Source organism: Anguilla rostrata, chromosome 2 (genome assembly GCF_018555375.3).
Source record: "Anguilla rostrata isolate EN2019 chromosome 2, ASM1855537v3, whole genome shotgun sequence".
Lineage (NCBI taxonomy): Eukaryota > Metazoa > Chordata > Actinopteri > Anguilliformes > Anguillidae > Anguilla > Anguilla rostrata.
In genome coordinates, this window is record NC_057934.1 from 67835034 (window position 1) to 67979212 (window position 144179).

At 49.3% G+C, this 144179-nt stretch overlaps 4 protein-coding genes across 11 annotated transcripts; all 4 read right to left on the bottom strand.

Moving 5' to 3' along the window:
• Positions 1–729: 729 nt before the first annotated feature.
• Positions 730–7826, bottom strand: LOC135249024 (sterile alpha motif domain-containing protein 9-like). The gene is made up of 2 exons (XM_064324245.1): positions 1227–7826; positions 730–1161 (listed from the first exon to the last, which is right to left on the bottom strand). The coding sequence occupies exon 1, from the start codon at positions 7790–7792 to the stop codon at positions 3173–3175; it is 4620 nt and encodes a 1539-aa protein (XP_064180315.1). The 5' UTR covers positions 7793–7826; the 3' UTR covers positions 730–1161; positions 1227–3172.
• Positions 7827–9052: 1226 nt separating this feature from the next.
• LOC135249026 (serine/threonine-protein kinase/endoribonuclease IRE1-like) lies at positions 9053–25588 on the bottom strand. Of its 4 annotated transcripts, none has more exons than XM_064324252.1 (16): positions 25001–25588; positions 24017–24278; positions 23433–23511; positions 22903–23068; positions 22015–22130; positions 21021–21209; positions 20441–20702; positions 19482–19575; positions 19095–19284; positions 18557–18656; positions 17354–17553; positions 15713–15860; positions 14835–14962; positions 13042–13165; positions 12753–12820; positions 9053–12575 (listed from the first exon to the last, which is right to left on the bottom strand). In XM_064324252.1, exons 1-16 carry the CDS (start codon positions 25095–25097, stop codon positions 11673–11675), a joined length of 3126 nt encoding a protein of 1041 aa, XP_064180322.1. In that variant the 5' UTR covers positions 25098–25588; the 3' UTR covers positions 9053–11672. The 4 variants fall into 4 exon arrangements, with proteins under 4 accessions (XP_064180322.1, XP_064180323.1, XP_064180325.1 ...); XM_064324253.1 differs by having other exon boundaries at positions 24017–24275; positions 25001–25587; XM_064324255.1 differs by having other exon boundaries at positions 21021–21206; positions 25001–25587.
• Positions 25589–43850: 18262 nt separating this feature from the next.
• LOC135249025 (testis-expressed protein 2-like) lies at positions 43851–99541 on the bottom strand. Of its 5 annotated transcripts, none has more exons than XM_064324249.1 (13): positions 99244–99539; positions 97827–97914; positions 69366–71052; positions 62860–63060; positions 61791–62157; positions 59136–59353; positions 57972–58115; positions 57240–57339; positions 50513–50639; positions 48514–48630; positions 46476–46685; positions 45462–45582; positions 43851–44057 (listed from the first exon to the last, which is right to left on the bottom strand). In XM_064324249.1, the coding sequence occupies exons 3-13, from the start codon at positions 71025–71027 to the stop codon at positions 43890–43892; spliced, it is 3435 nt and encodes a 1144-aa protein (XP_064180319.1). In that variant the 5' UTR covers positions 71028–71052; positions 97827–97914; positions 99244–99539; the 3' UTR covers positions 43851–43889. The 5 variants fall into 5 exon arrangements, with proteins under 5 accessions (XP_064180319.1, XP_064180316.1, XP_064180318.1 ...); XM_064324246.1 differs by having other exon boundaries at positions 48514–48636; positions 99244–99538; XM_064324248.1 differs by lacking the exons at positions 97827–97914; positions 99244–99539 and adding an exon at positions 83596–84209 and having other exon boundaries at positions 48514–48636.
• Positions 99542–101885: 2344 nt separating this feature from the next.
• LOC135249028 (myeloid-associated differentiation marker homolog) lies at positions 101886–104654 on the bottom strand. Its single transcript, XM_064324259.1, has one exon. It carries the CDS (start codon positions 104367–104369, stop codon positions 103512–103514), a length of 858 nt encoding a protein of 285 aa, XP_064180329.1. The 5' UTR covers positions 104370–104654; the 3' UTR covers positions 101886–103511.
• Positions 104655–144179: the final 39525 nt, after the last annotated feature.

A 144179-nucleotide genomic window follows, 5' to 3' on the forward strand; every position in this document is an offset into this window, starting at 1 on the left:
TGATTCTGGTAATGGCTCAGTATTGCCCTCTGCTGGCAATATTAGAACTGCAGCTGTTGCTGGTCCTTCCCCAGCATCCACGAGCTGCTCGTGTTGACCTCATACTCAGGGACTCCTGCTACAGTTAAAACGTCTGGCCAAAGACGTAGGGCAATCAGCCAGTGAAACTGACCATTAATTTCATAGTTGTTACAAGCCGGTCCATTTAAATACCTGTGTTTCTGGATTGATTAACCTACGCTATAAGAGACACTTTGAAAATTGGTCAAAATTAGGAAATGGTATTCTTGAATTATTGTCAGACCTTAAATCTTAACAGAGGTAATGTTTACACCAGGAAGAAGGCAACGGTTATGTTCCTGCAAACCAATAAATTAAAGGGCAATGTTTTTTCTCAACCCAAACATACATTATGTGACAAAAAGTACCTGGACCCCCCTTGGTCTGGGGCTGGTTTTCATGATTTTGGCTGATCTTGCCTACCTTCTTCAGACGGGAACCTTAAAAAGGAAGTCCTATAAGTTGCTTTACAACTTCCACAGCAAGTCTTTCTGTTGGGTAGTATGGTTTTCTGTGATTATATCTGTGTAGAGAGGAAGTAAGCTTAGCACTCAGTCTCTTTGCATGCCCTAAAACTGTCATTGGGGCAATTGTCAAAAGGCTAAACGTTTGCCTAAAATCAGAGGCAATTGATTTAATTGTAATGCAAAACAGATTTTAGACACAAAGTAGGATGCAAAGGAATCATTTATTGCAAAAAATACAAATACATTTTAGGTAAATGTAGCCATGTTTTTTTTTCCATTGGAGGTGGATGAAAGTATACAGAAAAATTATTGTTTTTTTGCTGAGACTTTTTCACCAGGTCAGCTGTGTGTGTGTGTGTGTGTGTGCATGTGTGTTTGTGTGTGTGTGAGAGAGAATATGTGATATTAAGGATTATTATGACACCACCATCGAACCAGTATAACCTGATGCTCAATAACATGGTTCACAGAGACTATTATGGGACTGCTTTAAGTGGTACAATACAATAAAATACAAACAAGCAACCACAGGGATAATAACACACAGAAACATTCTTGCAATGTTTTGCACACCAAATGTTCATGTCAAAACAGTAAATCTAACTTATTTTATCAGTTTTTCCAGAAAATATTTCTAGTTGAATTAATTTGAAACATTATTAGCTAACAGAATTTCATAAATTACTCTAAAAGGGACACCTGCTGATATGATTTTGTTCAGGAATGTCCACCTCTGCCACTCCTTGCATTGTTCGAAGTTGATTCATGATTATAAACGGAATCTTCATCAAGCAATTAAAAAGGTCTGTGATCAAATATAACTGAGTCACAAAACTATGGGAAAACAAGGTAACTGTCCAAACTGGCTTCAGTACAACTCAAAGAAGTATAATTAGAATTGTTATATACAATACAGAAAATCAGACACAAAATGCAATGCAACTCACTTAGTTTCATAAAAATGCTAAGTTTGTGAAACGTTTGAAAGTTTGCTCATTTCCGAAAATAACGTAAATGTGTAGTTATAATATTCGCAGACACACGGTTACAATTATATTAAAATAAAATAAAGTCAGTTAAAAGTGCAGTACGTAAGTTTGTTTTCGAACACTTCTGTTAATATTTTGTTAAATTTCCTACACATCCCAAAAGATATCAACGAACTAAAAGGTCTATGAAAAAAAAACAGGTCTCTCTGCCTGCTCTGAAATGAGCCACTCAAAATTTCACCGTGCCTGTATCCTAACAAACAATCGGGCAGTTCTCTGCCCTGCCTGCCGGTCAGACCTGTCGTGTGTTCACATTTGCTGCCACAGCAGACAGGGATGGCGGGGCTACACAAATAAGAGCAGAGCAGAGGTAACTTTACTGCAGAGAGAGCTAGTGCTGAAGCCAGAACTCCAAACGACGCAAAGCTCCGGTACTACCATGTCATCTTATGTTTTAAAAGCTTCAAAACTATATTTTACACTGAATTTGACACGGAGACATACAGTTCACGAAAGCCAAGATCATCGTCCCAAGATCATGGGACAAACGGCAGCAGCTATGGTCTCTGCAGTCTAATGGAACTACTGTGCTAGCTTGTCATCTTATGTTTAAAACCTTTAGAACTATATTTTACACTGAATTTGACACGAAGACACACTGATCCTGAAAGCCAAGACATTTTTCAAGAACAATTAGATGACTCCCATTAGCTTGTAACAGCGAAAGCAGTGGAGCAGATTCTGTGACTGGTGACAATAAGCCGGCTAAAGTAAGCTAGCTCCCAAATGATGCAAAACTCCGGTGATTTAAAAGCCAAAATATTGTCCTGCTAAAATAAGATGAAACCCAAAAACAGCCAAACATTTTTGACTTACACACAATTTATATTAAATTGACCATAGCGACTTCTGACTGATAATGGAAAGGCTCACATATTATGTCCTCTGTCTCTAGTACTCTGATGCCAGGCAGCAGGCGTGCATGTGTTAAGAGGGAGGGTTAGGGTTAGGGTTAGGAAGGCTTCGGAAGGAGAGCTGAGGGGAGGGGTGGAATGTTTTTTTTTTCCCAAAATCTAGCTCTCTCTTGCTCATTTCTCCAAACTTACATACTGCATCTTTAAGCATGTGCAAGTGATTTGGAAAACACAACAAAATCTATGGCTGTAACCATTTCATTTCTACAAGGTTAACAATTATCGCACAGTAAAATGAAAATAGTCAGAAAATCACAAATCAATAAAACAACTTTAAAAAATTTAACAAAGAAATTCACACAAAATCAAGAGTGAAGGAAGGAATTGACAAAACTTGAAGAGTGAGTCCTAAATATTACACTTTCCAAAGACCGTGACTTTGCTCTACAGCAGAAATATTAAAATATTCCTTTAGATCCTGTTTATAACCCCAGTTTTTTCATCCAAACTAGAATACACCTTAAAAGTTATAGGCCAGCGACACTGTTCCATTTGCAGACTAGCATGCGCTCTCGTGAAATGCAGGCGAGCAGTATGGTAATATTGGGCAGCGAGCATACTACTAGTGTTGGCAGGCTGCAGGTGTTAAGACTGACTAGGGTTCACTCTTGCATGGGCTTAATGAATTTTACCCAAAGAACTGGACATCTTAAGGCACATTCAGGGCCCAGTTCACTGGTCTTTATTGTTTCTCAGGCACCTTGTTGCTCCTGCTGATTGTAATGCCATTAGCAACTGGTCCTTGGAAAGTAAAACCCAGGTAAAACTCAACATCCTCATTCTCATAAGGGATTGAATCTGAATTCAGAGCATGTATCATGAACGGCTTCTTTTGAGAGCCCTCAATGTAGACTCTGCCATCTTTTGTCCAACCTTGAACACGTTTCAGCATTGATTCAAGCTCTGGCATTTTCCACACATCTCCACTGAGCCATTTCATTCTCCTCTCTGACATTGAGAGAAGTTTGTTGAGCATTTCCATATTGCTCTTGTGAACAATCTTACTCAGTCCTTTTCCTTTGCCCAGAAAGAAGTGAGTAAAAATTCTCTTTTCTTTTTGAGGTACAGCTTTCATTTTGTTGCAGTAGCTTTTTTTGAGACCATCAACAGCTGCCATGACGATTTCATATTTGGCATCTCTGTCTTGCTGGTTGTCATCATCTTCAGGCCAGAACAGCAGCGTTTGCAAAAAAAGAGCATTAGGCAAAAATGTACCTCTCTCTTTTCGGAACTGCTGGCTAAGATCCTGAAGATCTTGAAGTGTTGCAAGCTTGGAAGAAGTTGCAGAAAGACAACCTAAGGCAATCTGGGAGGCTATGTATGTGACGATTTCTGTTTGATCTAAGTTACGCTTATTCCCAGAATAAACAGCAATGATCTGTTCTAACTCAGTACGTTTCTTTTCAGACAAGAGGGAAAAGATTGTGGTCATGTTACCACCACCAAGGACACAAATGTTCAAGCGCATCAAGAGACCTTCGTTAAGTTTAAGCAATGGTACCTCTCCAAAAAGTTTACCATAACAGGATGATCTTTTTGCTAGCCACTTTATTGGATTGTTTATCTTCATTTCAGAACTGAGTGATTCATGGTCTGAAGTGATCTCAGTCTGGAAATGAGTCAGGTCTTCCGATATCCTTTCAATGGCTTCCCACATGCTTCTGTGAATGCTTCTCAGTTGTCTGTGGAAATTTATCCAGGGATATTTCACTGCCTCTGGAACGTGCTCTGTGAGCAGGTACTGCAGACACTCAGAACGGCCTTTCTCTCCTTTTGGAAACACGTGGAAAATTAGCTTCAAAAAATCAAATGCTAGGTCAACTTCTGAAAAATAGCCTGAATTGTTCATGGTTTCTTGTTCCGAGTTGGCTGCTGCCTGAGCTGCCCTGAAGCACTGCATTGCTTCCAGTCCCGTTGCAATTGCATCCACAGTGTTTTCAGCGGTAACATTCTCGCTTTCAAGCAATTTGCATTTGGAATTGAACCACCTCTTGTACACCTGGCCTTTTGTGTCTAAGATAAAAGAATTGTTGGGCTTCTTTTTTTCTGCTACCTCTGCCCAGTACTTGGCTTTTTCGAACTTTTCTTTTGTGTAATGCAGTCGTGCAAGTTGCTGAGCAAAAAAGGCATCATCACCAAAACGCGAGTAGGCTTCCTCCAGAACTTCAACCGCCTTCTCTGTGGTTTCAGTCTTCAGAATGTGTTCGATGAGAGGGGAAAAGGAACTGTCATACTGATCACCTCTACTAATCTTGCTGCGCCTCATGCAAAGATCCCGCAAAAATCTGTGATAATCTTCTTTTCCAAAACTGTTTTCAAAAAGCACATCTTCTTGGAGGAGGTCTATGGCTACACTGCTCTGCTGCTCATCACTCCCTAACAGCTGGTGGAGAACTTCTTCAGCGACTAATGGATTAATCATCCGTATAAAACTGATGCGTGTCTTCTCATTTCTCAAGCGTATGAAAAGAAGTTTGGCTTGTTCACTTAATGATGACTCAAACAAGTGTCTTCTGAATCTATCACTGCATTTTCTCTCAGCTTCAGGTGTTTTCTTTAGATACAAGAGAGCCTCACAATGAGACTGAGAGAGATAGGAGTTTTGAACGTGTGTGTTGAGTAAAGCCACAAAGAGAATAAGGCGAGTAACGACAGAAGAGTGGTCAATGCCTTTCAGCAAATCAGTGACAAATTTGGTAATGTACGTCCGCTCAAATTCTTTACTCATCAACACAAATATCAAGAGGTGGTCTGGTGGATGCTGTTCTTCAAGTTCAATCATTTTCCATGCAAATTGTATTTTCTCATCAGGGGATAATTTGTGAGTCACAGCAAAGTTCTGTAAAGGTGACTCCTTGCACATTTTTTCTGGGTCACATGACTGTCGGCAGCTCAGAAGTACAAAACACAGTGTTCCTTGACTGATTTTCTTGGCTTTCATGGCAACTTCCAATTCATTCCTCAGGCTGTCTTGATAGTCCTTCTCATAGTCTTCCACCAGGAGGAGTACAGGAAGACATTGCTGTGGGTCTTTTTCCTCATGTTCACGCAGTTTTACAGCATGCTCTGCAACAACGGTCACTGGGAATGATGACTTTACAACCGCGCATCTTAGATCTTTTCTGTTGTTCCACAGTACCTGTCGTGCAACTGTGCTCCCACCACTTCCTGGTTCGTGGTATATATTGATGTTGTTGACAGGTATTTGGTCCCTACTCCATCTGGAAGCATCACTCAGAACTTTTGAAACATCTTTATATGTGTCCCTTTGGATAAATTCCCCAACAATTTTCTTTTCAGCAAGCCCAAAATTAATCCAGCGCACTTTACCTCCACTGTAAAACTGCTTTTCAACATTTTCTCTCTCTTCAGCATCCTTGAAGACACTTGAGGAGTTCTCACACTGATCCACACCCAAGATCTTTAAGGAAGACATCCTTTCTTCTTCAGCAGTTTCAAGCCGACACAATGCATTACCGTGGGTAGGTAAATGCCTGGAATTCACAATGCGAGGCTGAATGCTTTGTATTGTGGCATTCACGTGGCTCATTTTCATCCCTACAACACTCTTATTGTTTATAGTCTCTTGACTGCAAGACACCTGCGCATAGCCTGTCCATCTGCTGTGATTCTCTTCAGATTCTGAAATGCAAATGATGTCTCCATGGCCTTGCATCTCCGCATAGAACTCATAGAAAGTGTGAACCATTGGGAGTTCCACTGGTGAAGTGAGAAGAAAAATCACCAAAAAGGTTCCCAGGGGAAGAATTTGTTTACAGATCACTGACACTGCCTCCTTCAGAAGAGCCTTTTTCATTTGGATCCAGGTCATTTCATCACAGGGAGTTTCATTTCCCCGGTAGTCATTTCGTCCGTTGCAAAAAATCCAGCTGGTCTGTTCAAACAAGTGCAAATGGTTTTCAAATGCACTGATGGTCATCTCACTAGGAATTTTGTAACTCTGCAGGAAATGCAGGTTTGCAGCATGATGATCAAGGTATTTATTGCAGAATCCAGACAGTTTAGAATCAGGGTCAAAGTCAAAGACACAGAATATCTTCATATTCACCAAGAAGTCAATGCAACTCAAATGCTCCCTTTCAAATTTGTTTGTAACAAGAATGTACCACTGGTCTTTGTCTATGACTTTTTTTCCACCAGTCACTAACATCTTCAATTTCCTTCCAAGGTCTTGCAAGACATCAGGTGTGCCGAATAGATAAGACTGTTCAGCCTTTTCTCTCATTGCATCTCTGTCTTTCACACGCTGGTAGAACATATTCTGCTCACTAACTGGTTCTGTATTAGCCCCTTTTCTCTGATAGATTGTTTCCTTTTCAAACTCAACCTTTTTAGATGTTTCCGTAAAATTTGGTAGACGGACAGGGTAAACTTTGTTTCTCACAACGCTTACTTCAGGCACGATGTCAACTTCTATGACATAATGTTCTGTGCAGTTTGCAACCTTTATGAACTCTGGTTCGCGGATGCACATTCGCACATGTTCACTAATCAGCTTTGAAAAACTTCTTTCTATGTGATCAAATGCATCAATGTACATGTCTTTCTCCTTCACAGGAACACCTATCACCTCACCATGCACATGGCCACTGTTACCTTTACTGTCCATCACCCCAAAATGTATGGTACCATTTGATCGCATATTCATGCACGCAGAGCCAAATTTAAAAACCTCTCTAGCAAACTTGGCCTGCAGCCTTTCACGGGATAATGTAGCTGCTGTGGCAAGTGATTTGTATTCACGACAAGGTGTGATAAGGTCAGAAACACCAGATTCAGGCTGCAGTACACTGTGTTGCAAGTATGTAAATTCGGAACCCTTCTCGCCTATGGGTCGTGGTTTACAGTCCCTCTTTGTGGATAGCACACTCACTGACTGTTCCTGACTTTGTGACTCTGCACCGGTAGGGACTTGGGTTGCTCCAGCATCAGTGTCCTGTTTGTCTACCGTTTGCTGCTCCTTCTGATCTCTACCTTGTTTCTTTTTCAGGGCTTTTTGGGGTTCCGGCACTCGTAAAGACTCTATTAGCTTATTTCTTTTTTGGATGATCATGTGAGCCTTCCCTGATTTCATTCCAATTTCTTCAGTCAGATAGCTTTGTGTTAGTTCCAGGAGAACCTGCCCATCAACTTCCTCCTCTTTCATTTTCTCAATGTAGTTCTCCTTCACTTTTATGGACTTTAACCAGGAGCTGACATCACATTCCTTCCTTTCTTCAATTGGTAGGCAGTTACGTTCTTCCGCTTTGTAATAAAAACACAAAAACGCTTTTTTAAACATTGTGAAAATTAGCTTGTTTGGGCAGCATTTATTATATACGTACAGAGCTCCATCAATCTGTATAGAAAATAAACATATTATTTGCATGATATTTTCGAGGCCATTTCATCAGTGGTATGTGTGTGTTGTGTGTTGTGTTTTTCGAATTTTGCAAAGTAAACATGGCATAAGATAAGTTTATAAACGCGCCAAGTAGCAGGTTTTAGCCGATGTTAAGGGTTAACCAGAACACCAGCACTCGTCACTGATGGGCAGAGCTTGACACGCCCTGCTGAAAATTTCAGCTTAACGCAGCTGGTTTAAGATGCGTTTTTGACACTTCTGGTCCACCAGTTTTACCACCAGCCTACTCTACTAGCTTAACCAGCTTTGTTCACCTGGAGACTAGCTTTGACCAGCCACTGACCAGCTAGAAGTGTTGAAAACACATCTTAAACCATCTTAGAATCCCAGCTGGAATTTTCAGCAGGGATCCATGCCCGACCCGACTGATCCCACATTCTTCTCAGCCGGAGCCCGACCAGAGCCCGCGTGTCGCAGCGTTTTGAAAGTCCGATATGTACCCAATGTCGGCCACGCTAATCTGCATTTGGTAAAAGATTTGGTAAACATCTACACTTAAAATCTGTACAACAGAAAAAGTCCTCCTGGCATGTCTCTTGTTGAAAAAATCGTCGCCAAACCTAATTAGACTACTAGCGTTTCCCCAGTAGGCTGTAGCATGCTGAAGGCTACACAAATAATTCTTAATTTAATTTGTATAACAGAACATCCGAATTATAACCTACTGTAAAATAGACTCTGGTTTATAAAGTGCAGGCTAATTTTCCACGGCTGGAATCAAATAAATTTAAAAGACAATCGGGAGCCAACATTAGCATCGTCTATAGCCTACATACCAGAACCGCCTAAACCGTTAACAGATTTTACTCACTTTGTTATGGGAAACGTCGACCTGGAGTAGCCTACATGCTGATTTTTCTAATGCCGCAGAAAAAACAGCATAAGTAACAGTTATTAGCCGATGCTAAGAGCTGACCACTTCTAATAAACAAAAGTTGCCAAGACATTAGGATATATGACAGACATGTAATTGTTTTTCATTTTTGTTTAAAACTCCTAGAGAATATCAGCATTCGACAATTTAATAGCAATCGCAGTGACATCCTTTATCTCAGTAGGTATAAGAACAGAAATAATCTTGAATCAAGCAAAAACAACAAAAAAAAAAAAACAAACAACAAAAAAAAAAACACGAACCAGAGATTTCTTCTAGCGTCGCGACTTCATGATAGAAATGTTTGTGGTCCAGTATGCTACTACAAAATCAGAAATATAGCCTAAAGAAAATACATCTAGCAACCTCGTTCCTCCAATTATGATTTGTCAAGACTGTCCAGCTTATGAATTATAGTGTTCCGTAAGTTTCGATTTCCTGAGACACAAAGTTCCGCCCTTTTCGACCCAAACCCGACCAGAGCCCGCGGGTGGTTGCAGCACGTCCCGATTTGAACCAGACTTTAGTAAGTGTCAGAACAGAAGACACACCCTGGTTTGCGATAGCTATCTTCGATGTCCTTTTTGAAAAAAATGCAATTGATGTCTGGGTCCGATCAGTGGATGGTGCACGGCTATGGAAATAAATCTGTTTCACCAGATGTTGCATTTTAAATGCCTTTAAATTTCTGCAGTATGCGTATGCAGTGCAGCTACTGTGGCCTACGTCATTACGTTGTTGTGGTCTGTTTCACAGCTAGGCTACCGCAGAAGCTGAGTATCACCAAAATCCTGCTTGTAACACGCGATCCTGAGGTTGATCCTGTGATCCTGAGAAAGAATATCCAATATCCAATCAGTATTGATAGCTACACCTCGGTACCTAGATTGTCGAACTACGTCACACAAAACATGTAAGGTTAGCAATTGTACAAGCACAACAAATATCATCATCCTATAAAATTTTAATTAAAAGAAGTTTGAAAACACATGGATTTAAACAAAGAGTTTGCTCATTTATTTTGGATCTCAGCAGTTTGCATGTTATATTTCGGGGAGCGTAAAAAAGTAAGCAAAGATGTGAGAGGGAAAAAAATAACACCGCTAAAAACATCTGAGAGCTTCTAATACCATTTGAAAAGCAAAATTGAAAAAATGAAATCCATTACAAAATAATTAGCAAAAAAGACATTTGAAAATCTCTTCCTCTTTAATACAAAATATACATTAGATGCTATACCGTGATTTGTTAATGCACCCCCAATCCCCCCCCCCCCCCCACCACCCCGTCCGCTATCCAACTCAATTTTTTTTCTTTGCGTTTCATTGAATAAAACCATTCAGTGGAAAACTGCTTCTAATAGCAGACACCAAAAAGGAGTAAAATTCTTCCTGAAGTATCATGTTCAAGTATTTCCTTTCTGGATGGCAGTGTGAATCCTGGGTGTGAAAACGACACATCAATACATTAATACACCTTCGTCGTTATGGTGACCTGCAGACTGGGAATGAAAAACAAACAGCACACCCTGGCCCCAGAGATAATTACAGTTTTGACATAAAACAAGGCCATTACTATACAGATTTAAGAAAAAAAACGTTGGAAAGGTCAAAAAACAGCCAAGAGATAATACACGTTTGGCATAATGTTTTAAAACACCATCAGACATGATATCTTTCTTGTATGGGGCAGAATCAAACAAACACACAAAGCAGTACACTTCACACTTAAATTTCATATTCATATTCTTTCATATTCACACACTTTCATATTCACGTTTTTTTCATACTCTATATTTCAGCAGAATACCCCTGCACATGTATTTCACAGTGAGGTCTATCCGTTTGCTACAAGCACAGCTTACAGCAAAGATGTTCATTGTATACTTAAATTTTATATACTGTAAATCCCTTTAAATATAATTTTAACCTACTATTTACCTACTGAGGCGAAGATGTGGCACTTCATTATGCACTTGCCTCATAGCAGCAGTAGATACGTGCCTTTAAACACTACAAGCCCGGAAGCCTGCCATCAGTTTGCACTAATAAACTGTGCTTTTATGATTATCAACCGTGATGTTGAATCTCCCGAAGCCATGTCACATGGTGCCACACACGAGCTGTATAGACAACTGATAAAACCTCACGGGAGGGAGGATCATTAAATCTGCCCAAAATCTAAAAAAACAGAAACAAAAGAAAAGAAAAAAAAAAAACTAACAAAACAACAGTTACCCAATAATAAATTAGCAACCTTTGGAATTTAAACCTTTCACAAACACTCCCTGTACCATAAAATGCCTCCGGTTGAAGGCCGGTTCAAAGTTATTGTCCATGCGGACGGGTAAGGACTGCCACTGGAGTTTCTGTAGGTGGATGCAAAAGCAGTGTAGCCGGGGGGTATAAGGAACTCCGGCCACAGCTGATGATCCTTTTAAATCAGAATCAAACGCTACGGCACGCCCAGAACACTCCACGGCTTCACCGAGAGAAACACTTAAAACTGCGCAGAACGGCTGCGGCTGTTTGCAGAAGCGAAGTGTAGGACACCCCGGGCGCCACCACAATTTCTTTTGGGGGGGGGGGCAGGTGAGTGGGTTTACAGTGAGTTAGCCAAAAAATACGAAACGTTTGAAATATGAGACGTACGCACAGTCCCATGTGAGAGGCACTGAAAGCACGGGGCCCCCCCCGCACAGACAGACCGCTTCAACCGCTCTGGGCCTGAGGGTCGTTTCTCCGGCTCCACGGAGAGCCGTTTAGCACGCAGCAAAGGCACTTGGGAAGGGTGAGGCGCCCTCCGGTGGTGAGGTCCGAGCACTGCAGGCTCTTCTCTCACCAGCACGGTGGAGGACGGCCAGCCCTGGAATGTGTTCACCTCTTAAGGCATAGAAGTTGCAAAGCCAAGCCCAACCAACACCCCCCCGCCCCCCCACACACAAACATGTCCGTCTCTCACACGGAGTCCATGTGCGGGGGCTCCTCTGGCAGTTTGAGCTGCGCGGGATCTGGTGGGGGGGAATGGGTTTGTGTGTGGGGAGGCTGGCTTTGCGTAGGAGGGGGCGGGATTTGTGTGGGTGGAGGCGGGATTTGTGTAGGAGGGGTGGGGTTTGTGTGGGTGGAGGCTGGATTTGTGTAGGAGGGGGTGTGGTTTGTGTGGGTGGAGGCTGGCTTTGTGTAGGAGGGGGTGTGGTTTGTGTGGGTGGAGGCTGGCTTTGTGTAGGAGGGGGCGGGGTTTGTGTGGGTGGAGGCTGGATTTGTGTAGGAGGGGGCGTGGTTTGTACAGAAGGGGGCGGGGGCTCTGCAGGAGGGGGCAGGGTTTGTGCAGGAGCAGGTAGGAGCACGGTTTGTGCAGGAGGGGCGAGTTTTGTGTGGAAGGGGGCAGGGTTTGTGTGGGAGGGGGTGGGATTTGTGCAGGAGGGGGCAGGGTTTGTGCAGAAGGAGGCGGGGGCTGTGCGGAAGGGGCTGGGGCATGTGTAGGAGGGGGCAGGGTTTGTGCGGGATGGGGCGGGGTTTGTACAGGAGGGGGCGGGGTCTGTGCAGGAGGGGGCGGGGTTTGTGCAGGAGGGGGCGGGGTTTGTACGGGCGGGGGCGGGGTTTGCACGGGGGTCCCTCTGTAGTGGTAGTAAGGCAGGAAGAGCCGCTCGTGAGCGCAGGCGTGCATGGCCCGGTAGGTGTGCTGCAGCAGGTGCGGGAAGCGGGAGGTGAAGTAGCACACGAAGCCGTCGGGGATGGAGCCCAGCGTCTCCTGCACGGCGGCCGGCAGCTCCCGGTAGTGGTGCTTCTGCAGGGAGGGAAACGGCATCAGAGCACCGCTCGACACGGCCCGCCCCACGGAGCACAGACACGCACACATCGACCCTCACATGGGGCGGAAAGAGGAAACTCGCCACCAATGAGAACGCCCACGCCACATCTCTAATCGTAAACACAAAGGCCGCTGCAGCACATAGAAGCTTGCCTTATTCCTCATGGCTCGGAGCAGGTCTCGGACCGATCCGCCTTTATACGAACGGAACTTGCGCAGATCTGCCGAGAAGAACAAAAAAAGAAACAAAACAAAAAAAAAAAAGAAAAAAAAAACAGATCACTGAAAGTCATTAACAAATACGGAAGAATATGCATGAAAAATGTAATTCAGAATATGATATAGCAATATCAGGACTGCACAGTGGAGCACAGGTAGCGCGCAGGGCGTGACCGCAGTGCCACAGAGCTGCTTAGCCAGCACTAATGACACCAACGCCTACCTGTCTGTAAGGGGACGGTGATGTTCTCCCTCCAGTCCCCCTGCACCACCGCCCGCCCCCCTCTCTCCAGCTGTCGGATGATTGGTCCGTCCAGCGGCTCCTTCTCTATCCGGTCGCTCACGTCCTGCGGGGAACGCACGGCACCCGAAATGAGGCGGATAAACAAAGCCCCAAAGGGCAGCATATCCAGAGGGAGAGAGAGAGGGAGAAAGAGAGAGGGGGAGGGAGAGAGAGAGAGAAAAGCCGCGTTTCCACCAAAATTACCCGGAACTTTCAGTCCCAGGAACTACTTTACCAGGAACTAAAAGGTTCCTTCAGCCAATGGTTGTCTGCGTTTCCACCGGGGTCTAAAGTACCGCGAAGATTAGGCAAATTAGCCCACTGACGTTGTCGTCGGTCCATCTGTTATATGATTTCTTCTGTAACCCCATACTACCACCGAATATTTTCTAATAACCGGGACAGCCCGGAGGGGTTTATTCCACTTATATACAACTGGTTACCAACAATGACTATATATGGTTACTTTTGTATTTATTGATTTTCATATATCCTCTCAAACACATTCATTAACAGCAGAAAACATGCACACGTTGTAAACAATTTGCTGTTTTATTACTTTCTCGTCGTCAATTCCATATAGGCTAATCGCAAAATGACAAGAATAGAACGAAAACTCGGACTTGCGTGAAAATGTAAATTAGTAGTGGTACAGCCACCGTTTGCTTTCCTTCGAAGTTACTGCTAGCCGAGCAGCGAAGTGTGCCCTCCAGATGCGAACCATGCACCATAAATTAGTCCATAGTCTTCCTGGTCTTTTCGTGGAATTGAAAATGGCAGTAAAATTGAGTAAAATTACGGCAGTCTGAAAAAGCTAAAGGGAAGATTACTAGAATTAACCTGTTATTTTACCCGGATAAAAAGTGCGGAAGGTGATTTCCAGTTTGCTTGTACTGTATCACCAATGTTAATTATGCAGAACTACCGCATACCTCACATAACTGTATCAAACGTTTTGAGTCAATTACAACGGGCTAACAAAGAAAATCCGAAGAAAATATTCAGCAACCGAATTAATCCGTTTGAATGTTTTGGTAGCCTACGTAATATGCTGTCCCAGAACGAATGCTTAGCATTTTATAAAACGAATACTAAAGCAAGAAAAGAACAGAAGAGCACACGTTATAATTCCAAGACGTTGACAGGCTATAACAAAAAGTAGGCTACTGCGCCGCATAACATACAAGTTTGATTTGAAGTTATTATGAAAATAAATTGGTTTGCCGCTGCATATTTTCAAACATGGCGGGTAATGGCGGAAAATAAATACAACACAAATGCTACGAGTACTCGACCAATCAGAAATGTTCAGCGCTGCAAGCTCCACCCAAAAGGTTCCTGTACTTTCGGAAAGTACTACCCCCGAGCAGGAACGTTTTGGGGGGTAAAACAAAGCCCCCAGAACTAAATTTAGACCCTAGTTCCTGCGGTGGAAACGCACTGAGTTCCTCAAAAGGTTCCTAGTTCCGGGGTATAGTTCCTGCGGTGGAAACGCGGCTAAAGAGGGAGAGGAAGAGAGAGGGAGAGAGAGAGAGGAGAGGGGGAAGGAAAGGGAGAGAGGGAGGGAGAGAGAGAGAGAAAAGGAGAGAGAGGGAGAGAGAGAGAGGGAGAGGGGGAAGGAGAGGGGAGGGGGAGAGAGAGGGAGAGAGAGGGGGAGAAAGAGAGAGAGGGAGAGGGGGAGAGAGAGAGAGAGCGAGAGATAGAGGGAGAGGAGGAGAGGGAGAGAGACAGACCTGGAAGAACTGCAGCTGCTTCTCCAGGCCCCAGAAAAAGGGGTGCTTGAGCACGCTCTCTGCAGACGGCCTCTTCTGGGGCTCCATGCTCAGCATCTGCAGAATCAGGTCTGTGGCCACGATGCCTTCTGCGCAGAACAGAGCCCAATGATCAGCATCACTAACCACGGAGGGGACGCCGCTCACTCGCCGTCATCCCCAACGAGTGAAAGGGTGAGAATTCAGAAATGCAGTTCAGCGGACTAAACGCGCTGCGATTCACCACATGCTCCCAGAGGGCTGCGTGGGAAACCTTGCTGGCGGACCGATGGTCATCGCTCTCTTAAGTGAATGAACACGGCCCTGTCGGCTATCATCCATCTTTCTTCCTTAATCGGTCCTGACGTGGTAGTAAACACCCAAACTTCAGAGGTCAGAGGTCACGTGACACGCTTCCCGGAGAGAACATAACCGGTCATATCCACTGGGTGTTAGACAGGCAATCAGCAGCAAGGCAATGCGGCCTCCATGTGACTGAAAAAAGCATCTCACACACATGATTGGACATAAGCTCTATGACCTTGCAGGTGATTGGCTGCCTTATAAACACCCAACAGATATCAGTGGATGTTTTTTTTTCCCCAGAAGCATTTTTTTTTTTTTACCAGGCCTGTGAAGTTAGGAATTTTGCTACCGCATCAGGTATCATTAAAATAAATTAAAAAGATGAAAGAAAGCCAATACAATGACTGTTATTACACTTTTAAAAAAATCTTTGGTTTATCACGCAGCACTACACACACTACTCAACTCATGCATGGTAGGGTACAGGAAGCAATATGATAATCCTGTGAAATTAAAAGAAAAGTAGACTGTGAGAAATGAAGAAGTGACCTCACCGTGTCTGTCTGTCTGAAGGTGCTCCAGGCTGTAGGCGCCCAGGAGGATGTTGGCCTGCCGCTGCAGGGACTTGCCGAAGGGGTGGCGGCCTTGCGACACCACGTAGTAAAACACGCAGCCCGCAGAGAAGATGTCCACAGCGCACGTCTGCACGAGCACAGGGGGTTCAGTTAATCTCAATGCTGTTACTGTTGATTTTCCATAACAAACCAGTGCCTGCCCGCGGCAGATGGGTTCCCCCTCTGAGTCCGGTTCTGCTCTACGTTTCTTCCTGTTATCAGTCAGGGAGTTTTTCCTTGCCACCGTTGCCCTAGGCTTACTCTTTGGGGGCTGGTTCTCACGTGTGACTGCACTGCACACTTGAGGTGTGTACAGTGATAGTGATGGAAGTGCAATCACTGCATTGGTTATCAGGGCAGAGGGCGAAAGATAAACTCGCCCGCCCCAAAGAATTTTCCACCTGGATCTGCATTCCAGAACGGATATATTAAGAGTTTCTTATGCCTTGAGTTAGCCAACGTTTGTGTGACTTTGTAATCTTTCAAATATAAATCATACAGATGACAAGGCAAGTAGGTACAAAAGCTATTTTCTTGTTATTGGTTTTTAGTTTCAAGTATTTACTTATTTTATGGTTCTTGTGTAATAATGTGTCACTAACATTGACTGGCAGTATTGATGGTCAATGTTCAATGTAAAATTGGCTGACATAACGTTAATAATGATAATATCAAATTAGTCTTTAATAAAAGATATTTGTATAAGAAAACCTTCTGAGGACCTTTACATAGTCATATCAGTACAAAATCAGTGCACAGTACACAGAGAAATGTCTATTTTCATTTCAGCTCAAAAATTCACTACATTGCCCACCATATCAGTAATGGGTGAATTTTTCCCTGTAAAATCTGGGTCGGGCTATAACGAGTGTGTATGTCAGTGTGTGTGTGTGTGTGTGTGTGTGTGTGTGTGTGTGTGGTGCATGTGTGTGTCTGTGTATATATGTGTGTACGTGTGTGTGTATGTGTGCGTGCATGTGAGTGTGTGTGTATGTGTGTGTGTGTGTGTGTGTGTGTATATGTGCATGTGTGCGTGTGTATATATGTGCATGTGTGTGCGTGTGTATATGTGCGTATGCGTGTGTGTGTGTGTATATATGTGCGTATGCGTGTGTGTGTGTGTATATATGTGCATATGCGTGCGTGCGTGCGTATATGTGCGTGTGTGTATGTGTGCGGTGCGTGTGTATGAGTGTGTGTATATGTGCGTGTGTGTGTGTGTTATAGTGCGTATGCGTGTGTGTGTGTGGTGATATATGTGTGGTGTGTGCGTGCGTAGCGTGGTGTGTAATGTCGTGTGGTGTGTTATGTGCGTGTGTGGTATAGTGCGATCAGCTCGTGCGGGCGTGGCTGCGTGTGTGTGTATATGTGCGTATGCGTGTGTGTGTGTGCGTGAGTGTGTGTGTAGGTGTGTGTGTGTGCGTGCGTGCGTGTGTGTGTATATGTGTGTGTGTGTGTGTGTGTGCATATGTGTGTGTGTGTGTGTGTATATGTGTGTGAGTGTGTGTGTGTATATGTGCGTGTGTGTATGTGTGCGGTGCGTGTGTGTGTGTGCGAGCGTAGCGCGCAGTGAACACTCACGGGGTTGTCCTTGCAGTCCTCGCTCAGGACCTCCGGGGCGATCCAGCCCTCGGTGCCGGGAACGCCGGACCTGCGGCTGAAGCTGTGCCGGCCCACCGCCAGCTTCTTACACAGGCCGAAGTCCGAGATCATGGCCCGCACGCGCCCGTGCGCGTTGGGCACCGACACCAGGATGTTGTGTGGCTTCAGGTCCCGGTGCACTGGGGGGGGCAAGAGACACCGCTTTCATACCAGAGCCATTGAGTCCAGACCAGAACAGCCAATACCTGCCTACCCATGCTTCTGCCACGGTTTAGCCTGACATTGCCCTACGTTACTTAAATACTAAAGTTACGTATGCGAGTGCTGTGTGTTTGTATGCGAGTGCTGTGTGTTTGTATGCGACTGCTGTGTGTTTGTATGGGAGTGCTGTGTGTTTGTATGGGAGTGCTGTGTGTTTGTATGCGAGTGCTGTGTGTTTGTATGCGAGTGCTGTGTGTTTGTATGCGAGTGCTGTGTGTTTGTATGCGAGTGCTGTGTGTTTGTATGCGAGTGCTGTGTGTTTGTATGCGAGTGCTGTGTGTTTGTATGCGAGTGCTGTGTGTTTGTGTGTTTGTATGCGAGTGCTGTGTGTTTGTGTGTGAGTGCTGTGTGTTTGTATGCGAGTGCGTGTTGTGTTGTGTTGCAGAGTGCGGGGGTGCTGTGTGTTTGTATGCGAGTGCTGTGTGTTTGTATGCGAGTGCTGTGTGTTTGTGTGTTTGTATGCGAGTGCTGTGTGTTTGTGTGTGAGTGCTGTGTGTTTGTATGCGAGTGCTGTGTGTTTGTATGCGAGTGCTGTGTGTTTGTATGCGAGTGCTGTGTGTTTGTATGCGAGTGCTGTGTGTTTGTATGCGAGTGCTGTGTGAAGTTGCTTGGCAGTTTGGAAAATGTCATGAAACTCGAGTAGCTGCTAAGGGAATTTGGAGTCTATTTCTGCAGCCATTGAGAATCAGGTTTAGGGTTGAGGACAGGTTTCCTGGAAGTGAGAGGCAGAGTGGACATCGGATTGGATGAAAAAAGAGGGTGCGAGCTCATTTACAGCTTTCACGCGACCAGCATATGCATTGCGCGTGCCACCCAACAACCTGTTTTTCATGAAAACATTTGTGGTTGCTATGCAACCACAAAGCATTCTGACGCGGCGACCGCCTCGATCGCGAACACTCCTGGCTCCCGGTCCCTTACCGATGCTCAGCGAATGCAGGTGAGCCAGCCCGGACATGGTCTGCTGCAGCAGGTCCACCGGCTGCAGGCCGTGACGCTGGAAGCCAGGCTGCTCCACGTACTGAGAGAGAGAGAGAAGCACAAAGCGCTCTGCGTCAGCTCACCTGTCAGTCACAGCTACAGGACGTCCGTAAAGCAAAGTCCAGAGGAAGCGAGTCCAAAGTCCCTTAAAGCTTTCCTGTAGACCAGGGGTAACTAACCCTGTTCCTGGAGAGCTGCCGTCCTGTAGGTTTTCACTTTAACCCAAGCAAAGCGCGCCTCATTCAACAGCTAGACGTTCTGTGAAGCTGCTAATCAGTAGAGTCAGGTGTGCCAAATTAGGGTTGAACTGAAAGCCTGCAGGATGGTAAGATCTCCAGGAGCAGGGTTGGTTACCACTGCTGTAGACACACTGTGTGCATGTATGTGGAGTAACCCACGCACCCAGGTCTGCGATTGGTCCAGGTTTGGGGCGTGTGGGAGGGGCTCACAGAGGTAGTATGGTGAGTATATGCTGTACCTCCTGCAGCGTGGCGGCGCACAGCTCGATGGCGATGTACTGGAACTGCCGGTCCTTCTCGGTGCAGAAGTAGCGGATGACGTTGGGGTGCTCGTCCGACTCGCGCAGCAGCTGCACCTCGCGGTCGGCGAAGCTGAAGCACTCTGGGAGGATTCGCTTCACCGCCACGGGACGGTTGTCAAACTGGCCCCTGCGCCACAGGAGGAAATCGGGTGATTGGCCGATTCCCGCGAACGCTCACGCTTAACTTTAGCCGCCCTCACGGCTCCTGTGAACGCTTCCGGCATCCAGCAACCTGATTCGGTCAAATCCGAAAGCGTTCATTGGCTCACAGAAAAATCCACAGCAGCTTTTTGATTGGCTTTGCTCCGCAGCGCAGTGACTTACTTGTACACGATGGTTCCCTCTGCTCCGTGACCCAGCACGTTTTTCGGACTGAAGGAAATGTTTCCAACCCTGACAACACTGGACTCCTCGTCTGCTGAACACAGAGAAAGAGGGATCAGACACAAGCGATGTGTTTATTAAATATGAGAAAGCTGGGAGTTCATGACTCATGACTCGCTAGTTTTAAATGTATTGGGGTGCATGATAGCAAGAAGGAAACACCCAGTTCAGGAAGTGGAGCGGTCATTTCTGATAAAGATTTAACAGTACTGCCAACGTGGCAGGCAGGGCATATTTGGAAATGCTATGTCTTGAGCATCCACCCATCCTCTATACCCGCTTATCCAAAGCAGGGTCACGGGGGGTGCTGGAGCCTATCCCAGCATGCATTGGGCAAGAGGCAGGAATACACCCTGGACAGGCCGCCAATCTATTGCAGGGCACACACACCATTCACTCACACTCTCATACCAATGGGCAATTTAGAGTCTCCAATTAGCCTACCTGCATGTCTTTGGACTGTGGGAGGAAACCCACAGGGACGCGGGGAGAACATGCAGACTCCACACAGAAAGGCCCCAAGCCAAGACTCGAACCTACCACCTTGTTGCTGTGAGGCGACAGTCCTACCCACTGCACCGGTTTTATTAAAATCTGTAAAACTCCTTCTAGTGGGGAGACTGAGGTTCAGTCCGCAGTGCGGCTGACTCTCACTGCCCTAATATGAACACCCCCCCCCCCCCCCAATCTGGCCCTGGGTCCGATTCCCCCACAGCACTTTCTGCACTGTGATTGAGTGTGTCTATCTATAATCTGTAACCCTCTTTGCCTTCCCCCATCTGATTACAGGGGCAGAAATACACAAGGAGGCCGGGGGGGCGGTGGGAGTGGGGGGATGGGAGTGGAGGATGAAGACCCCCATCTCTCCCGTGCAAAGCGGCGGCCGAGGGGCAGGGTACCTCCGTCGTCCTGCTCGGCGCCGGCGCCGCCCGGCTCGGGCGCGGACAGGTCGGAGTGGTTGGAGGCGCGCGGGGTGAGGCTGGGGCTGCTGTTGTTGGAGCTCTCGGCCCGCGCCCGCGCCACGTCCAGCAGGAAGTCGGCGTCCGGCGGCAGGTCGGCGGGCGGCTGGAAGACCAGCTGCTGCCTCTGCAGGAGCTCCAGCTTCTCCTCCATCTGCCGCTGGAACTCCTGGTGCTGCAGCTGCTGCTGCCGGTGCACGCTCTGGCAGGGGGCGCACACACACACACACACACACACACACACACTGAGCCACACCGCTGCAGTGCTCACAAGCAACTAAATACTGAACTTTTATCAAACAGAACTTTTTTTAAAACCAAAAACAATGACTAATTAACACAGAGTATGTATTTATTCTACTCACACATGGTGGAGAAAATTGCAGAACACTAGAGGGCCCTTTCCAAATAAGCCAATGTAAAACTATGCCACCTGGTGGACACACTTCGCACTGCAACAGTAAGTCCGATATTTTGCTCAGCGTGGACCACGGCAGTTGGCAACGGAGGAGGTCTTCACCTTGGGATATGCGATGACGAAGGCCACCCATCCAGCCAGGAGGAAGGTGCAGAAGATGATGGTGGCCATGTCCTTGAGCATGGAGTCCACCGGGGCCTCCACGCGCGCCGGCCTGCCCCCCTTCTCCTGCACAGACGTGACCGGGGGCCTCGCGGTGCTGTCCTCCATGTCACTGTCATTCACCTTCTGCTGCAGCGCAGAGGGTCCGCACACAGACACACACACACAGACACACACACACAGACACACACAGACAGACACACAGACAGACACACACACACACCCACACACCCACACACACACACCACACACACACCCCACACACACACACACACACACACACACACACACACACACACACACACACACACACACACAGACAGACAGACACACACAGACAGACAGACACACACAGACACACACAGACACACATACAGACAGACACACACAGACACATACACAGGCAGGCACAGACACACACAGACACACACAGACAGACAGACAGACACAGACAGACACGCACAGACACAGACAAACGCACACAGACACAGACAGACACACACAGACACAGACAGACGCACACAGACACAGACAGACAGACAGACAGACACAGACACACACAGACAGACAGACACACACAGACAGACACACAGACACACACAGACAGACAGACAGACAGACACACACAGACACACACAGACAGACAGACACGGACACACACACAGACACACAGGCTTTCACCAGTTTGCATAGATTTCCCACTCAGAAATACTACCAATAACAAATGCCTGAGATTTATTTTGCAGGAAATTTAACTGAGGGACAATAATTCACAGTTCATTCCGATGTCAGCATTATGATTTAAAATGTTTTCCTTCTTATTTTTGCCATGAGAAAATGTAGGAGTTAAGACTGAGAGGCAGAGCTGCACATTCGCATGGTCAGACAGACACACACACACACACACACACACACACACACACACGCCCCGCACCTCTTCCATGGGCTTGTCCGCGCTGGGGGGGATGACGTTGCCCTGCTGCCGGGGTATGCTGTCCGGGAACCGCTCCAGGAGTTTGTGGTGAGCGTTTGGGGGCGTCTCGTGGTGCCCTGGCCCGACAAGAGACAAACGAAGGGCGAGAGACCCTGTGAGTACGTTACCACGGCGACAGAAATCGCCACAGACGTCACCACGCCCGTTTAACTGTTCCCGCGTGCATCACCGGTCTGCCTGAACACTGCAGCAATCCAGCGCCTTTCCTCAAGGCCAACAAGACTAGGAAACCTAGCATATGGCTGGACCTAACACACGTGACCCGGCCGACCAATGGCGTAACTTCATAACTCGGCCGACCAATGGTGTAACTTCATAACTCGGCCGACCAATGGTGTAACTTCATAACTCAGCCGACCAATGGTGTAACTTCATAACTCGCCTGACCAATGGTGTAACTTCATAACTTGCCTGACCAATGGTGTAACTTCATAACTCGCCTGACCAATGGTGTAACTTCATAACTCGGCCGACCAATGGTGTAACTTCGTCAGTCAGCCAGTCAGTCAGTCAGTCAGTCACAGACATTCGCGTCTGTAGGGCTGGCCCCCGCTGTTGCGGTCCAGCCGAAAAGCAGGAGGTCTGGGAGAGACCGGAAGGCTGAGCAGCAGCCCCCTAGCCGAAAAACAGGGACCCCTCTGCCCTGCTAGGACAACTCAGCTTAAGCTCATTGTCCCTGAGGGAACGTTTGCAGTTGCATTTCAGCCAAAAAAAAAAAAAAAACGGCACCGAGGTGGAAACCGCCTGACGGTCCCGAGCAGAAGAAGAGCGCGCCGAACGCTGGTGAGACCGGCGGCGGGAGCCGGGGCGGAGAGGAGCGGGCCGTACCGATCAGCAGCAGGTAGTTCCTCATGAAGTTGACGCGGTTGCGCTCCTTCAGGGCGGTGGAGAACTTGACGTCGGTGCTGGGGGTGATGACGCACTCCTTGTCCTCCCCGCCGGCGGGCCCCTGGCTGCCGGGCCCCTCCAGCAGGGGGAAGGTGCTGCCGCGGGGCTGCGAGAGGGGCGCAACGAAAACGCGAGCGGACCCGTCAGACAGGGACGTTACACACACACACACCTGTAAACGCTTTAATAATCACAGGGCTCAGCGTCTGGGGTTTCAGCTCAGGTCAAACCTCAAGAGAACTTTCCTTCGAAGGCACCGAAACCTCCGGGAAATGCATTTATAGTGAAGTGTCGTGGTCAAGCAGGTACACACACACACACACACACACACGCACAAGTGCGCGCGCACACACACAGGCGGTATGAGACCACGAACCCGTGGCCTGAGCCAGAATTGGCTTGACAGCGCTTTGACTCATTCCAAACAGACGAATCTGAGGAGACGGACGACGCGCTGACGCATCTCTTACCACAACGGTGACGCCGTCGTGCACCAAGGACGGCGACGCGTACAGACTGGTGGAGTACTTCCCCACGTACAGGGTAGACCTGCGGAAGGACAACGGAACAACCGATTCAGCCAAACCCCATCATTTCATGACCGAACGCAGCTGCGAGCTACAGGATCATTCAAAGGCATGTCAAAGCACAAGACGCCCGAAGAGATACTGCATCCAACCACCTGCAAGCACGGACAAGGTCATACCCCTTAACGCAATGACCAAACTATAACGTCACATCTTCTTATGTCTCTCCCCCCCCCCCAAAGAGCGGATACAGTAGCTATTGCTACGACATGTTAATAAGTAATGCACAGAGGTTGTAAACATACATGAATGAAGCTTCCTACTCAATGCACCACTTTCAAACAGCTCCTGTATTAACGTTACTATTAGCACCTGCCTGCACAACAGTTTAAGAAACCCCCCCCCCTCCCGCAGAGAGAAGGCTCCACTAAATAAGCTCAGTCAGCGTTTCTGCAGGCGAAACGGACGAGGAGACCGTGCGTGCGTGCGTGCGTGCGTGCGTGCGTGCGTGCGTGCGTGTCACTCACATCAGCTTGTTCTTGGGCTTCTCCTTGGGGAAGGGGTACTTCCACTGCGTGATGCGGCCCACCTCCCCGGACATGAAGGTGAGGTAGCGCAGCGTCTCCACGGCGACGTTGGTGTGCGGCACCTTGCGCAGGCCGTCCCGCTGCCAGATGTACATGGCCACCACGGGCGAGTCGTAGTTCTGCACCCACCGCACGTCCCCCGACTCGGAGTCCACCGTCACCACCAGCCCGTCGCCGTTGGACACGAAGTGGGCCGCCTCTGCTGGACAGGCAGGGCAGTGAGACGGACGACTGTGTGTGCGTGTGTGTGTGTGTGTGTGTGTGTGTGCGTGTGTGTGTGAGTGTGTGTGCGTGCGTGCGTGTGTGTGTGTGTGTGTGTGTGAGTGTGTGTGCGTGTGTGTGTGTGTGTGTGTGTGAGTGTGTGTGCGTGTGGTACGTGAACACGGCTACACAGAGCCGAGCCAAACACGTGCACATAGAATAATAATAAATAGAAACAAGGTCACACAGCGTCATTGATACGAAGCACCATGAGTGCTAATGGCTCCCCCTAGTGGAGAATCTTCAGCCTGCTAAATGCGAGTGAGTCTGTGTGAGTGAGTCAGTTACAAGCCGGGTCCATGAGGTGCTTCGCATCTAAAAAATATCAGGCAGACAATTACGTGTGTCCTCAGAAACGGCAGAAGATTTAGGGGGGAAATACTCGCCCGGGGCGCGCCATGAAACACCGCACACGCGCTGTCAAACACCGCACACACGCGCCCTCAAACACCGCACACACGCGCCGTCAAAACACCGCACACATGCCGTCAGGGCCTGTTCCCAGCTCCCAGAATGCCGTGCACTTTACCATCCAGCACCACGGCTCCATGTCAACACTAACGCGCCATTTCCTTATGGGGGGAATACAGCCAGCCGGACCGAAGCGTTGGGCTGGGCGGGAAACGGGCGGAGCGGCGGGACCCCCCCTGTCCCGGGACTCACTGTATTTGCTGCCGCCGTCGTCCTCGTCGTGCAGGGTGGAGGCGTAGTCCGAGTAGGTGGCGTTCCAGCGCAGCTCCCTGTTCTTGATGTCGTACATGGTGATGGTGTATTCTGAACGGCGAACAGCGACCTCGTCATTCCCCCACAGGCCCTCCCCGGACCTTCACCTCCTCAGTCCAACCCCTCCACATTTCACCGTTTACCAGTGTCGATTCACTGCGCTCTTACTTCAACTGTCATGTGATTTATTATTGTTTTTTGTTTCACATAATCTAAAGATATTGTACAGCGCATAAACATGAGACGTGTTTCGGGTCATTTGCCTTCATGTGAAAAATCACGTTAGGTCTAACAGGAAGTTAATGTCCTGCAATGCAACCTGCTAATTACACCTGCGCTCCCCTGGGGACGCACACAGTATTGCATTTCCTATTCTTTCCAAAGGGGCATTCAAGTTGTGGGAAAAGAGTGCAACCTGATCTGATCCCCCCCAGCCCTGGGAAATGGGGACGCAACCACAGTGACGGCAGGCTTTCACACCACACCCACAGCCAGAGACCGTCCCGCTGTGGGAACCCTCTCTGCAAGCGCCTCTCGAGTTATGGAGGAGTGGGGTGGGGGGGGGGGGTGGGGAGGTAGAGGGAGGGGGGCGAAGCAGTGGCGTACCGTGTGCGCCCGGTACAGCAGGAGAGTGAGGGCCACAGCCTGTTCTCGGCGAAGGACGACGTTAAGGTCTGCGCTCTCGCCGTCACGCAGGTCACACACGCTACACAGGTCCGCTTCTGCCTGAGTGCAAACACCGCACACACGCCATAAACACCGCCATAACACGCCACGCTGTCAAACACCGCACACACGCGCCAAGCCCGTCACACGCACACGCGCCCTCAAACACCGCACATGCACCGTCAGGGCCTGTTCCCAGCTCCCAGCATGCCGTGCAGGCGCGTTACCATCCAGCACCACGGCTCCATGTCAACACTAATGCGCCATTTCCTTATTGAATTTCTCATTGCCCTTCATCTCATCATTTCAATTTTACTTCATCATTTTGAAGTTGCGATTATGGAATTTTCCTCCCTTAAAAAACGTGGGGATAAAAGCATCCACTGCAACACCGGAGACGCACAAGTGCTGCATTAGTACCAGCGTGACACTGTGTGTGAGTCACTCAGTGCATTTCAGGAACTGGCGTTATCGAGATTTGCAGGGTACCACACTTTTGAAAACGCAGCAGCAGCAGGTCGCTCCGCTTAGCTGATACAGATTCTGACAGGGCTGTTTCCCGCACAGTTTGCCCTTGTCGTGACTGATATTATGAAGCAAGCCAATTTAACACACACTGCTCTGGTAAAGAGCATCAATTAAATGAATAGATTAAAAAAAAAAAAAACTCATTATAATTAAACAGACAGCTAAATTTTTTCAGTGGGAGTGAGGATAGATCGATGGCCCCCCCAGTGGTGGTCAAACGTCCCAGGGTGGTCAGGACAGCAGTCTCTTCAGACTGCATCTTGCTTTCCCTCCCATTCCACCCCCTAACCCCAGCCCCACCCCTCCGTCCCCCCCGCCCTCTTTGGCTCACTAATGTGATGTGGCATCTATGCTCACTGGTCTCTAATGAGAACGTCTGCAAAATGAGTACGATACAAATCACACTGATTACAGGTTCCCTACTCATGAGGAGAATGACACGAATTAATATCAAGACCTGAAACCTGATCAATCACAAATGGACGACCAAAACTAACTAAATTCAAGATGAAGTGAATATAGCCTCAAGCCAAACTTGAACAGCTCAAACCATATTTTTGAAAGTTTGGTTCACCCTCAGCAGCCGGAGTAACAGAAGGGTGCAATGCACATTCCATTACATGACAGAGTATTGAAAAAAACCCAAAAACCCAACTGACAGTTACACCCAGGGGACAAACCCATTTGAAACTCACCGTGAGTTACGGACCAAAGTAAAACAACCGGATCTCCCAGCTTTCCTAAGTACACAAGCAGGGCAAACTGGGCCCAAATGCATTAACTGTAGCCTCTGCAACTCTCTGTTTGAAGCCCACTGCAGAAAAAGTTACACACACACACACACCCTAATCTCGATTTCAGGGCAAGTTTACAGGCAAGGTGAAAAAGCCACAGAGCTTAGAGGACGTACTTGGCAAGGGGCCCGCTGCCAAAAATTAGGCAGCATTATCAGTTCTTCTTCAATCAGCCAGCCGGGAGTCAGTAAGCACACTGCAGCAGGTCTCGATGACTAGTTTTTCCAGGTGACGGCTCTAAGAGCACGCTTTGCACGCTGAGCAACATCGGTGAGGGTCAGAGCCAATGAGAAAGGAGCCCGGCTTCAACTATGCAACCGTAACCAGAGCAACCAGAGCGGGCGTAACCGTTCACCGTTCGTTTGCCATTAAAGAAGCCGAGGGCCCGTTGGAAGGCCTGGTTTCCCGGGTTTCCGTTCTGATGGAAATCAATAGGAAAATGGACGCTCTCAAACGCTTGCGACGTCGTTGTCTGAGAGCCTGCAAACCGGGCGCGGGATGCTGACGGACAGCGCCGCCGACGCCGCCGCCGTTTCCGCTCGTCTGGTAAACGGCGTCAGGAGGGACGCGGGGGTCCCTGAGGGCCTTACCCATGTAGAGGACGCCGTCGGAGCTCCGGCAGGGAGACGCCTGGACCAGCTCCGGGATGGTGAAGGGCAATTTCTGCAACGAGACGGAGACCCCCCCCATGAGCAGCTCATCCCAGAAAACGTGCACTCTGGGCCTCTCTCACGGGGGTCGACCAAAGGCCCATTTCCATGAATGACCTGCCATGCCATGATAAGACTACTTCCACTATCACAGCTTCACATGCGGGCTCACACATGCAAAGTGATATGCATATGGGAGGTCACAGGTTCAATTCCCAGGTAGGACACTGCCGTTGTACCCTTGAGCAAAGGCACTTAACCAGCACTGCTTCAGCATATATCCAGCTGTATAAATGGATGTAGTGTAAATGCTATGTAAAAAAATCATGTAAATCGATCTGGATAAGAGCACCAGCTAAATGCCTGTAATGTAAATTAATCTCTGGGGTTCCATAAATAATAAGCACAAGTCTGACAAGTGTTTGATCTGCAAGCCAGGCCTTGAACACTCCAAAGGTCTCAGGCTTCTACTACCGGACCTGGAAAGCTGTTCCAACTGATACTGGGGAAAAAAAGCATCCTGTTTGACACGCTATTCAAAATCACTTTTAATTCATTTCCATCTATGCTCTTCTGACAAAGATCAACCTCTCATACGGTATCTCCTGTAGTCCGCTTCATGAATGCTTTTACAGTTTTAAAAACTTACATCAGGAGGGGTAATACAGAAGCACTGGGTCGAATGAACACAGGGCAGTGTGAGCACTATCTGCAGGCCAGTGAACAGTGCAGTGTGAGCACTATCTGCAGGCCAGTGAACAGTGTGGTTAGGGCAGTGTCATTCACTATGTCTCAGACAGTAACATGCATGACACTATCTGCAGGCCAGTGAACAGTGTCTTAGGCAGTTTAGACTATCTGCAGGCCAGTGAACAGTGCAGTGTGAGCACTATCTGCAGGCCAGTGAACAGTGTGGTTAGGGCAGTGTGAGCACTATCTGCAGACCAGTGAACAGTGCAGTGTGAGCACTATCTGCAGGCCAGTGAACAGTGTCGTTAAGGCAGTGTGAGCACTATCTGCAGGCCAGTGAACAGTGCAGTGTGAGCACTATCTGCAGGCCAGTGAACAGTACGGTTAGGGCAGTGTGAGCACTACCTGCAGGCCAGTGAACAGTGCATTTAGGGCAGTGTGAGTACTACCTGCAGGCCAGTGAACAGCACGGTTAGGGCAGTGTGAGCACTACCTGCAGGCCAGTGAACAGTGCAGTGTGAGCACTACCTGCAGGCCAGTGAACAGTGTGGTTAGGGCAGTGTGAGCACTACCTGCAGGCCAGTGAACAGTGTGGTTAGGGCAGTGTGAGCACTATCTGCAGGCCAGTGAACAGTGCAGTGTGAGCACTACCTGCAGGCCAGTGAACAGTGCGGTTAGGGCAGTGTGAGCACTACCTGCAGGCCAGTGAACAGTGCGTTAGGGCAGGTGACACTATCTGCAGGCCAGTGAACAGTGCGGTTAGGGCAGTGTGAGCACTATCTGCAGGCCAGTGAACAGTGCGGTTAGGGCAGTGTGACACTACCTGCAGGCCAGTGAACAGTGTGGTTAGGGCAGTGTGAGCACTACCTGCAGGCCAGTGAACAGTGTGGTTAGGGCAGTGTGAGCACTACCTGCAGGCCAGTGAACAGTGTGGTTAGGGCAGTGTGAGCACTACCTGCAGGCCAGTGAACAGTGTGGTTAGGGCAGTGTGAACACTACCTGCAGGCCAGTGAACAGTGCGGTTAGGGCAGTGTGAGCACTACCTGCAGGCCAGTGAACAGTGCGGTTAGGGCAGTGTGAGCACTACCTGCAGGCCAGTGAACAGTGCGGTTAGGGCAGTGTGAGCACTACCTGCAGGCCAGTGAACAGTGCGGTTAGGGCAGTGTGAGCACTACCTGCAGGCCAGTGAACAGTGCGGTTAGGGCAGTGTGAGCACTACCTGCAGGCCAGTGAACAGTGCGTTTAGGGCCGCGTTAGGGCCGCGTGAGAGGCGTGGCGGTGGAGCCGATACTCACCGTCAGTCCTTCGCTGTTCTTCCCTCCGAGGGAGTAGAGGCTGCCGTCGTTGGGGTCGGGCAGAAAGGCGGGCCTGTGACACACAGCGGGGAGAGAGCCCTGCTCATGAGCGCGCGTGTCCCACTGAACTCCTACCCAAACTACACATCTCAGAAACTCTAAGTCACCGTTCACCGGCATCAATCCTTACTTCACTCCTAGTGTTTCTTTGCGCCTACATCAGAAGCATGCACTGTGTACGCGCTTGGATAAAAGCACTATATAAATGCCATATTACATTACATGTAATACAGAACACATTACACTGGGCCTTCCTGCAGGGGGTGGGGGGGGCACAGGACAGTTAAAGCAGGGCCTGTGAAACAAGGGGAAACTCCCTCAGCACTGATCCCCTCTGCTGTACACACTCATCTATCTGAGAGAGAAGGGAGGCACGGTCACTCACTCTGCCATGTGTGTGGGCACCTGGAGCACAGGATCTGAATGAGGAGGAGGAGGAGAAGGAGAACAGCGTTAATTCATCAATCGATAAGCCATTTCTCTTTTCTTCGGAAAGTGCCATCTGCAACATGCACACCAAATGTGACCAACACAATTGCACACACACACACACACACACACACAATGTCACACACACACACACACACACACACACACAAATGTGCACACACACGCACACACACACACGAACAGCTTTCGGGAAGATCATTACACAATCTGCCAGTGGGCGGGGGGTGGAGGGGAGGAGGGTGGAGAGGGGGGGGTTGGGGTGGGAGGGGCTGTAATGTAAACAGGCTGCATCTCCACGCAGAGCGAGCTTGAAGAGAGACCTCACGCGGACCGCGTGCGCTCTGGCTCCTCACAGGATATCCTCCGGGCGGCGGGTTACGCTCGCACTGCAGGTTTTGTTTACTCCGGCGTGCCCGCACGGGCGGGCCGCGCTCTACAAAAAGGAGGGCCAAAACGAAAACGCTGAGCGCACAAAACAAGCACGCCGCCGCTGCGCGCACAGTTCCAGGAACGCGATTAGCATTAGCGTCGGCGACCGTGCGTGCGTGTGTGATAACGCACCTGTAGTACTGTGCAAACACCCCCCCCCCCGCTCCCCCCCCGGCGGGGCGCACGTGCTCGCTCGGCGGCAGACGGGAGCTCACGGACGCGCGTCACAGCGTCCCGAACGTGATTAATAGGACCGGGAACGAGTCAGACTCGCTGCCCGGAAAAAAAAAAACCAGCCGGGCCTGTGCGTCAGGTACCGGACGCAGGTGAGGGAGGGAGAGAGGGAGGGAGAGAGAGAGAGAGAGAAAGAGAGAGAGAGAGAGTGAGGGAGAGAGAGAGAGAGAGAGAGGAGAGGGAGAGAGGGGAGGGGAGAGGGAGAGGAGGAGGAGGGGAGGAGGAGAGAGAGAGAGAGACGCCAGCGCGTGGGGCGCTCGACAGGTGCGCGTGAAAGGAGATCGCCTGCCGGGCGTTAATATTGAAACGGCGTTTCGGGAACATCCGGGGACAGAGGGTTTCCTGTTTGTCCGCTCGGGGTCGGGGGGCCTCGCTCGTCTTCCCGGACGGGAGCGCGGGGCGGTGATGTCACCGACCGCTCCGGCTGGCCTTGATTAAAGGCCACCTCCGCTGCCTGCGTCGGGTTAATGATTACCGCCGAGCATATGTCGCGCGGCGCTCGTCTATGAAGCGGAACAAATGGCTCGCGGAAACACCGCGGCTACCGCTCGGGGGGGATCACGTCGTCGAAAGCACTCGAGGGCCCCGTACGCAGGCTGGAATCGACGTTCGGCGTGACGGCTAATGTGTCCGGCCCTCGCCGACACAGACGACCGCCTGCCAGCGGCGTGATTCCGGTGCCGGGTTTCTCAACGCGAGCTTTTCAAAACGAGGGCTAGCACGATGACAAATGGCCATTCAACAGAGACGTTTTTTTTCCCCAGAGGCCATTTATAGCGAGGCGTTCCTGGTAGCGCTGCGGCAGAGCGAGGCGGAGGAGGAGGAATGACGCGACGGAACAGACGGAAAGGACGGAAAGACGGCGAAAAACGCACGTGGTCGGACAGACGTGCGACAGCACTGTCCGCTTGACCTGGCAGCGCCATGTGGCTGGGGAACTACAGCGCTGAACGGTCATGGATGGAGATATACATTGTACACATACACAACAAACAAACAAACGCAACAAACACAGCAAACATAGCAAACACAGCACACACACACACACACATACGCAACAAATGCAGCAAACACAACACACACACACACAAATGCAACAAACCCAACACCCACAACACCCACAACACCCACACACACACCAAGACACTCTTCTTCCGAAGCTAATGTTTTAAGTTAGCCCCACAATAATGTGATAAACTTGAACGCATGTAAAGAACACTGCTGACAGGTACACCCACATTCCACTGTCACTGTTTTGGGCTCGAGTCATAGCCGCCTTACCCAATGGAGAATGGTCTTCTGTACAGAGGCTGCTTCCTCTTAGCCTTGTTAACTAACTGACACACAAGTTTAATAAACTGTTACTAACATTAGCTTCATGAAAAAGTTTCTCAGCAAACAGCAAACAAACCAATTTCTTGATATGGGTTTCGCAGTGCAGATTACACTATGTTCTGTACTGCCATATAACCTCAATACCCCATCCAGTATCACATGGCTGACCCAGCCCTGGCAGCCCAGTCTACACCACTACTCTCACACTTAAAACAGAAAAAGAAGCAACCTGAACCAGGGACACCGGAGGCCCAGCAGACATGGCTCTCACTCTCTCACTCTCTCACTCTCTCACTCTCTCACTCCCTCACTCTCTCACCTCACACTCTCACTCACTCACTCACTCTCCTCACACACACACCACCCTCACTCCTCAGGTTCTCCTTACTTACTTCAGGGCACTTGAGGAGCGGACCGTGCTGCCGCGTGCAGGTGCCCGAGGAGGGGACACGAAGCACAGCTCCGCACGACACGGCCGCCCGCAGTGCACACGCAGAACACACACACACACACACACACACACACACACAGAGAGCGCACACACACACACACACACAGAGCGCACACACTTAGCAACGGCCCCTTACGCCGGCCGCCTCCTCATCATCATCAGATGACCTCTGATTGACTTGATTGATTTTATTTGGTCTCAAAAACAAACACTAACAACACATCACACAACACAAAAACAAAATTTAAATCGTATCGAACATGAAGCAACCAGGGAGACCAGGACGACCCATAAAGTCGAAAATATATCGCCTTGTTTCCAATGGGGTCCCATAGCCATAGAGCCACGAACTTAAAACCTCCGTGACAGCAAAACAGGAAGCAGGATCCTTTAACTGCCGTAGCAACAAGCGTAACCCGCGCGCGCACGTGAAGAATCGGCACACAGAGATACCGTGGATACACAAACACGGGGATACGCAAACGCATGTACAGCGCCAAACAACAAAAGCTTAAACTAATCTCGGGTTTTTAAATAAACAAGTGGCTTTAGCCACTGAAAGACAGGAACCATCTGAATAGAAAAGTATGTTTTGTTAATTCATTCAGTCATAGATCCACCGGTTCATTCAACGGATCGGGGTTGAGTGAATGCTTGAGCGTACCCTGAATGAACACATTAATCCAGGCGATGTCCTCGTGTAAACTTCAGGGACGTCAGTTATTCAAATGAGCACGTGGCTGACGTCGAGCAGAAGGCCTAGCTTCAGCAGGAGCCTGTGCTAGAACACCGCGAGAGAACACGACAAGGGCATGAGGAGAAACAGGTCCAGAGATTTACTCAGCTGCCAGCTCACTGCCAGGCTGTTCTAACCGCCAACATGGTCCAAATGGGAGAGAAGTCAGAGAAGTGGCAGCAGGGCCTTTTCCCATTGGCCACGGCGGGGCAGCCTCACAGCCCTGGTGGTGTGTGGGCCGGGGAGGGCTGGGTCCACATGGAGCCGGTCTGTTTGAGAGCCGCCTCCGCGTCCGGTTTCCTCTCTCCCGCGCGCTCCGAACGCCGAGGGGCCCCGCGGTGCCAGGGGCCGGGGGCCAGAGCCGTGCCGAGGGGCCGGGGGCCAGAGCGGTGCCCAGGGGGCCGGACAGTGACGTCGCGGCGGCGCTACCGCTTTGGCTCAATCCTACGAGCGCGCTCGCCATCACCAGGCAGCAGTGCCCACACAGGGGACCCGACCCTGCCCGGGGCCCCCTTCCCAGCCCGGCCAGGGACGCGAGGCTGGGCACTGAGCACCACCGCGAGGAGCGCGCAAACGGAGACGAGCCGGCATCAGCGGCCGCGCGGAGCAGGGGCTGCGTCCGCTCACGCCGCGAAAAAAAAAATCCAGAGCCCAAGAGCGACGCTAATAGACGAGTCTACAGCTTAACACCTGTGTCACGACTGAGCCCACGTACACCACACTGGCCTGTCTTTACACCAGCGTCGATCCTCACGCAGTGACTGGTCAGAGGAAAAAAATACACAACAGCCTATTAAAACTCTCACCAGCACCTGCGGTCAGAATATATCTGCGCACTACAGGCTACTTATCATGGGCTTTCCCCACCACTCAAAGCACTTTAACACACATGACAAGGCAGCTAAAAAAAAGGCCCCAAGGGGAGAAACAGAGAACAGGGCACTCTGAGCACATCATAAATAATTAATTTTGGGTTTCACTGAACCAGTCGGCCTTTTTCAAACCGTTTCCGTGACGAGCCTGGGCTGCCCTTTCACTTCCCATTGGAACAGAGCTCTGCTGTCCTATGTCCAGAACTGTGTTTATAAAGGGTTAACAGACAATACAAGTAAACCTGACCAGCGAGATACCAGCAGTTTTATTTATTTATTTATTTATTCTGCGGGGGGTTACAGCAGTGATACAATTAAATTAGAACAACGCTATTTACAGCAGTTGCCACTATGTGCATTATGAGTGCAGTTTCCTGCAATAACTCATATTTGTCAAATACCGGTTTCTAGCAGCTTGTAGGGGCAGCAAGGCTAGTAGTTTCGTTTGTACGCCAGCTGTACACTGCACAATGGAATCTAGCCAAAGTTTTTTTTTTGTGTGTGTGTGTTTACAGTTTAAACTGACTGAAAACACAGGGCAGTTTATACATCGATGACGCGACTATGCATATTAAACGGTAGTGCTGTTTCTCTGGCTTGTTTGGCTACAGTGCGGTAATCTTTGAGGCTTCTTTGAAGCTCACGGTGATAGTACACACCTGCAATCTTTCCCACTCTAGCACAGCCTCACGTGTACCTATCGGAGAGAGGGAGATACAGATGCCTCCTGTACAAGAAGTGACTGGGCTGACGCCATTCACACAGACAGCCTTTAACAAATCCCTTTTGGTTGTTAAACAGGGCAGCCGAGGACCCCCTTTTCTCTTCTTCCCCCGAGGACACGTTTTCTCATGAATATCTGCTGCACCTTAAGCCCTGTGCTGATGTACAAGTACACGATGTCCGCATGTGGAAAGCATCTGCTGAAATATTCCTGACGTTCGGGCGACTTGCACCACAGTCCAGGTCAGGGAGTTCGGGAGAATTCCTACACTGTAATGTACTTAGCAGCGAGAGCCAAAGAAACATTGCACAACCACCCCCCCCCCCCATTACATAATGCAGCACCAGGAAAGGGAACGACACCCGTTCGATGGTTCTGAGTCCAAACTGTGGAACAGGAGGCCGCTAATTCACGATAAAAAATCCTCCTCTGTTGCTACTACACGCGCACACAAGCACGTCACGCTAAGCTCTCGGTGCGCGGGGGGCACTTAAGCACAAGCGATTAGCCCCTGGGCCCCAACAGATGCATTTGCTAATATGCTAGCCCAAGAGAAGTCAGAAACAGAGGACAACAAACTTAGGCAAAAAAACGCACATCAGCCCTGGTAGCGGATGAGCAAACGCGACCAGAGGTTAAATTAGAAGACAACTACACGCGGCCTTCCTCTCTTTTTTTAACAAAGGCCGTTCGCACTGATAAACGAACCGCCTCGATGGGGGGGATCCTATTATTCCAAGAACCACTTAAGCCACTTGCGTACACAACACGGTTCTCACAAGCCAGAGGAAACGGAGGCTTAGTGCGCATCCTGGGGCGCAAAAAGAAACCGTTAAAAAAATATTTAAAAATAAAGCCGTGGTCCAGTTTCTAGATTCGCAGGAACACACGCATTTACATGGCGCGATAAAAGAGAAGGCTGCCACACAAGCCACACAGGAACAGAAACCCAGCTGGGGAAACCAGCAGCTGTCCAGCGATTCCAGTGAAACAGGCCTCTGCCCAGCTCGCTCAGTTTCAGACCTCCATTTGGAAGAAAGACTCTTTATTAAACTACAGCATCCTCTAATCGCCCGGCTACTTTTTGTTTTTTTCCTGAAATGACACAGCATTTACGGTTTTTATAATTCAACTCCAGACCCACTCATGAATAATAAAATTGCACAGTAGCCTTGACGACGCTGCAAGTGGCTCATTCGAAAGACGTTTCATTTTACAACCGCTAAATCAACACATTAGGCTAGTACAGAACATAAGCAATAGATTTGGACTGAAACGGATCCCACTTTGCGAAAAACAGAAAGCAAGTTTCCGTCAGAAAACAGGACAGACACCTCACCACCACTACCATCCTTAAGATACCACAGTTGATATGAAGCAGGAAGCACATAAACAAGAGAGCGCATCGTCGTTTTTCTTTTTGCCATGAGACAAACTGCATGTTGACGACAAGAAGATTGGTCTGTATTTTCTTTCAGTCAATTAGAATGTTTTTTTGGATGGTCCTCTAAAAGAACACTAAGGTTTACAGGGCAAACATACTCTAGTCTAGGTTCTGCAAAATGCCTGCATGTTCATGAACAAAAGCCGTCTGTGACCATCTTGTTATGAGCAGCGCATCACCGTCTTTAATGACGTTCCCCTGACACAGGTTGATAAAAATTGCGATCTGTACCATAGAATGTCAGGGACAGTGACATAGCTCAGGAGGTAAGAGCGGTTGTCTGACAGTCGGAAGGTTGCTGGTTCGATCCCCCGCCCTGGGCGTGTCAAAGTGTCCCTGAGCAAGACACCTGACACCCTAACTGCTCTGGCGAATGAGAGGCATCAATTGTAAAGCGCTTTGGATAAAAGCGCTACATAAATGCAGTCCCATTTACCATTCAGTGCCGCATCACCCCCAACAACCCGGGTGGCACCTTCAGGCCATGGGAACCATTCTGTCCTTTCCTCCGTGACCCGGACCCTTTTCCCTGCAGCGGCCCTTCTCTCTGGCGCCCTCGCTTATGTCAACACGTAATGGCGGTCTCTCCCGCAGCTTCTGCGATGGGACCTCACGTGGCAGCGGCGTTTTCGCTGGGCGCACCACGTTCCCTGTGACTGCCCTCCTGATAAGATATAGAAGTCGGGTGCCCGGCTACATGATTCCACCACTTAATCTCCTCATAGAGGGTCTAAAAAAAAAAACCAACAGAACCTTGTTTTTTTTTTTTTTACTATGCCCACTGTTACCAGGAAAGACATGCCAAGTTACTGTGCATGTGTGCCTTCTCCCAATTTTCTCAAATTCTGTAGGCTTCTTTTCTCTCTCTCTGAGAAACCTATAAACTTTGATGAAGGCCTTGGCCTACATATAAGTAATGTCTGAGACACACGCATCAACACGCATGGGACTGCTCCTTGGTTTACAGAGAGGAAAAAAAAAAAAAGATTGAACCAAATTTCTTTAATACCCCATTTGCATATGCAATGTAACATTTATTACTATTTCTTCATATATACATGCGCCATCGGCACCCCAGTCACACTCCAATCACTACATAAATTGACACTTCTATAATAAACACTAGGAAATGGCTATGTGAAACTGCACTGACCACTCTGCCTAATAGCCTACCTTGCAGGCCTGATTCTCTCATATGTACAGAGCCTACCGATTGTTTGCTGTACTTTGCATAGTAGCACTTCGCCCTCTGATAATGCCAGGCTACTTCTCAGGTCTATACATAACACACACACACACAGCCAGATAAGGGGCTTCGTGCAGTCAAATCAGACAACTACTTCGCATCAATGCAATATACTACTACCATTTTATCAGTAGTAGTAGACTGCTTGGGCTTATTCATTGATTCAGCTGTACTTCGCTGGGCCTTTTTAGCTTTAAATCAGTTTAAGGAAGGGTCACGTTGCATGCATTTTAAACTCGTGTCCTAGTAGTTAACCGAATGTTGTAGGAGGCCATGCAGCCACACTAATCGTCCAAGTCCATTCAGAGATGCATCGTCAGATTCGATGTGTCCATACGACATTGTACTTACCCAACTAATGCACATTCGAAATGTTTATTTTAAATTCGTGTATTTACAGGCACAAACTGCTCTCTCCGAATATTACACCAACCACAAACGTGGGTTTCACAATACACACAAGACAAGACTTGGAGGTAGCGGGTCCTTTGGACAGCCAACTCCGGCTAGGAAACAACGCCGGTCACATTACGTTATCCAGCTACCGTAAAACTTACTCTCAGTGTTAGTTCACGAAATAAAAAAATGGGGTTTGCATCAGTATACTATTCCAAGTTCACGATAAAGCCTAATAATATGCGGGTTACTCCACTAGCTAGCTGACACTGCAATCTCCGGTTCCCACCTTTAAAAAAAACAATAATGCTGCAGCTAGCAGCTGATGCAAAATTACCGGTGTCCATACACAAGTTACCCGTTCCCCTAATTACACAGAAATAGGCACCGGGGTTCAGCCTCGGCACAATATGTGCTTGCACTTACTAGTGGCATTAGCGAACTTACTAGTTAGTAACATCTTGCTTTAACGTAGGCAAAGTTTATACGCTCGGAATTATATCAATATATCGATGCGACACATAAATAACATAACATTGAAACGGGCCCTTACCATCTGGAACGGATTCATGAAGAGCAACGTGAAAATGCTCCACACAAGGGCCCGGCTACACACACCCCAGCTCATCTTCTCAGATCAATAGCGTAGACAGCGCTTCAGATGGACTTCTCGTATAAATACAAAAGATGGGAACGTTCACATATACTTCGAAAGTTGAACTCTTGTCGATAAAAACACTCGGGCTCCAGCGCCGTGTGCTCGTAGTTCCTCCATTACTCTTCTTCCTACAGTTCCTTCCTTAGCGTGTTTGGCGTGTTGAAACTCTGGAGTGACGTCACAGCTAGCTGGAACGAATGGGAGAACTCCTGCTTGGGAGAACTGTCGTAAAAACGACAGTCCTCAGTACAGTTAGTTAACGTGCAAATAAATAAAAAACGGACCGAATAACATACAATTCTGTGGTTTTCAACCTTTTATAGTGGTTCTTCAATATTGTCTTTGGTGTACAGACCTACGGTAGACTTGCTAACTTGTATCATTACAATTACATAAGTGTTGCTTGTACAGTGTGTTCTATCGGATACATGCCTGCTGGGATTGTAGGGCACTATACATTTAGCTAGCCTGATGTTCCTTGTTTGACGCATTTATTCAAGCAGGATAATGCATTATGGGAGGTACTCGGCGTGCTCTACTCACTCAAGTCGATTTTAAAACGTTCTTTGTTTGCAGAAGCGAGAATACAGTTTTAGAAATGAAAGAAAGGCCAGCACTATTCGTCAACTTTTTTCATATTTTATTTTCCAGAAGCAACTACTTCGTACACCTTTCAGCTATCCTCAGCGGGTGTATGACCAGCGGTGTAACAGGTTTTTTATTCTCAAGTAAAACTTTATCAATTAACACCAGTTAGCCACAGCGTCAACAAAGGATCAAACAAGATACACTGGGCTACTCAAATACACATTTGCATGATGTCAGTATCACAAATTGGCATTTTCTAAAGCGACTTGGTATATTCTTAAGGCACACATCCCCCGCCAAGCCAAACAATGCCTACCCAACAGTTTGCGACACACCTCTCCTTATTGATAAAGCATTTAGTTGGTTTAATGGTGGGTCTTTTGGGTTTCTGAATTGAATTATACTCTAATTAAACATGCAGCAAAATAATTATAATGGCTACTGAAAAGCTATAGGCCTAGGACTGATTAAATTGATTTTGAAAGATCTTATTAATGACCTTATTTACATGTTCGAATTTTGAATTCTGATAAATCGACATTAGTTGTCACTAAACTGATGACTCCCAACAACAGGGGCACGATTTTTAATCAAAGCTAAAAACGAAATATTTTATACCAATCTTAATTTACAACGAAATGGCTAATATTTTGCACTTAACACTTTGAGGACTCTGGCGGACAGTTTGCCGTATAGGCCACTGTGAATTCCATTCTACAATTAACAAAAGGTGAAAACAAAAACAGAGTATTTGTTGGAAAAAATGTGCAAGCACGCACTGCTCCACATTATCTTGAATTAATCAGGAGATAAAACTAAAAATAAAACTGTCCCATTGGAAAGTCAGAGATAAACATCTCAACATCTCATTTCATTATTTCAGCCTTTACAGAGCTAATTGCTAAATGAGCTTGCTACAGTCACAGAAACCCCTTTACCAAGGCCTAAATTTTAGTATAACTTAGCACATACAACGTTTAAGTGTCTCACGTCTATGTTAATTTAATGCAATGTGTTAATTTTAAGTATGTGATTGGATAAACTAAAGACATCAATAAGGGCAAATGGAGACACTTTATTAAAACAGCAAGCTTCAATTCTCAATAGATGATTATGTGAACTGTGATATGGAACTCCATACATTAGAGAATATACTGGTATATTTTTTATCCGGACTTTTAATTTTAAAAGTTATTGCACACAGAAAAAAAGGGCATTCTTCAGATTGATTTTTAAGACATGCAACCTTCATAAAACGTTACATTGTTTCACCAAAAAAAGTTCACATGAACAGGAATGCTCTTCATTTTAATCACCAATAAATTAACAATGATATTGCAAATTGAAAAACATAAATGTGTTCATTACATCATAATTCCACCATAGTTATACAAAGGGGACAAAAGAACAGAAAGGCCAACAACATCACAATGAAAAAATCACAGACAACACGAAGGCCAGTAACATAACGGTAGAGAGCGCTCAGAGGAAATTATAAAAAAATAAGGCATATATAATGAAGACATGATATGAAAAGTTATCGCAAATATGGCATGCTCACAGGAGGAATGTACACACTTGGGAGAGTCATTTCCTTCCACAGCTGAAAAAAGAAATCTCCCAAGAAATGCCAAAAAAAAAAAAAAAAAAAAAAAAAAAAAGTTTGTCTCAAGATTTGAACAGAAGTGAAACGTGTTATCACATGAATTTCCAATAGCATATGACAAAAATATTTCACTTTCATTACTGAAGGAGCAGCGGGGAGCTTGTTCGACTTGAGACCAGAAGGATTCGAAGACACCAATCCGATTTAATCTGTCCAATCCAGACAACGGCATACCCTAAAATGTAGGACATCACTGCATTACCTGCTATAATCATTCACTGCAGAAACACAACAGAAAATTATTTCCCATAAAATATAGAAAGCAGTACATATTCAATTGCCTAGGTAATTAACCGCCTTCCTCTTTATACAGTGCTATACATATACTATCATTTGTTAAAAGATAAAGACTGTTTTGACTGCCGCTTTGAGTGAGGCGTCTACCATTCATAATGTTCTAAAATGAAATGAGAATTATTTTTAAGGGCATACACATTTCAAGTATTCATTTTGCGATCACCATTTCTGCTATTTTACCTCAGCTACACAATGAATTATGGCAAGGAGAATCACATTGCACCTATAACCTAACTGTAAACAATACGAGAGTGTTAATCACAGATGCAGCTTGGCAAAATAAACAGAAGCTCAAATTATAAAAAAATAAATACATTTAGAATTATAGCATTCCAGAAGAGCTTTAGACACTTAGTGTGGGTAATGCTGGATTAGGCTTTTTCTCAGCACAGTAATTAGGATTGAGTGTCATATTCTCCGTTTCTTTATTTTGGGAGGGGGGGGGGGGGGGGGTTGGCATGGTGCCGGGCAACCTCAGTAAACATAACATGGACCCTCAACATTTTCTTTTGTTTGAAATTGAATAAAAGCACGTAAAATGTGTTGCCAGGATATACACTGAATGACGATTTAAAAGTCACTAGCTACTGTCCTTAAAATGATTAAACATTCTTCGCGGTATACTCTGCAAAGCCTGTGAGAGCAAGAACCCCTCAAGAATTTAGTGTGCCGTGGCGAAGGACAGCCAGACAGGGAATGGTCAGAGATGGCTTAAATTAATCTCACATGAGTGTCAAAGCACAATTGTCAATCTGACTGGTCATGACTGTTTTACTCATTTGTACACATATATAAAGTGTTTATAGAAAAAAAAGGCAAAATAATCAGATTCTCATTCTTAGTAGTGCATTACTTACACACCCACTATCGATAGCCTCAGTAAACCATTTGTTTTGCACTGCATTCATAAATCAGACGAACTACTCCGGAATAGTCATACATTCATTAAAAAGTGTTAAGCCCCTATGTACATATATATTTTTTTAAACATACACAACCATGTGATCAGAGCACAGGACGTATACATCGCATCACAGAACGCAGCGGTACTGGTGACGGAACTCCCATAAGCTCGCCTGGAAGTTTCCAGGCTGTCTCTTTGACATCAGCGTGTGTCAGAAAAGTGTGTTCTCAAACTGTGTTTCTTGGCTAGAAATAGCTGTACGCACTGAGTATCGTATCTTACTGAACCTGCGTTTTGCAGTTGTCGGTGACCACAAAACGCACTTTTTGTACGTCGCTTTGGATAAAAGCGTCTGCCAAATAAATGTAATGTAATGCAATGTAAAAGAGTGCCTTCAGGGCTGCGGCATTCAGCTGGCTTGTTCACGGACACAGAAGTGTTAATCTACACACACACACACACACACACTACGTGGGGATGGGGGTGTGTGTGTGACCACACAGAGGAGCCGGGCCGCGGGGCCAGAAGGTGTGGGGGGGGGGGGCTAGGCGGCCGCTGGCACAATACAGGGGCACATTCACCAGGGGCACTGCGTGGACCACGTCTGCAGAGGCTGCTAGAGCATGTGCATTAGATGCTAAAGCTTATGGCAAACAATTAAACCGACACACACATGCACGCGCACACAAGGCACACACACATACACACACCTAACTCACATGCACATCCCACACACACACACACACACGCGCCCACTCATATGCACATCCCCCCCCACACACACACACACACACAGACTTACTGTTTTCATTTCTAACTACAAACCTCCAGCACATCCACTAGCAGACTTGAATGCATGTATGCATGTATGTGTGTGTGTGTGTGTGTGTGTGTGTGTGTGTTCTTAGTTTTAAAGTATCGAGTGCTAAACGCTCAGGCACAACATATGCAGAAGAGATAGGGGGCGCCACCCCTTCTGTCCGCCGCGCCCAGCGTCGCTCGTCTGAGACGTCTGGCGCGGCGCCTGTACATCACAGTTCACGGTAGTGCTCTCCCCGGCTGCGCCGCGCGGCAGAACAGGTTATTTCACCGGAGCACGAGTCCGCCCCACAGCAAAGACCTCATTATCCTGCCCTGCGTAACCTCACTACTGATCATATTTCTCCTTCGTTCTTCCAAGACTAAGCACTCTGAAAGCAAAAGCACTCCTGCTCCTCTTCAGCTTCGTAGAAGAGGTAAGGTGACAGGTGAATGCATAAATGAGGTGTTCGGTGGACACCCCCTCAGCCCCCCCCCCTCCCCCCCCCCCCACATTGTCTCCCAAACAACGATGAACATCTCAGTGTCTTTTCTTCTCAAGTCAAAGCAAACCAAGCAGCAAGCAAGTTTGTTTTTTTTTTTTTTTTTTTACACTTCATGGGTCGGGACGCAATTGGTCCTGTTCCGTTGGTGGGGGTGGGGGGGGGGGGGGGGGGGGGGGAGGGGCTGGGAGTGAGGTCGGATGTGTGTGGGGCCTCGGCCTTCGCACAGAGACGCGCTTGCAGGAATGTGGCACCAGCGGTTTTTTTTGGGTGGGTGGGGGTGGGGGTGGGGGTGGGGGACAGGCTGCTGCGCTCCCTCTCACGCTGCCTCCCTCTCCCCTGTCCCCCCTGTCCTCCCCTGCCCCCCTCTCTCCCCCGCCCCCCCCCGTTGTCTAATACTGTGAACAGCCAAGCTTCAAATGCCACCTGTGGACAGCCCTTCGGGCTCCGAGGGGTCCGAGTCCTTCGTGACCTCAGGGGCCACAGGGGCCACGGGGGCCGAGCCGAGATCGGAGCGGGGGTCCATCGCGGAGTGCATGATGTGGAGCCACACGTCATCCATGTTTGGCATGACAAAGATTTTCTGTGGACGAACAGGAAAGAAAAGGGGGGGGGGGGAGGAAAGGAGGTTAACTCCAACCAGTAGAGAGGTCTTGCCATGCCTACGTACACACACACCTGCGCGGCACAGAGGAAACATTTAAAACAGGGAAGAGTAAACAGCGTGCAGTTGGCTGATGGTAAACACCCAGGTAAGTGCAGTGAATCGTCGCACGGAAACAGCTGGCGTAACGCATCGACTTCTGGAAAGTTCTGACAGACGCCACCAGCGGAGAGAGATCCTGGCAGGCCTAAAACAGTGCCGTGCTTTACAGCTCAGCTTGCGGGAGATAAAACCGTTAAGAGACTGCAGGGTTGCTGCGGGGCAGCTTTCTAGATGCAAGTGGATAATTGCAGAGTGTAAGACGGCCACAGGCATGCACAGGCACTCTGAAGCCCCTGGTGGGTGTGCGGCCACAAATGAGTAGATGCTCCTACAGACTCCACCCAGCTCTCAGGCAAAAATACTCCAGGGCATTCCTGCTAATCACAGAGGGCAGTAAGAAACTCTCTCTCTCTCTCTCTCTCTCCCACTTCCTCTCTCTCTGTCTCTCCCTCGCTCTCTCTCTCTGCCTCTCTCCATCACCCCCTCTCTCTATTTCCCCCCTCTCTCCGTCACTCCCTCTCTCTCTCTTTCTCCATCTCTCCCTTGCTCTCTCCCTCTTCCCCTCTCTCCCTCTCCCCCCTGTGTTTACTAAACACACACGTCCACTCCGTATTTAAAGGGAACACATAGAGAGGGTACAACACCTCCGGTGGAATAATGAAAGCATTGGCATTGGTGAATACTCTGCGTAGCTGCCAGCCACACACAAGGGGCCGGCCACCCCCACCCCCACCCCCACCACACCAACCGCACTTTTCATTCTCCTCGAAACCTGAGAACGTGCTAACGGCTACTCGCACCTCACAGCCTAACCGCAGGTAATGCAAACCCTCTCTTTCATAACCCCCCCTCCCCCCCCCCCAGCAATTAAAGCACAGCTCACAAGCTTACCATAGGCTGGGGCTCTCGGACAGAGCAACCAGCAGCAATGCAGACCCAGACTACGGTAAGAGGCGATATGACATCCGTCTCTGGAGGCAAGAGGTTGCAGGTTCGAGTCCCTGCTGGGACACTGCCGTTTTTACCCTTGAGCAAAGTGCCTTAACCTGCATTGCTTCAGTACGTATCCAGCAGCGTAACCGTAAATGTAAATGCTATGCAAAAAGTTGCGTAAGTCGCTCAGGATACGGGCGTCTGCGAAACGCCAGTAACGTAACGTAACGTAATGTAATGGCAAGAAAACGGCGTTTACAGCAGCTCCCGGGGACTGGAGCAGTCTTGCCCCGAGCACCACCACACCACAGACTGCAAAAACGAACCGCCCGGCACCTCCGGCCACACCTGAAACTCCTGGTCCAGTTTCTTCTCGATCCAGTCGGTCACGTGCGCCAGGGTGACCTCCCGCTCGCCCAGCTTGGGCCGGGCCTTCAGCTCCAGGTGCGGGGGGCTCCGGAAACCGTACCTGCCGGAGGGAAGGTCGCAGGTCACACCCCAATCAAAGTCTAACTCTGCCCTCGCCCCTTGGGTCATACTGATTAAGTGGGTCTCCCGACCAGCCTCATATTCACTGACTGGTAAGACATTTTACTGTAAGATACACCAAGGCAGATTGTGGGTGCCCTTACTTCAGTGTCAAGTATAAATGCAGAATTCGTGCCTGCTCCCTAAACATTAAATTATGTTATCTCAAACAGGATTTTATTTAGTAAAAACAAACAAACAAGCAAACAAACAAACAATAAAAAGGATCCGGTGAACTAACCAAGCTGAATATTTTTACAGACAAGCATTTCCTAGGTTCAACCAGCAGATGGCACACTTGAGCCTTTGTGAACCCAAAGCCGAATCCCAGAAAGTAATTTCAAAAGTAGGGAGGTCAGCAGGTCCCAACTCCATTAGACTGTTGGCTTCATTTGCAACCAAACTACGCAGCAATTATTCTCAAGAGCGCACTGACTGAAATGCTGTTTCTTTGCTAAACAGCTTTCAAACACCTCTGAAATGAACAACCTCACTGCGTAAAACAAACATAAACACATACCTCTAGTGTAACTAAAAACAAATACATTGAACAAACTTTATAAAAATGAAACCATTAATTACATACCAAGGTCATGTACCTTTGATTTAGAGATTTATTAGGGGGAGAAATAATCATACCAGCATTCTCAGTTCTTACCAGCTAGACAGACTCTGATCTCATACTGATAACGCACCAATACGCCTCACTGATAACACGGATAGATGTTGTCATAGGAGATTGAACAAAGGAGAACGGGTACAATCGCGGCTGAGGTTTTAATGAAATTTGCGCTGATGTAATCTAAAGGTAATATCCCCTGGAGCAGAAAGTACCAGATCCTGTCGGTCGGGGGTGGGGGGATGTTGACGGCCAGCGTCCCCTGGCACTCCTGCACCTCCACGGTCAGCAGCAGCGGGGTGTTGGACACCTCCTCCATCTTCTTCTTGATGAACTCCGTCTCCGTGGCCTTCTGGAAGTACTTGGACTTGGTGATCTTGTCCACGAAGCGCATGATCTTGCTGGGCTTGTGACCCCCCACGTAACTGCAGGCAGAGGAGAGCGGGGGGGGGAAATGTCAGGGAGGGGTCACGGGCCGTACGGGAGGGGGGGGGGGGGGGGAGACATCAGGGAGGGGTCACGGGCCGTACGGGGGGGACACATCAGGGACGGGTCACAGGGCCGTACGGGGGGGAGGGGGGACATCAGGGACGGGTCACAGGGGTTCCCCCTGGACTGAGGGAAGGAAATGTAGCTTATTCTTCTGCCTAGTTGGCTCTGCAGAGGTTAGGTCTGAATAGTGTTCACTGTGCGAACTAAACTGTGTTCTTGGCTAGAAATAGCTGTACAAAGTAAGTATTGTACCTTACTGAACCTGCGTTTAGCAGTTGTCTACGACCATGAGATGCACTTTTTGTACGTCGCTTTGGATAAAAGCGTCTGCCAAATAAATGTAATGTAATGCAATGAAATGGACCCAACACCCCACGTGCTGGGTCATGTAGAGACAGTGCAGCGTGTCGCGTGTGTGTCTGTGGCGGTTCCGTCTGCTTCGCCTCCCTTGCTCTCGGTCTACCAGTGGGTTCTCCCACCCTGACAGACTACATCCGTCACGGCGGCGCACTTTGCGTCAATCACGAGTCATCATATCATTTGTGTACGTCAATTCTGGAATAAGCAGTGACTTTGTTTTTATTATTGCTCATTCTTTCTATATAATAAGCATATCAATTACTAAAAATATAACATGAAGGACTATCAATAGCCCTCACCTCAAACGTATCGCTTTGGAAAACAGACTGTTCCTTGTAAACATGATTTTATCAAAGAAAGAACATAAAACTGGGCAGTCTCTCATATATGACGTGCACTGGATAGAAAACATCTAGGCAACAGACAGACTAAATTAGTCATTTGTGGCATCGGAAGCAAAAATGACCCATCGGAAACTCCCCATTGTCTCTCACTGTAGTGTTATCTTTATTCATATCAAAGTATTTAAGCGAACAGGCTGATAAATCACCATGGTAACACCTCTAGCTTTGAACGGCCGGGTGCAATGATGTCAGGCGAAAAACAGGAAGTGCATTTTAAACAGCAACAGGATCTGCATAGTAACGCTGCGCACATTATCTCACATTGTCCAAAGACCCTTATGTGTAGTGTGTGTGGCTGTGTGTGTGCGGCGGCGCGTGCGGCCGCTAAAAGGCCGCTACCAGCAGCTCGCTTACGCAAAAAGGCAGTTTACAGACGGGGGAAACGCGCTTGTGAAAATGCGCTTGTGAAAACGCTCTTGTGAAAATGTGCTTGTGAAAACACGCTTGTGAAAACGTGCTGGTGAAAACACGCTGGTGAAAACGCGCTGGTGAAGACGCGCTGGTGAAGACGCGCTGGTGAAGACGCGCTGGTGAAAATGTGCTGGTGAAAACTGGTGCAGGAAGTGCATTTTAAACAGCAACAGGATCTGCATAGTAACGCTGCGCACATTATCTCACAATGTCCAAAGACCCTTATGTGTAGTGTGTGTGGCTGTGTGTGTGCGGCGGCGCGTGCGGCCGCTAAAAGTCCGCTACCAGCAGCTCGCTTACGCAAAAAGGCAGTTTACAGACGGGGGAAACGCGCTTGTGAAAATGCGCTTGTGAAAACGCTCTTGTGAAAACGCTCTTGTGAAAATGTGCTTGTGAAAACACGCTTGTGAAAACGTGCTGGTGAATACACGCTGGTGAAAACGCGCTGGTGAAGACGCGCTGGTGAAAATGTGCTGGTGAAAACGCTCTTGTGAAAACGCGCTGGTGAAAATGTGCTGGTGAAAACGCGCTTGTGAAAACGCGCTGGTGAAAAGAGAGAAATGAAGAGTAAGGCGGGGCGTCTCACCCCTCGGCTCCGGGCAGGATGTTCTTATCCGGGGCGACATCTGGGGGGTCCTCTTCATCGGACGACCCGGCGCTGGAGGACTCTTCGTCACTGTCAGCCAGGCAGTACGTCCGTGGTCTGTACCTGTTCACACACACACACGCGCACACGCGCACGCACACACACACAGTCTCAGTGTGTGAGAATCATGACATCACTCTGTAAAGTAAGACCAAAGCCTGGCAGCTGAATCCCTCAGCGACCCACACAAGTGAATTCCCTTTCTGAAAGTGGGATGGAGATGTGCACTGTGCACAGAGTAAACAAGGCACAGAGAGAGTAACGGCTCGGTATAGATCTCAGAGGACCTCACAGCACCACAGAGAGAACCAGAACGTTAGGATCCAACCGCCATCCAACACTGACAGCACAGAACCTGGACACAACGTTCTAAAACTGAATCCCCACCAACTTAGTTTTTCTACATGAAGATATCCACCAGGTAAGGAGGAGACTGCTTTGCCGATTGACATATTCCAAGTAAAGTTCTTTGAAAATGAAAATTTGCTGCGTTCTGTCAGATAGTAGATTAAAGTCTCTTTGGTAAGGTAGGGCCCAGGTAGAAGTGGGTGAGTGCTAAGAGCCTATGGTCTGGTACTTAGCTCCAGCTGGGCTGCAGAGGGCTTTCTGGAATGGTCCAAAATGCAGGCTTTTTCTGCCAACCACCACGCCACTACACAGATATGCTAATACAAGTGTTCCCTGCACGCATATGCAACCTTACCCTTCACCAAAACAGAAACGCACAGATACATATAAAAGAAGACATACAAGTACGGGAAAAAGCAGAGACCGCACATGTAAGTCTTGGCACTTTAACAGGTCATTTTGCACTCAAATGGGCATCGTGCCATTCTATCTTGATACATTTACATTTAGGCCTTCTGCATACACTCTCATTCAGAGCAGTGTCAGTGATGCAGTCGTACATTTTAATTTAATACAAGCAGCTTTAGCTCGCATGGTCTTTGCTACATCCATCTATTCCAAAAAGCTTGCCAAGATTCTCTAGTAGCACCTCCTCCAGCTTGAAAACTTGGGATCCCTCCTGTTTGCAGAGGGATTGGTTTTGATTCTAATTAAGCAGATGGCTTCACTGAAGTCCTTGCCCAACTTTCACGAAAACAAAGCCGCATAGAGATCACAGCAAAAGAAAAAGGCCTTTATTAAGCAACTGTGGAGGTAAGGGGTGTAAGCTTTGCAGCCAAAAGAGCCTGGTGGTCTGCAGTGAAGAGCCATCGGCTGATGTTGCTATATGAAAGTGACGAAAATAGAAAGTAGGAACAACACTCGAGAGAGAGAGAGAGAAAAAAAAAGCCCCCAACTGTTCCAACTCACCAGGTGCAGAAAACATCCACAGACGAGAGCGTCCAAAGACAGTTAACGGGGGGAAAAAAACACAGTGCACAGAGAAGTTAGCGGGTAACCGCACATTAGCGACCCCTGACCCTATCAGAAAAGCTAATCCTCTCATTAGCATGAGCTTGGCGGAGAATGTCACTGCTATGTGACGCTCACAAAATGCCAAGTGGAAAAAAAAAAAAAAAAAAACCTCTCTGATCTCTACATTTAAGGCTCCGCCACTCAACTTTGCTTTTTCTTTATTTTTTTTTTTGCAAATGACAGTTGAAAAAGTAGGAAATAAGTAGGAAGCAAGACTTGAAAGAGAACAGACTGCACTGACACTCAGGCAGTCAATCTGAAGTAAGTGACAGTATATGAAAGTAGAAAGCTAGCGTGGTGTATGGGTAAGGATTAGGCTGAGGGTTAGAGAAACTGTCACCCTATCTGCACAACATAGCTTCAAAAATGACAGCTTCACAAACTAAACAGCTAAGACAGAAGTAGAAAAAAATGAAATAAGCAGCATTTTGTGACATTAAAAAACTAAATTTCAAAGACATCACAAACAAACAGAGAAGACGCTAATGCTCTTAGCGCACGTCCCCGCAGCCCTTACCCGTCCTTGCCCGGCTCGCCGAGCCGAAGCCCCTCCCCCTCCTTCCCGAGCCTGGCCAGGTTCATCTTCGTCTCCAGGGTCATGAGGAAAGACCCGTTATAGGAGATCTCCAGATCGAACCAGAGTCCTGCAGAACACGCACACACACACACACATATACACACACGCACACACACACACACACGCACGCACGCACACACACGCACACGCATGCACACACACACGCGCACACACGCGCACACACACACATACACGCATGCACACACACACATTTACATATGGTTACATATTGCACATTGCGTTGTCCTTCCTGGTCTGTAACATGGCACAGGCAGAGGTGGCCCTGCAGTCAGTGAGTGTTGAAGGCAGAGGTGACCCTGCAGTCAGTGTGTGTTGACGGCAGAGGTGGCCCTGCAGTCAGTGTGTGTTGAAGGCAGAGGTGGCCCTGCAGTCAGTGTGTGTGGAAGGCAGAGGTGGCCCTGCAGTCAGTGTGTGTTGGAGGCAGAGGTGGCCCTGCAGTCAGTGTGTGTTGAAGGCAGAGGTGACCCTGCAGTCAGTGTGTGTTGGAGGCAGAGGTGGCCCTGCAGTCAGTGTGTGTTGAAGGCAGAGGTGACCCTGCAGTCAGTGTGTGTTGGAGGCAGAGGTGGCCCTGCAGTCAGTGTGTGTAGAAGGCAGAGGTGGCCCTGCAGTCAGTGTGTGTTGAAGGCAGAGGTGGCCCTGCAGTCAGTGTGTGTTGGAGGCAGAGGTGGCCCTGCAGTCAGTGTGTGTTGACGGCAGAGGTGGCCCTGCAGTCAGTGTGTGTTGAAGGCAGAAGTGACCCTGCAGTCAGTGTGTGTGGAAGGCAGAGGTGGCCCTGCAGTCAGTGAGTGTTGGAGGCAGAGGTGGCCCTGCAGTCAGTGTGTGTTGCAGGCAGAGGTGGCTCTGCAGTCAGTGTGTGTTGAAGGCAGAAGTGGCCCTGCAGTCAGTGTGTGTTGGAGGCAGAGGTGGCCCTGCAGTCAGTGTGTGTTGCAGGCAGAGGTGGCCCTGCAGTCAGTGTGTGTTGCAGGCAGAGGTGGCCCTGCAGTCAGTGTGTGTTGCAGGCAGAGGTGGCCCTGCAGTCAGTGTGTGTTGGAGGCAGAGGTGGCCCTGCAGTCAGTGTGTGTTGAAGGCAGAGGTGGCCCTGCAGTCAGTGTGTGTTGCAGGCAGAGGTGGCCCTGCAGTCAGTGTGTGTTGGAGGCAGAAGTTCGCTGAAGCGTGCAGACTTTGTTTGGATGGGCATTACTGAGGGAGCTCAGGGAGCCCGGTGTGTAAACCCCTCCCTTCACAGCCTCCTCTGCCCTCTCCTGCGCACTCCGTCTTTCCCGGGCCCACCCTGGCTCCCCTACATCCCCCTCTCCATCCCTCCTTCCCTCCCTCCCTCCCTCCCTCCCTCGCTCGCTTCTTCCACAAGCCCCATGTAACTAACGCAGGTCAAAGTTGGATTTCTGCAGCAGATGCTCTGAATCTCTCAGTCTCTCTCTCCCCCCCACCCCCCCACCCCCGCCCAGTGGGTGGGTTGGGGGGGGGGGAGTTGGGGGGTGAGAGCGGGAGAGAGCGAGAGATCACACGGTCCTTTGAAAAGGAGAGAAACAGTTGGACGCGGCGCGTCTCCCTCCTGGCGCGGGGGAGAGGGGCTGCTCTCTTTTTGAAGACAGCGGGACGCCGCGCCGCGTAAACATCGACGCTCAAACGCCAGCGCTAATCTGGGTTACGCGCGTCCAGTCCCTCGGGGATCCCACAATCCTTTGCTCTTCCTGTTTCTGTTTTTTTTTTTTGCGGACCGAGACAACCCTCTCTCTCGGGGGGGGGGGGGGGGCCTCCATCACACGAAACTCTTCCTCCGTGGCACACGCATGCATCACACGCCATAACAAAGCGAGATTTCCACTCGGAAGGATTCCTGTGAAACGACGCCACTGGATATCTGCATTAAATATTCAGGTGAATGTGTACATCACCTTTTTTCATCTACACTTCAAACCAAAATGAAGCGTAAGGGGGGAAAAATGTGTCTTTTAAGCTCTGGCTGTGCAGTGCAGGATGTGTGGGCTCATCTGGTCAGTGCTTATGCCAGCCATAATATCGGCTGCCCCTTACAGGCCCCCCCCGCGGTAAAAATCTAGTACCTCCATAAGAGATTCCTCATATTACCCCACTGCTTAGTGAGATCTGAGACAGACGAGATGGATTCAAAATCCCCAGGGCAAAGTCTGGAGAAAAGTGTCACTCACACCAAAGATAGCTCATCTGTCACAAAAATGACTACAAAGCTGCAATATATAAGAAACACGTTCGCTCTTAAAAAGGTAGAGGGTGCGCAAACCGCTACACGGCTACAGCACGCAGTCCTGCTGTTCTCAGAGAGCATTTAGCATTCTAAACTTGAACCACTAGAGGGCGCTCTGGACACAGAATTAAACCACGAGATAGGAGCAAAGACACATCCTCTGCTCACAAACACGCGATGAATTTCACGTCAGGAGCTGCACACGTTGACCTTTCGCGCACCAGGAGACATTTCGAAATCGGTCACCGCAGAAAGGAGCGGCGAGCGGCACGACGCGCGCGGGGCAGCGGCCGCCGACGGCCCAGCTCCGAGAGGAAGCGACGCCCCCCCGCGCTTCTCCTCTGCAGCGCAGGGCTGGGCTCTCAGGGGGTCATCGTGAGCGACGGCAGGCCCCGGTTGGCTGAGGGACGAGCGCGCGCTCTGGGAGAGAGCAGGTGGCGGTACGGCCCTGCCCGTATGGCGGACGATGGCGGACGGCGTCAGCAGGGCGCTGCCGGTCCCGCCGATCCCGTCCTCTCCACCGGCTTCGCTCACAGGATGGGGGGGTCTGACAACCGAAGACGCGGCAGCCCCCCCCCCGCGCGGCGGGTGGACTGATAGAACAGAGCAGGGGTTCACCCGCTCCTATGGCAATGGGGGGGTCAGGGGTGTGCCTCGGCCGGGGGAGGGGCGACACCTGGCCCTTATGAGCCCAGCTCAGTGACACCACCAGGCTGGGACTCCACCCACCTGAGCCTGCTGTGACTGGCTCCGCCCCCGCGGCGCGGCGTGGACACCCGGGGGCCGGCACAGAGGCAGCACACTTCCTGCTTCCTGCTCGCTCCGATGTCAGCGAGCTCTGCTGCGATTGGGGCGAGACCCCGTCCCGGTACACCCACAGCGGTACCGATCCGTGAGACCGTGCATCCCCTCTCCCAGAACCCCCGTCCCAGAATGCACCTGGGGATCCCTGCAGAGAGACTGTGTTCAGGAACTCCCCACCTCAATCCAGAGCTCTGTGCAACATGGAGAACGCTCCTGTCATACAGCCCTACCGAAACACAAGTCAATGAAAATCCATACTTTGTAACAGTTATCTATCTAATTAGTTCTGTAAAAGGACGGAGTGTAGCACAGTGGGTAAGGAACTGCGCTTGTATATATCTTCAGTATATATCCAGCTGTATAAATGGATACAATGTAAAGTGCTATGTAAAAAGTTGTGTAAGTCGCTCTGGATAAGAGCGTCTGCTAAATGCCTGTAATGTAATGTAATGTAAAAGGAGGCCCATCAAGCAAAAAGAATAAAGAATTTGAGAGTAAGAGAGTCCCTGTGTTGCCTGGATGAGAAGAAGCCGCCTCACACTCCCGATTGGGCGATAAAGGGAATGACTCTGATGTGGATCTCAGGGGTTTATACGGTCCGCAGAACTCCCAGCAGGCTCTCCTGCTTCCTCAGCCACCGCGAGCGGCAGGCGGAATCAACTTCCGCTCTCATCACGTCTCATCTGCGCGGCGGGCGCCATCGGCAGTGAGAGGAAGAAGAGGAGGAGCGAGGGGCCAGTCTGGCACCAGGGGCCAGACGCAGAAACACGAAACAGGTAAAAATGACATAGATGACACCATTGAGTCTGCGTCAATGCACTCTCGGTCTAATCTTTTAATGGCGGCATAAAATATGCACATCAGCAAAGCTCTCAAAGTCACAGCGTGCGGGGGGATGCAGTGACATCACAAAGCAATAACTCCAGGGAGCGGAGGGTGAGGAGCTGTTAAAAGCAGTGCGCTTTGGAGCGCACATTAACTTCATCATACTCGGAAATGACACCATAAAAAACTCCTGCTGTGGGATGACTTCACATGATGTCATAAACTCGCTCATCGTCTTTTTCCTTCAGATCCGCGCACCGTTGGATTTTAAATAAAACCCTCCAGCACACCGGATTTGAAATAAAACAGTAAACGCGAGGTTAAAGTACCGACTGTTTCAATTTTGAGGGTATTTACATACATATTGGGTGATTCTCGTGAGTCTTTGCATCATTAGTTCACGCAATGAAAGAAAACAAAGCAGCACAGAAACAAGCAGGAGCTGAAGATGGCTGCAGTACAGGCCTGGCAGAACATCACCAGTGTCTGGTGAGGTCCACGGGGCACAGACTTAAGACAGTCATGAAATGAAAAGGATTTACAACCAAGCACTAAATATGACATTTTTAGGATCTATTTGTAATGATACTTTGCTAATTTTTTTTCAGACTATGAAATATTATTTTGTAAATATTATTTGTCTAATGACCTTTGCTCCCCTAAAATGGAGGGAATACATGTGATTCCTACACCGATCACCTGATAAAGCTGACAGTCCGTACTTTAACCTCATATTCATTGCTTTTATTTCAAATCCAATGTGCAACAGTACACGGAGCCAAAACAACAAAAATTGTGCCATGTGCCTTTAGCTCTCAACTGCATATTGTTATTGTGAAACTAGCACAGTGCTACATTGTACGAATGCTCACTCAGGGCTATCGTGTCTTCACAGCCTCGAGCTCTCAATATTTTTCTGCGGAACAACAAGACGTTCTCCACCAGGAGCCAATGAACCCTCAGAGTACACTGTGTCTGTCTCGCGAAGAGGCCGGTTCTAGAACCATCCCGGTTTGAAGCAATCAATAAACATCACCTTCAGCTCTGTGCCCGACCCTGGGCTGCCTGTGCTTGTGTAGCTAGCATTTTAGCATTTGATACTTCAAGTCTGAGCGCTATACACACCAATCCATCTCCAGTCAGAAACTCCCTGCCCGATGGGAAACGTGTGCTCTCTGGATTTTTACAACACTGGCTGTTGTTTTCTCTATTTCTCAGGGCATTACAGAATCAGCCGACTCTCACAGTGCTCCGATCCTCTTAGTCATGCGCCTGGACGGGGTGTGGGGGGGCCGGGATGGGTGGATGGGGGGGGGGGTGGGGGTGGCAGTCACAAGACACCCCTGCCCCCGTCCGTCTGTTCGAGGACGGAGCAAGAGCGGTCTCCACAACAGCGTGGCCTGTGTGCGAATGTGGGGCGAGAGCTTTTCCATCTCCCCCCTAGTCCCACTTGAAAGGATTCCAGCCAGGAGTGTGAGAACGGGGTCGACGCAGAACGGGCTCGCCCGACGCACCGCTCATATATTTCGGAACAGACTCGAGCTGAACCCGAATACGCGCTCCAGACCGGACCCGCGCAAAAGGTCGGCGCGCTCACGCGATACATGGCGCCAGCCGCCGCGTCCAATGGGTGAACTCGACACCGCGCGACACGGCCCCGACAGCTTCAGGCCAATCCCCGCGAAAGCCACGCAAATACCCATAATGCACGGCGAAGAGCTCCGACGCGCTCCCCCTTCTCTTCCCTCCCCCACGTACAGGCTGAGGGGAAAGGGTTCGCCCTCTGAGCTGATGACACTGCGGTCGAAACTAAACCATACGTTGCAATCGTGCGGTAAGCACGAGGGCGGCGACTCAAAATCACACGGTGATCAAAAGTTGAAGAACAGGCGAGGTGAAGAACAAAGAAGCACGTGACTGTTTCACAAGTGACACAAGTGAGCTCATTTCCCATTATAGGCCTTTCTGTATCCTGCCTGCCCTTTGGCCAGGGAAGAACCCGTTTCCTGCTGCTCAATGTCGTCTTCTGCTGCTTAATGTCGTGAGTTGTGCACCGGGTTGATGGATGAGCCAATATGGCCGCCGCTACCACCTCCCATGCCCCACAAGTAAATGCTACAGGGAGTAAAGCGGGACATTTGAGCCCCTGACTAAATTAAACGTCAGCGCACAGACATAGCACTGATTCACAGCACAGAGTGGGGACAGGGTGGGGGGGGGGGGGTAATTCACACAGCTAATAGCATACTCCTCATGGGGAATAATTCTCTCAAACGTGTCTGTGTGAGTTTTTATAAGGCCTTTTCTGTGTGCCTGGTAACCTAGGCCACTGGTAAATCAAAACACACTCTCCAGCACAATAGTACAACTCTTCACCACGGTTACGAATGTGGGGATTAAAATGGAACCTTCTCTTCACGAAACAAGATAAAATCCAGAAGCCCCACCCCAGAGAACACTAAAAAGACTGATACGTGCCAAACCTCAGTCATGATTCTTCCGAATTTTAATGTTTTTATTTGTGTCACGCAGGTTTGGCCTCCCGTTTCTGCGTTCGCTGTGAGAGTTAAATGTAATTCAGCAGCACACACAATGCCATAGTCGTACCTCCACTCGGTACGAGCTGAACTGAGCACCAGGGTGCGAAGCTCCTTTGAAAGGGCACGGACCTCACGAATGCGGGTGAACCGCAGGACCACCTGACCGACCGCCTGACCGACCGCCTGACCGACCACCTGACCGACCACCTGACCGACCGCCTGCTCCAACCCGCTTCACACACTGCGGTCTCACCTTGGTGGTCCACGGACGGCTTGGACGCCTGCAGGATCTTGGGAATGGCCACGCCCATGTCCAGCTCGGTCAGGGTCAGCTCGTTCATGAAGTACGGCAGCTGCAACGCACAGGCGACACGTCAGTGACGCACACACACACACACACACACACACACACCCAAGTCAGGCCCAGGTGTTCAGGCAGGACAGAGTGGGGAGATTCGGATTGGCTGAGCCTCCCGTCAGCACAGAGGGGGAAAAGATAAAACAATGGATGATGACATGTACGCGCTCTCCGTCTCCATGGCAGCCGCTGGCCACATCGGTCCGGCCCTGCTAGGCTGGCCAAAGCAGCGTGGGGCTCCTGCCTGTTCAAAACACCCGTAGCGATCAAACCCCCCCCCCCGCCGCCCCTCGCCCGGAGCAAACACTCACGCGTCTCCACAAGGACAAAATGGCCTCCTTCCAGTTTCTTTGATTTTCTGAAGTTCATGAAAAAGGCCATTTTAATGGAAGACGCAGACTCTGGTACTCTACAGGTGGAGTCACATGTCACTGCACTACGATCTTATCACTCGATGTTTTTGCACCTCTGCACTTGACTATGACTTTTGTAGCCCGTAGACCTGTAATGCCTGTAATGTAATGTAATGGAGGACTGTTCTGAAGGTAATAATCATGCACTCAAATGTAAAACCGAAGCTGCCAACGTGAGAGCACAGAAACACAGCCGGGACTTAGCGACACCCACCCTGATCTTGCTGAGCTTCATCTGGATCTTCTTGGACACCATGTCGGCCCAGTACTTCTCCCCAAGAAAGTCCCAGAAGATCCGGCCCACTAAGGCGTTGACCCAGGCAACAGACTCCTCCTCCACTCCGGGGCTGCCAGGCAACTGACGCGGTCGTAGGGTCGCGGACACGGAACCAGACGGGGAAGAAGAAGAGAAAAAATGAAATGAGATAATTATTTATTATCCGTCCCTATAGCCTGTAACTGCGGGATCCACACGATGGCCTCAGTGGGACGGATTCTTCTCTCGAAGCGCAGAATGGTAAATGGTAAAAGGACTGCATTTATATAGCGCTTTTATCCAAAACGGTTTACAATTGATGCCTTTTACCCATTCACACACACACTCACACTCCAACGGTGAAAGGCTGCCATGCCATGCAAGGTACCAATCAGCTCATTGGGAGCAATTAGGGGTTAGGTGTCTTGCTCAGGGACACTTCGACATGCCCAGGGCGGGGGGATTGAACCGGCAACCCTCCGACTGCCAGACAACCTCTCTTACCTCCTGAGCTATATGTAGGTACCAATCAGCTCGTTGGGAGCAATTAGGGGTTAGGTGTCTTGCTCAGGGACACGTCGACATGCCCAGGGCAGGGGGATCGAACCGGCAACCCTCCGACTGCCAGACAGCCGCTCTTACCTCCTGAGCTATGTGTCGCCCCACAGAAAACGCCGGCGTCAGCCCTGACGCGGTGCGACACGCAGCACGCGGCAAAGAGCCGTAAGAGGACGCCGCCGCGCGGGGACAGCCCGTCAAACCTGAACGCCATCACTCCCCCCCCCCCGTCCGACCCCTCGCCACGTCTGAACGATCCCGACAGAGAGGTCCCGGCGGCAGAGCGCCTCAGTGCCCACAGACACCACTCTGAGAGAGCCGTTTACTGAGCACGTTCTTCCACGATGCGAAAACCGGGCTTGCGCATGTTTATATATATAACGCGTCCTGACAGACCCTGGCCCGAAGGTCGAGTTAGCTCGATAGCACGTTAGCATGGGATGATGAGATCATATTTGCAGAGGGCTCCCCTCTCTCTCTCTGTTTTACTGAAGTGCCATCATTTCAGGCTGGTGTGACAGGGTGAAGGGGTGAGAGGGGTGAAGGGGTGACCCCCCCCGGTACCTTTTTCCCGGCGCCGGGGCTGCTGGCGGCGCTGTGGGCGGGGCTGGCGGCGGGACTCCTCGGGGCGGGGGGCACGTATTTGGCCATGTAGACGCTGTAGTCCAGCAGCATCTTCTGCTTGACGCCGCCGGCCAGCTCCTTCTGCCGCGGCTGCGTCATGGGCAGAGCCTCGTCCAGACTGCCCCGGCTGCTGCTGCGGCTGTGCGTGGGCAGGACGGCTGTGGGGGGGGAGGGGGGGAGGGGGGGAGGGGAGGGAGGGGTCAGGGGAGGGGCAGGGGCAGTGAAGGGGGAGGGGGAAGGGGAAGGGCAGGGAGGGGGGGCGGGGGAAGGGAAAGGCCAGGGAGAGGGGCAGGGGAGGGGCAGGGAGAGAGGGAGGGCGGGTCAGGGGAAGGGGAGAGGGAGGGGGGGGGGGAGGGGGGAAGGGGAAGGGCAGGGAGGGGGGCGGGCCGGAGACGGTAAGGCCCGAGGGAAGGGAGGACAGGGAGGGGCAGAGGGTAGGGAAGGGCGGGTCGGGGAGGAGGAGGACAGAGGGAGGGTGGACAGCAAAACCGTCACTCAGAGGAGATCAAATATCACCCTACATAACGAGATTCTTAAAACTGGGCAAAGGGCATACCTCCTACAGTCATTCTGTTACGCCCACTCCACGACATTCCTCATGAACGGGTTTGCTAGATTAGCGACCCCTCACGACATTCAGAGATACCAAGAGCTTTACATACATAAACCTAAACAATATTACATTACATTACAGGCATTTAACAGACATTCTTATTCAGAGCGACTTACACAACTTTTACATTGTATCCATTTATACAGCTGGATATATACTGGAGCAATGCAGGTTAAGTACCTTGCTCAAGGGCACAACGGCAGTGTCCTTACCCAGGAATCGAACCTGCGACCTTTCGGTTACGAGCCCAGTTCCTTACCCACTGTGCTACACTCCAAAACAATACCGCGGAGTGACTTGAGTGGGAGGCACAGAGACAAGAGCCCGCGTTGAGCAACGTTCAAATCGACAGCTTTTTGGGCTGGAGGGCTCTCCGGATGAGAACCGGCACCCGGAGACCACCTGCTCACACGAGAGAAAAAAAAACACATACGACAAAGATCTTGCACGGAAGAAGAAGAAGAAGAAAAAAAAGATGCGCACGGCTAGCGAAATGTAGTTATATAAAGCCGGAGACTTCAGTGCGATCGATACTATCTCTCTCCGTCCGTCCCACACCGAAATCACATAAAAAAAAACAACCGTGTCATATTTCCCCGAACGGAAAAGGTCCTACTCGGGCATCTCGTACTTCATCAGCTGCTGGATCAGGCCTGGCTTCCGCAATTACAATCTGAGAAACTGCCTCCCTAAAACCCACGCTAGCACGCAGGGTAACAGAACTAACTGTCAGTCGCGAAACTGTACGTTATTCACCATAACCGTGGATATTCACATTACATTTAATCATTTAGCCAAGACTTTCATCCTAAGCAACTTCCATGCCCATTAAGGCAAGCAACACTGCATATATATAATAATAAACACATATATTCAATAGTCAGTATAATTACATGCGGGCAGATTTCGCCCTGAAATGCCAGAGGAGCTTAATTGCACTCTCCCATGCAGAGGCCTGTCTCTGATGCAGTCCTCTGTCCCTTGGGCATGTTTACTCAAAACCAGAAATAGGAAATGGAGTCTATAAAGGCCATCCGTGATCATTACTGGAGACTGCGTGGCACGCAGACCATTATCTGGAGATCACGTGGCACAGTACACTCTGACTTGCTTTCTGTCTCCCCCCCCGCCCCCAACACTACCCCGACCCCACCCCTACCCCCAAAGTACCCGTGGAAGGTTCACCCATCCTGGGCCCTCTGCAGACACTTGTTGTTAGTCTGAGGACTCATGTTGGCCCCGTCGCTGGTGCCTTATCCCTTATATTCATGTCAGTGAAAAGCCTTCAGGACCCAGCAAGGGTTGCTGTGGGCCGGGCGTCACTAACTTAGCATCTGAGTGGACTCTCAAAGCCGGCTGACCTTCTTTCTCCCGGCACTAAGCTGAGCACTGATCACAACCAGAACCAGCCACCGCCCCGCGCGCAAAACCACGTCCGACGCCCTGGCTGCGCTCAGACGCGGACAAGCTCCCTCATTCATCGACAGGACAAGGTCGCCACTTGTCACCAAATTTGCTGCGTCAGCTTCCCTGGAATATCTTGCTGCCTTAATTCAGTTAATTTTTATTTTTTATTTTTTGCTTGACTTGAAGTGATATGGATCTCAGGCTGAGCCATGACCGTGCCTTAAAAAGGGCTGGGATTTGTGTGCTCTGGAACCATTACATTACATTACAGGCATTTAGCAGACGCTCTTATCCAGAGCGACTTACACAACTTTTTACATAACATTTACACTGCAATCATTAAGGCAGCTGGACATATACTGAAGCAATTTCGGTTAAGTACCTTGCTCAAGGGTACAACGGCAGTGTCCTACCCGGGAATCGAACCTGCGACCTTTCGGTTACAAGCCCAGTTCCTTACCCACTGTGCTACACTCCGTCGAAACCCCACAGTAAAAGGATTTTCACTCCCCCGGATTAGGCTGAGGGGGATTTGTGCTTTTTTTGGTAAGAGGGGAGGGACGGCGTGCACTCACCGCTCATACTCCCGGGCAGGCTGGAGGCCCGTTTGGTCTCCGACTTCAGCCGGGACGCCGCCAGCATCCGGCGGAACCACTCCTCCTTCTCCCGCCCCGTCCTGCCGAACAGGAAGAGGGTGTGGTCCCGGGGAGCCGGGCCCCGGCCCCCGTCCTGCGCGGCGGCGGCCGGCCTCTTGGCCTCCTCAGCCCCCCCGCCCGCCTCCGGCCTCTCCCCCGCCCCCACGGCGGCCTTCTCCTCCGCGGCCTCTGGCCTGTCCGCCTGGGCCTTGGACATGAAGTCCTCCTGCTTGCCCAGCTCGATGCAGATGGGGTACTTCTTGTTCCACACTCGCTTCCTCGCTAGGCTCTCAGGCACCAGGTATATCTACACAGCAGAAACACGACGTGTCACCCACCTGGGGCTAATGCACCTTATGAGCTCACCACTCATAACATGTCTGCAACGCTCCCAAGAGAATCTCACCATGAACCTACATGGTTTCCACTATGACCCACTTAAGATTAATGTGTCTTTTTGTGAAAACGTGTGACCAAATGTAAAGGGCACTTCACTGAGAAGCTATCTGTTCCTTTTAGCGTTATGGTGCATAGCACCAGTTGTGATGCCATAGTGTGCACTGGACAATCGCAACCATCAAGTAGTTCTCAACCAAATCACACATCTGCTGACTCCTGTCATTCCATATACACATTATACACATGAGTGATTACAGTGGTATGGAAACAGTTCTTGCTTTAAAAAACTAAGACTGCAGAGCAATACTAGACAGCACATAGAGGACTGCCAAAACTGGTAAATCAACAACTGAATTCACAAACTAAGAGACATTCATTTCTTCTTAAACCATGTTAATCAAAGGTCTTTCAAAACGTATGATTATGCAAGAAATCTACCCTAAATTGCAGAACAAACAAAATCTCCCTTTTTGAAAAGCTGCTGTATATGAGGAACCGGACACGGTAAGAGTGAAACACAGGCAGGAATATCACACGTTATCCAGGGTCTGATTCAGAGCGACGGCCCCTTAAACCAGACCCAGGCCTCGGGCTCCAGGGGGCCCCCAACCTTGCTGTCGGTGAGGTCGTAGATCTTCTGGCTGACGTAGGTGACGTCGGGTTTGGGCTCGTTGAAGGTGGCGCGGCGGGCGACGTTGCGTCCGGGTTTGGAGAGGCGCAGGGTGGACCCGTCCAGGCGCACGAAGACGGAGTGCGTCAGCGTGGCGTGGTACGTCTCCGGGTCGTAGTTCAGGATCTCGTTCATCCACCCCTGGGTCAAGGCCACAGAGGGGCAACACGTCAGACTTATACATTTAAAAAAAAAACACGACATTTAGGCAACGGGGAATCTGTGAGGAAGCCGAACACTACAATAATTAACGGAATAAAATGCGAGCGCTATAATGTGATAGTCACAAAAACAAAGTCATAAAAGTATTAATCTATTTTAGATTGCCATGTGTGGTAATTCCGTATGAGGTGATTGTGGCTATAACAAGCTGATATGTGAACCACACATAGGCATATTCCCAAGTCCACCAGTGCTGTGCCAAAAAAAATGTTCCTCTTCAGATTTTCAAAACAGAGAACCCTATGAATTTCTGTAGCACTGGCCAATACACATCTTTCCCTGGCTATGCCCCGGTCCATCCAGTCCCTATGAACACTGGAGCAGCCACTGCTGAGATCAGCCTTGGTGCTCTGCCATCTACGCGTCCATCCACCACATCAGTGTGGCATTCTGTGCACTTTCACCCAAACACCCCAGTCGCCCAGCTGGATCTCTGCAGGTCCAGCAGGACAGGTTGATGTAGCAGCGATTCCCTTTTCTGACAAATGTCCCCATTACCTTCTATTTAAGACATTTGTGAACACCATTTCTTAGTAAAAAAAAAAAAAAGGGGGGGGGGACAGGCCTGTTTTATTTGCCATTCCCAGCAGTCTGAAAGTGTAATGGGTTTCAGTGATGTATTAGTCCTGCTGCAACGCTCCAAAGTCACACCTCACCTGGGCGTGATGTATGACCGAATGTAGATGCACACCAACTGTATTAACACAAAGAACTGCCCCAGTCTGGGGAGGGACTGTCAGGGTAACTCGGTGTTCAGTTTTCCTGTGTACTTAATGGCGACTTGCGCAACTCGAAATGACCGGAATGCTGGACAAGCAGAAGAATAATGGCATTCACAGTGAATTTCACTGCCACGGCCAGAACAAAGCTCCTTTCATACGGTGTGTCACTCTAGACTTGCTCTACGTCTTGCTGTGCTGGGAAGGGGGTGGGCTGGGGCGGTTAGCGGAGGTCGCTGAGCTCAACTTAAGAGCCGAGAGCTCATCGCTAATCCATCTTACCCTCAGGGCAGTTACGCATTCCAAAGAATATTAAAATGAAAAATCCCTCCTTGGAAAGTTAACCAATGGTTGCGCAGAGGGCAGTTTCATCTCCTATAGCTTCATCTCCTTAGGTCACTGGCCAGCGTAAGCAAAGCAACAACAAAAAAAAAAAAGTCACCATTAGCCATATAGCAAACGTTGAAATGCAATAGTTTTTATAGGTAAATGGTAAAATGGTAAATGGACTGCATTTATATAGCGCTTTTATCCAAAGCACTTTACAATTGATGCCTCTCATTCGCCAGAGCAGATAAGGGTTAGGTGTCTTGCTCAAGGACACTTCGACATGCCCAGGGCAGGGTTTGAACCGGCAACCCTCCGACTGCCAGACAATCGGTCTTACCTCCTGAGCTATGTCACCCCTAAGGTGTAGGTAGTGTAATGCTACCAGTTGCCCTCTCACCGTGAGCCACAAAGCTTTCAGGTGCTTCCCCCACCCTGTGCTTTACTGTGACTGACGCAGAACACAGTTTGCTGCTGTTAGCACGTGACCCTGAACTTCCCTCAAGGGCCACAAACACTTTCTTCGGAAATGGACACGAATAACAAATTTGTCAGACTTTGCGAATAAAGGGGGCGACACAGCTCAGGAGGTAAGAGCGGTTGTCCGGCAGTCAGAAGGTTTATTTGGATAAAAGCGCTATATAAATGCAGTCCATTTACCATAGTAACTGAACTTCAGTGAGACGGGGCTAAGGACCCTGGGGAACAGACAGATGCATCCGCAACAACTACAGTTTCTACACATCATCTGAGCAGCTGCAAACTCCTCCAGGCGATGACTGAAGACTCCATGTCTTACTCACCCCTCATACACAGGGGCTGGACAGCAGCACACGATCTCACACACTCGACCCCTGACCTGGGAAGCACTTCCAAACTAAACCTGACTCAGCTACGAGCTTCCCGTAACTCAGACCGCACCGTCTGACTCCTGCTCCCAGAACGCGCCTCCCTGTGGAGGAGGTGCTGAGCGTATGGTTCAGATTCCAGAAGGCAGACGTATGTAGGGCTAAGGGGGGGAGAGCCAGGAGGACCACCACTCCAGTGCTGCTGCCATGCAGACAGGGGAAAGGGCAGGCACTACATGGGTGGCAGAATGCCACGTCCAGCCTTGTCATGCCACAGTGGGCACCGGGCGAGTGGCACAGCTAGCTGATGGGAATAGACTGCTCTTTAACCGGCAAATATTCCAGAGCGTTTCTAAAAAGCCCTTATTCTCCTCAGGAATTTACTGGCAAATATTCTGGAGCGTTTCTAAAAAGCGCTCATTCTCCTCAGGAATTCACTGGCAAATATTCTGGAGCGTTTCTAAAAAGCGCTCATTCTCCTCAGGAATTTACTGGCAAATATTCTGGAGCGTTTCTAAAAAGCCCTCATTCTCCTCAGGAATTTACTGGCAAATATTCTGGAGCGTTTCTAAAAAGCGCTCATTCTCCTCAGGAATTTACTGGCAAATATTCTGGAGCATTTCTAAAAAGCGCTTATTCTCCTCAGGAATTCACTGGCAAATATTCTGGAGCGTTTCTAAAAAGCCCTTATTCTCCTCAGGAATTCACGCTTCCAGTAAGAGCCCGACGGCTAATTGGCAAGCGCTAGTGTCAGGTCGTGGTCGTGAAGGTACTGTGCCGGTCGCTAACACTGAAGCGTAGCGATGGCAAGAGACTCAGCCAGGGACGTCCTGCTTCGACCGCTCTCCCTTCGCACTGAACTGAACCAGACGGGTCAGATGTGACCGGAAGCATCGCTTAAACGTTCCTGATTAAAGGTGCGCTACTCTAGTTTCACGAGGCCTCTTGGACGCCATTTTTGTCTTCCCCCTTTTCCGGCATAGAACTGAGAAGAGAGACAAAATGACTGCAGTGATCTTGCTTTACTAAAAAAAAAAGAAATCTTTGCTCGTGCATGCAGCCGACCGCAAACCAGCCTGCGATGATGCCCAGGTGTGAGACAAGAAAGAAAAAAAAAAAAGTGTGAACAGACAACGATGTCGGTTACAAGCCCATGCATTTTTCTGAAAGAGCTATCAATGCTTCACATTGAACCTCTGTTAAAATATTAAAGAATATCTCATTAGGATGCAGCATTGCTTCATTTTGAATGATAGAATATGGGTTGGAAAGGGGGATGAACGAGTGTGAGGGTGTGCACAAATCTATGTGTGTGTGTGTGTGTGTGAGTGTGTGCACGCACGCATTTCAAAGTGCAAGAATAATCAGTGTGTGGTGTTGTGTTGGCATTATTGCCCTCGTTTCATGTATGATCACATTATCTCCGGGATAAAATGTGAGTGCACTGCTGGAGAATTGCAAATCAACTGCCATTTCAAAAAAAGAAGGTCAGATAGCCAGGCCGCTAACCTTTTACGCTGGGCCCTTGAAATGTCTCTAAGCTTCCTACACACCACAGATGCCAGCTTCCGAATTGACATTATTTGGGAGCACTGGGCAAGGAAACCACTGCTGGTGAAAGAAAGCAATATTATAAGAGCAGCAGCGACTAGCATGGAGTAGATGCTCGGTGTTATTGCACCATTCAGACAAAGGAATATGGCAGAACCAAGCCATCACCCAGCCCATTATAGCCCTGGAGCGTTTGTGAGCTCTGGATGAAACGTACATACACTTCTAAATCTCGTGGCTCTGTTGTGTTTTCCATTAGGTGAAGCTCTTCCTCAAAGCACCCTGCAAATCAGCCTCTCTGACAAGTAAAACCAACAGGGCCCCAACAACCACCTCGTACCTCCGCACGTCCACGCGCTTTTTGAGTCTTGGGTTTGGGCCGTAGATTCCAAATTCTGACAGCGCGGCTGGTGTAAATGCACAAGCAAGCCCGCTACCCGACAACATGATATCGGCACCGAGGGAACCAGGAGCTCTAATGGGAAACTGTGTCTGCTTTATACAGCCAAGGATACAGTGCCTCTTTAAAAGACTGAGGGCAGTAAATCCAGCCGAGGCAGACCAGACACACACACACACACACACACACCAGCAGGCCAGACACTGCAGTGAACACACACACACACACACCAGCAAGCCAGACACTGCAGTGAACACACACACACACACACACACACACACACACACACACCAGCAAGCCAGACACACTGCAGCGAACACACACACACACACACACACACACACACACACACAGACACACACCAGCGCCGTCGCGCCGCTCAGCTCCTCCCCTCGCTGACAGCGCCGGTGAGGACGGGCGCGCGTAGCTGCAGGTGATCACGCGGCTCTGGCTCGTCACGCGGTTACCATGGCGCCCAACACCATGGCGCTCAACACCGTTTGCTTCCCACTCCCTGCTCTGCGCCAGCAGACCGACAGATGCGTGTTATGCATCTGGGCCTACCCCCCCGGGGACTGTGTTAAGCGATGACAGACGGACCGTGGAGGGAGCTCGCTGTGCACACACACTCACACCCAGACTGAGATCGCCGTGAGCTTCTTCATTACCCGGGACGATAACAGGCCTCTTTTCTACGAAAAAAAGCAGAATTCACGCCCCCTCCAACCCAAAATCGATTTTGACAGAGCTCCTTTCTCTGTCCGCAGCGGCTAGCAGCTGCCCAGCGCAACGGGAACAACGAGACCGCTAACGCCGCCCACCGCGCCGCGCGCGCCAAGATGTGACGCGGCCGCCGGGACGGCAAGCGAAGGAGGCATGACCTCATCGCGTGGGCGTCGCCGGGAGCTCGGCTGCGACTCCGCAAAGCGGCCTGTTCCCCCTCCCCACTGGGGCGGGGGGTCCGATGACCGGATCAGGCTGAGGCAGTGCCCCACACCCCCCCCCCCGCTCTCTGACCGCACATCTCATCCAGGGTTTCATGTGCGTGCGTGAGTACGCCGAAAACCAGACAGCGCCGAGTCTTACCCCAATCCTAATTCCGGCCCGGACGACCCCTGCTTTTAAAGCGTCGTGTTTTTTGTTTTGGAAGCTGCATCTGTTCTTTTTTTCGCACTTCCTTTGTGAACACACATCAACACCAGACAAAGTGGTTACGCCCTCAGTGCGGGTCACACGGCAAAAACCCTTCTGATCTCATTCTCTGTTTGGCACCGTAATCGACGTCCGTCCTGCCCTTGGTCTTGATTTTAGTATGGCCCTGGATTTTAGCATGCAACCACCACAGCCTTGGCTCTGGCTTTCAAACAAAGAGGTTCTGACAGCACCAGTAACTGAATATGGGGAAGTGAACACACAGGAAGTGGAGCGCAGAGCAGAGTCTGACAGACCTACAGCAAACACAGCACAGGTATAAACTTACTATCGCATCGCCTTCGACACAGAGAGGACACATTAGGACAGCATTCGCTGGGAAATGAATGTTTTCTGACGAAGATGACGAATGGCTGTGTGGCTTTGGGGCGAAGGCAGAGGATTTAGGTTCTGGGTCCATGACTAATGATCCTTCAGTGGCAGCGCCTTAAAAAAGGCACTTCAGAGAGCTTCCTTAAATTCCCACAGTCACGCTGGATATATGCACTCTCACTTCCTCGCAAAAAAAGGGGGTTTTTCAGGCAATAAGGGAAACAGGCGTAGATCCACTCTGGAGTCATATCCAGCACCCGCTCACTGTGGGTCAGCAGTACATGTGAACTCAGCGAACCCTTGGATCCCGCACCAAATAGGCTCACAGCGGATGGGAACCTTCGAATCCATGCTTCGTCGAGCTAGCTCTACACTGGATTAAATTCGGGATTTAAAACATCCATAAAAGGGGTAGCGCTGCATCGATACTTTGAAATCCACAGGCACAAGCCGGAGGACATCTTAACCCTAGAAAGCGCGCATCGAGTAAATCAATAAGTGAGAGATGCACAGTGTGTATGATTTCCTGCACTCTCCAGGAGAGAGGAGCTGTGACTCAGCTCAGCATCGGACTGCTCTCTGCACTGACGGGCAGGCAGATATGACTTCCTGAGTCCTGAGCAGGTCTGCGGGGAGAGGTAATGTGATAGTGCATCATCTACCGGGCACTGGAGGCTACATGCAGCTGGTTAGTGTTATGGTCTGCTGAAAGTGTACAGAGACACCCCCCCCCCTTCGGGCTAATGTCTAAAAATGAGCAGAGCCTCGCCCCCTAAAATAAAATGTAAAATGAACAGAACCCCTCACCCCAAGGCCGAAAGGCCTCTGTGGGGCTGCAGGTTCAAATCCACCCACCTTGAACATGCCCGGCTCCTTGATGTCCAGGTGCGCAACGTTCCACAGCCGGTCCCTGCGCCGGCCGCGCCTGGAGGCATAGCCGGAGCACCTGGGGGCGGCCAGCCACACCACCCCGATGGCCAGCATGAAGCCCACGGCCACGCCCAGCAGCACGCCGCCCAGGTAGGTGGGCAGCGGCAGGACCAGGTACCCGTACACCAGCATGGTCAGGGCGCACAGGGTCTTGTGAGGGACGCTGGACCCCGGCTCCTCGTCCTCCTCTTCCTCCGCCTCCGTCTCGTCCTCGCTCCCCACCCCCGTGCTGCCGCTGGGCGGGAGGCTGGCCCCGCCCGCCGCGTCCCGCGCCGCCCCCCCGCCGCTGCCGCCGCCGGCGTCCATCTCTGCGTCGGCCTCGCCGAAGTCCTCGCTGTAGAGCTCGCAGAACTCCTCGTCCTCTTGCCGGGCCAGCGCGGACATGGAGCACTTCTCCAGGGCCAGCGAGGCGTGGCGGGGGCTCCAGGCCTCGGCGAGGGGCGGGGCCGGGGGGGCGGGGGGCGACTCGGCGGCGGCGGCGGCGGAGGCGGAGCTGCCCGGCAGGCTCTCCCCGTCCGAGTCGCACTCCTCCTCCTTGATGCTGTAGCTGTTGTTGTTGCTCTCCAGGTGGCCGTTGAGGGCGGCCAGGCTGCAGAGCTCCGAGGCGCTGGAGGAGAGGGCCTTGGCCCGGTGGGGGCCCCCCCCCGCCGCCGCCCCGCTCTCCTCCCCCATGATCTTGCTGAGCAGCTGCAGGGGCTCGTAGATCACCTCCGACAGCCGCCGCTTGGTGTCCTCGATGCGCGCCTCCACCTCCGACACCTTGAAGAAGGAGCGGTTGTCCGGGGAGGTGAGCGGGGAGGAGGGGGCGGTCTTGGAGTCGCCGGCCCCCGCCACCCGGGGCTGGGTGAACTGCTTGAACAGCTGCAGGTTGAGGCGGGAGTCCGGGGGGCGGCCCGCCGCGGCCTCCTGGTCCTGGCGGGACGTGTCGGTGGAGAGGGACTTCACCAGCGTCTTCATCAGGTGGCGGTGGCGCACGGAGGGGGGCACGGCCACGCCCTCCCGCGGCTCCACGTCCGTGGACAGGGACTTCACCAGGCTCATGAAGGGCTTGTCGCCGGAGGGCAGGGCCACGGATTTCGAGGGGGAGGAGCCGGAGGAGGAAGCGGCCGGGGGCGGGGCCTGGGCCTGGGCCTTCTGACCCGAAGGCCAGGACGAACTGGCGGGGGCGGAGCCTCCGGCAGTGTGCAAAGAGGACAGGATGGAGAGGGCGGGGCTGGGGGCGGAGTGTCCCGAGCGCTGGGGGATGGAGGGCAGGGTGGTGGAGGACACGGGGAGCACCGCCACGTCTGCCCCCGCGGCGGGGTCCGCCCCGCCCCCCTCAAACAGGAGGTCCTCGCTGGCCTCCAGGGCCGTCACAATGCCTTGGTTGTCGTAGTCCCGCCCCGCGGCCGAGGAGGCGGAGATGGCGGAGATGGCGGCTCCGTACAGCTCCTCCTCCTCCTCCTCTTCCTCCTTCCCGAGAGCGGAGAAGTGGATGGTGATGGTCTCCCGGGACAGCGAGCGCTGGACCTGCAGCTTGGGCGCGGCCGGGGGCCGGGAGGGCGGGGCACCTGGTCTCTCTGCATGGCCGCCGCTCTGACTGGTCATCGCAGTGCTCCAGGTAGCCTACAGCCTGCAGGAGGACAGAGAGCAGACAGCAGGGCGCTGAGTCACACAGGTACAGCCTCACCCTCACCCCCACAGGTACATCCTCACACTCACAGGTACAGCCTCACCCTCACAGAAACAGCCTCACACTCACAGGTACAGCCTTACCCTCACCCTCACAGAAACAGCCTCACACTCACAGATACAGCCTCACAGGTACAGCCTCACCCTCACACGTAAAGCCTCACTCTCACAGGTACAGCCTCACTCTCACAGGTACAACCTCACCCCCACAGGTACAGCCTCACACTCACAGGTACAGCCTCACCCCCACAGGTACAGCCTCACACTCACAGGTACAGCCTCACTCTCACAGGTACAACCTCACACTCACAGGTACAGCCTCACCCCCACAGGTACAGCCTCACACTCACAGGTACAGCCTCACACTCACAGGTACAGCCTCACTCTCACAGGTACAGCCTCACCCTCACAGGTACAGTCTCACACTCACAGGTACAGCCTCATAGGTACAGCCTCACCCTCACAAGTACAGCCTCACCCTCACAGGTACAGCCTCACACTCACAAGTACAGCCTCATCCTCACTCTCACAGGTACAGTCTCACCCTCACAGGTACAGCCTCACTCTCACAGGTACAGCCTCACCCTCACAGGTACAGCCTCACCCTCACAGGTACAGCCTCACTCTCACAGGTACAGCCTCAACCTCACCCTCACAGGTACAGCCTCACACTCACAGGTACAGCCTCACCCTCACAGGTACAGCCTCACCCTCACCCTCACAGGTACAGCCTCACCCTCACAGGTACACCCTCAGCCTCACCCTCACAGGTACACCCTCAGCCTCACCCTCACAGGTACACCCTCAGCCTCACCCTCACAGGTACACCCTCAGCCTCACTCTCACAGGTACAGCCTCACCCTCACAGGTACAGCCTCACACTCACCCTCACAGGTACAGCCTGATCCCCACAGGTACAGTCTCATAATCACAGGCACAGCCTCAGCCTCACCCTCACAGGTACAGTATCATTCTCACAGGTACAGCCTCACCCCCACAGGTACAGCCTCATCCACAGTGGTACAACCCTACCCTCACAGGTACAGCCTCACCCTCACAGGTACAGTCTCATTCTCACAGGTACAGCCTCACCCTCACAGGTACAGCCTCATCCACAGTGGTACAGCCCTACCCCCACAGGTACAGCCTCAGCCTCACACTCACAGGTACAGCCTCACAGGTACAGCCTCATCCACAGTGGTACAGCCCTACCGCCACAGGTACAGCCTCACCCTCAAACACCCCCGTCAACACCTCTGCAAATAGACACTCTTTCCCCGGGCAAGGAGAGATATTAGTGCCCCAGTCATGGCCTGTGTGCATTGTGCAGTGAATACGAATAGAAAGTTCACAGCTGAGAACTGAGCAATATTTCTGAAAGCTTCAGAAAGACTTATTTTGCCTTTTCTTTAGCGCATCAAAGAAATATAGACACAGTTTTTCTTGGATGCAGAAGGCTTTCCCATAACAAATAGCCTTTCCTCAATTACAGCCATGTTAATTACAGATAATGATCGACTGCCATGCCAGAAAACAAAAACCAACACCTGTCATTTCTGTCTCTTTGTTCCCATTTTTTTATAGTCCAGAGCTGACGCGTTATTCCTCCATCCCTGGGGTTTCATTAAACGCATGCCATTCAGCCTGAATCTACCAGAGATCTTCCAGAAATGACACAATCTCTGCCCTGCCTGGTATTTGTCCCATACCAACCCCCCCCACCCCCCCCCATAGCGGGGCATTCTCCAGCAATACTGATGTAATCGTCGACATGGTCTCTGGCATTCATCACAATCACAATCACAATCACTGTCCACAGCACGGTGTGCTTATGGAGACCCACAGAGGTGGACAAGCAGAGATACCCACGCCTCACACAGCCAAACACAGACACTGCTGCACTGCTCCGCACGGACACAGACGGTTATACGGAAAAAGAGAAGGATACACAAATACCAATGCACACAGACTGGCAGACACACACACACGCACACAGGCACACACCTACATACACACACACACATACACACACACCTACACGCACACACGAACACACACGAATACACACACACGCATACACGCGGGCACACGCGCGCACACACATGCACCTACACACACCTAAACACACACACGGACACGCCTACACACACACACACACGGACATGCCTACACACACACACACACGGACGCACACAAAATGACCCCATATTAATCACATATTCAGGTGCTTTAGCCTGTCGGGGGGGGGGGCTGAACGACCCACGCGAGGCAGAGACTACTCGATGCCCGCCTACCCGCCTGCCAGGAGAGAACATCTACCTAAAACGGCGTAGCTAATAATTCACCTCCTCACAGACTTCTCTCTCTCACTGAGCCGTTAAAAACATTTAACCTCTTACAAAGAGTCCCCAAAAGCCTTGGCTGGAGAATGGGACTGGACCGAGGAGGAGAAAATGAAAGGTAAGGTAAGAGTTAATTAACCGCCTGTACACCGAGGAGCGAACAGAACATGTGACGTATGCGTGTTCAGGGCAGCAGGAGTCAGTTCTCGGAATTTTCAACAGCTCATTAACATTCTGCTTCGGTCTAAACGTGGATACCGAGAGAAAGAAAGAAAGAGGAAAATATGAGAGAGAGAGAGAGGGAAAAAAACAACCAAAAAAACTAAAACAAAGCAGGCTACTGAATATGCATTGGCGCCTCCAGACACCAAGCCGCTGCCGTGGAAACCACAACAGCGCCGGTAATGCAGGTGTAATGAATGCCAGAGCATGCACACACACACACACACACCGGGACCGGGCCGCATCAACGGGCACCGTTAAAAACACAGGGTCCCAGAAACGCTCGCCGCCCACCGGACGGCTTTTCACAACGAGGGCAGGCAGGTGTTCGGGTGACCTCGTCCGACGTTGCCCTCCAGGCTTGAGAACTTCATGCGTTTCATTGTCTTTACTTCTCACTTCATGCGCATTATCGTATGAAATGAAAACGACGAGGAGCCGATACCGGTTTTGTTTTCGCTACACCGAGCTAACCGATAAAACTGAGATGCATGCCACAGAAGGTCTTCTGTGACTCAATTTGTGACTGGGTAGGTGATGCAACCACTCATCATTATTGTTTTGCAGCACCTGCAAGGCAATTACCACACCATTTTTTACAAACCCCACATGAAACCAACAGCTTAAGCCTCTAATGCATAGCACATACAATTTTTTTTTTGAACAGTGCAAGCTAGTGCACCCAACAAACACCGAGCGTAATTTTATAACAGTAGAAACTTGGCAGAAGTGGAATTGTTGAAGTTATCACAGCACCAGTTTTGAAATAGGCACTCAAAGTAGGAGTCATCACCATGCATTCTCAGGCAAACTTATTCTTCTTGCCTTTACAACCTGGTAGCTTTATTGGAGGTTTAAAGTACAAAACATAACTTGGAGCCATAAAAATCATCTGTTGTTTTCTATCAAGTTGCAGAACTTTTTTTATTCCATTTGATAGTTTAACATCGTTAACACAGCAGCTTGGATCTGTCCACCAAAATACCCCGCTGTTGCCACGGTTTTATTCTGGTCAACACGTACTGTTTGGTTTGACGCCGTTGTCCTGTTGCCATAGCGTCATTCTACTTTCGCCGCTATCGGGTTGCTTCAAACATGCAACGGTTGCCGGTCATTTTTCGGTCATTTTTCATTGGTCGTTGGATTTATTTCTCATCAGCTCGGACACTGATGCAAATCTAACAACATTTCTGCCTGGCAGGGACTGACTGAGCAGCAGCCTCCTAGCCGAAAAACAGGAACCCCTCTGCTCTGCTAGGACAACTCATCTTAAGCTCACTGTCCCTGAGGGAACGTTTGCAGTCGCGTTTCAGTTGCACCTTAATTTCTATGCTTAAAAAAGTGTGTGTGACCTATCGACACGGTGTAAATATGTACGCAGTTTTGGTTAAAATGCTCCAAAACCCTTATCTACAAAGAACTTGGGAGCAAAGCCTTATGGAAGGCAGCCCCATATAATATTCAGAAAAAGAGTGCAGATCTTGCACAAAGAGAGATTATGAGATTTGCCAACCCCAAAGCAACATACAGAAGTAATGTCTTTCTGGTCTAGTTCACAAACTCAATATCCTTGCTTCAGTTGCTGAAGACAGAAATCTGTCATTTTGACTGTAATAAGCTCAAATGTATTCAAAGCCACAGGTCAGCAGAATGCACTCTTGCCTAATTATATTGTGACAAATTAATGGAAGTTGGTACAGTGCTACACTGAGCACCAATGCAAATCAAACCTCACATTAAAAGACGCCTGCTGTAAGCTTAGAGCCTTAAGGACAGACTTGACCGGAAGAAATAACACCATGGTAAAAAATTACCACGCCTGGAACATCATTAAATTAGATCAATGATAATCTAAGAGATACCGTCATTCAGAAAGGGTTTATCATATCTTGCGCATAAACTGGCTGACATGCTGGTCACCAGTTGGCACCCTGAGCCGACCAGAGGAGGATGGATTTCCCCCTTGAGCCTGGTTCCTTCCAAGGTTTCTCCCCATCTGCCACAGGGAGTTGTTCCTTGCCACTGTTGCCTTAGGCTTGCTCCTGTGGGGGTTTAGGCTAGGGTTGTCTGTAAAGCGTATTGTGACAACTGTTGTAAAATACGCTATACAAATAAAATTAGATTGATTGATTGATTGATTGTTTATAAAGCGCATAAATCATTTATGAATATTTACGATGTCATTTAGATATGATGAATAAGCTTACACAGAATTATTAAATAATGGTGTCTCAGTCATTAAGGACAAAGTGTTTTAGCTGCAGCCAGATGGTGCTCACCTAACTATGCGACTAATAACCAATTAATAAAAAGACCGGGGGCAGCTCCAGGTACTGTTAATCACTAATTCATTTTTCTGAATGACTGATAAATCCTTATACATGTTGCTAACTACACGGTACTCTTTGATTTTTTTTGCCGTTTGGATATTTAATTCCGCCATTTCATTGTTACGTTTTTCGTCATTAGTTTTTCCTTAACAACATTGCAATGGCAAACATCATACAGTACGTGGTACCTTTTCCAAAATGGAATAGGCTACTGGTCCTTGCATATACAAATTAGATATTTTCACAGTGGTGGATATTAAAATGGGCAGCTCTTCAGTCCTATTATTACTCAGTGTTACGTTTGCATCTGAAATGTGGCTTTCAGTGTTTCCTTCATTTGAGTGGCTTAGTGTTTCCTGCATTTGAGTGTTTGAGATTGCGGGGAGTGGCTGGATAAACCTTTTAGTTTCCATCTGCCATCACACAGTGCCATGGAAAAGTATTTGCTCCCTTCCTGATAAATTAAATTAAGAGTTTAAAAAAAAAGAAGTGTTTTGAGTTTATTCAGGTTCCCTTTGTCCAATACTACATTTAGCCAAAGGATCTGAAACCATTCAGTGTGACAAATAAGTAAATCAGCAAGGGGGGGGCGGTGGGGGGTGATATAGTTTTTTACGGCACTGTACCAGGCTCAGTCAGGAGTCCGCCTTCATCCTGTGAATTGCATGATAAAAACTGGCATGTATAGATCATTTTTGTGGTTCACACATTATTAATATTCCGCAATAAAAACAAACAACAGGGACTCCGAATTCACTGCTTCCTTTTTGTCTCCCATAAGCAGCAACCGCGTGCGCTCTCCTCAGATTCTGATCTGGTTGTTATCTGATGAGACAGAGATGCGAATTCCAACATGTCTCCATTTCTAATTACTCAACAGTCTTTTCTCTGTGGCAGATTGCTTCTAATTAACCACCAACTGTGTGAGATGGCTTAATTTCAGAGAAGTCGACGTTCGTTCTCTCAGAAGAGACCGGAGCTCGGGCCAATCGTTCGTTACTCACGGGTCACGCGACAAATGAAATCGGGACCTCGGCGATGTCTGAGACAGAATGCGAGTGGCCCCAGGCGTACAATCGCTGCCTTGTTGGCCCTCTCTCCTCTCCGCGACACGCACGCAATAAATCTCGCTTTGACGCCCGTGTTCGATGCTTTGTTTTGACTGGCCGGGGGAGCATGGTAAATGGTAAACGGACTGCATTTATATAGCGCTTTTATCCAAAGCGCTTTACAATTGACGCCTCTCATTCGCCAGAGCAGTTAGGGGTTAGGGGTTAGGCGTCTTGCTCGAGGACACTTCGACACGCCCAGGGCGGGATTTGAACCGGCAACCCTCCGACTGCCAGACAGTCTTACCTCCTGAGCTATGTCGCCCCAGTCATTAAGGACAAAGCACAATGGTCACGCGGCTTCTCTCGCTTTAACCCAATCAGCTGGCAGAGCGGTCGGGCCGATGATGTCAGCGAACGCGGGGGACGGGACGCCCTCGGTCCTGCAGCTCGTTCCCCGTCCACCTCGGTCAGCGGCTCGCGCACGGACCGCAGAGGGGGACGCACTGGAACGATGCACTCGTTAATCTCCAATCAGAGCTCCATCGCTCTACAGCACGCTGCCTTCATCTCACACAGCAGCACGCCCCGGGGGGAATGGTTCGGATAACTGACCCGATCCTCTGTGCGTTTCGTGTCATTTGTGGGAATGTACAGGTAAATCTAAAGCTTATAGGCAAATAAATTTGCTTGAATTTCTAAAAACAAATGATGATGATAATTTAGGGATTGAGTTCAGTAGTTACATTTAACTAGTGAACACTTGATATTGATGAGTAACTGAAAACGTGAATTCTAAATGAAACTTGCAGCCAACCCGGGCTAACTGAATGCACAGCCAAGCACAACTTACACACCTTGTTTCCCCGAATATGAGAAATGGCCATTTTGTGCGGACCAACAGGCCTGAACAGACCCAAATAATGTTTTCCACGCCGTGTCCTCACATGGCTGACGGGGCAGACAGGCCCGAGGGGCGCTCCGTGTGCGCTGACAGGAACCTTGGCCCCGGACCCAAATTACAGGCACCAATGGGCTCAAGATATCTGAGAGGAGGAGGAGCCGCCCTGTCTGACCGAAGGGCTGTCAGGCCCCACACTTTTCCCTGCTGAGCTCTGGGGGGTCCCTAAATAAAATTAGCACTTGTGGAGCAGTGGATTAAAACAGGCAGCCAGCCAGCCAGAGAGCCCCCGCTCGGGGGGGGGGGGGGTTGGGGGGCTTCAGGAGGGGCTGAGGAGGACGCGACTTGCTCCTCGGGTGAATAACAAGACGTGACCTGGTTTCGGGACACTGGGGCTGATGGGAAGGTGGGCGTGCGTGCAGTCAGATGCATCGATAGAGCCGCCTGCAGGAAATGCACTCCAAAGAGATGAAAGAGAGAGAGAGAAAGAGAGAGAGAGCCAGAGAGACAGAGACAGAGAGAGACAGAGACAGAGAAAGAGAGCCAGAAAGAGACAGAGAGCCACAGAGACAGAGACAGAAAGAGAGAGCCAGAGAGAGAGAGAGACAGAGACAGAGAGAGACAGAGAGACAGAAAGAGAGAGCCAGAGAGAGAGAGACAGAGACAGAGAGAGACAGAGAGACAGAGCCAGAGAGACAGAGACAGAGAGAGACAGAAAGAGACAGAAAGAGAGAGCCAGAGAGAGAGAAACAGAGATGAAAGAGAGAGACAGAAAGAGACAGTGACAGACAGAGAGAGAGGGAGGGGGCTGCAAAGGCATAACTAACTGCCTCCAGGGAAGGGCAGGCTTCTGCTCTAATACCCAGGTAAACAGGGTCCGTTTCCCCGCCCTGGCAATGCACAGATGAGCAGTGCATGGAGGAGGCTTTGTGCAAGTCCCCCTTATGCCCAAACACCAATGAGGACGGCTGTGGAACCACTCGGAGCATCTGCTTCAGGTGTACCAAAACTAGGCGCGGTCAGCTTCAGTCTCATCAAATCAGCCCAAGGGTAAACAGCACACAGAAGGGCCTTCTGAAGAGCCAAAATGGCCGAACTGCATCAGGCGGATGGAGAGGATGAGACAAACCTCTGATGAATTGGAAATGGAACGAAAAAGGAAAAAAAAACTAACTGGCGTGCAAGGCCGACTCGGCTAGGGGAAAGTTTCGAAATCACAGGGATTTATTCATCAAAGACTTCACAGTAGTCCCCCCGCCCAACCTCTCACAATCAAAGAAAGAGAGCGCAAAAAAAACATCGATAAGTGTTTTTGAGGGAAGGCATCAGCAGATTTCGCTCAGGGATTGTGCACGCAACCTTGACACGATGGCCCAAACGCAGCCGCCCCTGTCTCACCCCACCCCGCCCGAGTCGCCCCTCATAACGCACTGCCCGCAGCCTCCTCCGGGCTGGCCAATCAGCACTCGCTTCCCCACGGGATGACTTCTGCGCCTTCCCAAGAGAGCAGGGACGATCCCCATCCAGAACCACACTGGGCACAATGCACGCCTTTAACTTTCAGATTTACAAAGAGCATTTACGGATCTTGGCTATGTCTCCATTTACACTCACAGTGTTCAATGCCATAAGTGAGGAAATCGGGCTGTTTGGGTGTTAATTGGTGCACATGGGCAGAAAGACTCTTGGTGGATTCTAACACAAGTTACGGTGTTAAGAGACGGTGTTCGGATCCAATGAAATGCTCAGACAGTTGTTTTGCAAAAAATGTTTTAATCAGAAGAAAGTTTCTTCATTTGCCCAATAAAAAAAAAAGAGCACAGGCCTTTAACGATAAACTACATTTCCCAACTGCATTTCAGGAAACCGTGTTTGATCGACCGCGCTTCCTGTTCCTTCAGTTCAAACTTCGAAACCGTACTCGAGCGCACGTAAAAGATAAGCATTCGTATTCAGAAGCGCAAGATACGCAGGATAAAAATGGTTCTCAGATCCGTCCGGTCTGAAAGACAGAAACAACCGTCAACGCGTCCGCGTGCGTCTCCGCCTGTTTGAGAACACATCACCCAGTTGCCATGCCAACAGCAGCCTCCCCCCCCCCCTTTCCAGTTTTTGCTCTGCCCATCAAGAACTTGTTGTTAAGGCAACGCTGTCGTTTGTTAAGAAACGCACTGCCGACGGAGTGCGTAATGAAGCTCACACGAAGATTCTAAATTCGTTCGCCGGGAGGCGGGGTAACGAGTGGGCGGCGTCCCGCCGGAGTCACCCCAGGACACGGGGGGGGGGGGGTGAAGATGAGGACAGGGTCATTAGCCCCGGACTCTAAAATAAGCACAGCCTTAAACGGGGGGGGCCGGGATAACCTGCTTAGACGGGCTAAGCCCGCGTCTGCCAGACTCTCCCTACCCCCCCCCTGGAGCCAGGCTAGGACATCATCACCGTCATGCAGACAGAGACAGCGCTGAAATGGAAAAAAAAATATACAACACATTTATAATACATCTACAGAACTGTCACGGGAGCTCATACCCAGGTCTGTAAATTAATTACGTCCAGCCGAATCAGAGTGTGCAGCCAGGTGTAGATGCGATTCGTGAGTTCCACCCTCTGCATGCGGTAACAGCCTGACCTCCACTGGCCCCGCGTGGGACGGAGTCATTCCACAGGCCAGGGTTAGCGCCATTACTGTACTACCTGCTGCTTGTTAATGCAGCCCACGTTCTCCCGCTCAGACAAAACTCCTGACGCCTGCCTGCCTGCCTGTCTGCCCACCACAGGCCGACACCACAGCCCCTCTCCCACACCATCAGCTCCAGCATCAGTTTCAGCTACGGAAACGCCCACGCCGTTTAAAAAAAAAAAAAAAAGAATCGGACGGTTTTCTTGAGCAACTGCCGTTTACTGGCCGCGGAGGTGAGACAGCACATTTGTTAAAGGAGAGAAGAAAAAAAAAAAAAGCAGGAAGAGAGTACAAATCGAATCAGCTCAGGCTATCCTATCGAATGCACCGAGCAAACGCACAATGCAAACTCACATTGCACTGCCTGCCAGCCAGCCAGCCAGTGAACAACCCGGGGCAAATGTAAAATGTGGAGTAATAATCTGTCCAATTATGTGCAGTAAGAGGCTCGGGGTCCGCTGGGTATGGAAACGACTTTGTGGCAACAGCACTGACACACACACACACAGGCAGGGAGAAGAAAAAGGGGATTACTACGCACCAGGATGGGAAGGGGGGGGGAGGGGGTGGAAAAGCGTCTAAGGCTTTCATTAACACCTTTTACCACTGGATTTACAAAGACTGACTGAGTGCCAGGTGGAGGAGGAGAGAGAGAGAGAGAGAGATGAGATTAAAAAAACGCCATTTGGACTTCTGAAACCTGTTCATTGGAGTAATTCAGTAACTTTCACAGCTGATTAGAGACTCACTCAGAATGGGGGCAGGCAACCATTAAAATATAAAAAATAAAAGAGAGGCAACAGTTGGACTAGAACATGTTTCAGTGCCTGTTCAGTCTGAGGTCTGCCCCCTTGGAATGTATGGCATCCCCACCATGACAAAAAATACTTCGCATTCCCTTTTCATAATAAAACAGTGACATCCATTTACAGTGACGTGCAAGCAAATCGCACGCCTGGAAAACAACTCTGCAGCTAATCTGCAGCACAGAGCGCGGAAGACGGGAAACCAAAACACGGAAAACGGAAAAGGCGGGGAAAAAAAATAACGACCCGGGCCTTCCTGACGGCGGGGGCCGCGCCACAGACGGGCGTACTCGCACCAGCCTCCGACCCCCCCCCGAAAAAACTGACAGAAACCTCGGGCACCCGTCTCCTGGCACTGTGCCCGCGCTCATGCCCTTCAGCAGCGTGCCGTCAGGCTGTCTGTGCGCCGATGGAGTCAACAAGCAGGAATCTCGGGGGAGAGGGGGCGGGGGGGGGGGGCTAGGGGGCACAAAGGGCCACCCACACCTCGGCAGCCCGAAGCGTCTGAAACGGGCACTTGGCATTTTCCGACTCCACTCTGAAAGCGCTCGTCGGCCACCGCGTACCGAAAAGCACGATGCCCAGCCCAGCTCCGATTCCTCTCAGAACGGGGGATCTGCCGCACACCACTGCCAGGTGGCCGGCATCCTCACACAGACTCTGGCAACCCCCGGAGACCAAGGAGAACAAGCATGTCGGGTTCCTGGTGACAGACAGCTTGTTGCAGGGCCCTGTGTGGCTGTATGAGCCGCGTGGGCGTCGACAGCTGGGATTACGGTCCGGAGAGTGGTTTCCCCAGACGGGCCAGGGCATGAGACCCCACAGAAGCCCTGACAGGGGGGTCAGCACGGGTCAGCCTGTCAGTGGCCCCAGGCACAAACCTCCCCCCCTAATTGGCTTCTTTAACGGGAAGGAAAGCCACTGCCAAGCACACGTCAGCCAGGCAAGGTGAGAGCCCCCCCCCCCCCCATAGTACCACAAAGGGAGCAGTTACTAGCTTCCTGTCACTCTGTCCTCCCTCTCCTCCTCCCTCTCCTCCTCCCCCTCCTCCTCCAGGCTGGGGCCCGGGACAGACCAGACCCTGATGACCCACTCAGAGACCGTCTGCTCTGACGCCCGGGGGGAGACACGCTTGCTCTGTGTCATCCAATCACAACTTCTACTGGTCATGTTTGATTAAAACAGCAGCCAAACCTACAACCTACACCTAATAATGACATATTTTAAAAGACAGTCAGCAGCTTGAAATTAGTTTTTTAAATTTACAAATCTTCTAATATGAAGTCACTAAGAACTTCAAAAAGTATTTTCCATACTGTTGTAACTAATGTGAGGCCCAAGCACTGATGTTCACAGTTACATGCAATTTAGGCAGCCTATTTTCAGACAAATATGGAACACCAATAACCAAAAAGGAAATCTTATTGCCTATTAATATTTTACATCTGCATATCAACCGTTTAAAAATAAGTCATCACAAATAAGTAGTAACACAGAACAGCTCTAACAGCATATACTGACCCTTATAAGGACGTGCTACCATTTTATTTTGTACAGGGACCGTGGTAACAGAGATTTAATCCAGATGGCAGTACGAACCAGAGATGCTTTTAAATGCATCTACAGAGTGATCTTATGTCTCTGCAGCCAAAACAAACCAGAAATGAACGTCCTGTGGAAATAACGGATCGACAGAAAGGGCTGAGAAAGATCAGCTTAACGCTGCGCGAAGGTTATGAAGCAAGCAGACGGAACCAAACGGTAAAGAAGCAGCTCGATGTCAATCACTCAGTCAATTAGCGAATCAACCGGTTCATCGATCGATCAAACGCAGACGCGACTCCGCGAAATAACAGCCACACAGAAGAGCGCAGACGAGAAATTCAGGGTAATAAACAGCATGAGGCGTGACGGGGAGGAGATGAGCCGGCGACATAAAGAGATGAGATTTTAAACAGAACGGCCTCTACAAAAAATATTACAGGAGTAAAAAAAAAAATTAAAAAAAAAATACAGACAGCTTTTTGAAAAGGTAAAAGCCGTACGATAAATCTGATACGGTAATATACCGTCCCGTAAAAGCTACCCACACAACAGCGGAAAAAACAAAACAAAACACCCCTGAGGTGAGGAGGAGAGATTTGCATTACCCACCTCGGCTCCCACAGGCAATCAAAAGCGAAGTATTACGAGCGAAGCCAGCGTGTCTTCTGGTAAAGGAAAACCAATCTGGGAAGAGACGGAGGAGGGAGGCCCCGGGACGGGGGTTTTCCGGGCTCCATGCGGTCAGGCCCAGCCCCCGTGGAAACTCCAGACAAGGGGGGAAACGACGTTTTTTTTTTTCAAAAACATCTCTCGCAGAGACGTTACTCCAATGTTACACAACCACATTCAAAAAAGAGAACCGTGACGGAATACTCCAAAAAATAAACAACAGCGTAAGGACAAAAACCAATAAAAAAAAAAAAAACACAAGAACACTGAAGATAAAATACCACCATTACGCCACTGTGTTTTGGAACACAGCGCAGAGCGAACAGCATTACACAAACAGGGGAAGTTCATTGCACTTTCCACATTCTGTGCTTTTTACTTTCTTTTCAAAAGTACAATATGAATATTGTTTATATTGGGGAGAGGGAGGGATTACACAGATTAAGAAGCCCACTACCGTGGTGTCATAAGTGGTGTGCAATGGCACCATGGTCCTGTTGGCAGCAGTTCTCTATGTGGCTGATGTATTGGTATGGATCAGCTGGCCTGATTTCAAAATCTTGTTTTTTGGTCATATGGATCTTAAAGAAATTGTGAAATACGAAAACACAGACCTTCTTTGATAACTACGGAACTGTGCAGCATTCAGTTCCTTGCGGCACTTGCATTCTTAACCCACTGAAAAACCCCACGATTGACTGCTAGTCGATTGCTAGCCTAGAAGGTAAACAGCCTGACAGGAAATGACACGCAGCTAGGCACACAATCCATCACCTCCATCTTCCATTCAATTGTCCGACCGAAAAATCACGTGAACACGAACGAGCAGGATGGCTGAGCTGTGACGTATTCCCGAGAAAACTAACGACCCAACATCGCTGGAAAGCAAGGACACTCTTCATCACTCTTCAACAGTAAAACATTAATCTCAACCTGCACATTCATTCCACACATGTTCACTGAATAACGAGCAAAATAACTTGGACTGTGAGGCTGTGTTCACTGAATGCAGAGAAAGACAACGGCACTACATGACTGTATTAACGCTCCTCTAATTTTGTAAAGTTGATCTGGACAGACTCAATAAGGACCTCAACCTGCAGCAGGATGAGGGCCTGTCCTGCTGGAATTCGGGGGGGGGGGGGGGGAAGGAAGTTTGGGGGGGTGCGCAGAACCAGGAGGAGTGGGGCGTGTGGATTATTTGGGCCAGGGTGTTCTGGCACGCTGGCAGCACGGGGCGGCTTGTTGCTGACTGAAAAGGGGGATGCTGGCAGCTGCCAGGGCTCTCAGACAGAGAGAGCGAGGACGGGAAGAGAGCTGGGAGCAGGAGGGGAACGCCCATCACACAGAGACAGCTACAGGAGGGGGATCGCCCAGCTCACAGAGACAGCTACAGGCCGTCAGACAGAGACAGCTACAGGAGGGGAACGCCCATCACACAGAGACAGCTACAGGAAGGGGAGCGCCCATCACACAGAGACAGCTACAGGCCCTTACACAGAGACAGCTACAGGAAGGGGAGCGCCCATCACACAGTGACAGCTACAGGCCCTTACACAGAGACAGCTACAGGAAGGGGAACAGCCGTCACACAGAGACAGCTACAGGCCCTTACACAGAGACAGCTACAGGAGGGGGAACGCCCATCACACAGAGACAGCTACAGGAGGAGAACGCCCATCCCACAGGGACAGCTACAGGCTTTTACACAGAGACAGCTACAGGCCATCACGCAGAGACAGCTACAGGCCTTTACACAGAGACAGCTACAGGCCCTTACACAGAGACAGCTACAGGCCCTTACACAGAGACAGCTACAGGCCCTTACACAGAGACAGCTACAGGCCGTCACACAGAGACAGCTACAGGCCCTGACACAGAGACAGCTACAGGCCCTTACACAGAGACAGCTACAGGCCCTTACACACAGACAGCTACAGGAGGGGGAACGCCCATCCCACAGAGACAGCTACAGGAGGAGAACAGGCGTCACACAGAGACAGCTACAGGAGGGGGAACGCCCAGCACACAGAGACAGCTACAGGAGGGGGAACGCCCAGCACACAGAGACAGCTACAGGAGGGGGAACGCCCAGCACACAGAGACAGCTACAGGAGGGGGAACGCCCAGCACACAGAGACAGTTACAAGAAGGGGAATGCCCATCACACAGAGACAGCTACAGGAAGGGGAATGCCCATCACACAGAGACAGCTACAGGCCTTTACACAGAGACAGCTACAGGCCATCACACAGAGACAGCTACAGGCCGTCACACAGAGACAGCTACAGGCCTTTACACAGAGACAGCTACAGGCCGTCACACAGAGACAGCTACAGGCCGTCACACAGAGATAGCTACAGGAAGGGGAACGCCCATCACACAGAGACAGCTACAGGCCCTTACACAGAGACAGCTACAGGCCATCACACAGAGACAGCTACAGGCCCTCACACAGAGACAGCTACAGGCCCTCACACAGAGACAGCTACAGGCCCGTCACACAGAGACAGCTACAGGCTATCACACAGAGACAGCTACAGGCCCTTACACAGAGACAGCTACAGCCCATCACACAGAGACAGCTACAGGCCCTCACACAGAGACAGCTACAGGCTCTCACACAGAGACAGCTACAGGCCCTTACACAGAGACAGCTACAGGCCCTCAGACAGAGACAGCTACAGGCCGTCACACAGAGACAGCTACAGGAAGGGGAATGGGCGTCACACAGAGACAGCTACAGGCCCTTACACAGAGACAGCTACAGGAAGGGGAACAGGCATCACACAGAGACAGCTACAGGGCTGCCACTGGAACCTCTGCTTTTAGCTGCAGCAGCTCTGACACATACACACACACACACACACAAATACAAACACACACAAACGCACAAATTCCCCTTATTATAATACATTGTTTTATGTAGCCATTTTCCGATAATGCAATCCACTCCGTGAGCTCCTCTCCATGGGCGCTTATGCAGAGTTCCTGGCAGGCGGAGGCCGCCGCACAGCGACCTGGTCGGACGAGTCTGGCTCTCTCAGCACAGACAAGGACGGCTGCAGTACCACAGAGGCCCCCGGCAGCCTGCTCTGGACAGCTCCTGCACTCACTCACTCACTCAGCAGAAGCACCGGGAAGACCCGCTTTCTACAGCTTCCGTTCAGCAGCTGCCTGGAGAGATCTGTGATTTCCGAAGCCCAAGCGATCGGACAACGCAGTCTCTCATACATGACGGGTAAAAGGGAGGAGGAGCTGCTCTCCCCCACCTGGGAGAGGAGTGTGTGTGTGTGTGTGCGTGTCCTGTGCCATCCGTCTCTCCAAACAGCAACCGGTCCTCAGAGGACCGTCAGCTCAAGGAGAGTACCCACTCAGGGGCGCAAAGGCCCTCTCACACAGAGCAAACACCACGGCAGCCAAATATCAAACCGAAGGGGACAAAATGCCCGTCAAGTCAACACACAGGAAACGCGTCGCACCAAAGGGGAACCAGAGGGGAACCAACGGACAGAATCTGTAAAGTTCACTTTTTTTTCCAGTTTGACTGCCCTTGTGAACTTCCTTGCGGTAGGCCTGCCCCCCGGGTCTAACGCGTCCCCCCCCCCCCCCCGGCTGAGGTCTCCCTGCGCCTCGGACGCGCTCTCGTTATCGCTGAACGAGCCGCGCGGCGCAGACAACGACGCCGACAAACTGCTGCTCTCGCGGCGCGCGGCTCCGCTTTCCCGTCACACGCACACACCGCGCTGAACGCCGCTGTCCGACAGGCCGCTCTCCCTGCGCTCAGAGAGAGCCAGCAGGAACTCAACACTCAGAGCCTGTGTGAGTGTGTGCGTGCGCGTGAGTGTGTGTGTGCTTGTGTCTGAGTGTGTGTGCATGTGTGTGTGCGCGTGTGTGGGTTTGTGTGTGTGTGTGTGTGTGCGCGTGTGTGGGTTTGTGTGTGTGTGTGTGTGCTTGTGTCTGAGTGTGTGTGCATGTGTGTGTGCGCGTGTGTGGGTTGTGTGTGTGTGTGTGTGTGTGTGTGTGCGCGTGTGTGGGTTTGTGTGTGTGTGTGTGTGCGCGTGTGTGGGTTGGGTGTAGGATGTTCAGACTTAATTGCCGATACCGTTAGGAGATGTCATGCCCCAGTGAATGCGTCTGAAAGGTACGATTACAGAGAAGGTAATCAAGATTCACCTCCTGGAGACCAGTAGCTCATCTGTAATTCATCATCTGTAAGGGGATGTGTGTCAACTGAGGATCGTTCGACTAAACTAACTACAGGATTACTGCATTACAATAGAGATCCTTGAGCTATCAGTTCTGTTCATTAATTTATTAAAATGTGCTACTACTCATGCTGGCACAGTTAGTGTGAAATCAACAAAGAAATATAATCATATATTTAAAAAAATACATTTGATGAATCATACATCTGTTGCTCATATGAATACACTATGTCCCTGAGACTGATTACAGACGTGAGAATTTCAGTCATATGGAATCTAGAGCGTCAGGTGCAGGCAGAGTATGCAGGCTGTAATCACCAAGCAGGCAGCAGGCCAGACTGCAGCACAGACTGGAGCACAGACTCAGGCAGCAGGCCAGACTGCAGCACAGACTGGATCACAGACTCAGGCAGCAGGCCAGACTGCAGCACAGACTGGATCACAGACTCAGGCAGCAGGCCAGACTGCAGCACAGACTGGATCACAGACTCAGGCAGCAGGCCATCTGGAGCACAGACTCAGCAGCAGCACAGACTGGAGCACAGACTCAGCAGCAGCCAGTCTACAGCACAGACTCAGGCAGCAGGCCAGTCTACAGCACAGACTCAGGCAGCAGGCCAGTCTGCAGCACAGTCTGGAACACAGACTCAGGCAGCAGGCCAGTCTGCAGCACAGTCTGGAACACAGACTCAGGCAGTAGGCCAGACTGGAGCACAGACTCAGGCAGCAGGCCAGTCTATAGCACAGACTGGAGCACAGACTCAGGCAGCAGGCCAGACTGCAGCACAGACTGGATCACAGACTCAGGCAGCAGGCCAGACTGCAGCACAGACTGGATCACAGACTCAGGCAGCAGGCCAGACTGCAGCACAGACTGGATCACAGACTCAGGCAGCAGGCCAGTCTGGAGCACAGACTCAGGCAGCAGCACAGACTGGAGCACAGACTCAGGCAGCAGGCCAGTCTACAGCACAGACTCAGGCAGCAGGCCAGTCTACAGCACAGACTCAGGCAGCAGGCCAGTCTGCAGCACAGTCTGGAACACAGACTCAGGCAGCAGGCCAGTCTGCAGCACAGTCTGGAACACAGACTCAGGCAGTAGGCCAGACTGGAGCACAGACTCAGGCAGCAGGCCAGTCTATAGCACAGACTGGAGCACAGACTCAGGCAGCAGGCCAGACTGCAGCACAGACTGGATCACAGACTCAGGCAGCAGGCCAGACTGCAGCACAGACTGGATCACAGACTCAGGCAGCAGGCCAGACTGCAGCACAGACTGGATCACAGACTCAGGCAGCAGGCCAGTCTGGAGCACAGACTCAGGCAGCAGCACAAGACTGGAGCACAGACTCAGGCAGCAGGCCAGTCTACAGCACAGACTCAGGCAGCAGGCCAGTCTACAGCACAGACTCAGGCAGCAGGCCAGTCTGCAGCACAGTCTGGAACACAGACTGAGGCAGCAGGTCAGTCTGCAGCACAGTCTGGAACACAGACTCAGGCAGTAGGCCAGACTGGAGCACAGACTCAGGCAGCAGGCCAGTCTGCAGCACAGACTGGAGCACAGACTCAGGCAGCAGGCCAGACTGCAGCACAGACTGGATCACAGACTCAGGCAGCAGGCCAGTCTGGAGCACAGATTCAGGCAGCAGCACAGACTGGAGCACAGACTCAGGCAGCAGGCCAGTCTACAACACAGACTCAGGCAGCAGGCCAGTCTACAGCACAGACTCAGGCAGCAGGCCAGTCTGCAGCACAGTCTGGAACACAGACTCAGGCAGCAGGCCAGTCTGCAGCACAGTCTGGAACACAGACTCAGGCAGCAGGCCAATCTGCAGCACAGTCTGGAACACAGACTCAGGCAGCAGGCCAGTCTAGAGGACAGACTGGAGCACAGACTCAGGCAGCAGGCCAGGATGGATTCAGTACAGCAATTCCTGTCAGTGGATATAAAGCCCGCCTGCAGCCTTATCACACATGCACACACACATACACGCACACAGACACACACACACACAGACACAGACACACACACAAGCGCGCGCACACACATGCACACTCACACCTCATCATCCCTCAGCACACAGCTGACCTCCCCGCCCCCCCCATCCGGTGCACGTCCCGGGCAGCTAAATGAACGCTTGAATTCCACACAACGTCCGGCCGTTTCTCCGCGCCACCTCCGCGTGCCAGATCACTGATTGGCTCGCTTATCCGCCTGCGGTAATTGTGTTTTCCTGCCACTGCCGTCTGCGGGGGGGGGGCAGACACTGCTGAGGAAACAGAGGCCAGGCGACAAGGGGGGGGGGGGGGGGCGGCTCGGTCGCTAAGGAGGGAGATTACAAGCGCAGCCTGCGATGTAAGCAGCCTTGGCGTTGCGGATACAAACATAGGCTGGGCCGTCACCGATGGCGGCTGATTCCGGAGTGTTCTGTGAAAGTTCCATCACAATCACCTATTTTGGTCCCTTCTACATTTTGCTCCTCTCAGCAACGCACCGCTGAGAGTGCTAGCCCTCCTGTAGTACTCTGTGCTCTGCAGTGCTGAAAATAGCCTGGATCGTGGCCCACGTGCGCGCGAGCCAGCCGAAGCGCAGCGTGCATCCAGGAGGTGCGGATGGCACAGCGGTGACATCACAGGAGAGAAGGCGGAGAAAGTCACGCAGGCCAACGATTCTGGAAAACGGGCGGAGCCAGCGGTGCTGGATACAGCCGAAGCACGACAGCCAGAAATGACCCGAAATCACCGGTTACGGATACGACAGGAATTAACATGCACGCGGATGTCGCTGAAATTATAAACAGTGACCGAAACGGTCTCCTTACAAGACATCACAAAAACAAAACTCACAATCTGATAAGGGCGTGGCAGCTCGCAGCGTCGCTACATAGCCACTGTGGCCCGCAGTCCCATAGTAAAACACGCGGTAAACATTTCAAACTTCTTTTCCCTCGAAACGCAGAACCTGGAGCGCCATCCCGCCACACGGAACGTCTACACCTACGTTTTTAAAACGCGGACGCAGTTCGGCTCGTCATCACTTGTAATTCAGTTACGTCGCTCGCGTTCAACACTTTTTTTCCCAGAATCCTCGCCAAGGTAGCAAGACCGACGCGTCAGAGAGCGGTGACCAATCGTCTCCGACCGCCTGGCGTCTCGTCCTGACGGAAGACTCAAGCTAAGGCGGCCATTTTCTTACCAGGGCCGGAGAGGAGGCTCCCAGCCACGCCCGTTTCCCGGTCACCGCGCGAGAAACGGCGGCTTTTTAGGCGTAAGGAGACGCACGGAGGCCCTGGGGGGGCTAGATGTCACCGGGCTGGTGAACGCCGCGGTAATGCAGCGGGGAAGAAAAAAAAAAGAGGAGGCTTGTCATATTTCATCGTCGTCCTCTGACCTTCCCCGCCGCGGACCTGCAGGACAGACCGGGCCGCTCGACTCCCCGCATTTGCACACAGTGTGACCCGCTGGACGCCAGCTCATCCAGAACAGTCTGAGAGGAGACCATTTGCTGCTTTTGGCCGGTCCTGTCTCAGGCAGCACGCGTGTCACGCAGTGGCAGCAGTGGGTGACTAAACAAGCTTTCACACTAAACAGCTCCCCCCCCCCCACTCCCCCCACTCCCCCCCCTCTCTTTTGGGCTGAACTGGTTTTCCCAAGAAGGCTACATTTCGCAGCCCTGTATCTCTGACATGCCTGTCACACTCAGATTGCATCGCCGAGTGCACTCCCGAGTCTCCAGACAGGTTAAAAAAACCCCAAAAAAAACGGCCCATTCGTCACGCCGTCGCGTGAGGGTTTCACGAAAACGAGGCGAAGAAAACGAGCGCCCGAGCTAACGGTCCGACCCTTCGAGCGGGACAGGATGTGGCGAGCGCCTGCGACGCACAGGAAGGAGCCTTAAAGCGGCAGTAGGCCCCACACAGACGCACAGCTCTCTGGCGGACTCTGAGAGAGGAGCTACGTAGCCCGCGGTGGGAGATGGGAATAAATGCCTGCAGTGATCGTACAAAAAGTTCATCCCCGTGTGTGTCTCAAATCACCCAACAGGCGGCACCTCGGTACGTGGGTGAGGCAGGTGCCAGCCTGTGCGCATAACAGGGCACTGACGGCTCTTTCCTATCTGTCAATCACACGGGTCAAGCTTACCCCCACCCCCCCCCCCCCAGTCTGAAATGAAAAGCCAACATGTGGCAGTAAGAGGCGACAGAGGTAGTCTGGACTAAATGCCATTGTCCATGTCCCGCTGTGCTAAGCAAAGGTTCGATGATATGAGACCATGAACATGCAGAAAATATCAGCATAAAAATGATCTGGGGGTAAAAGAAAACCAGGGCCGGATTTGAGTATCCGTGATCTAGAGGCTCTATTCACAACCCTAGGAAGGCTGTAAAAACTCACTCCAGGTAGAAGTGAAGAAGTCAGAGTGCAGGAGCTCTGCTCTGTTCCGCACACAGTGGGTCTGTGTGCCCACACACTCCCAGACACACCGCACAGCTACAGGCCCCGTCTGCACACTGCACAGCTACAGGACCCATCTGCGCCAGCACACTGCACAGCTACAGGCCCCGTCTGCGTCTGCACACTGCACAGCTACAGGCCACGTCTGCGTCAGCACACTGCACAGCTACAGGCCCCATCTGCATCAGCACACTGCACAGCTACAGGCCCTGTCTGCGTCAGCACACTGCACAGCTACAGGCCCCGTCTGCATCAGCACACTGCACAGCTACAGGCCCCGTCTGCACAGCTACAGGCCCCATCTGCACAGCTACAGGCCCTGTCTGCGTCTGCACACTGCACAGCTACAGGCCCTGTCTGCGTCTGCACACTGCACAGCTACAGGCCCCATCTGCATCAGCACACTGCACAGCTACAGGCCCCGTCTGCACAGCTACAGGCCCCATCTGCACAGCTACAGGCCCTGTCTGCGTCTGCACACTGCACAGCTACAGGCCCTGTCTGCGTCTGCACACTGCACAGCTACAGGCCCTGTCTGCGTCTGCACAGCTACAGGCCCCATCTGCATCAGCACACTGCACAGCTACAGGCCCCATCTGCATCAGCACACTGCACAGCTACAGGCCCCGTCTGCGTCTGCACACTGCACAGCTACAGGCCCCGTCTGCACAGCTACAGGCCCCGACTGCGTCAGCTACAGGCCCCATCTGCATCAGCACACTGCACAGCTACAGGACCCGTCTGCATCAGCACACTGCACAGCTACAGGACCCGTCTGCGTCTGCACACTGCACAGCTACAGGCCCCGTCTGCACAGCCACAGGCCACGTCTGCGTCAGCACACTGCACAGCTACAGGCCCCGTCTGCACAGCTACAGGCCACGTCTGCACAGCCACAGGCCACGTCTGCACAGCTACAGGCCACGTCTGCACAGCCACAGGCCCCCTCTGCGTCTGCACACTGCACAGCTACAGGCCCCATCTGCACAGCTACAGGCCACGTCTGCACAGCTACAGGCCACGTCTGCACAGCCACAGGCCCCCTCTGCGTCTGCACACTGCACAGCTACAGGCCCCATCTGCACAGCTACAGGCCACGTCTGCACAGCTACAGGCCACGTCTGCGTCTGCACAGCTACAGGCCCCGTCTGCACAGCTACAGGCCCCGTCTGCACAGCTACAGGCCACGTCTGCGTCTGCACAGCTACAGGCCCCGTCTGCACAGCTACAGGCCCCCTCTGCGCCAGCACACTGCACAGCTACAGGCCCCGTCTGCACAGCTACCGGCCCCATCTGCATCAGCACACTGCACAGCTACAGGCCCCGTCTGCACAGCTACAGGCCACGTCTGCGTCTGCACAGCTACAGGCCCCGTCTGCACAGCTACAGGCCCCGTCTGCACAGCTACAGGCCCCGTCTGCATCAGCACACTGCACAGCTACAGGCCCCGTCTGCACAGCTACAGGCCCCGTCTGCGTCAGTTCCCACAACACAGCTACAGGTCAGCTCCCACTGCAGTAGCCGCACGATGCTCACACATCGACCTCACCACGTGCGCAGCGCACACCCGGTCACATCAGCCCCGCAACAGGCAGAGGAGGACTCGGACGAATGCGCTTTGGGTGTGAACTCCCCGAATAAGTGAGATACACACATTCCGCATCTCTGAGAGAGTCATGGAGGCGGAGTCGGCAAACGGTCACGGACAGGTGTCAGGTGGGAATAATTAGGCTAATTAAGACGGTGCTTTTATTTGTCTAACGAACTGTGGGTGCAGTCTGGCGACAATCAGCCGTCACCTGTGACAGCTCACTCTTCCTTGTCTCCCTGCCGCTGCCACTATTTCCATTGTGTGGGTTGCCAAGGCCGCGACCTTTTCGTCAATTGCAGGTTATCTGCAGTCCCGCGCGCGAGCACAAGCCTGTTGCCCTACATGCAGTGGGGGGGGGGGGCTATGAAAACCCCCCTGTGTTTACTGGAGGCTAACCGTACAGCACAGATTCAGGCACAGAGACCTGTACGACAGAGACACACCTGTGCATACCGTTCACACTGCCCTGTGCGCAAATGAGAGTTTAGCCAAAGTAGCAAAATGGCCACGGATGTGTCTCACAGCCAAAAATATCCCTGCACAATGCATTGTGGGTAGATCCGCCCATACAGTCGTTTCTGCTGCTCTTCACTCCACGTGCTTCAGGGCTCGTGCCTACATTTAATTTAGAATAAATCCACATTAAACTGCGATGAAAAATTACCGTGTGTCTGGTGGGGTCACGTGTCCAAAAAAAAAATCTATCACTTGTATTTTATCTCTTATCAGGTCAAAAACTAAACATGTCAACCTCTGGTGTGAATACATGTTACTGTTTCTCTCTCAATAGCTTACATTTTTTTATATTATGTCCAAAGGGCGTGAAAGGGCAAAAAGAAATTCCACAATAAACCACAGAAGAACCAACACCAAAATTTTCTAAACACATTAACCCATCTCATCACAAAGCCACTTTCCTTTTCAACTTAGACACCACCATATACATATTTACCCTGAGTTAATTTAAAGTTAACAAATTAACACACAGAAATCACCACATTTCTGAGTTCTTAGACAAACCAGACGCATGCCTGTCTCTTAAGGCTATCCTATGGTGCTGCAAAATGACAAAAAAAAAATACTCCTCAATACTACTGATGTCCCTCTGCAGCTTGGTAAGGTTGCTGAAATACAGTTGCAACAAGGCAAAAATGACAAGACTGAAAAGCAAGAAAATTGGCAGCAGTGTCTCTGACACAGTGGAGTGATGTTTAAGCAAGCTGGGCTTGTAACCAGAAGGTTGCTGGTTTGAAAATCAAATGTACTTCATCCCTTGTACTAATTAGCTCCAGTTTCCTGGCATGTATAATATGTAGTGTAGAGAATGGAAAAGGCTATGCAAATAGCTGGGTAAGAGAATTAGTTCAGTTAAAAAAATAAATAAAAAAAGAATAACAATAGAACAATAGAACAACCCGGTGGCCAACTCTGTAGACCTTAGTGTTAACATATGTGTGTGTCTGTGAGACAGAGAGAGATAGAGAGATAGAGAGAGCGAGCGAGAGAGCGAGAGAGAGAGAGATGCTATCAACTACCAAAGACAACCCAGATAATTACTGGCCTAGCAGCCTTCTGAACAGAAAGGGCTGAGTGCTTGAGGGTAAGAGACAGGGAAACAACGCAGCTGTGTGCTGATTCTACATCAGCAGGAATATGAGAGGCCCGGCTCCCAGGGGAGATTCATATCCCGTCTTTGGCTGTAGCAAGACACAGAGGCCACGTTTCCACCGATCCTCCTTCATTTTAGACCAGCTACGGTACATCTGAGGCAAGTCCGAAGTGTCTCACCCAGCCAGCGTGTACGCACCAGATCCAAACTGGCTTCAGCCCAAGCCTCTGGTGAGGCCAGCGGACCCTGCGTATCTCAGAAGGTGTCTTTCAACAACGTTGGGTTACTCCCAGCTACTGTACGTCACATGCCCCCCCCCCCCCATATCAATAACAGTTGCTCTTTAAATATAATTCACGGTCCTCCAAGCTGCACACCAGATCCACACACATCAGCCCTTCAGATCAGCTTTGTTCTCGGTGTTCTTTTCATTACGCCCCGCCCACAACAGGCACAGCAAAAGCAGAAGCATCAGGATTCATTCTTCATCATAAACCACCAAGCTAATATTTATATGATTTTAACTTGAACCTCGCCCGTTAAATTTCAGACAAAAAAAGTAGCAGGAAGCTCTGAGAAGATGCTCCAGAGCGAGCAGCGCTTGAGCGGCAGGTAGGACACTCATCGGCTGAAACGGTGACAGATCAGGGAAACCGACGGGTGAGGGGCGAAAGACAGGAGACGAGCAGACCGGGCGGACACACCGCACCTGTGACATACAGGGAAGAGCAGGCACAATGTTCCAGGATAGAGACCGCCTCTATGATCTAACAAACAGAGAGGGCAAAATGCTTCCAAAAAAACCCCCAAAAAGACGAACGCACAGCTGGGAGTCCACACCTCAGCTTTCCACCCCGCACTGCGAGCCACACCCCCGAGAAGACCTCACAGGGCTCGGGGTGCTTCCGTCTCACAGGATAGTAACGTCTGTGATTGGGGCCAGTTTTAGCCCGCTATATTCGGGTGGGCTGGTAGAAATAATAGGTGGACAACTCAGGCGCAGTGGCCTCACTAGGGCTGGTGTCACCTAGTGCGGTCGACCAGGGGGGTGGGGGGGGTTCGGGGGGGGGTGCTGGCAGGTGTGGGCACGAGGAATTGCGTGTTATGCATTCAAATGACAACGCGCTTATCGTCACAGTAATACCGCTAATTAAATCAACCGGCAGAGACCGTTTTCTTTTTTTTCTTTTTCCTTAACTTTTGATTGGGTGGGCAAGACGCACGTTTGGGTGGGCCACCCTTTGCCCATAGCCACCGCCGGCCGTGGCCGTGATGGACGCAGAGCTGTGAGAACACACGGAGGGGAACATGGCCGCTGGTAACAGGCTGAGTGTTTACCCAGGTTACCTGCTTTTACCCCGGAACAGCGGAACAGTCGAGTTCCCAGGATTCCTTCGCATGTCAATCAAAAGCCAGGGAGAGCACCAACAACCCCGTATGTGCGTGTCCCTGGCTGGCCCAAGGGCAGCTCTGAAGCTCTGCTTGCAGGCCTTCAGTAGGCCCCTCTGCACTGTTAAAACACGCGCACTCAGCAGCAGCAGCAGGAGCAGAGGCAGCAGCAGCACCAGCACCAGGAGCGGCTGCAGCAGCAGCACCAGCAGCAGCACCAGCAGCAGCAGTCAGTGGGTTTACACAAAGCCCAGTCCTCCACACGGTCAATTTGTTTAAAGAAAACTGTCAGAGTGTCCAAACCGCATGGCTTTTTTGACTTGTAAATTACCAACCCCGAAATGGCTCCCTCTAATGCACCTGCCCCAGTCTGAGCATCTCACCTGAGCACCGAGGTCTTCTACACAATGCCGTCTTGGCACCGAGAGCCAGAGAAGAAAAAAAGAAAACTGCAGTAACAACTGCGGCTGCACTTGGCTCCAGACACGTTACGTCACGAATCCTGGCACCTGCAGCCGTTCTCTTTAAACTGAACTCCACAGTAACGCCTTGCATCCGTGAGACTGAGACCCGTTTCAGAATCCCAGCGACCGACAGAAACCTGATCGAATGGGGCAAAGGGGACAAACAAATGTGCACTCACTTCAGTGGCAACTGCTAATAATACATTTTGCGTCACTGTTGTTCTCTGCAGAGCCTCAGATTCGGCCACCTGACACCTTCCTCCCAGACGCCATCATTCGACAACTTCATATGGTTTCTGTGCTGCTGGCTCAACATTGTTATGGAGGGGTCGGGGTGGGGGGGGGGGGGGTCTGGTCGGGGAGAGCAGATCAGTTCTCCCTCTCCCCCACCGAGGTCAGCCATGTCACCAAGGCACCGATCAATACCAGTTCAGATTCGCTTCCCAACCGCTTACCTTGAGTCTTCAGTGCCATTCAATCTCCCTCTGCCTCAGTGTCCGCATCGGGCCACAAGGACTCCGGCGCGACAGACCCCTCAGCTGCCTGGTGGAGGAGAAACGGCGGCCATGTTGAGCCAGGACGGCACGCAGATACACAAAGACGCAAACACACACTGTGTTAAGCGTTGGAGTCGCCATGCTCCCATTTCATGATGCCGTGCATTCAGACACGGCTGGCAGCAATGAATGAAAATAACATCCAAATGATGCTCACAAAATTCTGTAACATTTTTCTTTGTGTGTCTGTGTCTGTGTCTTTTTTTTTTTTTTTTTTTTAAGAAGGCAACTTGCCAAATGTATGTCTCTCAGTCCTTGTTTTAGAAAGGTCCAAGACAGTGTGATGGACTATGCCCTGTTCAGATGTTCAGATTTGGTAAGGCATGGCAGTTACATGCAAATGTGGGTTTGGTTTGCATGGATTAAAAGTACAGAGTTCTCTAGCCTTGCCTGTGCTCATTGCAAACGGCTGTAAACTTACCAGTTTTCAGATTAAGTTTACACAGGAGAAATAATTTTGTCCGGTATTGAACCCACTGAAAAATGCTGCTACTTGTTAGAAATACTGCGCATAGTTATTTTTCCAACACCTTTCATTACTGCAGTTGACAACTTCGTGGGAATCAACAATTGGTTTTCAACACAATTACATTCGGTTTCCAGTTACTCTGGAGAAGGATGTGCTAAGTTTGGAGCAAGATATAGTCAATCTTTTTACCGGTCATCACTCAGGTGCGGATAACTAGATCCCTGGCTACAGTCAATGGTGGCATAAAGGTCAATGATGTCAGCAGTTATTTACAGACAAAGCCATGTATTTTCAGTTGGCAACCAACTTCACAATAACGCTAAGCAGATTTGCTTTTTCAGCTGACGCCACTGTGTACACTGCTACAAGACGTACAGCTAGGTATACAAGCTATATTTACAGTTGCTGATTTGCCTTTTCTGAATAAAATTCTCCTTGGTACTGGGTGTCAAAACGATGAAAACAATATTGCGTTGCAATTCATATTTGTGATTTAACAACAGCCTAGGTCTAGGATGTATAGTCCAAACAGTGCGATGACCTGTTCAAGTTGCTATTATGAACTATAGCAGCTAGCAATATAGCTAGCTAGCTAACGATCTACCTTTCTATGTGTGCAGATACAGAAAAAAGCACCGCCTCAACCAGACCTTGGGATTTTTTGCAAGCTAACCAGCTATGACAACTATTGGTACACATTCACCGCTCACAATTGCAAATCCCGCGGTTAAATGCCGGATATAACTGTATTACACAACAAACGAGCGGAGTGACAAAGCCATTAGCAGCAATTTCACCTCCCTATAACAACCTAGCTAGCTAATAAATGTGGGAGTTCGGTCTTACCGTGTCTCAGTTCACTTGATCGAGGAAAATTATAATTAAGCTGGACGTGGGAATGGTTTCAGGCTCAGGTTCAGGTTCAGGTTCAGAGTTCAGGTGTAGATACGCTATGTCTATGATCAATCCCGTGTTCGTATCTAAATCTCGTATCCTGCTCCGCCCGCTCACAAAGCGACTGCTTGAGAAACAGTTCCTGAATGAGAAAACTGGATTCAGTCTCCCAAGGCTAGAGTAATCGAAGCAGATAGGTGGGAATAACTCGGGGGCTGTTCGTGTCTTCCGCGATCGATTAAATTGCTGAAGACCAAAGGGGGGCGTGTGATTGTTTTGGTGAACGGTCGACCAACCACGCCCCCGTTCTTATTCACTTTCTCCCAAATAGTTGGTCACAATTAAATGTATCGTTCCAAATGATATCATTTAAAAGGGTTCTAAAACAGATAAGTCACTGCTATTTTATTGGAATTTTAATTAGCAAAATTCAATGTACATTTTTAATAGTCTTATTTCACATGTACCCGTGTTTAGTAGGGGTAATTTCCAAATACATTTAACCAGTGGAGTGCATGTGAACAACTCACCACATATCATCTGAACCACACAGAGCGAACGCAGCCTTATCCACAGCAGTATCGTCATTCCATTCCATTCACACTAGCTGTAAATGTGAAGGAATAATCTGAGATTGTAATTAAAAATCACATTGATTTACTGTAGACCACACCGCTCTGTATGCGCGTCACGGCTCTGAATAATTGCGGTACTGTTTGATGACGTCATCCTCAGTCATTACTCACCGGCACTGCTACAGCATGGTCAGAACTGTGGCAGACAGGCAGGCAGTTGCTCCAGGGCTCAGAACGTGCTGCCTGAAAATTCCCTGTGATTTATGGTACGACTGAAATGTCTAGTATATGTCCCGGATGACGCACTGAACAGGCACAGCTAGGTAATTTGAAGTCTTATATGTAATTAAACTGAAGCATTATGGCTGATTTCACAATCTGTGGCCTAAACTCCTTTTTGATAGAAATTTCCACTCATGAAGCTTCAAATGCACCTCATTAGTGTATTAACTGTGGATAGTGAAAGTTGTTTGTTTTCCTTACATGCGCAAGCAAGAGCTGAGTCAGAGGGATAGCAGATACTACAAAAGCTCCTGAGAGAAAAGAAACACACACACACACACGTGCGCATGCATGCACGCACACACACACACACACATGCACATCCACACACATACGCACATACATGCACACACACACACAAACACACACACAGTAATACAAAAATTTTAAAAAACAACCTAGGGCCACTCATTTTTGATGTTCTTTGACCTTATAACTATTCAATTTCTAGAGCCTCCTTACATGTTTAAAGTGACTGTAAAACAGATTAACCTGTAGTTTGTATTATGGGATAGTAAAAAAAAAAACTTTCTCCAGACCGAGAGGCTTCCCATGATCACTAAATCGGAGCCGTATCTTCCCCATTTAAAAAAAAAATGTTTTGACATAAACACAACTGTGTCTTTCAGATTTCAAATGAACATGTCAGAGAATGTGTGAAGTGTTGATAGCAAAGTGCGTTTTCATATAGGCTGTTTCTGACAGATTTCTTGTCCGACATGACCTATGAACAGATGGTCATTTGAACGGATTCAACATTTGGCGTAATTCTAATAATGTTGGTTACAATCAAACATACAAAAAGCAAAGACCAGAAAACGTGTGGGATCACTTATATTTTGTGATCACTTATATACAACCGTATATTTTGCGCTGATCACATTATATACACGGCATTAGTCACTTAGGCCATTGTCCTAATTAAATTTTGATGAGCAGGCAGAATTAAAGTTAACTCATCGGAATCCAAGCCTTTAAGTCTCCATCGAAATTGAATATTAGAACGAATCTTCCGAATGAAAGCTATCTGAACAACGTTTGTTTCATTATTGCCTTTTCGTGTAAAAGGACCGGAATTATGGGCTCTATCTGGATCAATAACCTCTTCGACATTGCCCATCAAATAGGAGTTCTAAAATTACAAGGCTGCTTGCTGCCTGCAGTGCAGACAATACCGCTAGGGGGTATAGTTAATCCGGAATTTCACTTGATTCCGATTCCTCGCAAACGGCAGTGAAAGAGAATGTTGCCATCTGGTGGACACTACTGGAAGTGATTTTATGAGGAAAATTCGAACTGGAAACAAACACTGACATCCCAAAATCAGTTGCATACACATTTCTAAAATTGTATGTCTAGTATTGCATTAGCTGTCGTGGAAGGGGATGTACGACATCATTGGTGCTTCTTCTATTAAGTAGTCGCTATGCATGTAAGTTTTTGGATTTAGCTCATTTACTCAGAAAATATTTAGCCTAGCACTATTATATTTTACTTCATGCAGCTTTGTCATTAGCCGTTTCAATTACATTCATAACTTGATAGTACTCGAAAGGACATTATATGTAGATTGTTTTCAAACACTATCTATTGTCCCTATCTCCAAATCGGAAAGACCTCTCAATGACCGGTGACCTCCCTGGGCACCAACCCTCTCGTTTTCTTTTTAGACGGCATTTTGTAAACATATTACAGCAAAAAGACACGTTTGCAATGTTTGCAATGCAACTCAGAGGCTGCAGAACTGTAACAACTGTAATTACATTTATACAGACGGGGACACCTGGCGACCAATCGGTTCTAGAACTCCAAAAACCACTTTCCAAGGACAGGTACAGTTTAAATGATGTACGATTTGATTTATTGTAAATAAAAATAAAGCCTTACGCCAGAAAATCACTTCCTGAACAGATTTTTTGCTTTGCTCACCGAAAAACTGTTTTAAAAAAAATATTTCCAGCAAGGGCTCTCGCATTGCTCCGTTCCTTTGGGAGGTGGTAGAGGACTAATTGCACATCCACACCTGAAATGGCTACGGTAGCCGCGTTGTACAAGTTACTGACCGTGTTACGTTTATCATGCGTTACATTTACGGCCCCTCTCCCCTACTGATCCTAAAGTTAAAAAAAAAAGTTAATTTCAATATGGATTTCATAAGAAGTAGAAGTTATATGCCATCGTTAATCGTTCACAAATTAAAAAGAGTTGAGAAAGTAGATTTTTTCCCCAGTCTATTGGTGATCCAACATCTTATGTCCACATTTATCAACCGACGCATCATTTAAATAAGTGACGGAGGAGAGAAAATATTGCTCACACTTGCCTCACAGGACATGCATCACGCACAATGCATGGGACGGGGAGTGGCATCTGATACCACGCCCCCTCACTTAAATTGTGTGTGACGGATTTCCTGTAAGACAAGGGAGAGGCAATATTTTTTCGCCTACGCAGTTCTTCTGTATCTCATTCACAAACAACGAAACTGTTTCATCTCGCCCTTCATTTCACGCTCATTATCAGTTCAATTCATTTTTCTTTCGTCCCTGTACACCAAATAAATGGATTATATGGCATAACACACACACACACACACACACACACACATATATATATATATATATATATATACTTTTGCCATTAACACAATGTCTTTGTTTTTGGCCCTGTTGCTTTTAGAATCAAAAATTTTCTTGAACGTATGAAGTGGATGACCATATATACACTGGGGCCATAAAAAGAGTTTCGCGTTCACAAGATATTTAAAACAAATCAGATGCATATTACAAAAAGATCTGGTACATTAGTTGAATATGATGTGTAAAATATTTGATTGTCAAATGATAGCAGTTGCTTACCAGCTGAAATATATGGCCTGGTTTTATCAAAAGAATACTTCAACAAACAGCACTCATATCAATTTACTTCACTATCACTATGTAAAAAGAGAAATTTCAAAATAAAATGTATTTATCTGAGTAAAAATGATCTTTGTAAACAAACAACAAATACCCTGCGCATATGGGCATTTCTATATCGCATGTAGGACAGCAGGATTTAAAAACACACCCACACACACTTACACATACACAACAAAGCCATAAATGTGTCTAAGAGTCCGTTGACATATACACCTTAGAAATCTAACTCTCATACGATTGTGCGAGAAATGTGGCCACAGAGACAATAACCAATGCGCGACCAAATAAATTTGTCACACCTCGGTTTTTTGCACCTAAGTAAAACTACTATAAGGCTTCAAGTCAATTGTCATCTGTAAATGTTCCTCAAAACATCTGTCAAGGCAAAACAAAATGTTATTCTCAGTGTTAAGAGTACCACAACTTCTCTCCAAAAGGACCTTTAAGACCTGTCACACAGAAGCTTGATGGAGAAGGCCAGGTCCACGGTATAGGCTATCAAAGTGAGGCAGGTGACGACGCTCCCGGTCACAATTCCAAACGTTTTTTCTCCTCTGGCCTGGATCGTGAGGATGTTGGTGAAGCTGATCACCGTGACGACCATGTAGAGGAGGACGCCAAGATGGCTGAACGCGGCCAGCAGGCGGTCGAAGGGCAGGAGGCAGCGGTTGGCGCAGTCGCCGATCACGACCAGCACGGTGCCCAGGGACATGAGGAAGCAGAAGATGTAGATCGTCAACGGGAGCCAGTACTTCCAGCCCTCCGGAGGCCCATCGGGGTTCTGGTGACTGACCAAGAGCAGCATCACGCAGCCCCCAAACACCTGGAAGACCTTGAGCAGCCCCGGGGCGCTGGCCATGTACCCCCTCTGCTCCCTGCTCTTGCCCCGGATCAGGTGGGTCTCCGAGGCGTAGGCCAGGAAGGTCAGGCAGGAGAAGACGGTGGCCACGATGGCCTTGGGGTTCGGGTTCGGGTTATCTCTCATCAGCAGCCAGGGGAACGCCAGGGAGGTGCTGAGGTAGACCAGCGTGCCCAGCGCGGCCAAGGAGACGGGCAGGTTCTTCCAGGAGACGGGCACCAGGCTCTGGAACTGGATGAACTCCACCAGGATGATCAGCAGGGTGAAGGAGAAGTGCAGGCCCCAGGCGGCCATGCAGAAGACCTTGAAGGTGTGGAAGTCCGCCCGTTCCTCCGCGTACACCCCCAGGCTCAAGGTGAGGCAGCCGGAAACCAGGGCCCAGATGCGGACCAGCGAGATGGGGCTGGTGAGGATGCTGAGTTCCCCTAGTCTCACCGGCATGGTGGTCCTCAGACACAGAGCGCCGATGCACGCTGTCCCCGTCCCCGTCTCTCGACCCCCCTGGACCAGCGTCAGCTGTTCCCGCCAACTCACAGAGGCGCTCAGCTGCGCTCGCCTAAAAAAAACAAAAAAAAAACAGAAAAAGGCTCTATCTTCTTCCAAAACCGGGCTCCACCGTCGCGGCCGACCCCTGGCTCTCGGGAGAAATGAGCATGGCGCGACCGCAGTGCGAGCGAACGAGCGAGCGTGCACGCACGACCGGGGCTGTGCGCTGTCTCGTCACCTTTGCGGCGGTTCGAGCAGAGCTGCAGCCGCTCTTGGTCTAACGTGTGACACTTTCTGCAGCCCCCTCCCATTTCCTGCGCGGCTGCTGAAGTGTGCTTTCGGGCTAGAATGTAGGCAGCTGCAAAGCAAAAACCACAACAAGAGCGATCTGAAAGGTTTCGCTGTAATCTCTCCGTCTTGAGACATTTTCCTTTTTCTGGGGCGAAGTCTGAAGCGACGCGCTCTTCACCTTTTCCACTGCCAACGCGTGCTATGTAACGTCTCCCCTGCTTTGAGTTCGGGTTATTGTGCCGCGTGCCCTCCCCCGTCACTCACAACCCACATTGTTGTTTAACCATATTTCTTATGACTCCCTCTTTCCACGCCGGGTTGTTAGATCCAAGCTTGAATTTATGGGGTTCGTCCATGAATCAGAGCCGTGGATGAGTCATGAGCACCGATGGGTAGGATGTCGGCACAACAGCGCCCCCCTGTGGCGGAAATGTGACACCACCGTGTGTACCGCTTGCGCCTTTCGCGTCCCTCTCTCTCCGGTGATTGCGACGGCGGCCACAGGACACCTATGAACGTGTGTTTGTGTGTGGGACCTGCGTGTGCGTGTGCGTGTGTGTGTGCCTGTACGCTAACGTATGGTTGTGTGCTTACTGCGCGTGCATGTGCACGTAAACATGTGCAAAACATTTTACCTAATCTAAGAATGATTTCACCTGCCATTCACGGTATGGAGGTTCAGACTTCTCTTCTCTTTATTTGTGTGTGACCAGGCAAGGAAAGACCCTCCTGCACATATTTAGGCCAAAACTACAAGTATCGTGACAATAATAGTGATAGATGAGTGGTGTTTACAAATGAGATTCAAGAGCACAGCACAGGCAAGGGAATTTCTTTGCTTTGCTGTAAAAGACTTGATCAGGTGATATACTAGAAAGTAGACACTTTCTGAATATATAATTATGCAAACTGAGTTTATGCTTGTTAAAGTTATGGATCAGAGGTGTGGCTCAACAGATCAAAAGCTGCCCGTGACATCACAGTTGATCAGACACATGAATGTATGTTCACAGGAAAACACATTCAGTCAATTTTCAAAATGCATTGTGGCATTTTACTTTTGTCATCTGAGCCTTGGTACTCCTGATCATAAGTTTGACTGGTCTTCATGCAGATATCGTGCCTGTGATTTCTAACTGATGTGACTAACGTTGTAGGCATTTTGATGGGAACAGTGCCACCATGTGGTGGGAACACAAATTACATTGTGTTTATTTCAAGACCTCAACATATCCTGGCAAGGAGCTTTTCACACACAATTTCACATCAGTAGAGTACAGTCATTTAGAGCAGATGGACATTCTGCTGCAGTCTGCTTTAGAAAACAGATGGTTTATACATGTTTTACACAATAATATTAATCTTCATTTAAAATGATTACATCTGATGGAAATTCAAAAACTCAATTTGAATACTATGATGCATTTCTTGCTGTTTAACCATCACCAATTCCAATGAGATGTAGCTCATAGAACAGGTATGAAATGACAAGCACTTTCTAGACAGGAAAAGTAAAGTTCGTAAAGTACAGTCCAAAGAAGAGATGACTAATACTAATACACACATCTTTGAGAGAGAGATAGAGTATGTGCATGTGAGAGTGAAAGAACGATAGAGGGGTGGAGAGAGAGATATATACAGAGAGAGATAGAGAGAAAGAGAGTGAGAAGGAGGGAGAGAGAGAGAGATAGAGTGTGTGTGGGAAGAGAGAGAGAGAAGAGGATGAGAGATGATAAGAGAGAGAGAGAAGAGAGAGGGAAGAGATAGAGTGTGAGAGGAAGAGAGATGAGAGATGAGAGAAGACAGAAGAAGATAGATGAGGAGAGAGAGAGAGAGCGAAGAAGAGAGAGAGAGAGAGAGAGAGAGAGAGAGAAAGAGAAAGAGAAAGAGAGAGAGAGGAAAGGAAGTTAATAATTGATGTGGCCCTATGTCCCAGTGCTGGCTTGGGCAGCTCCCACTATCTCACAGAGACATTTAGCAGCGATTCAGATCAAAGCAGCAGAGACTCCCGCTGCTTCGCTGAAAGGAGAAGCCGCCATCGCCCTTTTCCCCGCTCTAATAATATCGTCTTTATGCAGTTAATAAACCGCTCTCTTCAGTCAAACTATATCATTACAGATGACTTAGGGAGCTAATAATTTAAAAGCAGAGAATCGCCTCTGTTCTTGGCTTTGAACTAAACAACATTCTGTTGAATTTGGGTTGGGGTGGGGGGGGCGGGGGGGGTGTTGGTAGTTGGGGGGTGGCACAACAACAACATCAAAGCCTTCTTTTTTCGCAATGTTGTGAAATCATGAGGCCTACCCATACTGTGTCTACTTCAGCCGCTGTTGAGAAGCACCATTACAGACACGACTGCTCCAAGACCAGAGGGCAACACCAGGTGTTTTCATTATTTTCCCCCTAAAAGCCATCAGGTAGCTGGACAGTCAATACATCTGTGCCGGTTAAGGTTACACAGTCAAGACAAGTTAATTAAACATCTTTTTTTTTTTCGTTTTTGTTGTGAGCGTACTGCATGTGTGTGCATGGGCATATGTGTGTTTGTTTGCGTGCGCCGTGTTCGTGTGTACGCACGTGTGTATGCGTGCGCGCGTGTACGTGCGCCTGTGTGTGCGTGTGTCTATGTGTGCATGCGCATGTGTGTGTGCGTGTGCATGTGCGTGCATGTGCATGTGTAAGTGCGTGTGTGTACGTGCATGCCTTTGCGTGCGTGCGTGTGTGTGTGTGTGTGTGTGTGTGTGTGTGTGAGGAGTGGGTCTGGGGGGTCGGGGTGTAGCTGGCTTTTAATTTGCTTCTCTGTGTGATGTCCCCCAGCTTCCCCAGGGCTTCGTAATGAATGTCAGGAGCGATAGCGCTGCCCCATTTACATTTCATAATCCAAATCTCTCTCTTTGCTTTCTGATCAGGTGCTCTACCAAAGGCTTTTCTCGCACATTTTTTTATTTTGAAAGTCTTTTGAAGTGCGCAGCCGGAACGAAAGAGAAAAGAAACACATACATACCAAAGAAATCCAGATTTATTTAAAGGGGAGGGAAGCCGGGCGGCGCGGGGCAGATGGAAGCAGGCTGATCTGATCCCGTAGCTCCACAGCCCAAAGCTCTACCGTCGGTAAACAGACCACCTATTTCTCTAATCATCCCACGAGCAGCAGGACACCGCAGGTTCGCCGAAGAAAGTGAAAGTATTTCGCGTTTCGCCCGTCTTTATTGTGATAAAGATGCCGCGTCTCTGCAGTCAGCTGTAGAGAAATTTCACCCCCCGACACCAACATTCACGACTAGGGTCCATTCACACAGTGCAGTAAAGCAGTTTACAAAAAAAAGAAAAGTTCTGCTGCCAATAATGGCATTTTCTTGCATTTTCTAGACACACACGATAATAAATTGTATACAGTGCTGTATGAAATATATCTCGCTATGATCTACTGAATAGCTCTATGATAAAAGGAGCTCTAAATTAAATAAGGTATGCTGTGAAATAATATAGTAAGGATTTCTCAATGAGTGCAAACTGAATTTCACAATTATATCTTATATTCTAAAATGTACTGTTGTGTACAGGAAACATCAAAGAACTGCATGGAAAAAATGAAACTGACTCTCTGTCTCTCTCTCTCTCTGTATATATACAGTATGTGTGTGTGTTTTGGAGAGAGCAAGGTGTGTGTGTAGTGTGTGTGTGGGTGTTTGAGGGAGAGCGAGAGGGTGTGTGTGTATGTGTGTGTGTTTGTGAGAGTGAGAGGGTGTGTGTGTGTGTGTGGGTGTTTGAGGGAGAGCGAGAGGGTGTGTGTGCATGTGTGTGTGTTTGTGAGAGTGAGAGGGTGTGCGTGTATATGTGTGTGTGTTTGTGAGAGTGAGAGAGAGAGGGTGTGTATGTGTGTGTGGGTGTTTGAGGGAGAGCGAGAGGGTGTGTGTGTATGCGTGTGTGTGTTTGTGAGAGTGAGAGAGAGAGGGTGTGTATGTGTGTGTGTGTGGGTGTTTGAGGGAGAGAGAGAGGGTGTGTGTGCGTATGTATATGCGATATTAACGAATGCTATGAGTGCCATTTTGAAAAACGTGCTATGCGTAAGCGACCACGAGTGCCCTTTACTCCAGGATCTGCCCTTTTTGCGCCTCCTCCAGGCGTGCTGATGCCAGGGAGGCCCGTTTCACCAGAGGAATGCAAGTCTTTTGTTCCCCGGTTGTCTTGGAGGAATAACACAGAGCATCCGAGACAATGCGCGGTATTACCAAGGGCCCGCGGGGCCCGAGCGGCTGCAGCGAAGCATGCTGGGAACACCGGGGGGCCGTTGGTGTCCTCCGTGCGTAGACGGGTGCTGTGTAGCTCCGCCGCGGCCCCCCCCTCGCCCCCCCCCCCCCCATGCTCACCGCGCTCAGGCTGCGTTTGTAGTAACGGCGAGGACGCGCATCTACAAAGCCCCGTGCTGCACGCGGGCGTAGCCTCCGCGCCGGTCTCTAAGACACGGAAATGCAAGGTGCGGTTCGGTTGTCCGTGGAAACCGTGGTTTTTCATAACAACAACAAAATGACAAATGATAGACTTACGAGTAGATACACAGGCCTGGTTCAGCTTCAGAGGAAGCGATGGTGGTTCTTCATTTATGTCTCAGGCCCCGTCTGAGGCAAATCAGAGATTGGTCAGACAAGCAAAAGCAGAAATATAAGCATAATCCTGATCACAACATCCCTACACACCCCACATGTAATAAAAAAAACATATTCAATAACTATGTGAATCAAGCAACAACAAATAAATGCATCATGCAACCACAACATGCGCCATGATACACAATGCCATTGAGCAACATGCAGGAAACAGATCTGTTTACACAACGCTGACACGTTTCATGGGGCGACATAGCTCAGGAGGTAAGAGCGTTTGTCTGGCAGTCGGAGGGTTGCCGGTTCGATCCCCCGCCCTGGGCGTGTCGAAGTGTCCCTGAGCAAGACACCGAACCCCTAACTGCTCCCAACGAGCTGATTGGTACCTTGCATGGCAGCCTTTCACCGTTGGTGTGTGAGTGTATGTGTGAATGGGTGAATGAGAGGCATCAATTGTAAAGCGCTGTATAAATGCAGTCCATTTACCACTTATAAGTACATGCGTCCGCTAACCGCGCTGGCTAACCGCCGGCCCGGAGCGAGACGCGCTGGCTAACCGCGGCGGCTAGCCTGCATTCCGCCCAGGTGAGCCTCCCAGGTATGTGGAAATCAAAGGCGGGCGCGCAGGACGGCTTGACACCAGAGCAAAACTGCTCTCCCACGCTTCAAAGCGCCAGCTGCCACGCGAAGCAACGGACTGCAAAGGTGCAGAATCGAAAATGATCTGCGCCTGACACCAGCTGAAGGGGGGGTGGGGGTGGGGGTGGGGGTGGGGGTGGTGTGGGGTGGGGGGGGGCAGTGAGAGAAGAAAAAAGACAGCAGGAAAGAGAAAGAGAGAAACAAGAGAAACAGAATGCAAATGACAGAGAGGGAGAATGGAGAGGGAAAGAGAAAATGCAAAGGATCGAGAGGAAGAGAGCGAAAGAGAGAGAGGAGGGGAGGGGGGGGGATCAGGGGGTGCGGCTTGGGGAGATCAGTGTCTGTCTGATGTGCGAATGAGACGTGAGAGTCGGTCTCGGGGAGGGCACGGCCTGCCAGGTCAGCGCCTTGCCAGCGAGCGCGCAGAGCGGCAGGGCGTGCGCACATCTGGACAGGCAGATGTGGAGTTCGCTGTCCGCACGCGCGCTGGCCAGGCGAGAGGGACGTGACATTTACGATCCCGTTCAACTGCCACCTCGTCTCACAGGGGATTCGGGGGGGGGGAAGCACAGAGGGGATTCGGGGGGGGGGGAAGCACAGAGGGAATTCGGGGGGGGGAAGCACAGTGCATGTGCGCTAGGGAGAGCCAGAGTCACTGTACAGGGGAGCGCACAGGTGCAGCGATTCCACGCAAGGTGTACGGTGCGCCTCAGTGAGACGAAGCACTGCATTTCAACAAATAAAACATTTCTATGGGAAGCCATTCTATTCAAAGCTCAGATGTTCCACGCCATTCAATGCCCTGGCTTACAGGTTTCAGTTCCACACAAGATATTGACACGCGATGAATGGTGTAACGCTTCAGGGTCTTTCACAACAGAGCCAACGCCAAAGATCTTGTGCAAACCATTGGATGTGGTGTGTAATTCATAGTCTCCCAGTGCCCCAGTATTAAATCAGTTTTTTTTTTCATTAAGCATTTGCGATACATTCAGTAAATGTTTGTCAGAAGCTGCAGCTGCCATTGGCAGGCTTTGGTTTTTCTGGCTGAAGGATGAAGACCTTTTCCCAGGTTGATGATTGGACTCCAGAGGGCAGAAGCCCCGCTGTTCTGGATGCCCATTGGCTGGTGTTGTAAAGGCCGTAGTTTGGTGTGTTTGCCTGGGCCAGTTTCAAAGAGGCGCACGCTTGCCAACTCCATTCTCTGGACTTCTTCACAAAACGGGTCAGATAGTTTCAGCCTGACAATCCCCTGCTGCTCTGGCTTATTCACCAACTATTCCTTTCTCTTTTCTGAAGATGGGGGATTTACATCATGGTAGGATTTCACTTTATCTGTGATACATGAGAAAAAAAGATACACTCACACACGCACAGACACACACACAGACACACACACACACGCTTGTGTACACACACACACACTCTCGTACACACACACACACAGACACACACACATGCACGCACAGATACACACACACACACACACAGACACACAGACACACAGACACACACACAAGCACACACAGACACACAAACACACAGACACACACACGCCCACAAACACACACCCACACACACACACACACACACACACACACATACACAAAAACGTCCTGGCCCTGGTGCAGCTCAGGCTAGCCAGGACCCACTCCAGAAACAGCAGGTCTTAAAGCTAACGGATTTGCTTAGAGAAGCCCTCTCCAGCCAAAACCAGGATTACCTTGCTCAAGTTCCCATGAAATACACCTATTGGACGGGGGGTATGTGGGTAACAGCCCCCCCCTCCCCCCTCCCCTGGGCTGCTGAGACAGGAGGACTTTATTTGGGTTCTTTTCTCTCCCCCAAGTTCAATTTGGGGAGAAAGAGTAGCTCACAGCGTGGTTGCGCTACATTAGAGGGACAGAAGTGCCGAGCTGCCCGCCCCGCCCCCCCCCCCCCCCCCCCCCCCCCCCCCCCCCCCGGTGCAGAATAAGCCCTCAGAGCTCAGGGGCGGCCTCAGAGTTGGGCCGCTCTCTCTAATCCCACTTAAATGTGCGAAGCGGGACGCTTTCTCACCGGCTCCCGGGCTCGCTCCCTACGCGCTACCGCGGTTACGAACGCCATCGCGAGGAGGGAGGGGCGGATCGCGCGCGCGTCTGTCCACCTCGCCGAAACGCCGTCGCCTTTTTCCGACCGCGATCCTCACTTCCGGAGCTGTGCCCGCCGCTTCTGGGTCTGTCAGGCAAGTTGGAGCGCTTCCCCATCCACTTCCTGTATATATATACACCATAACAGCCCCAAACATGGGAACAGTCATCAGCTGTGACATCATAATAACGAGAGCCTTCACTCGTGGAATTCACGGAGCACGAGGTTCCGTTATTCTGACGTGGCTGCAGCGCTCCACACTTCAGCCTGAGTAAAGCCCTGCGCTGTTCTTCTGATGTGACCACGCGGACGCACCCCTGCAGCCCTGCGGAAGAGGGGCCGAACCCGGGGCCCTGCAGTCACGGGGCCTCGCGTCGCCTGGTCCCACGCTGGGATCTCCGTGGGAACAGCTGCCGTCAGGATCCCCCCCCCCCCCCCCCCCCCTCAAAGCAGCTGCGACCTCGCCCTGCTGCCGCGCCTCAGTCCCACCGGCCTACGCGTCCCTCTGATCTCCCCGAACAGCCACTTCCACCTGGGCCAGCCAACCAGTGGACGCGTCCGGGCGGGGCGCTGCTGGCCCTGGACCAACAGGCCCACAGCTCTGCTCCCGTCGCCCACAAAGGCCCAGCTTACCCAGAGGACCCTCCCATGAACCCATTTAAAGCGTCATGCTATTCGCTATTCGCTGATCTATAGCATCCCAGTAGAATCAGTCAAAACTCGCTCATCCAAGCAAATGCAAAATGCTGCAGCACAGGAGCTTGTGGTTCATTCGCTCCTTCAGGTCACGCATCATGTTTCACAGCATTTGAATACCGCAGGGGTAACGGTGGCAGTTCTGATGCATGGCATTGATGCCGCTTTCTGGTTTACCTCCACAGGGGGCATTGCCGGAGGCCGACGCCTGCCTGCCCTTGCCCCTCCTCCCGTGGAAGGGCAGGAGAGGGTGGTAACTAACCAGATGCCAGAATCACCGCCCCCCCCCACCTTCTTCCCCCCTACCCCCTGATGGCTGGTGTTACCTGGGGTTCGAGCAACTACCTCTTTACACCTGGGTCTCTTTGGCCATTAACTCAGAGCGGTGAGCCTGATTTTCATAGTTTTAAAAAAAAAGATGGACAACTTCAAAACGTCAAGTGTAATTAACACCAGTGAACACGCACTATCACACAACGCATTTTACAATGTGACGGCCACAGCCACGGAACACGGCGCCGGGGCGAATTCTGTAGCTTTATCGAACCCCAGAGAGGTAAACTGACAGCCTGATCACCATGCGAAGAAAACGTCCTCTGAACGTCACCCGCGCTGAACGCCACAGAGTGAGACGTGTTAGCACCCCCGCTGACGTTCACTGGGGTGTGTCAGAGCCCAAACGCTGCTCTGTTTGGTACACAGGACCCCGGCGCTCTCGTGTCTGAGACTTTTTAAAAAATCTTCATTGATCCTTTAAAATGTCTTACGTGGGGAAAGTCCGGGAAGAAGCGTCGTTGTTTCCTGGCTGGCTTTATGCCCAGCGACAGAAGTCGGGGCGACATAGCTCAGGAGGTAAGACCGATTGTCTGGCAGTCGGAGGGTTGCCGGTTCAAACCCCGCCCTGGGCGTGTCGAAGTGTCCTTGAGCAAGACACCTAACCCCTAACTGCTCTGGCAAATGAGAGGCATCAATTGTAAAGCGCTTTGGATAAAAGCGCTATATAAATGCAGTCCATTTACCATTTACCATTTACGTGAAGAGGGACAAGATCTGCCCTTGACTGAACTGTGCAACCAACACGGACAGGACCGCGTGACACAGAATGTGGGCCACCCCACCTTCCCCCTCACCCCCCCCACCCCCCACCCCACACTTTCCCTGTGGTTGTTTTCTGCAAGGTGAACACCTCTCATGCAAACGCACGCACCTGATATTTTCCCACTGCTGATCTTCTGCTGTTACATCTTCCTGACATTTTGATCAGTCTGTGATGCGACTGACTGACAAGCTATTTCCATCTCAGGCCCCCTGGGGGCTGGGAGAAAAATCTACCCATGCCAAGCGCTTTACAGCATGTGAGGCTTGTATTTTACACATTTTCACAACAAGGGTAAATAAATATGCATTTTAGACACCTTTCACGTTCCCTGAATACAATATTCGGCGCACACAGATTGGCTTTCTAACACAAGAGTGACTGCATTGCAGACACTGACATAAGCACACACACTCCGATACACACGCATGCATGTACACAAACACACACACGCATACACATGCACACACACACACACACACACACACATACACGCATACACATGCACACACACACGCACACACACACACACATGCACACCCACACACACACACTCCATCCATACTCTCTCTCTCTCTCTCTCTCTCTCACACATATCTGTGTTGTGTTCCCCAGTCACTCTCTCTGTTTATCTCTCTGCTTCTCTCTGTCCTCTCCCTCTGTCACTTCATGCTTCTTTGCCATCCGAAACCGAGGAAAGCACAAGACGGTGGGAACACGGTCATCTCTTGGCAGCAGACGCACACACACACACCGCTACACCCCTACACGCGCTGTCGGAAGCTTCTGGAAAAAGGAGACGCGTTTCCCCTGTCACTTCCCTCACATCTCGTCCTGGAGCTGAGGGACGGGAGACAAGAGCATACCAAGTCCTGCACGTTACAGATGAAGCTTCATACGCCATAACGTGTGTATCGATATCCAAACGTCATCGTCTGCTTTGAATTATGCCCGCTAATATTACTGGAAATACCCAATCGGGCATCGCATGTCAGTGTCTCAGGATCACTAATGTGGCATGTAAGTAAGAGCAGTTTTTTGGGCTCATAATGATCTTCAGCATGTTGTTCCGCTTGTCAGAAGCTCTGAGTCTGCAGCGACGCGGAGGCCCTGATTCTGGCGGGTTTTTTTTTTTTTTTTTTCTTCCCGCACCTGCTCTGAGATCGCTCTTCGCTGAGGCTCGTTCAAAGGTGTGCCACCTGCGCAAGGGACCGGTGTGAGAGAAAGACGAGAGGAGGGGGGGGGGAGTGACAGAGAGAGCATGAGAGACAGCACGAGAGAGAGAGCGGGGAGACGGGGAGACGGGGAGAGAGAAACAGAGAAAGCGTCAGATCCCCCCCCCCCCCCCCCGTCGCCACAGCTGTGCCACGCAGAGGACTGGAGAGTGCTTTGTTGTTTTGCACATGTCTGACTTCACAAGGAGACAGCAGCCATTTGTGTTCTCCAGATGAAAGGTAACATTCATTATCTCACAGGCCCATTTGTATAGATTCCTCAAAGTGAGGTAGCGTGGAGTGGGTTAGTTGGGTGGGATGGGGCGGGGGAGGGGGGGGGCGGGTGGGGTATGCGGAGTGGGGTGTACAAGTCGTAAACAAATTTAATAATTCATGTTGATTCTAATTACGGCGAGGGCGGTGTACGTAAAAAAAAAAGAAACCACCCAACACGCAGCAACTCCCTTTCAGACAAGTTCCTCTCCCTCTACACCCTCTCCTCTCCTCTCTCTTTCACACACTCCTCTTCCTCTCCTCCACCCTTCTCTTCTCTCCCTCACTCCCTCGCTTTCGTGGAGCGGCGGAATTTCGTGCGACGAGCGATCAAAGGGCGGCGGCGGTGGCGGCAGGTGTGCTAACGGCTCTGACTGCCTACGCCGGCGCGGCGCGGCGCGGTGCGGCCCAGCTTGGGCGGGGGGGCGGGGGGTGGGGGGGGGTTAGCGCTGTTTGTGTTTGCGTCAGGAGGAGAAGCCCCCTCTTATTATTTCCGAGGCGCTCCTCCCTCTGAGCGACGGCTCAGCGGAGACGGGTCCGCTCCTCGCTCGACCCGCCGCCGTGCTCCCGTCCGTTTTTTTATTTATTTTCCGAACGCAGCAGCAACGCATCGCCGCCGACTTTCTGACAAATTAAAAAGGCTGGCTCGAGACGCGCGACGCAGCGAGGGGACAGAAATGCTTTGAGCCCGCGCCGCTGGGTTTGATATCCGTTAAGACGCGGCGGTCGTGATTGGACGAGGAAAACGACCCGCGGAGCGACGGCGTGAGACGCGTGATTGGCGACGGCGAGGCTTCGTTCTGGGGCGGGCGGGCGGGCGAGTTACATCGCGAAGAGCTTGGGGGTGATTGGGGCGCGCGTGCACTAAAAAAAACTCCCCCCTGGCATTGCTGCCCATTTGTGTCACTTGGACATCAGTTCCGTGGACCACAAGAACACAACGAGCGCAAGATCAATGCGATAGTATAACTTTTGGGGCACTTCTCAGAATTAATCCGTATCAAAGTCAGTCAGTCACAGTGGCTTATTTTAAAAACTGCACGTTTACCTTTGAACTTCAAGGTATCGACATTTTTTAAATTTATGAAATTGATCCATACCTGCTGATCCCTGAAATTAAAGGACTTATTTAATATATACATTACACTGAAAGCAGAAGTAAAGATCACACATTTCGGTGTAAGAGCAGGTTCTACTGCCCCCTTGTGTTTCGATCCGGAATAAAGATCTGTTGCGGAATTAAGACACGAAAATGACACACACTCCATTGTGAGCCAAATTGCCTGTGTCAGTTATGGTAAACAGATGAGAAGAAGCCCAAAACTTTGTGCTATTTTTCACGATTCTCCTTTGTGAAAAGATTCTGGTGTCATTCCCCTGTAATTGTAATTCTGTGTTTCACGTGCCTGATCATCCCTTCCCTAGATGTTTCAGTCTCAGCCCGGACCCACAATAAAACACATAAACAACTATTTTTTTAAATAGCCCTTAAGATTGTGTTCTATCATGGGGCCCGTGATTCAGAGTAGCAGAGTAACACGTGAAAAACCTACAACCTACAAGAGAGTAGTCATTGAAACAGAGCAAATGAATAGCTGTATACAACAGTATCGGAAACATTATTACATTAGAGGCATTTAGCAGACGCTCTTATCCAGAGCGACTTACACAACTTTTACATAGCATTTTACATTGTATCCATTTATACAGCCGGATATATACTGAAGCAATGCAGGTGAAGTAGCTTGCTCAAGGGTACAACGGCAGTGTCCTTACCCGGGAATCGAACCTGCTACCTTTCGGTTACAAGCCCGGTTCCTTACCCACTGTGCTACACTCCGTCCTCACCCGTACACCCAGACAGGACGGGCAATCTTTGACCGCAGTGAACCTCGTTTTAATGTACGATCAAACCCCACCTCTGTGACCTGTGGCACGTACGAATATGACCGCTAGCACGTTAAGCACCACGCCCCAAACGGACCGTAGCCGGGGTACTGCGAAGACGTGGAGGCCGTCGTTTCGTCTCTGCCGCAGGGATGCGTCGCGCTTCGGTCTTCAGAGTTCCCGGCAGCTCGGCCCGTTTCAGACCGGTGGAGGAAGCGCAGTCTGGTTGTTGTGGTGGAGCTCAGCGCCAGGACGTCAGCTGTCCTCGTTTATAGCCCGAAACCTTCAAAGCGAAGAAAAAAGTAAAAAAATAAAATACGTGTCAGACGCACTGTAAATCAAGAATGACGCCTTACGATATTATTATTATTAAGAGGAAATTTCCATTTAACTTAATCAGTGCCTTTTGTTTTCTCTCTCTCTTTCTGCGGCTGGCCGTGTGTGCGGTCTTAATGTTTAACACTATATTTTACTTTAACCGAAACTGAGCTCTGGCTACAGCAGTAACTCCGACACGAAATTGGCCATTGAAGAGCGAAACACAGTCATGATGAAACTGACAGTTAAACACTGCCTTTCTTTGTTTTTTGTTTTGTTTCTTTCAGCAGGTGCCTCGATGAGCTTCATTGTTGGAGTTTGAAAGACGAGTGTGTGTGGGAGAGCGAGGTCGGGAGTGAGGCAGACGAGCGTGTGAGTTAGGGTGTAGGGTCCTGTCACTGCCATCGTGCTGCTGGGACACCCCGCGGGGTGGGGGGGGTCACAGTACTGCGGGTCCCAGCCGGTCAGGGAGGGCTGTCAGCGTTTTGGGGGGGGGGGGGGGGGGGTTCGGGTGGGGCTCAGGGGGGGCTGACAGGTGGGTACCAGGTCCTGCAGTGTGTGAACCGGGGTCACGCTCCAGCTGTCTCTGGCCCTGCCCCTTTCCTCCTTAGCCCCTCCCCTGCCCCCCCCCCCCCCCCGCCCGTCGTCTGTGCTCCCCAGCCCCATCCGCGGCCTCCAAGCCAGAAATGCTTTGAGCCCCGCCGCGTCCCGCATAAATACATAAATCTGGGGAATAAATAAACAGACGTCCGCACGGCAGACCTTTCATCTCTCCGAGGATCACGGGATGGAACTGGAACGGGTCACGCTCGGCGTTCGCGAATGGCGTTCAGAGACGAGGCTCCGCCTCTCGCGCTCGTTCAGAAGCGCAAAGCGTTGCGAAATTATAGATAGCCCTCGCAATCGTGCGACCACGACGACCGCTTTGTGTCGACGCGTTATTGCGACATCCTACAATATGTGTCGCGTGGGGCCTGCTGCATCTTCGTCCAGATGGTTTGCAGTAACTGTTCTCTCCTTCGTTTTTCCGCACACGAACCCACAGTTATTTCCCCCCCCCCGTGTCAAAGACTTGCATGAGAAATTATACTCCACAAAGAGAGGTGAAGTGCTGCATGCATGAGAGGTGATAAAAATCTGCATATAGTCTTAAAGCACCCTAAATGCCAGTTCATGGCAAAACCAAAATAGCTCAAAACAATTATAATAATGGTATGCAATTCTATACACATTAGTTTAAACTGTCGATATCACTGAAGATCTACTGGAAAACTACAAAAAATATTTTTTGAAGGATTAAGGAGACGAAAACACAACATAGCAAAAAAAAAAAAGCCATTTTCTGACAGTTAAATTGGATGTGACTATGACAGAATTCAAAGGCTGTAACAAAAAGAAAAGAGAAAAATAAATCTACATCACAAATGGACAGGTTCCTTTCAACAGACCTCTTCAAAAAAAGCTCCTGTCAGTCTTCTAATGGTGGCCAAGTTCAAAGTAGCACTAGACTCCTACAGCTAGAAAATGGTGGAAGCGTAGCACAGAAATCTGTGTTTGCACTAAGGACACTCCACTCCAGTAAAAAAGTACAGCCCCCCCCGTGCCACCCCCCCCCCCCCACTCTTCAACACACATCCACTCCCATACACACAGTCAGCCGGTTTGTTGTCGATAAATTCTAAAAGATGGTGGAGAAACAAGCCGCCATCTTCTCCACCCTGTCTCGGAGTGCTTGAAAAAGGAGGGAATGCTCAAAAACCGCAGCTCAGGGAGACTGGGGAAGAGCCGGGCTGCTTCCGAACAGAACTCCGGATCCAGAGGGAAGTCTCGCCCTGAAGAAATCTCCCCGCATCAAAGGGGGGTGATTTTTCCACTGTGGCACTTCCACAAGTTCTAAATGTTTAACTTTCTGATATTGGCTCATTAAAGGGCCTTCAAAGTGTCTCATTGATTTAAAGGCACCCATCTACATTTTTAAACACTCTTATGGGTGCTGCGCTCAGCAGTACCGTCTTAATATCTTGCATGTCTTCCTTTTTTTTTTTTTTTTTTTTTTACAGATAATTCCAACTCTTAAGTAGAAGTGTTCACACAATTTCCTTTGCGCATCCACTTTACAATAGCTGCACTTTTGCATGGGGAAGGGGAAATGTGTTTGATCACCTCTGTGTTTTGAGTGGTTGGACTTCGGATGAGCAGTTCAAATCCTGGGAAATGCAAGATTCCACCAGTATTAAATGAGGACATCATTTCACGAGACAGAGTTGAGAGATACTCATCATCATGAACAACGAATGTGTTTTTTTTATCAAACGGTACCATATGTACGGTTTATATATATATATATATAATGCACTATATATAATTAATAGTCAAATGCTCTGTGCACATAAAGCTTAAACTGAAGTAAGGCACAGAGAGAGACTGTGCCACTCAGGCAATAATAGAAAAAAAAATTCTTCAGATCTCTCTGCAAGAAGTACACCTTTGAATCTGAATTTCCTTGCAGAAAAAACTCCTTTGAAATCTAATGCATAAACATTATCTTCAATTTTTTCCCCCACCTAAAGCGTAGGATTCAGAGAGACTTTGGAGAAGTTCCCTTTTTAGACCCCTTCAGTAACTCAAATAAGAAGCGGTCTGGGATTTGGATATTGTTATGTCTCATCAAAGGGAGAGATCTTTAGTGAGCCTCCCCGGTTTGCGCGCCGGGTGCCTGTCAACTCCGAGTCTTTAAGAAACGTCTCTCTCTGCGATTCATGTAATTTGTTTGGGGGGGAAAGAAAAAAAAAATAATAAAAAATCTGAATTTCGAAATTGTGTCCTCTTTGAGGAAAGGTACCTGTTTTCCTGACAGAAAATAAAGCCAAGAGGCAAACATTTAGTTTCACTTTACAAAGGGCAGAAGGCGGGCTTCACTGTATGGTAAAGGGCAGCAGTATTTTGAGCCCTACAAAGCAATTTATTTAAATCTCTTTGTTTTTTTTTGTTTTTTTGCAATAATATTGAATAAATGTGATACCAAAGATAATATTCATATAGTGTCTTTCTTCTAAAAACTTTCTGGTGGAACAAACACGCTCCAAACATTTCCCCTAATTAAATTGGTCCAGTGTAGTAATACTGATTATACCTCCATGGTCAATGCAATTCTCATAGCAGACTTATGCTTGAGCATACACGGCAGCCACAGTATTTATGCGTGATATATTACGCAATGTAAAAAAAAAAAGAAAGAGAGAGTTTAAATCGAAGATCATGATAGATTTGATTAAGTCATTAAGAAGTGAGACTGGAGCCAAAATCAGCACGTAGTTTTTTTTTTTTGCCTCCAGGATGTCAGTTTGAAACTTCTGTCTGAAGCGGTTCCCACACACCACATTAAAAGAGTCGCTTTCTGGTGCAGCTGCACGACTGACACTGGGATATAACCTTTAATTGTTCAGAGACTGGAGACATGCCTGAGATGTGATTTATATGCTACTGGGGCAAAATAAAAAAAGGGTTCTTAATGCCTTTAACATTTTAATCACATGATTCACCACACAGTCACAATCTAGAGAGAAGCCTTTTTTTACTTTTAGTTTACTTTTCTCACCTTATTAATGTGCCAGAATCCCTTTCTTGGACCCCCATCCCCCCCAACACACACACACACACACACACACACACACACACCATTTTTTCTAGTGCACATTTACAAACAACCCAGTTATCGCTATGTCTAGCAACCGTCGCAGACAAGCACACTGACTCATGGGAAATAGTCCCACATTGGGCATGCCCGATACTACCGCTGCAGTACTGCGTCCCCCACTAATCAAAAAGAGAAAGAATCCCCCACCACAGTGCTGCAATAAAATAACTCATTCAGCCACTTTCCCCCCCCCCAAAGCATTACTGGAGCAGTGTTTGTGTGTCGGCCTCCTGTTGCCCTCCCTCCTCTCCCGACCCCCCAATATAACCCCCCCCCCCCCAGTCTCTCCCTCTGCACCTGCTACTGAGTGTAGCTCAGTCCTGGACCCTCGGCGCACCACTCTATAAATCAAACACTTCTGAGAACCCGCCTCCCGCCTGCCGCCCAATACCCTTGCGGCTTTAATATCTTTATTTATGACATCACAATGGGAAAACGTGGACTGTTCCGGGCCATTGACGGTATTAATGAGGGAATGGAGTTCTGCACATATCAAAGGTTTGATGTATAATGAGATGTCTCCATTGCCTAATTCGCTCACGTATGCATGTTTTTGTTTCAGTGAACCGGCGGGAAATGGGAGCAGCGGAGTCACAGGACGTTTGCGTGTTTTTATTTTTATTTTATTTTCACGGCCGCCCCCCCGTTAACGCAGACCCCTTCTTCCAGAACAACACACGCAACAGTCGGTATCTCTCCTTTCATTTCTGCCGCCTCTGAAGACGGTTGGAAGCCTCACGCCGTCCGGTCCCTCTCAGAGTTTTATAGCGCGCCCGCGCTCTCCTGGAGGTTTTACCTCGTCGTGATCGTAGAAACCGCAAAAAATCACAGGGAGTTATAGAAAGATTTTTTTTAAAAGGACGTTCTTTCAAATGCACGTCCTGGCCATCGATGTTGTGAGAATGCCACAGCAGTGGAAACGACTCCAGACGGCCACGGGACGCCTCGCTGCGGGCGAAGACGGAATTTGACGCAGCGCAGAAGAGCAGCAGATTCCTGGCTCCCGGTGGTACTGGGTTTCTCTCTCGGAGTTCACAGGGATCAACCATCCTGTTTTAATATTTTTTAAAAATTCTTTTGCATTCATAAATAGAATTATCCCGGCGACGCATCCTAAAACTGCTGAAGTGCATTCTTTTTCAGAGGCTGTGCCTGACACGGTCCAGTGTGTTTTTGGGTGGGGTTCATCTGGTCCCCCTGTATCCTGGGTGCTGGTGGTGGCTGATATATGACTGGGCCCATTGAAGTCTGCCTAATCCCCCCCCCTACCCCCCCGACAGCCCCTCTCCAGCCACAGATGGAGTCCCAGGCCCTTGATCTTTGTGTAAACCAAGCCCGCGCCCGTCTGAAAAAGGTCACAGGGCTCAGCTCCCTTTTAAACAGATGTCTGTTCCGCCCCCCCCCCACCCCCACCCCCCACCCCGCAGTTCACTCTGGTCCGCGATCACGCGAGTGCACACGCACACGCACACGCACGCACGTATCCCACACGCCCCCTCCAAAGTGCAGCCTGTTCTCTTCCAGAACATTTCTTTGTGTTGGCAAGATCTGTGTGTACAGATGATGAGGAGGGTGGGGGGGTGGGGGCTGGGTGGGAATACTGCAATAGTTCCCTCAACTGACAGGCTCATTATTAGATGTTAGACCAATGCCGGCAAGTTCTCTCATGTTCTTGGGTGGTGATTGAACTGAAACATTTTTTAGCTACGCTTTCTGATGAAAAATTAAGATTCTTGTCGGAATCATTCACCGCAACTGCTTTAATATGGCCTCCCAGAGTAGGCCCTGTAGCCTCACACACATCCCACAGACGAGCCAGCCATGTTGCGAAATTCATCCATTTCATCTTCTTCCTGTCTCCACCGCTCATAACGCTACCTCTGTTTAAATGCTGCCTTTCCTTTTCTTCCACCCTCCGACAGCCATGTTTGTCTCCTGTCTCCTGTCTCCTTCACCCTCCTCCATCTGTGAACCCCCCCCTCCCCCCACCAACCCACCCCCTGTCACTGCCAGAGAGACTCTTTCTTTTGAAGGAAGCATCCAACTGCTGAGCTTGCAGTGTGTCTTTTCTCCTGCAAAGACTGAGAAACAGACAGAGAGAGAGAGAGAGTGAGAGAGAGAGATATGAGGATGACAGGATGACGGGTTGATCAGACCACTGCTCAGAGAGTCCTGTGTTTACCTGTGTTTACCTGTGTTTACTCATTAAAACAGAGGACCCAGACGAGTGTGACCTCGGGGGAAAGAGACCCATCGCAGGCCAGAGAAAGAGATGAGACCTCAGCCTGACAGGGAAGAGCTGAACTGAACCCTGACGGATGCATCAGACGCACACAGCCAGCCTGACCTGCTCTTTCACGGCCTGTGCAGGGGCCCAAGCCGATTGGCCAATGGTGGGCACGCTCAGTGTTGTGTAAACCCCTGCCCATATTAGGCTGCGTTCAGACCAGATCAGGCGACGCGGCGCCTTCCCGCAGGGTCGCGCAGCGGTGTGGGCGTGTCCCTACACGGCCCGTTTGTGTGACGTCATGTTGCGAACTCTAACCCCACGGTCATTAAAACAAGGCTCTTCTTCCCGTTGGGCGTCTTCCGCTCTGATCGCCGGCTCACGCGATTGGCCACCGCAGCGTGACAACTTATGTGATTGGCCACCGCAGCGTGACGTCGGGCTGCATTACGGCAAAAGCTGATTCTGGTTCTACTTCGTCCCGCCCGGCCGTTGCGTTTTTTTTTTCTGCACCCCATGCGTTCCCCACTGCCGCAGCCTAAACGCACTACCCCCATTCAAATGAGTGGGAGGACTGCCGTTTCTCCCACATTGCCTGATCTGGTCCGAATGTGGCCTTAGCCCCGACCTGGGTTCCCCAAGCCTCACACACACACACAAATTAAAGAACAGTGATCACTTCAGCGAAAAAGCCGGCATCTCCTCTTTTTATTTCGTCTTGAAGAGAGGACAATTTTTGCCTGTCATCCTCGCAGCGGGCATCTGCATTCCCATTACAGTTCTTAGCCACATTTCACGCGAAAAAATATTTTCTTCAAAATACCTTGTGTAGTTCCCTGGAAATATTAAGCAGAATGAAAGGAGACATTTGCATACACTTTGCGCTTCATGTGCGGAGGGTTAAGACAGAAACAGCCTCTTTAACACATGAAAGAAAACCCCGATTTGCCTTCACGAGCCACACAGAGATCAGGGACTGGAAAATAAATAGAGATAACAAATGAAACAGACAAGACCAGTATTCGCTTTACAGTGCCCGATGCACTTTGCTGTATATTGTAATATCTCAGCCGCCGCCCTTTCCTGTATTCAAATGCATGCTACTACCTGGAAAAAGAGAGATAATTTTGCAATAGCAGCGCCTTCAGGAAACTTTCACCCCCCATTGATAATTTTTCATTTTGCTGTGTTGAAGTCAAATTTAAACATATTTAAAAGAGATTTTCCTCTACTCCATTGAAAGTGATCTATAATGTCAAAATGAAATGAACTATCTATATATCTTCAGAATTCTATCAAAAACAAAGTCCTGAATATGACTTCATTGATGAGTGTGTTGCCCTCCCCCCCCCTTTGTATTAACAAGCTAAGCTGGACAAGATGTGTTTCATTTTCTTGAGAGAGGTCACATGAAGTTCATTAATGAGACTCACCCGTGTTCATTTTGAATTAACCTGTGACCCATTACACGACAGCAGAATAAACCACCAGCATTTTGGGGTCTCACTGCTGAAACAGAGACTCGGGGCAGTCCTGCTGTCATGTAGAAGTTGTTAGGAGGAGGGAAAAAAGCTGCTTGCAAACCAAGGATGGTGTTGCATGCGCATGTTTTTGCACCATAAATGTGTTAAATCCCTTCTTAGAAAAACGGATGAAGAAATATGTCACTGCAACAAGTTTGAAAGTGTAACAGGGCAAAGTGTGAAAAGCTGAAAGTAGGCAAATGCACTGTGCATCATACCAGCTGGAAGTAGAATTTGTTTACATCATTGCAATGTGAAAGGGTTTTAGGACCTTCTTTTCCTTAAACTGCCACTCAGATCTTCACATTACATTACATCACAGGCATTTAGCAGATGCTCTTATCCAGAGCGACTTACACAACTTTTTACATAGCATTTTTACATTGTATCCATTTATACAGCTGGATATATGCTGAAGCAATGCAGGTTAAGTACCTTGCTCAAGGGTACAACGGCAGTGTCCTTACCCGGGAATCGAACCGGCGACCTTTCGGTTACAAGCCCAGTTCCTTACCCACTGTGCCACACTCCGTTCACGCCTCACAAACTAATGTGGTCTCTGATTTGATCTGCCACGCTCTCTTCTCTCGCCGTGTAATAAAGGGTCACTTTGGAGCCGTAGCGACAGCGGAATGTCCGTCCGCTCCTCACTGAGAGCCCTTTGAAGGTGGGGTCCAGGCTTTCCCCAGTGCTGCGAACTGCTGCCATCGACAGGTGTAATAGCACCACTCACACAAGGCCAATCAGGACCAGGGCCTGCACTGTGTGTATATATATATATAAAGTTCGTTAAGGGGTGATGTTCAGATTTCCCATATGGACAGGGATCTGTGTACATGCTCCATTTGAGTAATGTGTGCACTGACAAACTGTCAGGAATCTGGAAATTCCTTCCCCCCCCCCCCTTTATGGTTCCAACATCACTCCATTGTTTAATAACTTGCCTTTTTCTTGCCTCCAACTTCTCCACCCCCTCCCAAAAAAAAAAACCCCAAAACAAAACAAAAACAAAACAAAAAAACAAAAACAGGATGCTCTCTGTTGCCGTGACACCCACGCAAAGTCACACGAATCAGACGGACTCCGAGGCACTTGAACGGGATTTATTTCGCTGCTGTCATGGGCCCCATCGCACTCAGGGTTTTATGTCTTCGCCCTCTCAAGCGAAAACCATGTTTTGGAAGAAACTTTGCGGGACATATGGATGTAATCATTCGTGATGTCACAGACATGTGACCTTGTCTGTGAGTGGTTGCCAGAGAGAGAGGCAGCTTCTTTGAAGTTCTGGCCACTCTGGAGATACAGTACAGCGATGAATTTTTCTTCCCTTTCATTGTTTTCCTTTTATCCCACACTAATAAAGATCTCAAGAGAGGTCCCATGTAATCGTGTCATTGAAACAGACCGTACTGCTGTGTTCAAGTTGGGCTTTTCTGTTGTGTCTAATGCTGTACAATCTTTTTTATGGGGTTTTTTCAAAGTCAAATAATTTTAAGGCAGAAAAGAAACTCAATATGGAATGGGAAAACTTGAATTCGTGGAATTCACGAGAGATCAAATGACAGGTGGACCACTGAATTATGTAAATGCAATAAAAACCGTTGCACACTGGACCAAAAGACAGAAAGAAGCAAAACACACACACCCACACACACACACACGTACACACATGCACACAATTGAGTCTACCTGAGTCTGTTTTTTTTTTTTCCCCCTCATTCTAAAACACACCTGATCTCAAACGCAACGTAATCAAGTATGACACAAGCTTGTGCACACAAACAGGCCGGGGGACTGTTTGCGTGATTTCCCCCCCGCATTTCCCCCCCCCGCCCACTTCTCCTTTCTAAAGGAAGATAAAGAGGTGATTTGAAGTTCCCTGCGTTTAGTGTGAGTTACCGGGGGAGATTCGGGGCCCCCCCCGGTCGGGAATAACGGGCTGCTTTGTTGGGGCGCAGGTGTGCGCTTGTGCCGGTCGCTGTGCCGGTCGCCGGTTCCTGTAAGGAGACACCTGAGTCAGCACATGGAGGTGAGAGACGGAGATCGGGATGAGATTACACGGGTTAGGGCTTCGTGGAAGGGGCGCTGGCAGAGAGAGAAACGAGAAACGGTGGAGCACATCGCTGGGACCAGGAGCTGAGGGACTCAGGGAGCAGCTAAGGCCCTGGAGCCTCACTGAACATGTGTGTGTGTGTGTGTGTGTGTGTGTGTGTGTGTGGGTGTGTGTGTGTGTGTGTGTGTGTGGGTGTGTGTGTGTGTGTGTGTGTGTGGGTGTGTGTGTGTGTGTGTGTGTGGGTGTGTGTGTGTGTGTGGTGTGTGGTGTGTGTATGTGTGTGGGTGTGTGTGTGTGTTGATGTGTGTGTGTGTGTGTGTGTGTGTGTGTGTGTGTGTGTGTGCATGTGCATGTGTTGTGTGTGTGTGTGTGTGTGTGTGTGTTGTGTGAGGGTGGGTGTGTGTATGTGTGTGCAAGTGCGTATGGTTGTGTGTTGTGTGTGTGCATTTTGTTGTGTGTGTTTGTGTTGGGTGTGTGTGTGTGTGCTGCAATCGTATGCTTGTGTGTGTGTGTGTGTGGCAGTGCTAGCATTTGTAGTGTGTGTGAGTGCAAATGCGTTATGGTTTGTTGTTTCTGTGGAGTGGCGTGTGTGTGTTTGTGTGTGTGTGTGTTGTTTGATCGTTGTTGTTGTTTTGTGTGTGTGTATGTGTTGATGTGTGTGTGCTGAAATCCAGTGAATGTTGTGTGTGTGTGTGCAAGGTGTCTGCTGGATGGACTACCACTCACTGCCCATTATGGTGGTCTCACACAGGTAGGGCTGGTTTGCTCTGTAGGCAGTTCTCAGTCTGGGTGAATTACTGTAAAAGGTTCCCATGCCCAGCGCAGCTTCTAGCCACTCTAACTCCAGTTCATTAGATACCCTGCAGCTTCCCCCAAGAATTTGGCAGGACTAGCTTCATTCCAGCAGCGCAGGGAAGGAAAGGAGATTCACGGTTTTCTCTTGCTCTCCTCCTGGTGGAGTGGCGTAAATGTGTTTTTTTTTGTTTCGTTTTTTTTTTTTTCGGTTTTTGTTTTTGTTGTTGTTGCTGCTGAAATCCAGTAAATCTGGCCCTGGGGGGGAAGATGTGTGCTGGGCCTGGAGACGTGACACACTCACGTCACCTGGATGAACAGGGCGGCAGACGGCGGCGCGTAATTAAAAGCGTCGGGTGTCAGGCGGGGCCGACACGTTTTTTACCGCGCGCTTTCTACCAACATTCCGCCAAACGCCATCGCCATGGCGCTGACAGCGAATCAAATCCCTCCGCGGTGAAACTCACTCTTAATTGTAAAGCGATGCGTGAAATTCGTAAAAAAGCCGCGTCTACAGCTGTTCGGAGGTCACTCCTCCGGTGCCGCGTGCGTGGAGGCTACTGGCTGAGCGCTGCTATCCGCAGGGCAGCTCCACATACATTATGGAAAGTAAATGTGTTTGATAGGGACACTGTTTTAGACTCTGGCATGATTTGGATTCTAATTCTAAAAGTCTAGCTGTATGAATGAGTAAATAACAACAACAACAACAATAACAATTATAATGATAATAACATTAATGATAATAATGATAATGATAATGATAATAATAGCACTGTTGGGTAGCACTGTGGCCTCACAGCTAGAAATTCCTTGGTTGAAATCCCGGCCGGGGTCTTTCTGTGTGGAGTTTGCACGTTCTCCCCGTATCCAGTTTCCTCCCACAGTCCAAAGACATGCAGGTTAGGCTAATTGGTCGGAGCCTGAATTGCCCCTAGGTAGGAGTGTACAAGTTCCCTGCAATGAACTGACAAACTGTCTGGGGTGCATTCCTGCCTCTTTCCAAATGCATGCTGGGATAGGCTCCAGCACCTCTCGTGACCCTGACCAGGTATAAGCGGGTATAGATAATGGATGGATGGATAGATGGATAATAATAATGATGACTATTATGATGATGATGATGATGATGATCATTATCATAATTATCATCATACACTGTATATTTTCTCCATAATAGGTGAAATATTAATCAAAATGTCTCTTGAAAAAATATCAGGCCAAAATACCTTGCCATGACCAATCTTGAAACATGGCATAAATAATGCACATTGAGGACTGAGAAACAGCACAACGCTCAGTAGCATGCCCATGTCATTCTGGCCTTTGATAGATGAGACACCCTCCCTGTCTCATCCCTGGGCAGATAACGGGCCTGAGGTGGCTGCTTCTACCAGGGAGACGTGCCAACCTCACCACAAAGCACCAGAGTCCAGACGAATCACTAAACCAAGTCGGGACCAAAGGACAGCCATCTGCAGGTGGTACACATTCGGTCAGGGAGGTATCCTGGAGGTGTATAATGATTTCTTCTCGAGACTTGTCCATTCACACTGCAGCCCTCGTTTGAAACGTGCCTTTCTTAGAAGAAAAAAAAAAGACACAGGGCAAATGAAATGGCTAACAGGTTGTTTGAAGCCAACAGACAACCCTCCTTCCTTCTCATCCTTGACCCCCATACCCTCCCCCCCCTTTCCCAATTCCCCAATAAAAAGCAACAATCTAAAAAAATTAATAAAAAACAATTGGCTGCCACTAACACGAACCTCAAGTGCCTGGCGCAGTCGATAGTAATTATGAATATTTATTTTCACGTTGCGAGACTTACAAACCAGAATGCAACAGACTGAACTTAAAATAATTTTTAGTGGGTTATGTTCCGAGCATGGCAGAACGCGAGAGACGGGGGGAGAGCTTTCATAATTTCACACGTGTGACGGGAGTGACGGCTCAGAATAGATCAATGGAAGAAGTACAGTGCTTCTGAGGAGGAGCCTTTCAAAAGCCTCCCAGCTCTGAGATTGTTTAAAGCCTTCCCGCTTTTTTTTTTTTTTTTTTTGTTCTTCTCGGTGGAATTTTATTTTTATTTATTTATTTATTTATTTATGTCTTTCTTTCTTTTAAAGGCGCGCTCCGCGCAGCTCAGCGCAGCAGTGCAGAGGTGTGACTGCGGGGACCCTTTCAAACTGAGCTCGCAACCTGGATCAAAGACCCTGCCATGCTGTGACAAGATAAACTGCGGTAAACCCGGGTAAACATGGTGAAAGCGTACGCCCTCAGAATGCTGCAACGTCTCCAGTTCGCCGGAGCGGTAATGTGCCTCTTAGCAGAAACAAGGGGCCTGCGTGCCTGCCAGACCCAGGGAGTTCATACCGTTCACAAATTGCCCATGAACGGATTACCTTGCCAATTAAAACAAATGTTCCTTCTTGCCTGGAGCCTGGGGTTAATCAGTGATTCACTTTTGTCGGGCATCAATTTTAGGTAATGGCACAGTTTAGGCTGAGAGGACGACATCCCGCTCTGTCCCACCCCCTCCCTCCCATCCCCGGCTCAGCCTGTTCCTGTTCTCTGCTTGGAAAGACACTCGACGCAAATGAGTCGTTGTGCAGCTTCAGTTTTTCCCCCCTCAACAAATAATCGAGTCCAAACATTTTCAAAAGACCACGCGGCTTTCAAACCGTTGTTGTGACGGTCTGTAAATTATGAGGCCTTCAGAAACAGTTGATGTTCAAACGTCTCGATTGGATTTCTGAAAAAGAAGAAACGAGTAAAACAGAATGAATTCCAGATGTCTGCATCTTGTTTACTGCTGACTTCGACATCGGTTTCGTAAAACACTTGAGAACACTGAAATGTTTTCCCCGTAACAACAAAACATTTTTCAGTGGAACCTATTCTTTTTAATATGCAGTGTGACTGGAAGTTGTAACTCAGGAAAGTTGGACCAATAACTTCTGGGGCGCATATTTGAAGGCTGTTATTCACTGTTGTTTTTTTTTCATTCTTGTTTTATCTTGATTGCGGGATGCATGAATCTCCTACATGCTCCGCAAACAATACACCTCCCTGAATCCTCCAAGAGGGGATTAACGGGGCTTTCAAAGCGTGATGTCAGTCTACTTCAAAACAACACCAGTGTCTTTCAAAATATTTTCCCATTGCCTGTGACCCATAATAGAAGAAAGAAAAACACACACACACACACACACACACACAATCTTCAAAAGGACAGCCAATACATTGTGAATTTGCCTCTCTCTCTCTCTCTCTAAATAGGCAACAGTAAAATGCACGCTCGCCGTTTTCCAACCTACATCTACTACTCCGTATTACAACCAAAAACCTGCACGTACAGTAACTTGTCGTCGTCGTCGTTGTTGTTTTTTTTTCCACTGAAAGGATATGTTAGAGTGCGCATGTATCCGCTATCAGAGCATACGCGCGTGTTGTGTGGGGCTGTATGTTTATGTTTTTTTTTTTTAAATGTATGTTACTCCATTGTCTGGATCTGGGCTGTGGTCCTCTCTCTCTCTGTTCTCTGGCTTGCTGGATGTGTACGTTGCTGGCGTTGAGGCTGCAGCTAATTAAAGTGCGCGGACTCGGCGGGGGGGGGGGGGGCCGCGGGGGGGGGGGGGGGGGGCACGGCGCACCCCCGACATGATTGATTGGGCCTGTCCCGCCGCTCAGCCGCGCGGTGACAAATAAAGGATTACACCGTCCCGCGGTAACCTTCCCCCCGCCATTGTTCGCCCAGACATCAAAGCACAATGGGACATTTAGCATTTTTAATCAGCTGCTGGGGCCTCGCGTTGGGCGCAGGGGTGCTGGCTGGCTTTCATCTGCGCACCCCCTTCACCTCATTAATCGCCCCCCTCCCCCCCCACCCCCCACCCTGCCCTTCCAAATAAAAATAAAAAAAACAACCAAAACAAAAAAAGCATAAATTAAAAAAATAGGGGGTTTGCAAAGTGACCCGTTCGCGGATATTAAGGAGACCCCCGCCACTCCCTGCCTCCGAATCGCACTCTGTTTTTCACCTCCATTCACCCACCGATCCTCTTTTCATCTTTTCATCCGGGCGTCATGCGCGGAAGGACGGAATATATAAATAGGGCTCAGCCTCTCATACCTTCCCTTCCAGATTCAGGAGGACAAAGATGATGCTAATTTCCATTCATAAAAAAAAAAGATCTTGTGCTAATTACATACGAAGCCCTCCAAAAGGCCAGTCACATCATAGGACAAGCCCTTACCTTAACAGATTCGGGTCGAGAGTTTGAAACAAGCCATAATCAAACAGGATTAGCGATGATTGTTGTCTCCTCGACCGTCCTGAAGGTGATTTGTGAGATGAAGCACCTGAATCTCTCTCTCGCTCTTTGGCAGAGTGAGAGTGAATCCAGTTTCAGCCTCACAATAGCTCAACCTTTGCTTTACCTCACTGTCAGTGACACTTGGGGAATGATTAAAAACTGCACTGCAGGCTGTGTAAAGCTGACTGAGAGCAGATACAGAGCTACCCTGCAAACACAAAGACATAAAAACACAGAACATATGCAGTCGCAGCAGAATGGTACCATGCTAAAATGCTAAAGAACAGAATGCGTGTGCACAGCAGCAGAAAATGTCTGTACCATGCTAAAATGCTAAGAACAGAATGCGTCGAGCAGAATGCTACCATGCTAAAATGCTAAAGAACAGAATGCGGTCGCAGCAGAATGCTACCATGCTAAAATGCTAAAGAACAGAATGCGGTCGCAGCAGAATGCTACCATGCTAAAATGCTAAAGAACAGAATGCGGTCGCAGCAGAATGCTACCATGCTAAAATGCTAAAGAACAGAATGCGAGTCACATGCAGAATGCTAAAAAAATCGTGCGCAATGCTACCATGCTAAATGCTAAAGAACAGAATGCGGTGCAGCGATGCTACTGCAAAATGCTAAACAGATGCGTGCAGCAAATGCTAGAAAGCAAGAACAGAATGTGGTCGCAGCAGAATGCTACCATGCTAAAATGCTAAAGAACAGAATGCGGTCGCAGCAGAATGCTACCATGCTAAAATGCTAAAGAACAGAATGCGGTCGCAGCAGAATGCTACCATGCTAAAATGCTAAAGAACAGAATGCGGTCGCAGCAGAATGCTACCATCCTCAAAACAAGGCTCAGTTCTGAGAGACTCGAACCATCGGCTAATCTAAAATGGCTGACCAGGATCGCGGTCGCACCGTTTGAATGTCTACCTGCCTGACGCTAAAGGCCGAGGGCTCGCAGCAGAATGCTACCATGCTAAAATGCTAAAGAACAGAATGCAGTCGCAGCAGAATGCTACCATGCTAAAATTCTAAAGAACAGAATGCGGTCGCAGCAGAATGCTACCATGCTAAAATGCTAAAGAACAGAATGCGGTCGCAGCAGAATGATACCATGCTAAAATGCTAAAGAACAGAATGCGGTCGCAGCAGAATGATACCATGCTAAAATGCTAAAGAACAGAATGCGGTCGCAGCAGAATGCTACCATGCTAAAATGCTAAAGAACAGAATGTGGTCGCAGCAGAATGATACCATGCTAAAATGCTAAAGAACAGAATGTGGTCGCAGCAGAATGCTACCGTGCTCCTGCAAAACAGGCTCAGTTCTGAGGGACTCCGAACTCATCCGGCCTAATCTCTAAAATGGCTGACCGCGCATCGCTGGGCCACCGTTTGAAAAGTCTTCTCCCCTGACGCCGGTAAAGGCCCGAGGGCTCGCGAGGCTGGGGCTGTGAGGTGGATCAGCGATATGGGGACGAGGGGCCCAGCGAGGGAGCGGCTGGATCATTCGGCTTTCCGCTCCTCCGCTCCTCCTCACCTTTCTGATCGCCGGTGGCAAAGCCTAGCCCCCCCCCTGCCTCCCGTGCCCCGCCCATTCAAGCAGCATGTGTCGCTACTCTATCTCTCTTTCATCTCAGGAAGACAGGGCCACAGGCCCCCGGGGGCCTCCCTTATCCCCCCCCCCTTACCTCCCTCCCCCCACCCCCGTCACCCCCCCCCCCCCCCAACCCTGCACACGCACCCTCTGACTCCCTGGCCTCCAGGTTTCAGCCCAGCTCCAGCACACAAGTTCATGTAAACCACACAAGTTCACACAAGCAGAACTGACTCATGGAGCTGATCCAGAATTTACACTGAACAACAACACAGCCCTGCTGTTACTTAGTAAGTGTGATAACCCCAGGATTGAACCAAAATTCAATTTTGGGAAAGGGACAATGGATGTGTCGGGGCACTATCTATGTACTCAACAGCACAGCTGAAAACATCAAAAACTATTTTTAAAAATTACAATCATTATGACACCTGTCATCATTATGATTGTGATTATTACAACAAGTACTGTTAATGACAAAAAATAATAAATGAATATTAATCAACAAATGAATGAGTATATCAAAAATTCTGTATATGGGATAGTCTTGGAAAGGTGTGGATGAACAACATTCAACATTTTAGGTACACAGTGTTTATCTCTGCCTATGATATTTTTTTTCAGGGTATATCTGGATATCTGTTCCACAAGCAATGTGACAGACACATAAAAAAGCTTTTTAAAAAAAACTCAGTCTAACCCTAAACTTTACAATAAGGAAATGGAGGACGGAGCGCTCTGGTGAAGTGGCTGCATTCACGCATCGATTGGTGTGTGACTAGTGTGGGACGCCCACTCGATTTCACCAGCCCCTCTTTCTGTGAGGGAAGGGCCTTACCCACGCCACCAGGCAGAGCTAGATAGCGCTAGAACGACAGGGCGCTACTTGTCATAGCTGAAATAACCAATTGACATGGATCACCATTACAGGAATGAATACAGGAGGGTGATTGTCTGCCACTCTCGCCATAGAAGGGGAAGCAAAGGGGGGGGGGGGGGGACAATAGTAAGGAGATTAGTCTAAAGAAGTTGTTCTGAACTTCATATGAGTACAGTGTGGAAGTAAAAAAAAAAAAAGAAAAAGAAAAGAAAAAAAAGAGATGTGAAAAAAAGGATGGTGAAACCACTGGCATTTTTGCACAGGAATGTATGATAATTGCAGCCATATGGTGAGGGGTTGGGGGGGGGGGTCTCTTGTTAAAAGTGTGATGGAATGAGCTCCTCGGCTCACAACAATGCTGTTGTTCTCCTCTCACATTTCCCTGGGGGCTGGGCGGGGGGGGCAGGGTGCTGGCTAAACACCCCCCCCTCCAACTTTGCCACTCTGGGTTCCCTGCAGACAGACAGAGGACTGATAGAGGACACCCCTGGACTCCCCATTCTGCAGTATCAGCAGTTGGGGCCTTCAGGAATTTTTTTGTGAAAATGTGTGACACTCTTATGATCATAATGTGTTATTCTCACAGAAGATGTGGTAACCAAAGGTTAAATGAGCCAGTTTTTATGTCTCTTTTTGAACTTGTTAAAAGAATGACATGTTTTCTTGTAACTCATAACTTCCTTAAATTTTCAAAGCTGGTGTTTTTCTATAATCATATTTCTGAGAGGTTTCTTACCAAGGCATGACATTCTTAGACACTCACACCTAACAGAATTCATTCATTCATTCGATATCCAAGGCAACACATCGGGTCACACAGTCAGACAGTACTGTGCATGCAGACACACAATGCAGCTGAACCATGTGCAGAGAAGTGTCCTGTGAACAGAACAAAATCATTCTTTACCATATCTATTATCTTAAATTAAAATATAATTGCACAGCTTGAACATTCAATTGCCATTATATTATAAAATAGCATGGTTTTATTGTCAAAATGTAACTAGAATTGCCCATCATTTCAGAAGGGCACAAGTAATCAAAAATGAACATTCTTGCACATCTGCCTTAAAATTCACAAGTGCAACTCTATTGAGCAATACTATCATTGACAGTGGGTGATGGAGGCTACTGAATATATATATTATATATATATATATATATATATATATATATATATTCCATTAGGTTAAGAGACAACAATTTGATGACCAGAATGTGATTTACTAGATAAGCAACTAACCAGAAGGGATATTCTGAAATGCTTACACCAGACGTTAACCGCAGCCTTTAGAAATCTTTTAGGCCGAAATGAGCCAAGGCGTTAAAAACAACGATCAAACAAACAAAGGCAGACGTTGCCGCGGTTTCTGATCGTTCCTTGTGTACTTCGCTCATCTGCATCATCATCATCAGCGCGGCACGAAAAATGATCAAATATGGACGGGCTAAATAATAGATCAGTATCATGCTGTTACCGACATTGTTTTGATGTGATGTCTGCGAGGGGATGTGCCTTGCAGCTTAAATAACGTCTGCTGTTCGTCTGCGGTGGAGTCGATTCGCGCCCCCGTTCGCTGTCTCCCACTGGCTGAACCGCCTCGTCTTCCAGGACAAGGCAAAAATGGCGGGATGGAGAACATCAGTCGGAATAGATGAAAGGGTCACACTTATTCACGGGTAAAGATGAAGCTGATGGAAATCTGTAACCCCACTGCCCTCCCCTGCAAACAACGCCCCATCCCACCGATTTCATTTCGAAAGATACAGTTCATTAAGGACCAGTGGAAGAGATAGGCAAAGTAAAAAGGAAGGAGAAGAAGAGGATGATGATGAGGCACATGAATACAAAGAAGAAGAAGAAGAAAGAGAATGTGGAAAAGAAACAAACTCAATTCATTATCACCAATCTGGTTATCTCACTTTCATGTGTCACTTCTGTACACAATATACCTCTATCATTTATGACTTTTAGCAAATGCACGATGGTGAAGGATTACGTTCATCAGAGGACGCCTTTGAAAGAGATATGCTAATTTACCAAAGGAGCAAGAACAACATCAAATGTGTGCCTGCGAATAGCCAGGGGACTTTCAAGTCTTAATATCCCTCAGAAGTGCTTTATCTCCTCCACCACAACCTGCATTCACAGCATAAACAGGAAAAGAGGCAGTTGCCGCATCAAAGCTGTGGCGGTCCGCGGGAGTCGTTTCAGATCGGGTTTAATATGGGTTATCTGCAGCATGCTAATAAAACAATAGCGCGTTGTGTGTGTGTGTATGTGTCAGCGTGTGTGTGTGTTTGTGTTAGTGTGTGTGTGTGTGCGTGAGAGAGTGAGCGTACGGAGAACAAGCGCGCGTCTGTGGAAGAGCGTTGTTTTTCAACCTCCCTTCCTCTTCCTCCTTTTTGTCTGCAGTTTCTTCGTCTTCGCCCTCCTTCCTTAAGAATCATTTGATAGCCGTTTTAAGTTCCCCATCAAAGAGGCTGGGAAGCAGCGCGCAGCCGGCTGAGTCTGACTCCTGCTCTCCCTGCCTCTCCCAAAAGCCTGTGCAGCAAATCAGAGCCGGGTGGCAGCCGTTTGATAGTCTGATAGTCATTTGTTTTGATCTGTCGGCCCTTTGTCTTCTGTTTGGGTCTGAAACAACGGAAGATTAGAATGAGAAAAGAAAATGGGGGGAAAAGCAGAAAGAGAACTAGCCTTTTTCTTCTTTTTTTGGGTTTTCGTTTCCCAATCTTGCGTGCCTGCACCTCAAACGTCCTCGCAGAGCTTTTTTAACAGAGCAGAAAGTCTTTGTTTCTTCGGATGAGAGCCTTGATCCAGGGGCCAAGTCTCACGGATTAATGGTGCCACACTTTTTTTCGGAGCGAGGGAAGAGGACAGCGAGTATATATCTGCAAACACCCTTAAATAGGCCAAGGATTTGCAAAAAAAAAAAAAGAAGAAGAAGAAGGAAACTTCTGATTTATAGAACTTGAGGAATAGGAATGTATAAGGTTTCAGTGCCAGTACTGTACGTGTAGAACACAATATTCTGATTTTATCCAATTGAACCTTTTTTTTTAGCCAATGTGTCTTCGGTGTGAAAACAAATAAAAGAGTACGGACAGTTCATGAACACACACACACACACACACACACACAAAAAGGACACACACCCATTTGCACACGCGCCCCCGCGTGCACACACACACACACACACACACACACACACACACACACACACCCATACGTACACACATGCACACACACACACACACACACGTACACACATGCACACACGCACACACAAACACACACAAGCACACGTACACACACACACGCACGCACACACCCACACACACGCGCACACATGCACACACACACACACACACACAACCCTGAGCCCCCGTGGGGGTCCTCCAACACGACACTTTCACAGTCATGCAGGAAACATGAATGAGAATCAAGCAAGACACACCATTCACTAATAAGGAAAATGTTACTTGTCGCAACTTGTCAATTAGTCAGTTTGCATAGCAATAACATAACATAACAAAAAAACACCAGTTCTATGCATGTCTGCCATAATGATCAAGCAATTTAAACCTTCCCTGTGGTACTAAAGTCAATCACGTTTTTGTTTTCAAACATCAAAAGTGTGTATAACTCCAGTCTTTACAAATGGCGACATGAGGGAAAAGTCAGTCTCTATAAAAAATTACATCCTGCCAGTTAGAATTTATTTATTTCACAATTAAAACTTGTTTGATGGTAAACCAGATATTGACTGATATGCCGTTATTACAGTTTCCCACTACTGATAAAAAATATTTCTGTGTTTCAAAGGCTTCAATCATATATTTTTCTTTACAAAATTGCTCAGTTTTGTATCCACAGACCTTGTGTCGCTGAATTTAAAGTATAGTGTTTCCTAAAAATGTATAAATGTTTTCTGCACATCATGAGAACTTTGAGTGCAATATGCTGTTTTAACTTAATTACTTTTGCGCACAGCTCATAGATCAAGTCTGTGTTGTGATCACATACAGCATGAGTAGCCATAGTGGTATACGTGGAACATGCCGTTACCAGAAATATACATTTGGTGGTCATAGAAAGCATTAGTAACATTAGTATTGAAATGTAGATTTTGTCAGTACTACATTCAGTACTGATTCATCCATCCATCCATTATCTAACCCACTTTTTCCAGGCCAAGGTAGTGAGGGGTGTTAGAGCCAGTCCCAGCATGCATTGGGTGAGAGGCAGGAATACATCCTGGACAGGATGCCATCACAGGGCATGCACAATCTTCATTCAAACAGTCATACCCAGGAGCAATTTAGACTCTCTATCACTCTCCCTAGCCAATGTGCTGATACAAATGCACAGGCACATGCACACACAGCTGTGGGTTCAAATAAGCACTCATAGACACACACCAGTCCAGCGGGATGGACCAAATAGTTCTAATTTCACATTGAAGAGACAGAGGTGGGGTGGGGGGGGGGGGTGGAGGAGGGGGGGGGGGGGACGAGAACTGCCTCCAGTGGTCCAGCGCTTCTTCCGCCTTGGTGGTGGAATGGGGGAGAATGCTAATACCCGCCATCTTTGATCCCCTGCGTAAGCATTCGGAAGGGTGCTGCATCTTTGATTTGAGCGTTTTTTAATGTTTCCTGCGTATAGGCGTGGCCGAAGAAGGCTGCCAGGCGTTTTTCGGGTTTCTCTCTGTACCTCAACTGCCATCAGCCGCATTGAGGTGTCATTGCAGGCATGGCTGCCCCCCCCCCACCCACCCCCCACCCCCCTCCCCCTCCCCCCCATGGTGTGAAGACCTCCAGGCTGATTTAACTCTCACTAAAAAAAGCACAATAAAAAAAAAGAGAGGAAATGTGGAGAGGCCTGTGCTCTGTGCAGCCTGCACTGCTCTGCACAGCATCCTGCCTGGCAGCCGTCGCAGAGCAGCAGAAGACACACAGAGCCGGCTTTATGGCCCGCGCCCTGCTGAAGAAACATTTGAGACGAGGCGAAAGGGACAAGAAAGGGAACCACAGAAAGGGAAGAGTGGCGGGGTAGAAGGGGGCCTGGTCCGGGCGTCTTCAATAAGATGGGGGGGGGACGGAATCAGATAAAGAAATGACTGTATCTGTATTTTTTTTAAAAAGCACCCCGTCAGTACTGAGGCTCAGGACATTTTTTTCTCTCTCTCTATCCCCCCCCCCTCCCCGCCCCCCCTTGTTCGTTTTATCTCCCTGTAAAATAATGAAAGAGAGCGAGCTCGCAAGCGCTCCTCCATTGATGTTAGAATACACAACCGGGCAGATTCAGAACGCTGTCTGGGATCAAAGGGAACGGCTCTCATTCCAACGAAAATTACAGCGGAGAGAGGAGGGAGCCAGGGTGCAGAGCTCATTTACTAAGACTGTGAGGCAAATAGCGGTTAGAGAAAGGCCGGTAAGTAAGCATTAAATGGAAATGCCTCCGATTCCTTCGGATTAGGATAAGAACCTTTTCTTGCAAGGGTGGCTAATAATATTCATTTAAAATACATAAATGGGAAATGAATCGGGCCGGAGAGAGGGTGATTGCACATATTTATTTAAGGCCGCGTGAATTAAAGAATAAGATCTTCGCGAATGCTTAGAGGAGCGTGGACTCTCCATTCTTCGTTCTTTGAAGTCCCCGAGACTGGAAAATTAAACTCTTAACAAAATACTTACAGCCGTAAAGTCAAGAATCAGGCGCCTGTGAAAAGTCGCGCTCCTCGGAGCTCCTGAGACGATGGCAGCTGGGTTTCGAGAGACAGAACACGCAATGTCTGTGGTGAATAATACCAGTTCCCCACACAAAGCACGCCACCTTACTTAATAATACACTTAATTGAATTTATATAGTTAAATTGATGATTTCTAGTTCATGTTACATATTGTATTTTTATAGGGTAATTAAAGACATGCCAATACAGGGCATCGCGCACTTTGTGTGGTGGGCTACGGGGCCAACTGTCACAAGAAACCCCTGGTTTCGAATAAACCAACCAAAACAAACACCCAGGGACTGCTGCTGGGACCCTTTGAATTGGCCATTAGAGGGTCAGCGGTGTTACAGGTCACGGGCTTTTTCCTCTGGTTGCCCGGACGATCTAAAAAAGAATAACAAACGGCGGAGGGGCCGCGAGCACTGCTACAGACCAGTTGGCGGAAAAGCTCCTCAATCTGACCCGCCGCCGATCGTCGTCCATTCGGGCGCGGTCAAAACGACACGTAAGATTCGAAATGACGCAGCGTTCTCACAGGTTATTTGCTACAAGACCTGAACCAATATCAGGCCTTTTAACAAAATTATTGTCTTGAACAAAAATAAAAATAAATAAATGGCAATAGACCTAGTTCGTGAATCCTGTGTGTGTGTGTGTGCGTGTGCGCGTGTGTGTGTAAAGAGAAGAATAAAGAGTTTGCGAGGCCTTTTTTAATGACTAAAGTTTCATGTGGCAGTTCAGCCAGGCTCTTGCAGATTTAGATTAAGTGACGGAACTCCAGTGGTTTCTATAGCTACTGTAGAGAGTTCAAAGGAGGCCATCTTTCCCGGGCATGAGAGAAGGAAGACCCAATCACAGAGGGCGAGAGCAAAGATGACCCCTGGGTTACAAAAAAGTCAGACACATGCCCCCCCCTACCCCCCTCGCCCCCTCCCCCCCCACCCCTCATTCCTCGCCCCCTATGGAGACCTCTGTTCATGGATCTGGTGCTGGCTGGGCCCCAGACACCATGGCCACAGTCACAGAGACACGCCAATCTTTGTATCAGGGCTATATTAGCCCATTTTCTTAAAGAGAAGCCTTTGAAGTGACACCAAAGTCGGGCGCAAGAATCTCTCATCTGAGGTCTTTTTTTAAACCGGCGGTGTCGACATTTCAGACTGCTTTCGTTTTTTTTTTTTTTTAATGCTGGGTCTTTGATTTTTTTTTTTTTAACGCTAATTTTAACATCTTCAAGGAGAAGCAAAGCCCCATCGTTCGGGCTCTTTTGTCTAGAATCTTCTCCGACTCTCTTCCCCTTTTTGCCATTCGCTGGGCTTTTAAAATGGAGAAAAGACAGTTTGCTGCAGAAACTTATTTATGATGTTTTACGTTCAATCAAATATTATACATTTTAAAGATTTTAATTTTTTTTTTTGTTTTTTTTTGTTTACCAGGTTTCATTTGCTCCCTGGACGTCTTGTGAGCTTTTTTTTAACTGTCTCATACTGTTATGTATAATTTATTACTGCATGGAAGAGAGTCAGACTGGAACCACACGTGTAAAGAATGCAGGACTGTTTCACGTGCGAGGTGCTCTGTGAGCCCGTGGGAAGGGATCTGTGGATCAGACAGGAACGCGTCTCAGTCGCTGGCTTCCCTGCGGCCCGGGAGAGCGAACGGACGCGTGATGCGCGCCGTTTTTTTCCTTCCCCAAAAACAACTTCAGCGCAAACCACGCCCCAACGCAGTTGCGTTGGTCGACACACGTGCAGCGGCTGTGCTGTGTTGTCGACTGCTTTAATACACGCGGATTAAATGTAATATGAATCTAAATGCACATTTTGCAGGATCCATGCCGTGGCGTGTCGTTTGCAGCAAATCTAATCGACAAGACTCGAATGAATAGTAGCCAGCCAGCATGCGTTTAAGCTACAGATGCAGTAACTTGAAAAGGCCAAACTGTAAGCGCTAAACTGTACATAGTGCAGTAAATTGAAAAGACCAAACTTGTAAGCGCAAACAAGAATGCAGCGAACATTACTTTACGGTTTGCTCAAAGTCCAATCATGCAGTAGACTGAAAAGAGCAAATTGTAAGCACAAACTGTAAGCAGTGTTAAAAGTGAGGTGTCATATTTTCCTGTTTCCAGGTTATTTGAGCACCACGTGCAATAAGGAATAAGGAAACAGGCACAGAATGCCCTGACACAACATTCTGAACTGAAACTAGATATTTGGGGGCAGTGTCTCTCTTAGCTTTAAAAGTGAGCTTTATTTTGGAGGACACACCTCACATCTTAAAGAGAAAAAAGCAAAAGCTTTCCATGATAATGCCACGGTTTTTGGAAAAGCTTTTTTTCCCTGTTCAGGTAGCTTGCCACTGCACGTGCCAAGTGCTAGCCAAATTGTAGCCAGTGGGAAAGACCCTTTGGCCTGGTTGGCAGTGTCTAATAGCAATGGCTGAAATATAAGAGAATTATATTAGTATACTGCTCATGGTTGCATTGATATTTTGAGACGTTGTCTCTCAGGAACAAAATTAAAACAACAGTAAGTACATAAATGAGTCCAAGATGAGCATCAATGAACTGTTACGTTTTGACTGTGTTTAACGTAAAGATACGTTATTCATAAAGCATATTATGATTGTTGCTTTGATGGTAAGTCAAGACTTAGTCATTCACCCGAGTATGAAAATGACATAGAACACAGTTCAACAAAACGCATTGTAAAAGTAACGTATGTGAGCTGTGAGATCAAAGACATAATTGGAATATGCCAATACAATTCTTACAAAGGTCACCTGTCTTCTGCCTCTAAATGACGTCTATAGAGTCCAAAACACATTCAGGATGTTACTGTACATTGAAAGACATTTTTTTTGCTTTTGTGCACGCATGACATTCCAGGGTAATCCGTCTTTTTCAAACTATTTCAAAGTTTCTCACAGCCACACCAAAACGCACCAAAGCAAGTAAAACACAAAGAGCACTCAGACAGGAAGCTCCCACCAAGGGCTAATAACAGGAACACTCCCAAAAATGCCCCCACAATGATAAAAGAGAGAACGCTGGACACTGAGACACACGGCCACTTGAAAGAACTGTAAATCTCCATAGCGCACGGCTTGAAAATACATAACATCTGCCAAATTTTTCGAATGACAAACAACTTTCCTACGAGTTCTACGCTGTTGTGTTGACTCGCATCGATTGCTTTATGACATTTTAAGTGGCTTAGCAGATACCCAAGGATTGGCCTACAATGTCCGTGTTTAAAACGTCTTACACGCAGAACTGCACCTGCGATCTACATTACATTACATTACAGGCATTTAGCAAACGCTCTTATCCAGAGCGACGTACAACAAGTGCATTAGTTCAAGATGCAGAGCTGCAAAAGAAACACACTAGAGTTAAGTAAAGATCGTAGTGCCAGAAGTGACCACAGATCAGGACTCCAACCCTGTAGAGTAACCTACAAACCCAGCTTATCAGCTGAACGAAGCGGCCCCGGCCTCATACGCATAGACCCATACATGTCCAGGACATCGCCATGAGTTTGCCACAGCGTTGAATTGACGCCAAGCAAACCACAGGTTTCCTGCAAGGCTGTTACAGTGTAGCGTGTTAGCCAGGTTATGGTCCCTGTGCCTAAACTGAGGGTATATGCCCTTGTCATTTCTGTTGAATGTAAAGAAATTCAATTATGTTACAAATCAGCTTTCCCTACGTACAGAACTCGCAAGATTGCATTTTTGTCATTGGATTGTTCTAATACTAAACATATTAAAATGTGAAAGTATACTTCCAGTG

Bases quoted from the DNA above. Each gene is read 5' to 3' on its own strand.
- LOC135249026 (XM_064324252.1), bottom strand. From the start codon at position 25,097: ATGTACGACATCAAGAACAGGGAGCTGCGCTGGAACGCCACCTACTCG. The intron at 23,512-24,016 runs GTGAGTGACACG...GTCCTTCCGCAG, and splicing joins AAGCCCAAGAACAAGCTGAT to GTCTACCCTGTACGTGGGGA. The intron at 18,657-19,094 runs GTACAGCATATA...TCTCTCTCTCAG, and splicing joins GCGCCGCCACGCTGCAGGAG to TACGTGGAGCAGCCTGGCTT.
- LOC135249025 (XM_064324246.1), bottom strand. From the start codon at position 71,027: ATGACCAGTCAGAGCGGCGGCCATGCAGAGAGACCAGGTGCCCCGCCC. The intron at 62,158-62,859 runs GTTGGGGGCCCC...TCTGCTGTGTAG, and splicing joins ACGACCTCACCGACAGCAAG to ATATACCTGGTGCCTGAGAG. The intron at 58,116-59,135 runs GTACCGGGGGGG...CGACCGCGTCAG, and splicing joins GCCCCGGCGCCGGGAAAAAG to TTGCCTGGCAGCCCCGGAGT.
- LOC135249028 (XM_064324259.1), bottom strand. From the start codon at position 104,369: ATGCCGGTGAGACTAGGGGAACTCAGCATCCTCACCAGCCCCATCTCG.
- LOC135249024 (XM_064324245.1), bottom strand. From the start codon at position 7,792: ATGTTTAAAAAAGCGTTTTTGTGTTTTTATTACAAAGCGGAAGAACGT.